The sequence below is a fragment of the Bos grunniens genome, chromosome 9 (genome assembly GCF_055505025.1).
Source record: "Bos grunniens cultivar Pamir isolate PY7600 chromosome 9, Bosgru_T2T1.0, whole genome shotgun sequence".
Lineage (NCBI taxonomy): Eukaryota > Metazoa > Chordata > Mammalia > Artiodactyla > Bovidae > Bos > Bos grunniens.
Window position 1 is genome coordinate 20,141,213 of NC_141173.1, and position 144,179 is coordinate 20,285,391.

Sequence of the window (144,179 nt, forward strand, 5' to 3'; positions counted from 1 at the left end):
TCCTTCCTCATGTTTCTGTCCATACCCAGCCCCATAGCGTGGTTAAGTCAACAGAGCCATCAGAGTTGGGGTAATGCATTTTCTATGGTGATTATTAACCATTCATTCATTCGCAGTTGATCCAATATATTGATCTAAGCAGTCATATAGCTGTATTTCTATTAGCAGTTAGGATTCTCAAACACTGAATCAATTTTGCCTCAGCCTGGTAGCCTTTATTATAAAGACAATCTTATTTTCCACTAACGCAGCAAATATGCTTGTGAACACACAGTTAGAAAAGTCTAGGGAGAATCTTATTATCCATTTATCCAACCAAAAAAGGCAGGCCAATCATGTCTCATTTCTCCTGTGGCCCAGCAAGTGGAATTGCATTTCTGCACAGGAAGGCACATTTCCAATGTCAAATTGGAGAAATTTAGAAATGTCATTATGCAACCTGTTATAATTTGAGATATGCTGCCTGAGCTAATGCCTGCCTTTCTAAACCCTAATTTTACATCTGCTTCCTCAAGGATTGCAAGATGTTCTGCTGACGTTCTTACTCTGGAGCAAAGGAGGGCACAATATCACTACTCTTTTTTTATAGTGTTGAAAGAGTCCAAAGAAGCTAACTGGTAGAATGAAAGAGAAATTGGATGGAAGCCTCCGGTCCAAGTGTTACCAAGTCCAAGCTCATACTGCTTACAGTATGACAGGCCAATAAATCAGTGTGTCAGGTCAAGGGATAGCAACTTTATTTGCAAAGTGGATACGCTGAGAAGACGATGGACTAGTGTCCCAAAGAACCATTCTGCCTGAGTTAGAATTCAGACTTGTTTTATACTAAAAGGGAGGGAGTAAAGTCAAACATTTCCTGGTTCTGGTAAGTTTCTAGAAGGGATATGTTAATTTCTTCCTTCCTGCAGGTATTCACAGGTGAGCCTGGTCATGATGTTTCCTATGAGCTAAACAAGGGTATATTAGCCTCATACTCATTACCTGGGAGGCAGGGTTACCTGGGAGGCAGGGTTTACACTGATGGGCCATTAAGTATAATCTAAGCTTACAGGCAACATTCCTTTAGTGATTAACTTGTAGTAGAATACAAAGGTTCTTCCCTATTATACAAGTTTGCTGCTAACTAGTTATTTAACTTTGGATAGTTACTTGATTCATTGACTCCTGACTTTCTCAGTCATGCATTGTTTTCATTCAATACAGATTTCTTAAATTATGTGCAAATATTTAGAGCCAAAGGATCTCATAAATAAAGTGGTTCAAAGGTTCACACTTTCAGCTTGAAAAGACACAGAGGATCTCATGCACTTGAGGTCAATGAGGAGACTGCACCCTTGGCCTGCCTTGTGCCTGGTGAAAGTGAAACTGTTAGTCGTTCAGTCATGTCTGACTCTGCAACTCCATAGACTGTAGCCCACCAGGCTCCTCTGTCCATGGAATTCTCCAGGCAAGGATACTGGAGTGGGTTTCCATTCCCTTCTCCAGGGGATCTTTCTGACTCAGAGACTGAACCCAGGTCTCCTGCATTGCTGTCAGATTCTTTACTGTCTGAGCCACCAGGAAAGCCCTTGATGGGGCCACTCCTACCTTCAAAAATGTTCCCAGCAGTTCACAAGTCATGAACTTGATGACTATGGCCTGCTGTTATTTAAAAAAAAAAAAAGATGCTTTTCTTTATTAACTGCATTGAAATACATCATCCAATGAACTTCCAGTCAAAATGCTTGGACTTCAGTTTGTGGAGGACAAGTCACTCTAAAAATGTCACTGGGAATGGTATTTTTGACATTCAGTCTTAGGATCAAGTGATACTTGATGCTGTAGCTTCTCTCTGGCTTCACAGCAGGTTGAAAAATTTCCTCACCAATTATGTCTCAGTCCCATGACTTAGAGTTCATGTCTTGGCCACACACAACCTTCTTATACCATTCTGACACATCCTATCTTCTACACAAGGTCTGACAGCGTCCAGGAGTTATGTGCACGTCTGTCATACTTCATAGTTCAAGAAAGGACTGGTCCCCAGTATACAAGTAGGTCCCCAACAGAGGTGGATAGGATGAAGGAGTGGATGAATGAATGAATGGACACAGTTCCAATGAATGGACACAGTTCCTGCTTCAACCCCTGTCATCACTTGTTTCTTTCCTCTGCAGGTCACAGGATCCTCCCCTGCAGAAGGAGGGGTGAGCTTCACGATGTTGGGCCCCATGTCCTGCTTCCACACAAGGTCTGACAGAAAGGTCCTGGATCTGAGAGATGGGAGACCTGGCCATGCATAGCACATAGTAGGCATGCACAACAAAATGAATTCACTGAATGGAGCCTGCATTCTTGTCTTGAATTTGTAACTAACTAGATCAAGTGGTGGGAGTAAGGATCTAAACCTAAGTTTTCCCATATGTGAAATAGAGGAGTTAGACAAGGTCACCATGACTATACCTTTTGGTTCTCAGATTCCATCATTTTATTATTTTATATCCTATCTACCCAGAGCTTGATCTTCCTGTATGAGGCCTGATTGTTAGTAAACTGATCCATGAAAGGGTGCTGGGGAACCTCTTTGAGTATCATTGCTGTTATCTACAAAGGCAGACAATAATCCTAGGGCTGTTTTGTGATTTGAATGAAAGAAAGGAATGAAGTTCCTAGAAATATTAATGACACATGCCCCCAAAACGATAGTTGTTGCTATTTTCATCATTAAATAACAACTTTTCCTCTTTTAGTTAATAGAGCTTTGCTAAATTGTGTGTGTGTGTGTGTGCGTGTGTGTATGTGTTCAGTCATTCAAGTCATGTCCAGATCTTTTCGACCCTGTGGCTCCTCTGTCTGTGGGATTCTCCAGGCAAGAATACTGGAGTGGGTTGCCATGCCCTCCTCCGGGGGATCTTCCCAACCCAGGGATCAAACCCCATGTTTCTTATGTCTCCTGCATTGCCAGGTGGATTCTTTACCACTAGAATCACTTGGGAAGCCCTTGCTAAATTAACTGGCCTTAAATTAACTAGGGTATGTAGCTCTGCTGCTGCTAAGTCACTTCAGTCGTGTCCGACTTTATGTGACCCCATGGACTGCAGGCTCCTCCATCCATGGGATTTTCCAGGCAAGAGTACTGGAGTGGGGTGCTATTGCCTTCTCCCATATGTAGCTCTAGTCTCTACCTTAAAATAGTCTGTCATGGGGACTTCCTTAGTGGTTCAGTGGCTAAGACTCCACACTCTCAATGCAGGAGGCCTGGGTTCGATTCTTGGTCATGAAACTAGATTCTACATGTTGCAACTAAGATCTAAAGCAGCCAAATAATGTTTTTTTTTTTTTTTTTTTAATAGTCAGTCATGGACTCCAGTGTTGAGCAAATCCAGATTCTTACTAGAATTAGCCACTTATTAGCTCTGTAACCTTAAACAGGTCACTTAACCACTCAGAACCTCAGTCTCCTCATCTGTCAAATATGGATCATTAGGCTTCTTTTGAAGGTTTTCTGTGAGGATTAACTGTATGTAAAAAATCTGGCATAAGAGTGGCTCAAAAATACCAGCTATAATTACAAGTCTATGGTATTAGGCGAGACAGGGCTGGGTTTTTTTTTTTTTTTAACTTTATCATCCATGGGAGAAAATAAGTGTAGTCTGTTAAATTCCATTCTTCCTGCTGCAGCCTGCAATGATTTCTGCCGGCATTCCCCATGGTGGTTTTAGTCCTCTCACCCCACCTTATCTGGAAACTTCCAGATTATTGTCAAGGATCTGATAATAAGTAGGTGACAAAATTTAACCAGTTCCAACAATAAGGATAGTTAGTGCCACCTACTCCCTGTTACAGGGCTACTGAAATACCAGCCCAGAAAACATAAGTAACCCAAACAGTGAGTAATACAAAATATAATCTTGATTTGACCTTGACATGAAGCTTGGATGTTATGGCAACAAACTTCCTCTCTCATTAAGTTCTGCTGGGGATAAAATCAACAGCCATTTCCTGAGTTCACAGCAACTGAAACAAGCAGTTCAAAAACTTACTTGGTTTCAGAGAAGCCCAGCTTGTTCCATGTTAAATATTTGCTACAGAAATCCTCCAGCAATCCACAAAAATGCATAGAACCAAAAACTGTCTATTCATCAAAGTGGGAAATGCATGGAGAATTGACTCTATGAGTTCCTCCAGCACTGGCCAGTCCCACTAACGTGCATGTGTTCTTCCTGGCCATCGAGGGGCCTGGGCCAGCCCTCCGGGACATCTGACTGCAGCCCTTGCTGTTAGTGGCGTTACCCAGGATATCTAAGGCACTCTGCTGTCATAGGCCAGACTTACTGGGACTTTCTTTAGTGGCTCAGTTGGTAAAGAATCTGTAGGAGACTGAGGTTCGATTCCCACGTCAGGAAGATCCCCTGGAGAAGGAAATGGTTACCCACTCTAGTATTCTGGCCTGGAAAATCCCATGGACAGTGGAGTCTGGCAGGCCACAGTCCATGGGGTCCCAAAGAGTTGGACACGACTGAGCGACTAACACTTTCACTTTCTTTATCTGAGAGGCAGGTGTGGGGACACCTCTGCAGGGCTGTTAACGCAAAGCCAAGCAGAGCGCTGTTTAGCCCACAGCTAATAAAAGATCAACCAGACTGTCTTCTTTTAGAATCAGAAATAGAAAGAATTGAGGACATCTCTCTCCATTCTTATTCCAGCATCAAAACCCATATTAAAACCCAGTGGTTCAAGTGCCAGAGGAAGGCCTTCAGTCCCAAAAGTGCCTGAACTAGGTAGAAAAAGAAAGAAAGAGCCTAGAGAAAGAAAGAGCCTAGAGAAAGAAAGAGCCACATTGCCTGCAGTGAGTGAAACTGATTCTTTTAAAAAGAGTACGGGGAGGGAGGAGGGAGGAGGGTTCAGGATGGGGAACACGTGTATACCTGTGGCGGATTCATGTTGATATATGGCAAAACCAATACAGTATTGTAAAGCTAAAAAATAAAATGTATAGAACAGTCTTTTGGACTCTATGGGAGAGGGAGAGGGTGGGAAGATTTGGGAGAATGGCGTTGAAACATGTATAATATCATATATGAAACGAGTCGCCAGTCCAGGTTCGATGCACGATACTGGATGCTTGGGGCTGGTGCAATGGGACGACCCAGAGGGATGGTATGGGGAGGGAGAAGGGAGGAGGGTTCAGGATGGGGAACACATGTATACCTGTGGCGGATTCATTTTGATATATGGCAAAACCAATACAATGTTGTAAAGTTTAAAAAAAAAAAAAAGAGTATGTTTTTAAAAAATAAAGTTTTAGTTTATAGTATATTAAATTATAATCCATGATTTCTGGGGATATTGGAGGGAAATAACGTAGAGAAGGAGTTATACTATTTTTTTCTTTTTTTTACCACCTGACAGTATTTGTATTCTAGAGATAAAGTGAAAGTGAAAGGCGCTCAGTCGTGTCCGACACTTTGCGACCCCATGGACTATACAGGCCAGAATACTGGAGCAGGTAGTTTTTCCCTTCTCCAGGGGATCTTCCCAACCCAGGGATCAAACCCAGGTCTCCCGAATTGCGGGCGGATTCTTTGCCAACTGAGCTATCAGGGAAGCCCTATTTTAGAGATGAAGCTTTCGTGTAAACTTCAGAAACAATATTTGCATGAACCTTGGCGTCACCAGCTGTAGATCATTCTACTTCAGTGACTCCTGGAAAGCAAGTTATTTTGACCTGATTCGTTTCATGATGTTATTGCACCTTCCCTCAGGAAGATGGGTTTGAAGCATTACCTGATGTGAGACACGGCAGCTGGAACCTGGGCATCTGACCGCAGTCCTAAGCCAGGGCAGTGAGAAAGGAGAAGCCACGTGTGCCACCTCAGGGTCCAGAAGACACTCCATGCATGATTCTCAAGCCACTGTGGTGGGTGACAGTCTGTGCTGTTCACTCAGGTTTTTGTTTTTTTTTTTCTTCACTAACATTCTCCGTTCTCTCCTTCTGCCCACGTTTCTCTGACACTGGGCGAGATGGGAAACACAAAGTCCAGGGTTTGTTTTTCAAAAGCCAAACACACAGGAGACAAGGTTTGAGGGAGAGGCAGAGCCCTGGAGGACATCAGAGGGAGGTAATTAGGCTTCCCAGGTGGCACTCGTGGTAAAGAACCCACCTGCCAATGCAGGAGGCATAAGAGACGCGGGTTTGATCCCTGAGTTGGAAAGATCCCCTGGAGGAGGACATGGCCACCCCCTCCAGTATTCTTGCCTGGAGAATCCCATGGACAGAGGAGCCTGGTGGGTTACAGTCTATAGAGTTGCAAAGAGTCAGACATGATTGAAGTGACTTACCAAACATGCGGGTGGTGAGTTGGGACTCTCCTAATCGGACTAATGCCCTTTTAAGAACAGGAAGAGAGACCATAGACAGGACCAGTGCTCCCATAAAAGAGTCGCCCCCATCCCCATCCCAGAGCTCCCTAGCCCCTTCCACCACGTGTGGACACAGTGGGACGTCTGTGACCCAGAAGAGGGTCCTCACCTGACCTTGCTGGCACCTGATCTCAGACTAACAGCCTCTAGCACTGTGATAAAGAAACTTCTGTTGTTTATAAGCTACCCAGACTATGGGAATTTGTTACAGCAGTACAAACAGACTAAGTGACTTTCTATTTTCAAACCATCCTGAATTTTAATTTTGAGAGTCCTATGATTTTCACTTACCAGAAGTAATAATAAATGGGATTCTACCCTATCTTTTGTATTTTACTGAAAAAAAAGTCACATTCACCTGGAGCCAGTGCTCCAGCACTTTACTGCTTTTTGTTTTTGCCTTTTAAAAGACATACAAGGTCTAGCAGTTTATTTAACCTGGACGGAGGAGCCTGGTAGACTGCAATCCATGGGGTTGCTAAGAGTCAGACACGACTGAGCGACTTCACTTTCACTTTTCCCTTTCATGCATTGGAGAAGGAAATGGCAACCCACTCCAGTGTTCTTGCCTGGATAATTCCAGGGACAGCGGAGCCTGGTGGGCTGCCGTCTGTGGGGTCGCACAGAGTCAGAAAGGACTGAAGCGACTTAGCAGCAGCAGCAGCAACCCTCCAGGGGTCTTCATATATGTCTATATGAACCCTATATGTGTCTTGATCTGCAATACTGAGAAGACACTGATTGAACTGACAAAGAACCATGTACAAAGTGAGGTGCTGATCTCCCATCTCTGGCCATTTCACACCTGGTCTCCATGGCTTTGCCACCATAAATTAGTTTCTTTACCCATGTTTAGTCAACGCTGAGTGAACGCTGGGTACTTGGCAAATAAAGTGTGATAAAGAAACTCCTTCCTGATAATCATGTCCTTGAACACGTGTCAAGTGTTTCATGGTTCACCAGGCAGGTCCAGATATTCAAGGGGTTCGATACTTTTAGCAATTCTATAAAGTAGGTATTGCTATGTGCTTCTGGCATAGGGAAGAACAAACCTGACTCCATAACAGAGTTTTTTTACTTTAACCTTTGTGCTCTGTTACCTGTGCTTAGTCTTGCTGACTCTGTACCTTTCCTAAAAGAATGTTACCTATAGCCTGAAACATACAGGATAGCCTATTCTCAAGGCGCTGACCTTTAAGAAGATAACATTTTTCCAGTCACATAGAGATACAAAGTTACAGAATGGAGAAAAACATTTCTTTTGTTGGAAATATACAGAAACACTCTGAACTGACCTACATGGACAGCTGCAACAACAAAGGAGTTGGACATCAACAAACCATGCCCTTCCCTCACCTTGCCTTCAAAAGTGCTGTGCTGAAACCCTTTGGAAAGTTCGGGATTCAGGAGGCATGAGTCACCCATCTCCTTTCATGGACCTGTAACAAACCTTCCTCTGCTCCAGACTCTGACATTTCAGTTTGTTTGGCCTCACTGTATATACAGACTGGGTTTGGTGACACTTCTTACAGAAAAAGAACTGCAGGACTTTCCTGGTAGTCCAGTGGTTAAGAATCCATCTTCCAATGCATGGGATGTGAGTACAATCCTTGGTCTGGGAACTAAGATCCTACATGCCACGGAGCAACTAAGCCCATGTCTCTCACCTGGAGGAAGTCCACACGCTGCAACGAAGACCCAGTGCAGACAAAAGAAAAACCAAAGCAGAGAGCTAGAGCAAGAGGGCATGGTGAAGGGCCCAGATCATTGCCTGTCATCTTGCAGAAGTTCCCTAAAAGTCTGGGTTGTTTCCACAGTGATGCAGAGCTTGTTTCAGGGCCCATCTTCATACTCTATGAGTTCTGAATTCTTCCTTGATGACAGAGGCACTTCTTTTAACCAGAAATTGGAAATGGAAATGTTGTGTTCCTCATTTTGCTTCACAATAAATATTACATAAATGTGTCTGGTTCTTCGAACTCTCTCAAGAAGGCTCTTGATAGAAAACACTAAGATAAAAGGATATTTGTAGTCAGTAGCCCCGGGCTTCCTTCTCAGACTCATTTCTTGCTCTTTGTCCTATCTTCCTCCTTCCTTGTTCTCTTGTGCTACTGCTACTGCTAAGTCACTTCAGTCGTGTCCAACTCCGTGCCACCCCATAGACGGCAGCCCACCAGGCTCCCTCATCCCTGGGATTCTCCAGGCAAGAACACTGGAGTGGGTTGCCATTTCCTTCTCCAATGCATGAAAGTGAAAAGTGAAAGTGAAGTCGCTCAGTCATGTCTGACTCTTCACGACCCCATGGACTGCAGCCCACCAGGCTCCTCCGTCCATGGGATTTTCCAGGCGAGAGTACTTGAGTGGGGTGCCATCGCCTTCTCTGTCTCTTGTGCTACTTGGCTTCTTTTCTTGCCCGAGGAACAGGTTGTTGCTGATGGGGACAGTGGAATCACACTGCCTGGTTCAAGGCTTTGCTGCTTACCGGCTGCATGACCTCAGAAAGTTCCTTAACCTCAGACTTGTCACTTTTATAACATGGAGACGTGGAGTCATTCACTTTGTAACCTGACTGCAATGAAACAGGCCCACGTAAAGAACCTAGCATAGCACCTGGCCGTTAGAAAGTGTGCTTATGTGTCAGGTGCTGTGGTCTCTCAGGAAAGCCCTTTCATCAGCTCATCTGGACTAAAGTGTATCAGACTTTCTGTTGTTGTTGTAGGCTTCTGTCCATTTTTGTTTAATGATATGATCCTGAAGAAAAGCTATGACCAACCTAGACAGCATACTAAAAAGCAGAGACATTATTTTGCCAACAAAGGTCCATCTAGTCAAAGCTATGGTTTTTCCAGTGGTCATGTATGGATGTGAGAGTTGGACTATAAAGAAAGCTGAGCGCTGAAAAATTCATGCTTATGAACTGAGGTGTTGGAGAAGACTCCTGGGATTCCTTTGGACTGCAAGGAGATCCAACCAGTCCATCCTAAAGGAACTCAGTCCTGAATATTCATTGGAAGGACTGATGCTGAAGCTGAAGCTCCAATACTTTGGCCACCTGATGAGAAGAACTGACTCAGTTGTAAAGACCCTGATGCTGGGAAAGATGGAAGACGGGAGGAGAATGGATGACAGAGGATGAGATGGTTGGGTGGCATCACTGACATGATGGATATGAGTTTGAGTAAGCTCCAGAAGCTGGTGATGGACAAGGAGGCCTGGCATGCTGAAGTCCACGGAATTGCAAGACTCGGACATGACTGAGCAACTGAACTGAACTGATGGTCCTCAAACATGGAGACTAAACCAGAACAGCCCCGGAAGCTAACCACCTTGCTGGGTTCTGAGTCAACAAGCCTGGATGGGGCCAGGATGCTGACCTCCAAGCAGGCCTGAGGGGACTGGTGTTCAGACACCACAAGTGTAACGGGAAGAGCAAAGGTTTTGGAGGCAGAGACCAGAGTGGGTTTCAAGTCATGTGACCTGGGACCTATCACTCAACACTTCACACCACATCCAAAAACTCGGCATAAAAACACCTCTGCCGGGCTTTCCTGATAGCTTAGTGGTAAAGAATCCACCTGCCAATTCAGGGGACGTGGGTTTGATCCCTGGTTCAGGCAGATCCCACATGCCGCAGAGCAACTCAGCACCAGGGCCACAGCTGCTGAGCCTGTGCTCTAGCGCCCTCAAACCACAACTACTGAGCCCACATGGCCTAGAGCCCGTCCTTCCCAACAAGAGGGGCTACCACGACGAGGAGCCCGTGCGCCCGCCGAGATCTGAGAGTAGCCTCTACTTGCCACAACTAGAGGAAAGCCTGGGCAACAACAAGATACGGCACAGACAAAAAAATAAAAAATAAACACGTAAAAGTTTTCAAAAATTAAGAAAATATGTCTGTCATGGGGTTACCATGCGGAAAAAACCAGTAGAAAGTGTATAAAGCCCCTAGCACAGTGGGATCTCAGTGCTGGAAGGTGGTGTATACAGAAGGAACCTCAGAGAAGTTCTAATTAAGCCTCTTTATATTAGGAAAGAAAAAACAGATTTATGCAGTTAATAGATGCTCAGAAGATACAGAAGGGAGACCAGACCTTGAACGTCAGTGCTGGGATCTGAATTTGTCTTTCCTGTGAGAGTCAAACTCAAGACCTTAACAAGACTCCAGGCTCTGCGGAGCTCACACTCACATGTCATGTTATGAGTTCTGTAACCCTCTCGGGAGGGATCTCTAGGAGGAGGAGTGGTGACCACACAGCACTAGATTGGTAATGGTGGAATTTTTGCACCACGGAGCGAACCAGTGAACCAGTGAAGTTGCTCAGTCGTGTCCGACTCTTTGCAACCCCATGGACTAGAGCCTACCAGGCTCCTCCATCCATGGAATTTTCCAGGCAAGAATACCGGAGTGGGTTGCCATTTCCTTTGAAGTCTTACTTAAATGTAGCATGATATGGGAGAAGGAAGTATGAACCCCTCCTCCGGTTTCTCCTCCTCTTCCTGCCCTTCTCCTGCCTTTCATCCTTTGGCAGATACTCTGTGTTCAACGCAGAACTGTGGCCTAAGGGGAAGCAGAGGGCTTCCTCCTTACCCCTCAGGGTGACATTCTGAGCTAGATACGATGTTACCCTAGCAATCTGGTGCCTGCCGTCCCATTGTCACCAGCAGTTTCTTGAACTGAAGAATCAGAGGATAACTGCCTTGTCATCCAGCACAACCGGAAGCTGCTGACCTTTGTCATGAGCACCTCTTCCTTAAAAAATGAAATTCTTCTTCTCATTTCCACCCTCAAAGTTGCATAGGAAGGTTGGAAATACATGTTTCGAATTTCAAAGTGGAAAGGGATGTAAAGAATCATGCTTGCAATCTTTTTTGACCGTAACACATAGTAAGAAACACATTTACACGTGACTCAGGACACACACACACACATACGCATTCTATTTCATATTTTAACATCTCGTTGACCTATTAAATTGGTGTCTTGACCCGTTAATGGGTGACGATGTGAAGTTTTAAAAATACTGCGGTAGAGATCACAGTTCAACTTCTCCATGTTGTGCGGAGAAAAAAAAATCAAAGGCCCAGAAAAATGAAGTGACTCGTCCTAGGTCAAAGAGCCAATAGATACAGAGAATAACAAGTTCTGAGGCAAAGATGGCTGAAATAGGATGTAGGGGAGATTGGCGAGATAAAGGAGTAGGTAGAGGTCAGTAAGCCAGTGAGTCAGCATGAAGCTTTGTGTGTGCTCACAAATACGTCCTCACACGTACAAACTCCACAAGCTATGGGGGCTTGGGCAGGATTCTGAACAGGCAGCCTGCCAACCAGGGCCATGCTTTTAAACTTCTGGTGGCCAGGGCACTCAGGATGTATTGGGGGTGAGGCAATCCTTCTCCTTATGCCATACCTTCTCTTGTCCTTTGCAAAAGCATCTTTCCAACCCTTGGGCACATTCCCATCTGCTGCAAGGATCTCAACCCTGGGATTCCTGTCTTCACTTCCTGATACCAGCCCTGGTGATTTCAAAACACACCCAGATGCCTCTAACATCAGGATTCATAGTTCTATGCTTCCTTGACTCTGATGACGCCATTCTACCTTCATCATTTGAAACAAGACTTCACCTTAAACCATACTGTCCCTGGACACTGTTCTCAGATCTTATTCTATGGAACTGCCCAGATTCATCTCCATCCACCCACCTTCAATTCCAGCAAGTATGTATTTAATGCTACTAATGTTCCACGAAATTCGTGAAGGGTGGAAAATACCAAGGCACATAATACACAATCCTGTGCTCAGGAAGACCCTAATCTGGGGATAGAAAGACAGACTTACAATCCAGGGTGGGTATACTCCATGCTGCTGGTGGTGGCAATAATGGTAGTAGTTAACAATCACAACTAACACTTGTTTGGTGCTGTTTATGACCAGGCATTATTCTAAGTGCTATGGGGATACAAACTCAGTTGTCTTAAATAAGTAAAGGTAATTTGGCTGGCAGGTGTCAGAGCCAGGATTCACAGTCAGATAGTCTAGTTCTAGAAGCCTTGCTAAAAACCATCAATGATGAAGAGAGACACATGCTGCTGTGGGAGTCTACTGGGAGGACCTCATGGAGCATATCCCAGAGAAGGCGACCCCTGACATGAGTCTTGAAAGGCGATTAGATTTAGCCAGTTGGAGGTTGTGGATTGGAAGGAGGCGATCCATGTAGAAAAAGTAATGAATTGGAGGTGAAAAATGATGGACAACATTATGGGTAAAGCAATCAGTTTAGCTTGGCTGGAATGTAGGATGCATGTGTGGGGACGGCAAGAGATAAGGTAGGTGAGATACAAGTTTCATTTCTTTCTGTTCCCTGGCACACAATGTTTGGGGCTCCAAAATGTTGGAAGATGGTATGGCCTCTTTGAAATCTTTCTTTCTGCCTGAGGCCCAGAGGTTTTCCTTCTCAAACTGTTTGTCTATGCTTGTTCCTACAGCATCTGCACTGGGCCTCACACCGTCTCGGCATCTGCCTTGTCTTGCCCTCTGCGGGCTCTTAAGCAACAGAGCTCTGCATGTAGTAGATACTTACTTCCTCATCCAGCTAGTTCCAGGAAGGATTCAGGGGAGCTTTCAAGCACCTATTTGACACACACAAAAACGCCTCTGATTCAAACTGAGACAAAGCCTGACTCAGGTCTGGTGATGTAGACAAAGTATGGGTTTCTTGGAGGTCAGTGGTCACAGGAGAGGGAAAGGGGGTTTTAGGAAGGGCTAGGCTATAATCCGTGACAGATAGCAGGCCAGTCCATGGAGCAGAGCAGGCTAAAGTCACTTCCTGATGTGGTGGAACTCTAGGAGCAGAAACAGAAAGAGCCACAGAAGTGACCCAAGATGACCTGGAAGTTTATTCCTCCCTTGGTTTCAGTCCAAGAAAGCCACTCCTGGTCCCCTCTCAGGGCTCAGCCTAAAGACTGCCTGGACAGGGACTGGCAGGGGCAGTAACATCACCAGGGGACAGTGGGCTCAGCACCAGTGCTCAGACATTCTTGGGTTGGCTGGGCGCAGCCTCTGCTTGGGAGGCCATGAGGCCCACGGATGCCATAGGTTTAGGAGCCTCACAGTGGGGATCACATGCTCCTGGCGTGAGAGAGAGGGGATCAAGCATAGCTGCAGTTTCAGACAACAAGCCAACAGGAGTGGACCAATTAAGTGATGAGTTGACTCCCGGATTATACTGCCTGACTGATGTAGTTAGAAAAAAACAGCAGTTAAGAGTCCAGTCAAATGGACCTTATCACCACAGTGACCTCCATGAGGCTACTTCGGGGCAGGATAACTGTGCAGCTGGTGTAGTTTATTGGTGAATAAAAGTACCGGCTTTGGAGTGGGGCCCGGATGCAAATGAGGCTCTGCAGCTTATGAGACAAAGCACTTAACCTGTCTGAGACTCCATGTCCTCGTCTGTAAAAGGAGAAGAACATCTCTCTTAAAGAGTTGCCACGAGGATTAAGTGTGAGCATACTTATAAAATGTCAAGTGCAGTAACTGATACTTATTAAAAATTCCATGCTGCTAAGTCACTTTAGTCGTGTCTGACTCTGTGAGACCCCATAGACAGCAGCCCAACAGGCTCCTCTGTCCCTGGGATTCTCCAAGCAAGAATACTGGAGTGGGTTGCCATTTCCTTCTCCAGTGCATAAGTTGTGGTTATTATTTTTTTTTTTTGGAGTATAATTGCCTTAAACGTTGTGTTAATTTCTGCTGTACAACAAAGTGAATCAGTCATATGCACACATCTGTCCCCTCCCTCTTGAGCCTCATCCACCCTTCTAGGTCATCACAGAGCACCGAGCTGAGCTCCTTGTGCTGTACAGCAGCTTCCCATTAGCTATCTGTTTTATACATGATAGTGTATATATGTCAATCCTAATCTCCTGATTTGTCCCACCTTCCCCCTCACCCACTGTGTCCACATGCCCATTCTCTACATCTGTGTCTCTATTCCTGCCCTGCAAAGAGCTTCATCTGCACCATTTTTCCAGATTCCACATATATGCATTAACATACGATATTTGTTTTTCTCTTTCTGATTTACTTCCCTCTGTACAACAGCCTCTAGGTCCATCCACATCTCGACAAATGACCGTATTTCACTCACTGCAGCACTATTTACAATAGCCAGAGCATTGAAACAAGCTAAATGTTCAATGACAACTGGCTGGATAAAGAAAATGTGGTACGTATTAATATAAACAATGGAATATTACTTGGCCACTAAAAGGAATGGAATGGTTATTTTTACTTCAAGACTCATTGTCTTTAAAAAAAAAAACATCTGGGTTGGGTGATTGTAATCAGGTGGCAGGTAACTTAACTTTGTCAGCAAAAAGTTTGTTGTTTTGTTCTTGTCTTGGGTGGCAGGACAATTTTGCTTCAATGATAATAGCCTTTCTGTTGTGTGGATTTAATTGGGGATGCTTCCAAACATGGTAGTTATCTTGCTAAATAAGAGACAGGAGGGTTCCATTCACATTTCTTCAAAGTGCATACTTACCGGGATGTGCATTTGCAAAGCATTTCTTGAGAATGACATGAAAGTAAATATCATAAGATATCATAAGTCAATACCATGAGCATTTTGAAAAGTCTGGCATGCTTTGGCATTATAAATTTTTTATAAATTTAAAAATAGATATGTCAATGCTATTTCTGACTGTACACATATGTACATTTTTTTACAATAAATAGAAAACTGAATGCTCTCTGCTCTGTGTTCTACTTTTTAGAAGAATTATGAATGACTGAAGGGAAAGAGTAGCGTTTTAAAAAACATACCCAAAAATCAATCATGAAGAGTCAAGATAATTTTTTTCAAAAGCCACTGTCTCCTCCTGTCTATGAGTTGAGGCACACAACAAATTGTCCTCATCAAAGGGTTTCTGATTTATACTTTTATTCATATTTTATATTTCTTTGTATAAAATCTGTTTAAAGCCACCCTTGATTTCATCACAGTTTTATTTTATAAGAAAGTGGGCTGGAGCCACCTTGTTTGGCCAGGTTTGTGGGCAGGAGGCCCTAAGGGCTGTTCAAGACAGTTCCTCAACACAGATGGGGACACGCATAGCCAAAACAACACACAGAAGCCCACCCGTACCGTGACCCTGCACCTGGCTTTGTTTGTAAGAGCCCAAAGAGATGGGTGCTGAAGGGGCTGACTGTAGGAAAGGCCAAGGGAAGGAGAAACAGAGAGGGTGCTGAGGAGTTGGGGGCAGGAGTAATAAGAACCAGCGCTTCCTGGGATTCTTGGCTCCGTGGCAGTTCTGCCTGAGGCTCTGTGCATATTTTTCTCACTTCATCCTCTAATGACTTTGTGAGATGAGATGATTATCCTGTTAGGAGGATGTGGGAGGCAGATAAATCTCAAGGACATCAAGTGATCCCTGCCTGAGATCACACAGGGGCTTTGCATCATATCTTCCTGATTCCAGGGCTCATTCTCTCACTGGAAGAACAACAAAGCCTCAGGGAGGCTGGTCCTAAAGGAGCACCGATCTCTGAGCTCAGGGACTCCTGGTAGTCACATTAAGGGGTTGGACAGGTGATCTCCATAGTCCTTTCCACCTCTCACATGCTGCCCCTGTCACTTTGGAAAGCTCTGCTCAGTGATTCAGGGAAGCAAAGAGAAAATGCACAGAGTATCTATTTATTAAGTGCCAGATATTGTCTCTCTGTTTAATTTGTATATAAATTATGAAAACTATCAAAATCTTGGGACTTCCTTGGTGGTCCTATAGTTAAAAATCTGCCTTGCAATGCAGGGGACAGGCGTTCGAGCCTTGGTTAGGGAACTAAGATCACACATGCTGCAGGGCAATAAAGCTCACAAGCCACAACCACTGAGCCTGAGCACTCCGGAGCCCATGCTCCATAGTGAGTCCGTGGACTGCAGAGAAGATCTCATATACTGCGACTAAGGCCCTATGCAGTCAAATAGAAAAATAAATATTTAAAAAATATCAAAACCTTGATTCAGCAGTTATTAAAATTTTGCCACTTTTGGTTCTTCCATACCTATCTATCTACTGTCTATTGAAGGAAAGTTACTTGGCTCAAAAAGCCTGGAGTTAAAACTCCCCTCCAGGTCCTCCCTACCATTCTATGCAAAACAAAGAACTCTCTCACCCAAAGGTGGGAAAAAAAAAGGACATTAGGGTGATTACTTTCAGCTCCCAGCCGGTCCAGCCTCTGGCTGATCTCCAGAATTCCTTGCCCCAGCCTTTTGCTGCTGGGCTGCTGTCTATGGGATCACACAGATGGGACAGGACTGAAGTGACTTAGCAGCAGCGCCCCAGCCTTTTAAGAGATAACTAATCCGAAACAATCTTGGAGAAGAACAGGCCCCCTTAAGACATTAGCTTTCCACATATATGCCTATATACACTTACTCTTTTCTTGGGTTAGTGCAGCAGCTCACTAATCTGACTGCTGCCCCTTCTCGCCTCATGAGAGGTGATCTGTTCCCGTAAATTGCCAATCTTGTTCTTTTTCCGAACCTCGCCTCCTCTAACTCCCTTACACTACATCTATAATCTATCATCTATAAGAATTTTTGAAACAAAGTAACAGGTGAACATCTCAAGATTTTACCCCTAAATATTTCATTCTGTATCTCCTTAAGAATAGGGATATTTTCTTACGTAAGCATAAAGCACCGTTATCACACCTCAGAAAATTAACAATAGTTTCCTATTTATACCCAAGTTTAACAGACAGTCCAGATTAAAATTTCCTTGTGCCCAACTGCATTTGTAGATTTTACTTGCGTTTTTGAACCAATATTCAATCAAGCTCGACTCACAGTATTTGGCTAAACAAGGTAAACAAGAACAGCTCCTCAAACTCTGCGGTTTGTTTTGTTTTATGATGTTGACTTTTAGAAGAGCACAGGTCAAAGTTTGGTAGAATAACCCCTATTCTGGATTTCTCTGATTGTTTCCTTGTGGTGTTACTTAACTTTTCCTTCTGATTTTTCCTATAAACTGGAGGTTAGGTCTAAAGACTGGATTGGGATTATGTTAAACACGTTAGATGGGGATACTTCAAAGGTGATTGTACTTCACATCACCTCAGTCAGGAGATAAAATGCTGGGATGTTAAATGAAGTTAAATATGACCACTTGGTCTTTCCATTGTAAAGGTGGGATTCTCTTGAAAATCTCTATGGCAGAGTGTGGATTATCCATTCTGTACTTGATGTAAACGCACCCTTTGTTATTGTATATATTGTTTAACTGATGGTTACAAAATGGTGATTTTCTAAATTTTCATTTCTTCTTCCTTTATTTGCAGGCATATCTTTGTAAAAGGGAAAAAAAAAAGAGCTTTTCCTTACCTACTGGGAATGAATTACAGTTTCTTTTTAAAAGGCAGGGTAAATGCCCCCTTTTCTTTGCTAACTTTCAGAATAAGAAATAGCCATAGTTACTTTCAATGCTGGTAAATTGGGTTTTTTTCTGTCTCTCTTTAACAGTGATATGGACTTGTGGCTTTTTATTGATTCAGTTTTTATAGTCAATTGCAATCATTTTTGGTTCAAACTGCCCCAAATTTGGCCAGAGGGAGCTCCTTCAATTAAGCTGGATCCTGTGTCCTTTGAGACGTCCCCATGATTCTTTGAGCACTTCCTTGCTTTTTAGCACAAGAAAATGTGCTTGCATTTTCCACATCCCAGGTCCAGAATAAGGAGCCTTGAGATCTTTTATTAGAGAATAGTATCTAAAATCCCAAATCTCTGAACTCAGAGAGTTCATTGTCATTGGAGTGTTATTGCCTGTAAGCTCTCTTCGTGGTTAAAGCTAAGACATGTATTTAAATCATGAGTTCAACTTTCAAAATTTTATATCATACCTCCTCCCTCATATCAGTTTCTGTGTGTGTGTATGCAGTTTCTAATGACATTAAAATATTTACCAATTTCCTTTAGTTTATAAAAGATATATAGAATGGCAGAAGTTTAGATTTTTTTAAGAGCGTATTTCTTTTTGTCCTTAGAATATACTCAATTAAAGATGAATAGTAAGGGTTTCCCTAGCGGTCCAGTGGTTAAGAATCCACCTGGCAAAGCAGGGGACACGGGTTCAATCCCTGGTCCAGTAAGATTCCACATTCCAAGAGCCACAACTACTGAGCCCACGAGCAGCAACTACCGAAGCCCACTCACCCTATAGCCTGGGCTCCAAACCAAGAGAAGCCACCACAATGAGAAGGCTGTGTCCTCAAGAAGAGCAGTCCCTGCTCGCTGAAACTAGAGAAAGCTTGCCCGCAACAATGAAGACCAGCATAGCAAAAAAAGAAAAAAGATGAACAGTAAGAGTATTGTATTCCAAAATCACTTGAAAGAACTATTTTCTATATTTACTATGTTATCCATATGTAACTGGGAAGGGTTAATTATGACTCCATGACAGATCTGTTCTTCTTGCTTTACTTTTGCTGCTTTTGTTATTATAAGCAAATATAATGGCTTGCCTTAGGGAACCTTGCCCTCCTCTGCCTGTTAAACTAAAGTGCCTTTGTTCATAACCTTGTCCACTTGCAGATGGCAGGAAGAAAAAATTAACGCATCCCCTTGCCTGACTGAGCGACTTCACTTTCACTTTTCACTTTCATGCACTGGAGAAGGAAATGGCACCCCACTCCAGTACTCTTGCCTGGAGAACCCCAGGGACGGGGAGCCTGGTGGGCTGCCATCTATGGGGTCACAGAGAGTCGGACACGACTGAAGCGCCTTAGCAGCAACAGCAGCAGCTGCCTGAACTTGCCATTCTAGGAGTTATTTGCAACAATTAAATGGTCTTTTTACCTTATTTCCTTACCTTCCTCCATCTCTGATTCATAAAAAAACCTGGCATCCATGCCCCAACATGATGGTTATTTTGAGACATTAGTCCGCCATCTTCTCAGTCAGCCAGCTTTCTAAACAAAGTTGTATTCCTTGCCTCAACACCTGTCCCCTAGATTTGTTGGCCTATTGTGCAGGGAGCAGAAGGAGCTTGGACTTAGTAAATAGTTAGAGTAACTTGTTTTGGTTTGATTTCAAATTTGGTTTGCTTTTGTTTTCTTTGTAAGTTTTAGTTTTGAACAGGTAAAACGCATTTGAGCCTTTCTGTGGCTCAAATTCAAAATTACATAAAAATATAGTTAAAGAAATCAACTTTTTTCATCCATATCCCCCTCCACCTGCCCCTCCTCTTCCTCCCTACCTCCAGGTAACTAACACTTTCATTTCTGTTGGTTTGATACTTTGTATGTGTATGTGTGATTTCCTCTCCCCTTTACACAAAGGAAAGCAATCTACATTTACTGCTCTGTGCCTTGTTTTCTTCCTAACAATATTAACAATGCATGCTGAGAATCCATCTAGTTCCTACATACCTTCCTCATTGCTTTTTTGTTACTGCGTCCTTTATTGTGGTCCTACACTTTTGTTGCTATTTGGTCTCAAGCAGTTTTGCTTTATTGTTACTTAGTGGCTCTTTTTGCCTTTGTTCATGTTCTTCTGGTCCTCAGAGGCATCTGAGGTCTTGACTCTGCTAAAGCTTTCCAGCGGGACAGAAGCAGGGAACACAAGTCCAGTCAATTCCCAGATTTATCCCATTAATTGCCTTTGGTGGAGATAAGGGTAATGCGGAACCTAACCTGGCTGTTTTCCCTCAGAAACTGGCCCAAGCACCCTGGGCTTTTTTCTGTTTCCATGGAGAGCTGGGGGTTAATGACCAAGGGGAGGGTGCTGATTTAATACAGCTTGGAATTAACTTCCATGGTTTCTTTTTTTTGTTTTTTTCCCCCCTTCCCTTTCCCTTCTCTGCTATGTACAAATTGGAATCATTTTCCTCTTGTGCTAACTTACAGGCAATTAAAAAAAGAAAGAAAACAGAACACAAGATTTTACTAACATTCAAAAGACACATCATTAGATTGAAGAAAGATTTTACTGCACACTGGAGTTGGAGTTTTCATCTTCAAAATTCATGTCTTGGATTTCTCAGAATAACTTTAAATATTCAGTATGTGAGTTCTCTTAATGCAGACTTTTTTCTGTGCTCATCTTCAAAGCTTGTAACACACACATTCTCTTATTTTCTTTTTGCTGGGTAATTCTTTTGCAGGTATATTCTTTCAACATTCATTTCTTAAGTCATTTGTTTCATTTCTGCCCCACTCATTTAAAAAAAAAAAAAGATGGAAAGACCATTTTGGTGAAATTAAAAGCTTTTTGCCTTTCCCTGCAATGATTTTCTTCTGACCTTTGAGTAATATGGCAAAAAGAAACTAATGCAATACAGCGTGCTTATCATCTAATCCACCCATGCTAGATGCATGACTGTCGCCTGGTTTGTGAATTACTCTAGCACACACAGAATAAATTAATCAAGCTCTGAAGAGATCACCTATTAGTCCTTGAAGGATAACTGTCTCATAGGAATCTGAAGCCCTGGCTGAGGGTCAACATCATTTTCAGCCTTGCAGTCAGGAGCAGGGGCAAAGCAATGATTACTTCCTGGCCTGAAAGGAAGAGAAGGGAGAAAAGGGTGTGAGTGGGAAAAGATGGAAGAGTAGATGTGAGAGCAAGGAAGGAAGAAAGAAGGAGGGAAGGGAGAAAAGAAGAGAAATGGGGGTTACTGCAGGCAAGAGCACAAAGCTCTAAATTATTGGGCTGGCTAAAAAGTTTGAGATTTTCTGAAACAATGTACCGAAAAACATAAACGAATTTCTGGGCCAACCTAACACGGCCAACTTTTTGGCCAACAGACATATTTCTGGTGGAAAGAATTCTCTGAGGGTTGGAAACCATGTTTTCCAGTTCGGTATCTTCTGCACATGGTGCTATCCAAAGAATCTGAGGAACTGGCTTGTACACAGAGCATTTGGGGAAATACAGCACCTCTTTTTTTTAGTAGCTAATATTTACGAGTGAGTTGGTGATGGACAGGGAGGCCTGGCGTGCTGCAATTCATGGGGTCGCAAAGAGTCGGACACGACTGAGCAACTGAACTGAACTGAACCACGTACTTATTCAAGCACTTAGCATGGGTTAGGACATTTAATCCTTACCTCAAGCCTAGGAATTAGGCTTTATAATTACTTCAATTTTACTACTGAGGAAACGGAGGCAAGGATGCTAATGAACTTACCCAAGGTCACGCTGAGCAAATGATGGTCACTGCTGTCACGACCCCTCCCACCTCCACTGTCTTCTTTGCTAGCAGAACCCCAGTAGTTTAGGTTGACTATAGGCCCACACTCCACCCCAGTCCCTGGAGAAAAAGACCTACACCCACCTTGCCTCTGGCATGCTCCTTCCTGATACACACTTTCCCAGTCTCCCTTGTAGTTCGCCATATGACCCAGTTCTGATCAAATAGGTTTAGACAGAAGTCCACTGGAGGGCTTCTGAGAAAGCTTTTCCTCTGTGATGTGCGTGCATGCTAAGTCACTTCAGTTGTGTCCGACTCCTTGTGACCCTATGGACTGTAGGCCACTAGGCTCCTCTGGACATGGGATTCTCCAGGCAAAAATACTGGAGTGGGTTGCATATCCTCCTCCAGGGGATCTTCCCAACCCAGGGGTTGAGCCCGCGACACTTAGGTCTCCTACTTTGGCAGGCAGGTTCTATACCCCTAGAGCCATCTGGGAAGCCCTCCTCTGTGATAAAAGAAAGCACTTTTTCTGCCTGCCTTCTTCCTCCTTAGGATAATAATCAACGACAATGTCATCCTTTTGGCTCAGGCAGCCACCCTGCAACGATGAGGCAACAAGCCCAAGGACAGGCCTCGCTACACTGAGGATGGTAGATTGAAAAGTGTAATGTGTCGTGCATTTTGAGGATACTGCTAGATGTTATGATAAACCTGGATTCACCTCCCTATCCTCTTCTTCTTATGTGATATTTCACATCAAATGTAAACTACTGCTGCTGGAAATTTGTTACATTTAGCCAAACCTACAGCTGCATGTATGTCAACTATAGTTATGGGAACAGAAGTGGATTTTGGACATAGGAAGCCTGTTTCTATTTTAGGCTGATAGTTTACTATTCAGTATCCCAGAATTCCGTCTCCAACAGAACTTCCTACCCTCAACCTTGACCTCACATACACAGTTGTTATTCCTAAGTGAGGAACAAAGGCAAAATGTAGCAAATTGTAGGAAACTACATACTGATGAGATTTTTACTACTGAAAATTTATTCTAATAAAGCCAGAACAATAATGATACATATTGCAAGTAAACATCAGTTCATACTACAGACATTCTTCCCAAGGACCCATAGTCTTTGTCCCTGCATTGTTCACACAGAGCCACATGCTTACCCATGCTCACAGTTGTGCTTCTATCTAGGACTTTGTTGTTTAGTCGCTAACTTGTATCCAACTCTTTCACAACCCTGTGAACTGTAGGCCTCTCCGCTCCTCTGTCCATGAGATTTGCCAGGCAAGAATACTGGAGTGGGTTGCCATTTCCTTCTTCAGTGGATTTTCATGACCCAGGGATCAAACCTGAGTACCTGCACTAGCAAGTGGATTCTTTACCACTGAGCCATCACTGAGGACTTTAGTTTGTGCTAAAACTGTTTCTTTCTGTCCCCAACACACATGCTTTGTTTTAGGACTCTTCATATTCCCAGCATCTAGTAGAGTGCCTGATGTCGACCAGGACTTTGATAAATACTAGTGGTATGGAAGTAAAATTGCATTATATCCTCTCTATTAAACAGTTATCAAAGTCACATGCATCTCAGGAATTACAAATATATTAATATTTTCCAGATCCTGAGAGATGATTTCTTTAATTATGAAACATTTAAAGAAATGCAAATTGCTGAGGAGAGGAAGTTTGATAAGTTGCTAACAGACAGCCAATGCTTAAGTGCTCAACAAACTAAACAGATTGGCTTTTAAAAAGCTACATGTTAACCATATGATCCAGCAATCTTATTCCTGGGCATATATCTGGAGAAAACTATAATTCAAAAAGATACAGGCACCCCAATGTTCATTGCAACACTATTTACAATAACCAAGACATGAAATGTCCACCAGCAGAGAAATGAATAAAGAAGAATAGTACATACATACGATGGATTGCTTGGCCATATAAAAGAACAAAATAATGCCATTTGCAGCAACACAGATAGACCTAGAGATTATCAAACTGTAAGTAAAGCAAGTCAGACAGAGAAAGATAAATATATCACTCACATGTGGAATCTAATTTTTTTTAAATGATGCAAATGAAATTATTTACAAAACAGAAACAGACTCACAGATATCAAAAACAAACTTACCAAAGGGGAATAAAGTGGGGGGGGGGGATAAATCAGGAGCTTGAGATTGACATATACACACTATTATATATAAAATAGATAATAAGGACCTACTGTATATGACAAGGGCCTCTACTCAATATTCTTTAATAACCTATATGGAAAAGAAATCTTGAAAAAAATGAATATATGTATATGTATAACTGAATCACTTTGCTGTATACCTGAAACTAACACAACATTGTAAATCAATTACACCCCAATAAAATTTTTTTTAATAAAAAAATGAAAAGCTACATGCTCTGGGAAGTGTAAATTTGGTTCAAGTAAAATCAGGCATTTCTACCACATTGTTCTCAGGGCAAGAAGAATTTAATGGATTTTTCAAATAAGTTTGGCTTATAACCAGAAAGCAATTAACACTACAAAGACTACAGCTTCATTACATTATTAAGTGCTTCATTTTGTCATAAAGTTAGTGATACCTGGACCAGATCACAGCTCCCCAGTACAGTGAGTGCATTCACAGGGAAGTCTAGTTCCCTGACCTCGTTGTTAAATGGAATTCCACTTAATGCAAAAAAATGCCTTCCCTCTCAAAGATGCTATTTAAATCCAACGGCTCTCATTGCAGTGGAGACCAAGGTAGAGTGATGCCTGCAACTTAAATTGCTTCTAAATAAACTAACTTGAGAAGGATGCAAAGAACTGAGGAAAAGAAATGGTAACCTAATAAAGTACTCTATATTTTTTGTTGCTCTTTAATTTTACTTTCAGGAAAGAGTTGCAAAATTTAAAGGTAAAGACCTCATCATTCTTTTTAAAATCATTATGGCTCAAGGTATTTAAAAGTACTATAAACAAATGTTAATCATTTCCATTCAGTAGACCCTTCAGAATCCTAGGGAAAGTAATAATAAAAAATAACAATTGCTACAATACCACTTTATATTTGTTTAAGCTGACTTTTTCATTTTCTCTAATTATAGCTATATATAAACATTTTCTTATACTTGCTCCGTTGCAATTACTCTAAATGGCCTTTATGCCTAGCATAATGAGAAACTATAATGAACTGAAAACTCATTAGCAATGTATTCATAAGGAATCAAAATAATTTCAGAATTCAACAACAACCTACATGTAAATTTTTGTTTATTACCATATGGTATTCATTTATAAAGTATCGAGCTAATAACCAAAACATTAGTGTATTGGGAGTTCCTCTAATAGTGCTGCCTAGAATTACTCAAGCAATATCAACTTTAACCTTTATTTTGTTATGGTGATATTGTCTCCTGATCTGGAATGTAATCTTGAGGGGTGGGGTGGGGTTGGGGTGTGTGTATATCTATCTATCTATCTATATGAAAGTGAAAGTGTTAATCACACAGTGGTGTCCGACTCTTTGTGACTCCACGGACTATAGCCTGCCAGACTCCTCTATCCATGGAATTCTCCAGGCAAGAATACTGGAGTGAGTAGCCATTCCCTTCTCCAGGGGATCTTCCCAGCCCAGGAATCTAACCCAAGTCTCCTGCATTGCTGGCAGATTTTTTCCCATCTGAGCCACCAAGGAAGCCATATCATTTAAAAAAGTTGATTAGGAGAGTCTTATAAGATTATAAAACAAAACAACACAATGAAAAGATTCTTTTCATCAAGTACCTAGCATACTCTCGTTCACTTTTCATCTTCCTGTGGTTACCAGCAGACCTAAAACTTCCTTGGTATAGTTCCAACAGTGCTCCAAGATGCTGGCTTGTGCCATTCACCTCTCTTCTCCTAACTTTTTTCAGATTCTAGTGGGAATAAGGTATTGGGGAAATGAAAGTGCTTTCTCCTGTTAGAGAGGCTGGGGAACCCTATTGATTTGGTTGAATATTAACTGATTCAAGAATAATTCCTGGTGTGGAGGAAAGGGAATACTCTAATACTGTTGGTGGGAAAGTGAATTAGAATAGCCACCATGAAGAACAGTATGGAGGTTCCTTAAAAAACTAAAACTAGAATTACTATATGACCTAGCACTACAGCTCCTGGGCATATACCTGGAGAAAACTATGATTCAAAAAGATATATGCACCGTAATTTTTATAGCAGCACTACTTATAACAGCCAGGACATGGAAGCAAACTAAATGTCCATTGACAGATGAGTGGATAAAGAAGATACGTTGCACACATGCACACACACACATATATAAATATATATATGGGATGGAATATTAGTCATAAAAAAGAATGAAATAATGCCATTTGCAGCAACATGGATGGATCCAGAGATTATCACACTAAGTGAAGTAAGCCAGAAGAGACAGACAAATATCATATGATATCATTTATATGTGGAATCTAAAAAAAAAAAACCAAAACATACAAACTTATTCACAAAACAGAAAGAAACTCATAGACATAGTAAACAAACTTATGGTTACCAAAGGGGAAAGAGGTGGGGGAGGGATAAATTAGGAGGTTGGGATCAACATATACCCACTATTACATATATATATAAAACAGATAAACCTACAAGGACCTACTGTATAGCACAGGGAACTATACTCAATATCTTGTAATAGCCTCTATCAGAAGAGAATCTGAAAAAGAATATATGTACATATGTGTATATATATACAGGTATAAAAGTTATATATATATATATAAAAATAACAGAATCACTGTGCTGTACACCTGAAACTAGCACATTGTAAATCAACTGTACTTTAATTAAAAAAAAAAAAAAGAATATGTCCTAAATGTTGGTTTCAAGCCTAATTCCTTGCTTTGTGATTTACCTCCAGTTCCTAAACATGAGGGCTGAAACTTTCATCCAATTCAGGGATTGCTCAGTATGACTCTGTTAATTAAGATTTTATTTTATTAAGAATAGGCAGAATGGGCCTGATGAAGCCACATAAAAGCACCGGATGAATTCTCTCACGAAATCCAAGCTGCCTGATTTGACTTTATGCCTGCTTCATTTCTCTAATATTCCTTTTATCTTAAGCATGGCCTCTAAACTTCATTAACATCAAAAAGATTTTGTTAAGCACTTTAATGGAACATGGCACTGTACAAAGAGTCTTATAAGAACCAGATTCTTGTTATTTAGCAAGTTCAAATCACAGACTTAAGACAGAAATATTTATAGGACTCACACGCTTTATGCAAATACAGGCCATTCCTTGATTTACTTTGCATGATTCATAACAGCTAATACTTCCTGAGTCCTAACTATGTCCCAGGCATTGTGTGAAAAGCACTTTCCTTAATCTTCTCCATGAAGTCCCCTAAAAACAATGAAGAAGGGGAGACACTGGCAAGTTACATAAACCTTCCTCAGTTAGTTATTAGTCACTCGGTCATGTCTGACTCTTTGCAACCCTATGGACTGTAGCCCCCAGGCTTCCCTGTCCATGGAATTCTCCAGGCAAGGATCCAACCCAGGTCTCCTGCATTAGGAAGGTCCTTAGGAAGGTCATTTAGCTGTGACACCAATCCAGGTAGGACTCAGAGGCCAGGCCGGTTCTTTAACCACTCTGACCTGCTCCTGCCCTTTGGCTTATAACCTCCTCTTCACAAATCTATTGCCTACTAACAGCCAAATACGCTCACTCAGCATTCACGGCAGCTGCTGCCTGCAGCGGGGGCACAGATTGTGGTAGGCGTGGTGTGGTGACCGACATTCCTTGAAAAGTGAAATTCTTGGGTAGCCAGATAGTATTGGATTAAGTGCTGTTAAAAATAGGGCAATCCTCGACTTCCCTGGCGATCCAGTGGTTAAAATTCTGTGCTTCTAATGCAGAGGACGTGGATTTGATCCTTGGTCAGGGAACTAAGATCCCACATGCCTGCCACATGGTGTGCCAAAAAAAAAAAAAAAGAAAAGAACAGGGCAGCCCTGACAACACAGAATTATCAATCAGACGCAATTCTACTCTAAAAATAAAATCTGGACAGTTGGGACTCCAGACTGTTTCAAAGAGCTCTTCATTTAATCTGTAAGGAAACCTTAATGAAGAGTGTTTCTGCTCCCTGGCTCCCCTGCAAGCTTCTGTCCTCACTCATCCCCTATTACTCTTCATCCTCCAATTAGGATAGACTAGATCGCTGCCTCTACTGCCTCATTAACCATCAGGGCTCCGGGCTCTGCCATTTGATTTCTGCTTCCACCCTTCTGCTGGAAGTGCTCTCCCAAAGGTCAGCAATGATAACAGACCACCATTATAATAATACCCAGTGGTTCCCGTGGATTTACTGGGCTCCAAACCCCACGGTTGGACCTTTCTTTACACTGGAAAAACCAGGAGAACCTTAGGGTTATACTGGATTTGCAGATGGTTTTGGCTTGGTTGGCTCGATTTTTAAAAATCAAGTCAGTATTAAAATATCAGAATATCTTAGACAAAAGTCTGTATTTTGAGTGGTGCTGCCCAGTTTGCTATGGTCCTCACGGTGAATATACATACATGTGGATCTATCCAACCCCTCTCATTTATGTCACCTGCCTGACTCCCTATACGAGTAGTATTTACTCTCAGTGCTTTGCATGGATATTCTGGTCGGGACTGTGTAGCTGCCAGGAAAAGAGATATTATACACCTTAAACTTACAGAATGTTATATGTCAATCATGTCAATAAAACTAAGGAAAAACCCACATTCACCAGATGGTCTATCATGACATGATAGACCTAGTCTATCATGTCCTAGACAATGCATGAGCACCTTCTGTGATGTCCAGTGGCCTACTCCATTTTCTGAGCTGTCTTTAAGTTTCAGCCACCTGCTCTATTTGCAGACCTGCCTTGTCAGATCAGCAGTGTATCCTCTCTGTGCTATGATACCCTGGGGCTGATCTTGGACACTTAAATTATATCCCAGATTGCTTTTTACTCTCTCTGTCACTCTCTGGGCCTCAGCTCCATCCTGGCTACTGTGGGTTGCTGGACTGCTGACACTTTGTCCTGCATACAAGCTCTGGAGACAATCTTCTTCACCGAGGGTATTTAAAAACAGAGCGAGCCGGGACCAGAATAATCTTCTCAAAGTATAGTTCTGATCGTATCCTTCTCTGCCTCAGAATGATTGCAAATTAAGTATAAACTTCTCAGTTAAGGCAGCTAGGATTGTAAAAAAAACAGAACCCTACTTGGGGTGACTGAGGTCAGATTTATGACATGGATACAGGAATATTACACAGGCCTCCAGAGCAAAGATCAGGAACAGGCTGAACCATAGAGAGACTGGCAAACTTTCTCTGTAAAGGACTACAGAGTAAACGTACTAGACTTTGCAAGTTATCTGGTTCCTGGCACTCTGCCAGAGACAATAGGAAAGTAATGTGCTCTAATAAAACTTAATTTACAAAATAGACACCCAGCTGGATTTGACACACAGGCCAGAATTTTAGGGTCCCTGGGCTTAAGCATTATCAGAGCTCACTGAAACATCTCTGTCATCCTCCACACACCTGCTTTGTTGTTCTCTTCCTGCCAACTACCATCCTTAGCATCTCTGGTGCTCATGTTGGAAAATGGCTTCTGAAACCACTGACCTTTCAGGTCACAAGCTAAAGTTCAAGTGTTCTCATTCTCTTTCTTAGTCCTCATTTTAAATTCTTCAGGCAGAGATGTGGCTAGGCCTTTCTTGAGTCAGATACTTACCCTGAGACTAATCAGCTGTGGCCAGGAGTTTGGGTCTTGCTTTATGAACCAGGAGGGTGTTGGCACCCCCACCCCCAAAATCTCTAAGATCAAAGCAGAAGAACAGATTCCAGAAAAGGGCAAGGAGTTGGGCAGACAAGTCACTGAGAGTCCCTGTCTGCATTCATTCAAAGCTGTATTTTCAGCATTGTCCCTTATTAGAACCCTGATATTTTTTCTTGAAATAAAACGAACCCCTTGCTGTTCCTATGAACCCTGCATATTCCATCCTGGATATGTGAACTCAGTCGCCTCCTACTCTTTGTGACCCCATAGACTGCAGTTGGCCAGGCTCCCCAGTCCATTGGATTTTCCAAGCAAGAATACTAGAGGGAGTTGCCATTTCCTTCTCCAATATTCCATCCTGTATCCCTTCCATTTGCTAGCAGAAATTCTACTCATCTTTAAAGTCTCTTCTAGAAGGCCATCTTTGCCCTCTCTTTCCTCTTTATATCCACACAACTCTATTGGTACAGTGTGTCTTGTCTCATTGCTATTTCTGTATCAGACTTTTTTGTTTTGCAGTCAATAGATGCTCTGCTGACTGAGGAAAGGACTTACTCAGCATTTCATGCACTCTGGTACCTGTCAGAGCACAGGCTTGGAGTTCTCATTTGTTGAGTTTAACTATATCCTCAAAGCTGAATAATTCCAAATGGAAGAAATTTAGATTTTATAAAATTGCATCACTACAGGAAATATGGTATCGACGTTTAAGAAAATATTTTTCAAGATATAAACATTAATTTCTACATTTAGGGTAGCCAAATTAAAGTACATGTGGAGAGAGAGATTATTTACAGCCAGCAAAATATATATTTAAAAATGGCTAATAATAAGAAATAAAGTCCCATTAGGATTGTCTTTTCTGTTACCGTAATAAATTAAAAAATGGAATACTACAGACATGACGTCTGATAAATAATAGGGAGGGTTATACACGTGAAGTAATCAAAATCTCTCTAAAAAACAAATGCTCCAAAACCAAAATGCTCCAATGATTATGCAAGATTTTTACCAAAGAGCCAGAGACCTCATCATCTAAACTCTTTCTTCCTAGAACTATTAATTAACATTGCTCCCAGAACTCTGCTAAAACTCCCCTGCTGAAAGGAAGAAAGTAAATACAGTACTGCAGAGAAAACTGGTTCATTCTACAGGAACTGTAAGAGGCTTGCGCTTTTGCGAAACAGAAAACACTTGCTGAAGAACTATTCCTAAACTGTTAGAAACTACCTAAAAGCTTTTTTATTGTAACAGCATCCTCCTGGGAGACTGCGCCGGAATGTGCAGCAGATCTGAAAACAGCACAGATTTGGCTCAAATCTGCAAATATTAGATGCACAGAGCCGAAGCCATTGTGTAGGGAATCGGGGTGGAGCGGGCGGGGTCCTGATTCTCGATGTTGATTAGTAGAATTCTAATTTCGTTTAGGAATTTTTTTTTTTTCCTACAACAATTATTACAGTTTCTCTATAAAAATAAAATATCGGTTGTGCTCTCACCTGGGTTTCTAATTTTCAGCGTCTACCGAAAAAAACAAAAAAAAACACCTCGTATTTATTCCCCAAGAATCACCCTTCTGCAATCTGCTGAGCCGCTGGGAAAACAGGAGCGCACAGCCCCACCGCGCCCCCCGACCCCGTTCCCACCGCGGCCACCTCCCAGCCGCCCAGCCCACCCCTCGAGTCAACCGGAGACGGTGGGTCTCCGAGGCATCACTGTTGTCTGTTGACGTTTCTGGGTGTGGGGAATGCTTCAAAACAGTAAACCACTACACACAGAATCCCAGCTCGGACACCGAACCAAGCTATCCTCGCCTAGCTTTCTTTTCTCCCCGGCCTCGTCTCGCCAGGATCCTCGCCACCCCGGCATAGCGTCTCCCCGCGGCCTCGGGTGGCCCTCGCGGCACCTGCGCGCGCCCAGGACGCAGTCTCAGGGACGAGGCGGCGGGAAGGAGCCCGGCGGCGGCCACTCCGGGAGCGGCCCGGACTACAACTCCCATCACTCCCCGCAGCCGGCTCCCTCCCCGGCCCGGCCCCGCCTCCCTACCTCGGCCGGCGGTCGGGCAGCGCCGAGCTTTTATCTGCAGACCGGGCGGCCGGGCGGACTCCGGGTCCCTGCCGACTGCCCCCCAGACGCGAGCGCTGTGCCGGGCAGCAGCGGCGGCGGCGGCGACTCCCAGCCGAGTTGTGCCTCCGCGTCCCCGCCAGCCCGGAGCCCGCGGGGGGCGCAGAAGGTCCGTCCCGACCCGGCGAGAGGATGGTCATCCGCGTGTTCCTCGCCTCCTCCTCGGGCTTCGTGGCGGTAAGCAAGCAGGGGACCGGCCGCGGGCCGGGGTCGGGTCCCGCGGGGAAAGGGGGCGCGAGTCCCGCGGGGCGCGGGCGGCGCTCGCCCCTGTGCGTCTCGGCGCGGCGGGCGGCGGGAGCCAGCGCCCGGCAGGTGATCCATCTCCCTCGGACGACAATGAACGGGGCGGGGAGCCAGGGTGTGTGTGTGTTGAGGGGGGGACCCCGCACTCACCCTACATGTCCACCCTGCACGGTCCGAGAGGGAGACCGGAAAATTGATTCGGCGGGAAGCCCCCGGCTCTAGTTGCGAGGCTCGGGGATTTGGAGAGGGGTGGTCAGAGAGCTTCGGTCGGGGGGCGGGGGGTCCCACTTTCCTTGATGAGCTTGACCGATTTGGGACATTCAGCCTGGTTCCATTTGGTACGGGAACTTGTTAAGCTGCTTGGTTTGCTCACCTAGCTCCTGAATGGAACAAGTTTAAGTGGAACTTGTTCTCCACCCTCTGTGCCCCGCCGCCAAGCACGTTACTTCAGTTTTATACCTGCGCAGAGAGATTCGTAAACCAGGTTTGTCCTGTTGTGCCAGGGTTTTTTGTTTTTTTCTTTTTTGCCTAAGGTGCTATAAATATGTTTACATCTATATGTAAATATGGTGTGTTTGGTTCATCTTCCTCTATGTGCTCAATTTCATCTTGGGGGTATGTAAATTGTGGTCTCTTTAATTATTTTAAGCTATTTTGTTTGGTCCGATGTTCTCGAATTTATTTTTTTTTTAGGGAGAAGTTACATAGCTAGATGTCAGACTTTAAGGAAAAATTCAGTAATAATAGCTCACTGAGTAAGACATGTAGCAGTATGTTTTACATGATTATTAAGATTTGGTTACCTTTAGCTGATTTAAACTGTAGATTTCAGGGGCTCTCTAGTGAGATATAGAGTTAAATACATCAAAAACTATGGTATTGATAGTTTCAAATTTAGTCCGGCCAGTTGGTTGCCTGCCCGGAGACTCAACTAGGTTTTCCCCAAATTGGTTTCAGAAGGCAGGTTCGATGGAGAATCGAAGAAAATGTCGTTTGCAACATAACTCTGAAGTTTTTTATTTTAAAAAGAATTAACTTGTGGTAGAAAAAAGTCCCCCTTTTGTATTAGTAACAGGAGGTGGGAAACTCCAGTTTATCTTTATATGCAGGGATGTTCCTGGTCCCCAGACTCCTGATAGCTTTAGTGTTGCTTGCTCTCTGGGGCTGCTTAGTCATACCTGCCTTTTATAGATCCCTCCACCGCTCCACCGAAGCTACACTTCATGTGTTTGGGAACCCATAGAGCTTGTGGATAGATTTTTTTCACAGTCACTCCTTCATAAGTTCTACAAAGCTTTTGGTTTCACTGTCAACTTCCATAATTATTGCGATAGTATTTCATTGACTGGGAAGGGATGCTTTATAGTATTGATATTAAGGAACCTATGTTATCTATGTTGGACAAGTCAGAGTCAAAATTCTGAGGTCATCAGGTGGCTTATCCTTCAGTAGGTAGTATATCAAGAGAGTTCTGGAACCCTGCATCTCTGTTTACCTATTTCCATTAACAAATATTATTGCCTGTCTGCTATGTGCCTTTTTAATTTTTAAATTTAATGATGGGTGTTTTGCACATGAAGCTAGACCTGAAAGAACCCAGGCAGGCTCTGATGAGCGGAATGAGCTTGGTTGAAGTACCTCATCTCTGCCTAAGTTTCTCATTGATAGAATGAAGAGTTGTGATGAAAAAAGTCAGCATTCCACTCTAGCTTTAAAGTACTTTGGCTTAATTAGTTGGATACATGCAGATAAATCCTCGTAACAGCTTCTTTCACATTGACAATATACATGCTAGTATCAAAGTGAATTTTTTTTCCCTTTGGTGTTTTACTGGGATTCCCTCCCTGCCCCACCCAGTTTGTGTTCTAACAAGATAAGGTTTGAGCTGGAAGACATACTCTGTTATCATGTACCATATGTACAGCCCATGAACACTAATTATCTATTTTAATGTACCTGATCTTTTTGGGTCTCAGACAATCCTCAGTCACTGAATCTCTCCACTTGTAATATCTCCTGTATCCCTGCACAGTTTTTCTGTAATTAATATATCATTGATACTTTTGGTAATGATAAGTTTCTGCTTGTATGCAAGAATAGTGATTTCTAAGAGATAATGAAGTTGTTTAGGTCAGCTACTGAGCAGTAGAGGCTCCCTCTAGCTTATGGCATTATGTTGTATTGAACTGTGAGGGCATAGCCGGGTTTTCCCTCCAGCAGTGTTGTACTGACCATTGGCTGTTTTATCCAGTGGCCAACCATGACCAGCAAGTGCAAGGGAGAAAGAATATTCCTAAGTGAGTTTGGTTTTAGCTGAAGTTGGTTAAACCACACGGAAGTAATGTGACTGGAAGTAGACTTGGCTAAGTAAGTCCCAGAAATTTCAAAAAAGATGCTCTGCCCCAATCCACAATAGATTTAAATAAACTGTTTAGGGAAAACCCTCATATCTTGTTCTGATTTCCCTGAACTCTCCAGCTTCAACACCTAACAGTGGTAATTGTAATAATTAACACCAAAAGGTGATTGCCCTTTTCTCTTCCTCAGCTCTATGTAAAATCTGCTTTTATAAGAAATAAAAGCAATGCCACATTATTATGCTGTGGCTACCTGAAAATAAGATTTCTTATCCAGCTGTCATTCATCTCATAGCGAAGGGCATTTTATTTCAGTCCTAAGAAAATACTGTAGTCAGAGAAGTGCTGTTTTAAGACGTCTTGATTTATTTTGGTTGTATACCCAGCAGGGGTGATCTTGGTAACTTTATCCAGGAAATGTATTATTAACATGACTTTTTAAAAAACTATTTTGTTTTGGAGTATAGACAGTTAACAGTGCTGTGATAGTTTCAGGTGGATGGCAAAGGGACTCAGCCATACATATACATGTGTCTTCATTTGAAAAACATTGAAATCAGCCCGTTATTTCATAGTCATTATTTTATTCATTCAGCAAGCATTTTATTCATTCATCTAAGTGTCTGCTGCTTGCCCAGCTCTGTAAGGACAAGAACTGCCTGGGAAAGGCAATTCTTGTGGGAATTGGAGGAGAGCAGAGGGTGTGGTTTCTGTGTCCTCAAAGAATTCAGGTGGGGATCACGCCGGGAGATAAGATAGGAAAGGTGAAACCACCAGTAATAAAGTACAACCCAAGGACACTTGCCTCTTTCGGGAACATTCTTAACAGAGATAGAAATAATATAGGCGGCAGAGGGATGCGTTGCAGGATGTCAGATAAAGAGGAGATGTGCCAGAAGTCATAAAATATGCATGTGGGAGCCTCAGGCAGATGGCGGAGAGAGGGACTGACTTGGATTTGGAAACGAGGGGAGAGTGCCCAAGCCCACCTTGTTCAGGCTGGAAGGGGGGCGCCTTAGATGGGAGGGGGCAGGCTGCAGGGTTCCCTGTGGACCTCTCTTGAGGACACGGCAGACTCTGAGTCCGTGAAGTGTTGGCTGCTCAATCGTGTCTGACTCTGTGACAGCAAGGACTGTGGCCCACCAGCCTCCTCTGTCCATGGGATTCTCCAGGCAAGAATACTGGAGTGGGTAGCCATTCCTTTCTCCAGGGGGTCTTCCTACCCTAGGATTGAACCTGGGTGCATTGCAGGCAGATTCTTTATGCCTAAGCCACCAGGGAAGCCCATGATGACAACGTCCAGAGTGCTTAGCGTCTCAGAAATGTCTTCAAAATCTGCAGCTGATGTGCTGTCTGGACCTTTGTCCCCAGGGAGGAAGGTGTGGTCTGATGGGGAGGGACGACTGGGATGTGATTTCAGAAGATTCTTTACCTTCCTGCCTGTTTTGACTGAAATTTCTCCAAAAGGAAGGAAAGCTTTTCACTCTTTGTTAAAGTCCTTGGGCTCCAGTGTTGGGGCTGGCAGAATACCGAGAGAGATTTTTCTCGTGAAGTCCAACCGCCTCATGTCACAGAGAAGGAAATATGGCTGAGAGAATAAGTGACCTGTTCTGAGGTCATTTATGTCAGTCAGTGCTGAGCTGAGGATTAAATGGAGTCCCGGTCACCTGACTCCTGAATGTGTTCATTCCTGTGTTCATTTGGCCCCACATGTTTTCGTGCCTTGATGGACTCATTCATACATTAATTAATCACCGCAAACCAACTGAGTACCAGGCTCTGTCTGACAAAGGTCTGTATAGTTTTTCCAGTAGTCATGTATGGATGTGAGAGTTGTACCATGAAGAAGGCTGAGTGCTAAAGAATTGATGCTTTCCAACTGTGGTGTTGGAAAAGACTCTTGAGAGTCCCTTGGACTGCAAGGAGATCAAATCAGTCAGTTTTAAAGGAAATCAACCCTGAATAGTCATTGGAAGGACTGATGCTGAAGCTCCAATACTTTGGCCACCTGATGCAAAGAGCCAACTCATTGGAAAAGACCCTGATGCTGGGAAAGATTGAAGGCAGGAGGAGGAGGGGACGACAGAGGATGAGATGGTTGGATGGCATGACCAACTCGATGGACATGAGTTTGAGCAAACTCTGGGAGATGGTGAAGGACAGGAAAGCCTGGCGTGCTGCAGTCCATGGGGTCGCAGAGTCAGACATGACTGAGCGACTGAACAACAACCAGACTCTGTGAGGTGCTATTATGTACTGGGTATATACCATGGTCAGGAGAACAGACACAGACTGCCTTCATGGCATAAATCAGTGCTGAAGCCCCACAGCTCAGACTTGGACTGTAAACCATTTCACCAAAGAGAATACAGAGCTGATGCTGGCCTGGGTGACGTTTCCATGGGACAAGGTGAAATGAGCCAGACAGCAGTAGTATATCGCTGGATGTTGGAGGGGACAGTCACTGGGAGGAAAAGATACAGAGAAATGGGAAGCAGAGTTGGAAGACGTGGTCCTTTGCCCACAGCTGCAACGCTGTTTTCAAGTGAGGTTGGGAGTGGAGAGGAAACGGAACTGTGCTCAGAGTTGTCTTGCTCTTTTGAGCTTAGAAAGGCGTTTTATTTTGCCTGATTTATAACTATTTGAAACATGCAGAGATCTGTTCCGTCTCCACAGAATTTATCGTGAAGCTTTATTTGTGTAAGGCAACCTTCTAAAGGAATTCCAATGTAAGTCAGGGTGTGACCATGTAAAACAGACTGAGCATTAATTCTTAAGTGACTCTAATCCCAGAAAAAGCTGGTGAGGGTAAGCCTGGACTTGCTAGGATCTTTAATTCAATCCTGAGCCACATGGCAGGGTTGATTGCCATCTTACAAGTGGAGAGGCTGAAGGTAACTGACCTGATTGAGATCATTTGCAGTTGATGGTGAGACCTTGAGTCAGAGTCTGGCTGGCAGGTGGCTCTAAAGCTTCTGGAGCCGAGTTTCTGCACTGTGGGCACTGTCATGTCCTTGATGGAATGGAAGTGCCAGGGATGCTCGACATCCTGCAGTGTCCTGGACAGTCGCCCAAAAGAGCTGCTCCATGCAAAATGCCAGTGGTACCCGACAAGAAATACTGCTAAGGCTTTTGGTGGCAGGAAGTGTGGAATGACTTTAGGGAATTGGTGGGAGCATATAAGAATATCAGAAGATAAAAGAATAAGGCTTCCCTCATAGCTCAGATGGTAAAGAATCTACCTGCAGTGCAGGAAACCTGGGTTTGATCCCTGAGTGAGGAAGATCCCCTGGAGAAGGAAATGGTAACCCACTCCAGTATCCTTGCCTGGAAAATCCCATGGACAGAGGAGCCTGGTGGGCTGCAGTCCGTGGGGTTGCAAAGAGTTGGGCGTGACTGAGCGACTAACAGACTAACACGGGGACAAAGTTGAAAGAGAATGTCAGGCTGGGAAGACTTGTGTGTTGTTTTTCTATGGCTGCCATTACCAAAGTACCAAAACTGTGGGGCTTAGGCAACAGACATTTGTCTCAAAGTGCTGGAACCTGAAAGTCAAGATCAGGGTGTTGGTCTGATTGCTTCCTTCCAAGGGCTGTGAAGGAGACTGCACCATGGTTCTCGCCTACCTTCTGACGGTTTGCTGGAAGTCTTTGGTGTTCTTTGGTGTGTAGATTATCCCTTATATCTGTCTTCATGTCCGCATGGCATTCCCCTTGTGTGTATGTCTTTGTCTACCTTTCCTCTTTTTATATTGAACTTCAGCCTACCCTTTTACCTAATTTTGACTTGATCATTTGCAGAGGTCCTATTTCCAAATAAGGTCACATCACAGGTACTATGGGCTAGGACTTCAGCATCTTTTGGTGGGGGGGGACACAATCCAGTTCCCATAACAGCATGCAAGTTGAGGGTTGAACTAGAAGTACTAATTGATGGCACTTCCAGCCTTTAATTGGAAAGACTACGGACAAATTTCCTGAATCCTAAAGTCAGCATCAGGGTATGAAATTTTAGTCATTGTTTACACTAAGGTCCATCACTAGCGAGGGAGATTCTTCATCATCCCAAGTGAAGACCTGACCTCAGTTTTTCTAGTTCATTCTAATTTTTCCCAAATTTGACATCTTTTTTCCGTTCTGTGATATTTTAAATTTATAAATATAATGCAGGGCATGGACCCCTTTACGAAATTAGGGACTTTTAAAAATCTGTTTGCATTAGGACACTTTAAATAAATATTCCATTTCTATTTGAGGAAACTAAATTTTGACAGCTGTTTATAAAAGTATGAGGTGGTTTCCACATCAAAGGAATGTAAGTCTAGTTGTCTTGCTTTTTTCTGTGTTTTTCAATTTTTTGATCAAAACCAGAGAATAATGAAGAAGGCAGTGACAACCCACTGCAGTACTCTTGCCTGGAAAATCCCATGGATGGAGGAGCCTGGTAGGCTGCAGTCCATGGGGTCACGAAGAGTTGGACACGACTGAGCGACTTCACTTTCACTTTTCACTTTCATTCTTCAGAGAAGGAAATGGCAACCCACTCCAATGTTCTTGCCTGGAGAATCCCAGGGACGGAGGAGCCTGGTGGGCTGCCGTCTATGGGGTCGCAGAGTCAGACATGTCTGAAGAGACTTAGCAGCAGCAGCAGAGAATAACTGTTGTGAAACTAACCCCAACAGTTCTGCAGGAAGCAGTGAGATACTACCACTAAAGAACATTTCTTCCTCAGATTTTTTTTCATGTTTAAAAAGTTGCGAAATGAATTGCATGCTTTTTTTTGTCAGTAAAGTTATAAATGGGTAACAGAGTAGAAAAAATCTAGATTAGCTGTGACAAACCTAGAGAGCATATTAAAAAGCAGAGATGTCACTTTGCCAACAAAGGTCTGTATAGTCAAAGCTATGGTTTTTCCAGCAGTCATATACAGATGTGAGTTGGACCATAAAGAAGGCTGAGTACCGAAGAATTAATGCATTTGAACTGTGGTGCTAGAGAAGGGTCTTGAGAGTCCTTTGAACAGCAAGGAGCTGAAACCACTCAATCCTAAAGGAAATCAACCCTGAATATGTTCATTGGAAGGAGTGATGCTGAAGTATAAGTTCCAGTGTTTTGGCCACTTGATGTAAAAAGCCGTCTCATTGGAAAAGACCCTGATGCTGGGAAAGACTGATGGCAGAAAGAGAAGGGTTTGACAGAGGATGAGATGGTTGGATGGCATCATCAAGTCAATGGACATGAGTGTGAACAAGCTTTGGGAGATAGTGAAGGACAGGGAAGCCTGGCATGCTGCAATCCATGGGGTCGCAAAGAGTCAGACATAACTGAGTGACTGAACAACAAGATTCTTAGTGAATGTGTCATTTTAAGAAAAAAATTATTTTTTGCTGCACTGGGTCTTTGTTGCTTTTGCACAGCTCTCTTTAGTTGCAGTAAGCGGGAGCTACTCTTCATTGAGGTGGGTGGGTTTCTAATTCCTATCCACTGTGCCCCTTTTAACATAAAACTTTATTATGATTTAATGATTATATGTGAAAGTTTGAAACACTTTTTTGAAATGTGGATTTGGAAAAAAATGGGATCAAGAAATTATTAGTTTAGCTGCCAAATGTTAATTTTTTAAAAATTTGTCCCCCAAACTCTAAACTCAGAAGGAGACCCTTTTAGGTTTCATCTGTTTTTCAGTACAGACTGCTTTAATAGGTGTTAGTTTAGCTGCAGGGTTAGCCAGAAACTTAAGTTATCATTTAAATCACATTCCTGTGTTCGTTATTTTTCTGTGGTCAACTTTATATTATTTTGTTTATCCATTTTGCAGGGAAGGAGCTTAGCTTTCCAAATTAGAAATTTATTGAAAATTTATTCTTTCTGTAAAATGGTGAATGCTTGTTAACCTGTGAGGGAAATCCTCTGCTTCTGATGATGTACATTTGGCTTTTGGGGTCCTCTTGTAACAAAGTCATTGAAATCTTCTGTTTGGTGTTTTTAAACCAATAGGGATCAGTTCTTACCATTGCCAAGTTTCTGATTGGTGGTTGGGATGGCTGGGGTGGGGGCAAGGGTGGGGGGAGTCGGAGATTGGAAATTGACACCTGCTGCAGCTAAGAGGCTAGGTTAAAGCACTGGTTTCCCTTCTGTCCTCTTCAGAGGCTTATCTGGGTTTTCCTGCCAGTACAGGCTAGTCCCTCAGGACTGGGATTGTGGCAAATATTTTCTTTTTTTTGGCTATGCAGCACGTGGGATATTAGTTCCCCAACTGGGGGAGGGGTGTCAAACCCACTACCCCTACAGTGGAAACACAGTCTTAACCACTGGACCCTCAGAGAAGTCCCAAGACTATAGCAATTTAAAGTTAGTGCTGTTATTTCTTTTACGTTTGATTTTTTTTTTTTTTTCCCGCAAATGCTAAAAGAGAAATCAACCCAGGAAAAGTACTTCATTGAATGTTTCCGTTCCAGACTCACGACAGCTTTGCTGTAAACTGACAGTGAACTAGATGCTGGCAGAGGGGGCCCCCCACCTATAACCCCAGGGCCCTTTAGGCTGGTATGGCCCCTGGGAGGTGCTGGAGCAGTTTGATTGGTCTCCTACATCTGATCCCTTGTGTTAGCTTTGACAACTTATTTATTCCTGAGAGGACCTGACTCCTTTGTAACTGGCAAAACCCCAAAGGGAGTTTCCTGGAACTGACCCCTGACAGTGGAAGGATAGGAGTGGTGTACGTCGGGGTGTGTCTGCCTTGTTGTGGGACCTTTGTGGGCTCCATGCCAGCATTACAGCCTGGCTCTTGAAACCGGAAATGGAGCTTGGCTCTGACTATGGGCAGAGAGTTCTACTGCTTCAGGATGCATTTTCCACTTCCTAGTAGTAGTCCAGGGGGTTGCTAGGAGTCGGACACAACTGAGCGACTTCACTTTCACTTTTCACTTTCATGCATTGGAGAAGGACATGGCAACCCACTCCAGTGTTCTTGCCTGGGGAATCCCAGGGACGGGGAGCCTGGAGGGCTGCCGTCTCTGGGGTTGCACAGAGTTGGACATGACTAAAGCGACTTAGCAGCAGCAGCAGCAGCAGCAGTGGTCATGAGTAGCCCATATCTGGAGATGGCTTGTTATCACCTTGGCTCTGGTGCCTTTGGGAGTGGAAGGCTAAGCGTGAGAGGTGACTTGCCTGACAGGTCAGTTCAGTGGTGTTTAGTAAATGGAAATGCATGGAGTTAAAGTCAGTAGCTGTTGCTGCACACCGATCTAGTATTAAAAACACAGCAACCAACAAGGTTGCTTGCATAGCACTGTGTATAGCTTGTATAGCTCCCTTATAGCACAGGGAGCTGTATCAGTGTCTTGTGATAACCTATAAGGGAAGAGAGTCTGAAAAAGAATAGAGATATATGTATGTATGTGTAACTGAATCACTTTGCTTTACATCTGAAACTAACGCAACATTGTAAATCAACTATACTTCAATTAAAAGAGAAAAAAGTAAAGTAAAAAAATACACCACCTGTTGTGCATGTTAAGTTGGGGAACAATTTGTAGCTATATCTGATTTAAATCGGTTTATGAATACCGTCTGATTTCAAATAGAACACGTTCAAATGGAAAACAAGACAACAAAGCAAAACAAAAACCCTCAAAGCAACGCAACCAACATAACTTTTGAGTCAGTTTGTTTTCCTTCTGTGGGTTGCCCGAGGAATGGGAGTATGTCTCCATTCATGACATTCCCAAGTGGATTGATGCTTCCAGCTTCTCTGCTTTAGTAATCATGTTCCTTAGGACAGATCCTTTGCCTAAGAATTGGCCATTTCCATAAGCCTGGATTCCCCCCTTGACAGGAGGTTTGGGTTGCACTATCCCTTTATGACAAAAGAATATGTTTGCCAAAGTAGATCTTTGCATTGAATATCTGCTGATTTATTTAATTTTGGAGTCAGTTTACATTCAACTCAAGAGCCTACTTCTGCCTCGTCTTTGGATTATTTACCCTTGGGTAGATATCACCAGTGCAAGCACATTGGCTACCTTGGTATAGCCTCATGGTTAAGGCGGGGCTTGGTCCAAATCCTAGTCTGCCATTGGTGAGGGATGTGGCATTGGGCAAGGAGTCTCAGCCTCTTCATTTGTAAAAATGGGACTGGAGTGGTACCTTCTGTATAGGATTGCTATGAGCATCAAAGATTTCTTCAATGAAGTATTCCATATAGAGTGCCAGGTACACAGAAAGTATTCAATGCCTGTTATCTATTATTTTCATTGTATCATCATTAATAGCAGCAGTAGTAATAACAGCAGTAATAAAAACATGAAAAATTATAACCCTGAATCGTACAAGATCTTTAATCATAAAAATATTGTGTTCAGTACATAATACTTTACTAAACCAAGGGTATACACTGGTATAATTTTTAGAGAGCTTTTAGTAAATTTAAGTTCAGTTTTTGACTGAAATTTAAATTAAGAGCATTATTATTTGAGGTCATTCCCCAAGCAAATCACTTAATTAGAGTTATTCTGTAATGTGTGAGCACCATATAGGGACACAGCAGGCTGTGTGCGAGTCATTAAGCCATGTTTATTCACAGCCTACGAAGTGCTTACTGTGATGCAAATGGGCACTGTCCTTTGCTGTACATGGTATGTGATTTTAGAGTCCTCATCTGATTTAAGGCTTCCTAAACTTGGCAAGTAGGTTTCATCCCAAATGGAAGCCCTGTCCGATGGATGGTGGCTGCCTGGAGAGCTGGGAGAGGGGTTTGGGAGCCTTGTCTGGGATGAGCTGGGAACCACACAGTGTGATTGATTGTTGATGTCTGCTCTGGCACCAGTGATTGATTGTTGATGTCTGCTCTGGCACCAGAGAAGGTGGCCCGGGCCGGGGCTCGTCCCCGTACTTGGCAGCCCCGTCTCTGACTCTGTGCACATTTCAGATTCATGTAATTGAATGTAGAATGTTTCCAGTCTGTGAGTAAGAGGGAATAGAAATATTCGACAGTGGATTGAATTGATGGATTGTATCCTTTGCAAACATCTACCCTTAAATAAGGGGGTGGCAGCAGAGAAAGGTCAGGATCTCCGTGTTTAATGAAGATGAGTGATACTTTCCAGAAAAGACCATCATGATTCTTCTGACTGTGAAACTGAACACCGAACCTTGATGTGGTGAAAGGTAGGCAGGGTTCTTTCACATCTGGCAGATGGGCACAGGGACGGTGGTCAGAGGGGCTTTGTGGAGCAAGATGGTGGAGACAGGAGAGGGAGAAAAGCACTGGAATAGATGAGGATCAGCCTGTGCACCCTGCTGAGTCTTGAACATTGAAAGATCGGGTGAATGGTGAGTGTTTACCCATGCCCGGCAGTCTTGGACAATTTTTTTCTGCAGGTAATTCAGTCCTTACAGTCACCCTACAGACTGCAGGCTATTATACCCATTTTGCAGATAAGAATATTGGGGACACAAGAGTGGTTAAGTCACATGCCCAGCATCATTTAGCTCAGTGAAACCCATGTCTTCTGGTTTTGTGTCTAGTCCATTTTTTGTTACCCCATGTTGCCCACCAGAAAAGCCCCTGATTGGAGGCCAGTAAGAACCTGGCCATGCTGCCCCAGAAAACTTGCTAGGATAACAGTGTGTGAGCCCAAGCTAACAAAGCCGGGGGGTGGGGAGGGGGGGCAAGACTCCACAGAGCCATTCCAGGGGCCTCCACTCAGCTGTGGAGCAGGTTATTTTAGGCACAGTGTCCTCAGGGCTTGTTTAAACAATGGCTTTGCTTCTTTAGAGACTGATGAAAGCTATCAGGAATGCTGTAGATTGAGGGACCTCCCTGATGGTCCAGTGGTAAAAAATCTGCCTTCTAATTTAGGAGACGCGGGTTCGATCCCTGGTCAGGGGACTAAGATCCCACATGCCACAGGGCAACGCAGCCCTTGCACCACAATGAAGGCCCAGCACAGCCAAAATAAAAATAAGTAAATTTTTAAAATAAAAAAAATGTTTAAAGTATTGTTGACATGGGAAGCTAATCTTTCATAATAATAACTGTCATTCACAGCATGTGCAGGAAGTACTCAGGGCTTTGTGTTTGTTATTTGTATTGCTTAAAGGAACTTGGCCTGGTAGCCATTGGAAGTGGAGAGGATGGATTTTCAGCGGAGAAAGACCTGGGTTCAGATTATGCTTCTGGTTCCCCAACGGGCAGTAGAGTTTAGCAGGATAGTTTATCAAGTCTTTTTATTCCTCTGGACCTCAGCGTTCCCATTTGTAAAGTTGTTGGGAGTCTCAAGAAATGGCAGCTGTCAATAATATTATGAGTTCATTTAAATTTAAATTAACAGTAATTCTCTGGTCTTTGGTAAATTTTCGACTTCAAGTGAAACTAGTAAGATTTAACTAAAGAAAAGGAATTGTTCTTATAACCAAACAGTAAGTCCTGTATTCCATGGAACACATTCCTAGGAGGACCTGAATTTGACATTGCTTATTGGGGTTAACATGTGCTACCTCATGGCCTGTTTGCAGAGGCTGGAACCCCCTTTTTAAAAAAAAATTTTAATTGGAGGATAATTGCTTTACAATATTGTGTTGGTTTCTGTCACACATCAACATGAATCAGCCATAAGTATACACATGTCCCCTCCCTCTTAAACCTTCCTCCCACCTACCACACCTCTAGGTTGTCACAGAGTACCCGATTTGAGCTCCCTGCATCAAAAAGCAAATTGCCACTGGCTATGTATTTTGAATACGGTAATTTGTAGATGGCTGTGCTACGGTCTGGATTTATCCCACTCTCTGCTTCCCCAGTGTGTCCCCAAGTCTGTCCTCTGTCCACATGTCTGTGTCTTCATCGCTGCCCTGCAAACAGGTCCATCAGTACCGTCTTTATAGATTCCATGTATATACGCGTTAATATACAATATATGCTTTTCATTTTCTGACTTACTTCACTCTATATAACAGGCTCTGAAAACTAGGAATAGAACCACCACGTTGTTGCTGTTGCTCAGTCGCTCGGTTGTGTCTAACTCTTTGTTGACTTCATGGACTGCAGCACGCCAGTCTTCCCTGTCCTTCACCGTCTCCCAGAGCTCGCTCAAACTCATGTCCATTGAGTCGGTGATGCCATCCAACCATCTCCTCCTCTGTCGTCCCCTTCTCCTCCCGCCTTCAATCTTTCCCAGCATCAGGGTCTTTTCCAGTGAGTCAGCTCTTCGCATCAGGTGGCCAAAGATTGGAGCCTCAGCTTCACCATTAGTCCTTCTAATGAATATTCAGGATTGATTTCCTTTAGGATTGACTGGTTTAATCTCCTTACAGTCCACGGGGCTCTCAAGAGTCTTCTCCAATATCACAGTTCAAAAGCATCAGTTCTTCGGCCTTTAGCCTTCTTTATGGTCCAACTCTCACATCTATACGTGACTACTGAAAAAACCATAGCTTTGACTGTGCGGACCTTTGTTGGGAAAGTAATGTCTCTGCTTTTTAATATGCTGTTTAGGTTTGTTCTAACTTTTCTTCCAAGGAGCAAGTGTCTTTTAATTTCATGACTGCAGTCACCATCTGCAGTGGATTTTGGAGCCCAAGAAAATAAAGTCTGTCACTGTTTCCATTGTTTCCCCATCTGGGAAGTGATGGGACTGGATGCCATGATCTTAGTTTTCTGAATGTTGAGTTTTAAGCCAACTTTTTCACTCTCCTCTTTCACCTTCAGTTCTTCAATCTTTCACCTTCATCAAGAGGCTCTTTAGTTCCTCTTTGCTTTCTGCCATAAGGGTAGTGTCATCTGCATATCTGAGGCTCTTGATATTTCTCCCAGCAATCTTGATTCCAGCTTGTGCTCATCCAACTGGGCATTTCGTTTATGTACTTAACGTATAACTTAAATAAGCAGGGTGACAATATACAGCTTTGACGTACTCCTTTCCAAATTTTGAAGCTGTCCTTTGTTCCATGTCCAGTTCTAATTATTGCTTCTCGACCTGCATACCGGTTTCTCAGGAGGCAGGTCAGGTGGTCTGGTATTCCCATATCTTTCCGAATTTTCCACAGTTTGTTGTGATGCACACAGTCAAAAGGCCTTGGCATAGTCAATAAAGCAGAAGTAGATGTTTTTCTGGAACTCTCTTGCTTTTTCCATGATCCAGTGGATGTTGGCAATTTGATCTTTGGTTCCTCTGCCTTTTCGACATCCAGCTTGAACATCTGGAAGTTCTTTGTTTACATACTGTTGAAGCCTGGCTTTGAGAATTTTGAGCATTACTTTGCTAGTGTTTGAAATGAGTGTGATTGTGTGGTAGTCTGAACATTCTTTGGCATTGCCTTTCTTTGGGATTGGAATGAAAACTGACCTTTTCCAGTCCTGTGGCCACTGCTGAGTTTTCCAAATTTGCTGACATACTGAGTGCAGCACTTTCATAGCATCATCTTTTAGGATTTGAGATAGCTCAGATGGCATTCCATTACCTCTACTAGAAGTGAAATACCACATGACTCAACAATCCCACTACTGGACATGTACCCTGAGAAAACCATAATTGAAAGAGATACATGTACCCCAGTATTCATTGCAACACTATTTACAATAGCTGGGACATGGAAGCAACCTAGATATCCATCAATAGATGAATGGATAAAAAGTTGTGGTGTGTATATACAGTAGTATTACTCAGCCATAAAAAGAACCCCTTTGTTTTTATCTTAACAGTTTAAATTTTTTTGAGCAAAGATTTTAAATCCTGGGGGATGTCTTTCTCACCCCGACACATGATCTGGTTTTCCCATTCTTGAGACATCAGAAGATTTTTTGGCCTCCACCAAGGCAAAGATCCACTGAAGATGGCTAGTGGTGGCCCCTTCTTCATCAGGGCATATACCCCTGGGGTCTCCAAAGCTCCCCATCATTCCTGCCATCTTTCCAACTCTGAGCCATTTGTTCTTGAGCTCATGCTGTTCTTTTTTATATTTATTGTTGTTCAGTCCCCAAGTCATGTCCAACTGTCTGCAAACCCCAAGGACTGCAGCACGCCAGGACTCCCTGTCCCTCAGCATCTCCTGGATTTTGCCCAAGTTCATGTTCATTGAATTGGTGATGCCGTCCAACCATCTCTTTTTCTTACACTAGAACCTATTTCTTGGCATCCATGACTATCAAAGTAGGTAAAGCTGAGAGTCTGTGAGAAGGTTAGATATGTTTCATGAAGAATAGAGCTAGTGAAAGTCTTTTTGTGGAAGGAAGGACATAATAGTCCTAAATGGTTATTAGGTGTTTGCAGGCAGTGGATGTGAGTCTCACTATGTGATGGAGTCTCACTATGGTTTTGATTTGCATGTCCCTTGCGACCAATACTGTTGCTATTATTTCTTAAGAACTGGTTCAGATCTTTTTTTTTTCCCAGAGCTAACTCTAACTTTTTAATTCAGATGTTAAAGAATCTGCCTGCAATGCTGGAGGCCCGGGATCAATCCCTGGATTGAAAAGATCCCCTGGGGATGGGAATGGCTACCTACTCCAGTATTGTTGCCTAGAGAATTCTGTGGACAGAGGAGCCTGGCTAGTCTGCCCTCTGTCCATGGGGTTGCAGAGAATCGAACGTGACTAAGCAAGTAACATTTTCACTTTTTTTTTTCTTTTATTCCACGCTTAGACCAATATGACAGAATTGAGTCATTAAGGGATCTCTCTCTCTCTCTACTTATATATATATTAGGCTTCCTGGTGACGCTAGTGATAAAGAACCCACCTGCCAATGTAGGAGACACCAGAGATGTGCTTCTGATCCATGGGTAAGGAAGGTATAGATCTAAAATTAATTGAGTTAATCCTTTCCCATATGTTCATGAGTACTTTTTGCTGCCAAGTGTTCACCCATGTTCAGGACACATGAATACATGGCATGATCCTTTCCTCCAGATAGCTAGTCATCTGATTGAGCAGAAAAGATGAGCACAGAAAACAGAGTCCTAGGGAATATAATGCTAGAATGATCTGTCCTGTTAGTAAGCCTCCAGGGCAGGTAGATTTATCTGGATGAGGGCAAAGAAAGCCATATTCTGAACTAGCCAGAAAGATAGCGTCTCTTCAACTGGGAAGATGACTATTTTTAAGATTCTAGAAAGTGTTACTTAAATAAAAAGCTTTAGAGAAAAATTGAGAGACTTTTTTTTTTCCAAAATATTTTGTACAAGCTTGTGAACTGGAACAGATATCACCTTTCCTATTCTCTTTTTGTCAAAGAGATGGATTGGATTGTGTGCCATGCTGCCTGGTGTCTTAGCCTAGATGATTCCTTTTCCACTGGCATGCATTTCTCACTTGTAGAGTGAGAGCATGACACACACATATGCTGTTGTGAGTTCCACAGTAATATTTAAGTGGTGAGCTTGGTTCTAAACGATGATTATGAGAGATGAGATTAGTACTTCACCTTTTTAAATTCCTTTTCCATTAAAAACGGGAAACTAGGGAGGGAGGAGGGTTCAGGATGGGGAGCATGTGATTTTTTTTTAAATAAAATTTTTGAAAAAAAAATAAAAATAAAAAAAATAAAAAAAATAAAAACGGGAAACTAAACATCTTCCTTCTAACAAGATGAAGTCAGTGTTCAGTTCAGAGAATGTAGGAAAATCTCATTGTCTGCTGACACCTGCTCCCTTCAGGGCCTCACTTCTTGGGCTGGCACCTTGGGCCCTCTGATCCAATCCTGACCTACCTCTGCGGCGTTTTCTCTACTGTATGTATCAGTTCAGTTCAGTTCAGTCGCTAGTCATGTCCGACTCTTTGCAACCCCATGGACTGCAGCACGCCAGGCTTCCCTGTCCATCACCTACTCCCGGAGTTTGCTCAAGCTCATGTCCAGCCAGTCAGCGATGCCATCCAGCCATCTCATCCTTTGTCATCTCCTTCTCCTCCTGCCTTCAATCTTTCCCAGCATCAGGGTCTTTTCAAATGAGTCAGTTCTTCGCATCAGGTGGCCAAAATTTTGGAGTTTCAGCTTCAGAATCAGTCCTTCCAATGAATATTCAGGACTAATTTCCTTTAGGATGGACTAGTTGGATCTTGCTGTCCAAGGGACTCTTAAGAGTCTTCTCCAACACCACAGTTCAAAAGCATCAATTCTTCGGCACTCAGCTTTCTTTCGGAGAAGGCAATTGCAACCCACTCCAGTACTCTTGCCTGGAGGATTCCATGGATGGAGGAGCCTGGTGGGCTGCAGTCCATGGGGTTGCTAAGAGTCGGACTCTACTGAGCAACTTCACTTTCACTTTTCACTTTCATACATTGGAGAAGGAAATGGCAACCCACTCCAGCGTTCTTGCCTGGAGAATCCCAGGGACAGGGGAGCCTGGTGGGCTGCCGTCTATGGGGTCGCACAGAGTTGGACACGACTGAAGTGACTTAGCAGCAGCAGCAGCTTTCTTTATAGTCCAACTCTCACATTCAGACATGACTACTGGAAAAACCATAACTTTTGACTAGATGGACCTTTGTTGGCCTGCGTATGTGCTAAGTAGCTTCAGTCATGTCTGACTCTTTGCAACCCTGTAAACTGTAGCCCTAAAGGCTCCTCTGTCCAAGGGATCCTCCAGGCAAGAATACTGGAGTGGATTGCCATATCCTTCTCCAACTATATACACATACCAGGCTTTTCTCTTTATTAGAGGCTACATGGGCTCTTAGTTGTGGCATGTGAGATCTAGTTCCCTGGCCAGGGATCAAACCTAGGCCCCCTGCGTTAGGAATAGGAATCTTAGCCACTGGACCACCAGGAAAGTCCCCACACCAGGCTTTTTTAATCCTTTCCCTCTGGGCCTTTTCTCATGCCGCTTTCTTTCCCTTGATTGTGCTGACCTTGCACTGGGACTAGGCCTCTTCCTTCTTTGAAGCCTGTGCCAGTAACATTTCCCAGTACATCCGCCTCACGACCCAACCTGTCTCCCTCTTTCACCTTCGAAATCAGGAGGACTCTGTTTCCCCAGCCCTGCAAAGTCCAACCTGGGGAACTGCTCTCCTGCGGCCTCAACATGTGTAAGCCTTGTGCGTGTGTGCTCAGTCTTGGCCGACTCTTTGTGACTCCAAGGACTGTGGCCCGCCAGGCTCCTCTGTCTATGGGATTTTCTGGGCACGAATACTAGAGCCAATGCTAGTAGCCATTTCCTACTCCAGGGGATCTTCCCAACCCAGGGATAGAACCCGAGACTCTTGCATCTCCTGTGTTGGCAGGCATATCCTTTACTGCTGCGCCACCCGGGAAGCCCATTTCACACTTGGTTACAGTGATCTTGTACCCAGGTGATTTGAACTCTCAAGTTCTAAATTCGCTGAGGTCAGGTTCTGTTCTTTTTTTTTTTTTTTAAGGAAAATATTTATGTTTTACAAGTGCTTTTATAGCGTTATTTTCTTAAGAGCAATTTTAGATTTGCAGCAAAAGTGAATAGGAAGTAGAGATTTCCCATATGTCTCCTTCCTTCTCATATGCAGTTTTCTAGTCATCCTTTTATTCCCCCCACGCTTCCTGTCATAGCTTCCCAGGTAGCGCTAGTGGTAAAGAACTCACCTGCCAATGCAGGAGACTTAAGAGACTCAGGTTCAATCCCGGGATCAGGAAGATTCCCTGGAGGAGGGCATGGCTACCCGCTCCAGCATTCTTGTCTTACAGACCATGGGGTCGCAGTGTTGGACGTGACTGAGTGTGCACGCACACGTTTCCTGTCAGAGAACTTGGCATGTTGTATTTATTGAACAACATGGAAAAGAAATATTGTTTCTGTAGCTTCCACATCAGAAAGGAAAGCTAATAAGAGTTTGTGACCTTGCCAGGGGGGGCCTGGCATGGAGTAGGTAGATTGAAGTTTGGTTGGAAAACAGAAAGGCTGCGAGGGGCGTGATTCATTTCACTGCTTCTTAAACAGATGGCGTGAAGAATCCACGTCATAAGGATAATTTTATTACAGTATTACTTCTCTTATCCTGATACCAGAATTCTAGAATCTTCATTTGGAAGGAAGCAGGGAGACCTCTGAGAGGCAGTTGGCTGGTCTCCAATCAGCCAGTCGGGGGGCTGCCCTCTTCCAGACAACTGGGAATGCAGTGGGGTCCTGCAGTCCTGGCCCCATGGGGTGGGGATCGGGGTCACCAGGGGAAGCTCTGAGAAGGGGAGTCGCCTTCTGAAGGCAGACATGGAGCATTCCAGAAGCACAGCTTTGGTCTGTTTGGTATAAAATAAGCCAGCAGGCTCTGACATGTAAGTGGGCTCTGAGAATGTCAGCATACCACATCAAAGGACAAAAATGGGTCAGCAGGATAACGCTCAGTCCAGGAGAGATCAAATCGGAGTTGAGGTATTTTGGCTTGATGTACCCTGCTGAACAAGGCAGGAACACGTGTGGTGCATTTCAGAAAGGTGTCTAAAATAAAAGTGGCTTAAAATAAGATGGTAATAAATTTGTGCTTAAAGAGCCGAGTTTCAGTTATGCAGAAACCCTCAGGCTCCAATCCCAGGAGAAAGTAACTTTGGTTGTTGTTAGTTGCTAAGTCCTGTCTGACTCTTTGCGACCCAATGGACTGTATAGCCTGGCAGGCTCCTCTGTCCATGGTTATTACCAGGTAAGAATCCTGGAGTGGATTGCTATTTCCTTTTCCAGGGGATCTTCCTGCCCAGGAATTGAACTTGCATTTCCTGCATCGTAGATGGATTCTTTACTAGCTTCCCTTGTAGCTCAGATGGTAAAGAATCCGCCTGCAATGCAGGAGACCCAGGATTGATCCCTGGGTCAGGAAGATCCCGTGAAGAAGGAAATGGCTACCCACTCCAGTATTCTTGCCTGGAGAATCCCATGGACAGTGGAGCCTGGAGGGCTATAGTCCATGGGGTCTCAAAGAGTCGGACACTACTGAAGCAAGTTAACACTTGCACACTTGGAAAAAGATAGTAATAAATTTGTGCTTAAGGGGCTGAGTTTCACTTATACAGAAAACCTCACTCTCCAATCCCAAAAGAAAGTAACTTGCTTACTTTTAACTCTGTACCCACATGGCACCTGCTCTTCACTTCCCACTTTTCTTTCTGTCTTTCAATATTATAGATGTTGACTCTTTTTCCTTATCATCCTCAGAGCCATGTGTTTTATATTCCTTCTTTCTGTAGCTCTCATGCTGTGCTTCTGTTCCCATGCACACATTAGCTGTAGTGTGATAGTTCATCCCCAGTACCTTCCCCCCAGAGCACCTGCCTTTGGGCTGTCCTGAGCCTGTGGGCACTCCCGTGTTACTGCCAGTTTCGTAAGGAAGTTGCTTGTTGACAAGCCCTGACTGTCCTCTCGCCCTAGTGACTGTGCACCACCTCAAATTGGAGGCCTTGTTTTGTCGCCTGTGCTCTCCTAGTTCCCATGGCAACGTTTCCAACCTTTCACGGTCCGCACGAGGTCTTGTAAAGCCTATCCAGTGAACCATGGCTCCTTGACCTTTTAAAGAATTTGGTTTTCCTTTGTGCTGCCACCCCCTTCTCACTAAATTTTTTTTTTTTCCAGTTATAATATTTTTTTTTACTTGAGCTTCCCTGATGGCTCAGATGGAAAGAATCTGCCCGTAATGCAGGAGATCTGGATTCGATCCCTGAGTCAGGAAGATCCCCTGGAGAAAGGAATGGCAACCCACCCCAGTGTTCTTGCCTGGGAAATTCCATGGACAGAGGAGACTGGAGGGGTAAAGTCCGTGGGGTTGCAAAGAGTTGGACATCACTAAGCGGCTAACACTTTGACTTTTCACTTTCCTAGTTGATTTACAGGGTTGTATTAACTTCTAGTTCTTTGTTAATTTCTTCCACTGACTCTTTGGAGTCAAATGGAATTCAGAAATGATGTGGTTGAAGATAGAAATTTGAGGACATTCTTCAAGAATTTTGAGACATTCTTCCAAACAGACTTTATCTCATCTGGGCTGCAGGAATCAGGGTCATCAGTGGGAAGGGTGAGTGCCTCTGGAGATACGACTACACTTTGAAAGCTCCTCATGGTGGTTTTTTGGGATCTAAACAGAGCAGAGTGTCCAACTGAATGAAGTTGGTGGTGGTTTAATCGCTAAGTCATGTCCAACTCTTTTGACCCCATGGACTGTAGCCTGCCAGGCTCCACTGTCCTTGGGATTCTCCAGGCAAGAATAGTGGAGTGGGTTGTCATTTCCTTCTCCAGAGGATCTTCCCGATCCAGGGATCGAACCCGGGTCTCCTGCATTGCAAGCCAGTTGTTTACTGATTGATCCACCCACCCAGGAAGCCGTGAATGAAGTTTGATAGTTGGAATTTTCAGCAGAGAGGGCGCCTTGGCTTGGCTTTGTAGCCCACCGAGGGAGGAGAGAGCTGATGGGACCTGGCCCATGGGATGTGGGTAAGAATGCCCAGAATGTCTCTGGGGCATCAGTGTGTGCCCACTATGGAAATGTGAACTCATTGTGTGATCTCCCATGAAATGTAATTGTGAGAACAGTCTACTGTCCCCATACTCTTTTGTCAGATGTGAATAGTTATCATTTCTAGAGTACCTCTTAGGATCTCTTTGTGCACATCTGAGGATGGACTGGCATAGAAATGGGAAGACTGTGTTGCAAAAACACTGTTGCAGTGTAGCACCCTGGCCATTGATAAAGGCTTGGCTTTTGGCTGCAGTCCTGTCATATTTGGTGGAAAATACCCATCGTCAGCAGGATTTCCTCCTTACTGCAGAGGATTTGGACTATTGTAGCGAGTTCTGCTGGAGCAGCTTTTTCTACAAAGTATCCTCTAATTAACAGGAAACGTGTGTGAGAACAGTAGTATATAATTTTTGTAGATAGTCTTGCAAAATAGTGGCATTCTAAGTTGGTATTTTATACTTGGCTGACTTTTTCCTTTGAGGAAATAAACATGTAATCTTGACAGAGAATGTAAAAACAATAGCATCAAACCACCCACATCTTTCATTCCAGGTTTTTGCTAATGTTTTTTATGGCTTCACATTGCTAAGTAACACAAGTTTGGTTTTTTTGTTTTTTTTTTTTGCTAAAGTGCAGAATAAAAGTAGTTTAATGCATGAGTTGATAGAGAAACTAGTTAGAGCCGTATATATTATGTAAAGCAGGTGGGAAAGGAGACAGATCAGCTAACAGGTATGTGACAAACAGTCCTCAGAGTAACCCTCCCACGTCCTATGGGGACTCAGAGTGATACACACATGGTCGTCATCCTCCAGAGGAATTTACAGTTAAATTGGGGAAAGAGACACACACACACGACTGGTAATAAACAGTGCCAGGCTGTATATCATTAAATTCTAGGTTGCTGGTGACCGTGGGTATAATGGGAGTTTGGTTAGGAGACAGTCTGGGAGGGCAGTGGTTGGCATAAGTCAGGATTCCTCAGAGTCATCACTGTTGATATTCTGGGGGTCTGTCCTGTACATCAGAGGATGTTTAATAGCACCCCTGGCTTTGCCTCCCAAATGCCAGTTGTATCCCTTAATTGTGACAGTCAAAAACGTCTGCAGATACTGACCACTGCTTCCTAGGGGGAACAAAGTTGCCCCGGCTTTGAACCACTGGGTAGGCATAGTTGAGCGCAGTGTGGGTTTAGGGCTGAATCTTGAAGAATAAGTAGAACTTGGATAGGAAGTGTAGACTATTTGGAGATGATTTAGTTACCAGGCGCCATTATGTAAAGACCCAGTCAAGTTTTTGTTTTGATTTTTTATTTATTTATTTGAGTATCGTGAATTTACAATATTGTGTTAGTTTCAAGTGTACAGCAAAATGATTTGGTTATATATATATATATATATATTCTTTTTTTTAGATTCTTTTCCATTATAGATTATTACAAGATATTGAGGATAGTTTCTCATGCTGTACAGTAGGTCCTTGTTTAATCTGTTTTGTATGTAACACTGTGTATATGTTAATCCCAAACTCCTCCTAATTTATTCTTCCCCTCAACCCCATCTCCCCACCCCCAGACCCAGTCAGTCTTGGAGCAACCTGCCCACAGTAGCATCTGTGGGCTGGACCTTGTTGCTGATATAAGTACTGCAGTCGAGGGTAAACATTTAGCGACTTCTGTGGCAGGTTCCCAACCGGTCCATTCTGAAGGAGATCAGCCCTGGGATTTCTTTGGAGGGAATGATGCTAAAGCTGAAACTCCAGTCCTTTGGCCACCTCATGCGAAGAGTTGACTTGGAAAAGACTCTGATGCTGGGAGGGATTGGGGGCAGGAGGAGAAGGGGACGACAGAGGATGAGATGGCTGGATGGCATCACCGACTCGATGGACGTGAGTCTGAGTGAAGTCCAGGAGTTGGTGATGGACAGGGAGGCCTGGCAGGCTGCGATTCATGGGGTTGCAAAGAGTCGGACACGACCGAGTGACTGATCTGATCTGATCTGTGGCAGGTTTACAGAATTAACTTTATGGTTTTCTGACTACAATCACGAAAACTTTAGGCTTTGTTTTGTATGTTTTTAATCATTTCATTTTTCTAGAAATTCATTTTCTGACAGTCTCTCAGAACATTAAAGACCACTGGAAGGTTGAAGTATGAGAACAGTAAAACAGTAAGAACAATAGCAGAGTGGTCCTTTACCACTGACGCTCTAGAAGCATCGCGACTCTGGCCAGACTGGACTTAGGACGCACAGTGTGAATTAAGATGGGCTAGGTTTGGCCCGTGTGGACCATGGAGTTGGACTGGATTCTGAGCCCTCACTGGGTGCTTGCCACGTCTTAGACCTGATGACTCAGTATTTTCAGGATGACTGAACGAATGCATGCCTGGAAAGCCTCCACTCCAAGCGCAGTGGGTCTTGGTGGGGGGACCCAGTGGATATTTTTGAGACAGGAGTGATGTTTAGGAGGGTGTTTGTCATTTGGTCCATCTCTGGGTTTAGTCTTCAGTCATCTGATTATTCCCACTTAGAAACCTTTTCTAGTTGCTTGCCCTGGGACCATGATTTTGAAACTTTCATTGATGTATTTTAAACTTGGTGTTCACCTTTTGTGTGTCTTTCCCTCTTGGGATTTGTAAACAATTTAGTATCTTTGGCAGAAAGTAATTTTTGTGATTATTTGCCAGTGCTTAAGGCCATTTCGTAAGGAAAGAAAGGAGGATGTGTTTTGTGAATTTGCACTTTCTGTGAGTGGAGAAAGGTCTGTGCCCTTGGCGCTGTTTTTGTAGTGGCCTTGGTGGGTATGTGCCTCTCTACTTGTAATTTGGATTCCTGTTTGGACGTGTGGATGGTGTGGGTGTGGGGTTGTGAAGGCCGATTGTTTAGCCTAAGGCTGTGGTCCTTTGCTTATGTCTTCCCAAGAAGCTTTGAAGAACTTTGAAAGTGTGCTTTGAAATTCCACCTGCTGCTTGAACTTTTTTTCTTCTTAAGTTTTATTGAAGTATAGTTGATTTACAATGTGTTAATTACTGCTGTACAGCAAAGTGTTATATATATATATATAAATTCTTTTTCATATTCTTTTCCATTATGGTTAATCATAGGATATTCAATATGGTTTGCTGTGCTATACAGTAGTACCTTGTTGTTTATCCAGAGTCTATATATAATATAGTTTGCATTTGCTAATCCAACTCCCAATTCTTCCTTCCCCCAACCCACCCCCTTCTGCCACTTACTTTTAAATTATCCCTCATTTCTTTCTTTGAACATATTGCACTTACTTATATTCCATATCTGATAATTTTAAGATCTAAAGTGTTCATGGGTTTTTTTTCTTCTCTTTATTTTGCGTCCCTGACTCATGGCGCATTGTGTTTCTAGAACGGTTCAATTTTGAATATTAACTGCTTCCTTGCTTGAAACTAGTTGCTTGAAATAATGCATAGAGCTCAAGGCTTTGTATTTTCATTTGGGATAATAGTCTGGGACAAGAATTCTCAGTTTCCCAATTCCTGAACGTAAATTACTTGGCAGGACTTCCCTGGTGGCTCAGTGGTGACGAATCCACCTGCAGTGTGGGAGACGGGGGTTTGATCTATGGGTTGGGTAGATCCCCTGGAGAAAAAAATGGCAACCCACTCCAGTATTCTTGCCTGGAGAATTCCAGGGACAGAGGAGTCCAGCAGGCTACAGTCCATGGGGCCGCAAAAGAGTCAGACACGACTTGGCAACTACACAGCAAAAATCACTTGGCAGAGTGGAGAAGCGGATGTGGGGCTGCTTATTAGGAGAAGTGGATTCCAGCTCTGTCTACTGGGTAAATTACTTAACTAACTTGTGTTTCTGTTTTATTATTTTGTCAAAAGTGTAGGTTGACGGGTCATTGAATAGATGTAGAATAAATGACTCATTTCAGGATCATAGTCATTTAGGTGTTGGCAATTTCACGTCCATTGTTGCTGCAACTTCATCATTTGCCAAGGCAGCGTGCAAGGTACTTTAAAGTCAAAGAGACATAGCATAAGTTCCCTGCCCTCCAGGATCGCAAGTTCCTTGACTCGACAGGACCCAGTAACTCTTAGACATTCAATGAATGTAGGTCATGTTCTCTGGAAGTTCAGGGGAAGTAAGTGGAGAATATTCTGGACTGGGGTGGTCCTGTGTGACAGAGGTAGGCTTAAAGTAGAGCTTTGTGGAGGGTAGGAATTCACTGTTGAGAAGGCAAGAGGGCATTCCAGGTATGGAAAACAAAGGTTATCAGTGTGGTGAGGACTTAAGTGTAGGAAAAAAGAGGTGGTCGACTGCATGGAGAAGTTGGGACCGCGAATGCCAATCCCACACCCCTTACCCACACCTGCCATCCTCCCCACTTTAGCCCTGCACAACCACTCATCTGCTTTCTGTCCATAGATTCATCTATTCTCTGGACATTTTATTTAAATGGAATTATACAATAGATGATCCTTTAGGACTAGCTTTTTTTCACTTTAGCGTAATGTTTTCAAGGTTCTTCCATATTGTGGTGAGTATCCATACTGTGTTCATTGATGGATATGAAGTGCAAATTCTTTTCTAAAAAATGTTTATTTCTTTGGCTCTACTGGGTCTTAATTGCAGTATGCGGGATCTTAGTTGCAGCATGTGGAATCGAATTCCCTAACCAGGATTTGGAACTCCTGGCTTCCTGCATTGGGAGTACAGAATCTTAGCCACTGGATCATCAGGGAGGTCTCTGAAATGCAAATTATTGAGCCCCACCCAAGTCTTACCAAATCAGAAGCTTTGGAGTCCTTCAGGACAAGCCCTCCAGGGGACTCAAGTGTACTTAGGGGTGGAGAGCCAGGGCTCCCGAGGGGTGGGGGAGCTGGAGAGGTGGGCTTTGTGGGCCTGGGCAGGGATTTCTACCTTCATCTCAAGGATAATGGGAGGTTTCTGGAAGGTTCTTAAAGGTATAAAACCGTTAGGTTTATGCTTTTAAAAAAATTTCATTTTAGAAAGGATGTTTGGCAACATTCTTGTGGAGAGTTGCATGGACAGAGAAGCCTGGCAGGTTGTAGTCCATGGAGTTGCAGAGTCGGACACAACTGAGCAACTAACTCTATACACTGTTTGTACAAAATGGGCAATGTAGACAATATTTTGTAATAACTGTAAGTGGAAAGTAACCTGTTAAATTATATAAAAATAAAAATTTTTTTAAATAGATAAAAAATTTAAAGTCTCATTTTAGCTCCTGTGTAAAAAGTAGCTTTGGGGGAAATCTGGCTAAAAGAAGATATAGGACGACCAGAGATGATAGCTTGGCGTGGACAAGTTGGGGTGAAAATGGAGAAACATGGATGGATTCAAGAAAAAATTCGAAAGCAGAAACTTGATGATTAATTGTATCATTGGGGTAGAGTCAATGATAGAATCCAGGTTTCTGGGTTGGGCAGATGTGTGGGTGTTGGTACCCTCACTAGATGTTCTGAATTTTCTAGTTTTCTAATATGTGGGTAAATCGTAGTCTCCTTTCCTCTCCCTGGAATCTACTCTTTCAAGCAACCCCTGGGGACAGTGTATCAGATGACATCTGAGTACATACTATGCAGAAAATACTCTCGGAGACACACCTACACATATAGAACCATAATATTAATACTGTTGTGTACATATAAAAATAAAATCTGAGAAGTTAGAAAATACAGGTGTAACCACGGTGTTTGGGCTCAGGTGTGTGTCTTTGCAAGCACATGAGGTGGATTTCCATAGTTTAGAGAGAAGAGATGGGAGTGTTTGATGAGTGGAGAGAAGAGATCTGAGGTTCTGGTCAATTCTGGAAGGGCCTCCGGGGTGAGGTGAGGTGCTTGGCTGTTAGGGATGTGATCCAGGATTCTGAAGGTGAGATGGAGTCAGGGCCTGGCTGCTGAGAGGCCTGGGAATCTAGGGGCAGGAGACAGTAGAACTGTCTGAAAATTTTTTTCAAAGTCAAGAGCCAGTGAGGAATTGTGAAGGTCTGGAAAGGTAGTAATATGTGCTTGAGAAGAACATTCTCATGGGCTTTTGGAGGGGCGTGGGTAAGATAGTAAAACCCCTGGGGGTAAGGCTGAGAGCAGCATAATCACTGTGGAAATGGGGGGAGATCAACAAGATGAAGGGAGTGGTAGAATTTTCAGCAGCTGTAGGAAAAAGCAAAGGAACAAAGAGAAGAAGGATGTGACATGGTTTCTAGGAAGCTGAATGATCTTATGCTCATCATAACTTGTGATGGAGGACTTAGGAAGGCTGAGACAGACAGTGATCGTCTTTTAACATGAGTGAATGCTCACATGGAATTAAATAAATTTAAGTGTGGTTTTGAAAAATAAAATCTTTAGAAGTTGAGGTAGCAAATTTTATTGACTCCTTTATCTTTTCCATTATAATTTGGTTTTCATATGGTCCTACTAGCCTATCTTTTAAAATTATACCAAGAATTAGAAGCAAATGTTGTTTGAGTAACCTATGATGTAGAATGTGAAAGGACTTGCCCAAGCTATTATGAAATGCCAACCCACTCCGGTATTCTTGCCTGGGAAATCCCATGGACAGAGGAGCCTGGTGGGCTACAGTCCACGGGGTCACAAAGAGTTGGACACAGCTTAGCAACTAAACAACAACAAAGCTATTCTGAGAATACCAGTTCCCAATCAGAAAATACATAAGTTTCCATTAGTGACGGATTAGATTCAAGTTCATGGGAACAGTCATTTTGCCAGCCTCAAGGCAGCAGGAACCTCTCTTTGAAATATTTCTTTAAACTCAAGAACTGTAGACCATAAACTCCAACACCTGCCAAAGTTTCAGTCAGGGAACTAAATGAAGTGATTGGATTTAATTACATCTTAACTTTTTGATCTTAATCTTCGTTTCTAAAACTGAGTCTGACTCCAGATAAGCATGTGTTTAAATTGATCTTGGTTATCTGTTTAAAAATATGCCAGGATGGACTTTTAGTCTTAGAGGGCAGCTCTGGAGACATTTGTTAATTACTCTTTGGTGCCTTAGTTGCTAAGTCGTGTCTGACTCTTGCAACCCCATGGACTGTAGTTTTCCAGGCTCCTCTGTCCATGGGATTCTCCAAGCAAGAATACTGGAGTGGGTTGCCATTTCCTTCTACAAGGGATCTTCTCGACCCAGGGATTGAACCCTGGTCTCCTGCTGCAGGCAGATTCTTTACTAACTGAGCTACAAGGGAAGTCCTTAATTACTCTTTACTTGTCTGATATTTGTGGTTCTCTCAGTTCCACTTTCCAGTTTTTTTTTTTTTTTTTTTGAAGTCTAGTTAATTTACAGTGTTGTGGTAATTTCTGCTATACAGCCAATTGATTCAGTTATACTACTTAAACATTCTTCTTTATATGCTTTTCCATTCATTCCACAGGATATTGAATATGGTTCCCAGTGCTACGTAGTAGGACCTTGTTGTTAATCGACTCTCTATATAATAGTTTGCATCTCCTGACCCCAAATTCCCAATCCTTCCCTCTCCTCTCGCCCCCACTTTCTAGTTTTAACTCTAGCATTCTTTTTTCTCAGTCCCTGTATGCAGCAGAAGTAGGGAAGTCTAAAAGGTCATTCCTGTGAACAGACAACGAGGGACAGCGCCTGCCTGTTCCTGGGTTTGGTGAGTCTGGCCAGGGCAGTTGAGCTGCATTCTGCTGTGACGAGCTCTGTGCAGGGACGCCCAAAGGAGACCCCTTCCTGCCCTCATCACCTTCACGCTGCCCTAGCCTGCTTCCCGGGATAGGAACATGGCAGTGTTAGCATGAGAATGCAGCCTCACAGAATCTATGCTAGTGTGACAGCAGTCACGCTTGCATCTAAAGAGAAACCTATTTTTACCAATGGGTATATTCAGTGCAGGAGACTCAGGTTCGATCCCTGGGTTGGGAAGATCCCCTGGAGAAGGAAATGGCAACCCACGCCAGTACTCTTGCCTGGAAAATCCCACGGACGGAGGAGCCTTGTAGGCTACAGTCTGTGGGGTCGCAAAGAGTCGAACACAACTCAGCGACTTCACTTCACTTCATATTCCCAGGGAGTGGATCCTGTTGACAGAAATAATGAATATAACTGTCAGCTATAAGAATAGAAAGCAGCTTTATTTGAGCCAAACTGAGGACTAGCCTATAAGCCTGCTTCCCAGGCAATTCTGATAAACTGCTCTGGAGAAGCAGGGTTTTTAGCGCAGTTTTATTTCCTGTTAGAACAAAGAATATTAAACAAGTCAGGGATACATTTCTTCAAGACTTCAAAAAAAAAGAACAGTCCAACAAGTTCACAGCAAGTCAGCATGGCCTTGGTCCCTGGGAAGGGAGTCTTATCCTCAAAGGAGGACCAGCATTGGCGTCCCAGGAAGAGAGGCATTTAATCTTTATTTTTAACTTGGGCAGTCTTTACTTTTGGTCAGTGTGTCCTTTTCTCTAATAATTAGAGCAGATGTACAATGTATATTTGATAGACCATAAACAGGCTGTTTCAGTTAGCATGAAATTCAAGTTAACTCGTGGATACGCCACAGTGACTTTCCTGTCTCTCAGACACGAACATTCCTGTCATCAGTCCTTTCTGCATTGTCTAGTTTTATAGTTCAGGCACTGTCGGTGCTCTGACTGGTGACCCCCTGTAACTCCCAGCTTTCTTGGGGGGCGAGCTGAAGGAAGGCAGGTGCATCCCCCCTAAGCCTAGTACAGTGCCCTCACCTGCTCAACCTTCAGAATGCCCTTCTGGTAAGAACAGATGAGGAGCTCACTGAATGAATGGTATTGCGTCCTCGGTGACTAGTGAGAGCGGACACTTACCGAAGAACAGGACAGCTAATGAGGTTTGTGGCCTTGGCCCTAGCAGTTCAGTGACTGAGCCTGCGCTGCCCATGCAGGGAGCACGGACGGGTTCAATCCCTGTCAGGGAGCTAAGACTGCACCTGCCACAGGGCATGGCCAAAATAAATAGATACAGCAAAATAGCCTTAAAAAAAGAGTAGCAGTAATAGTAACGAAGTGTGCTGAGCTTTTTCAGTGGGTCCCTGCTATGGCTTAACTGTGAGTATGGATTGTGTCAGTTAAAATTTCATTGCCACTGTCTGCCCTACATTTTGATCTGCATTTTACCAATAAGGAAACTGAGGCTTTGATAGAAGAAGTGATTTGCTCGAGGTGACACAGATCCATCCCTTGCTGGTTATCCAGAACTAGAACATAAATCAAAGTTAAGTGGCCCAAGTGAGGATCAGGCCACTGCCCTTGACATCATCATCAAATGTTCAAACCATCAAGGAAAAAGTCACAGATGAACCGGGACCCCTCAGAGGCACTCTTCCAGTACCTTTCCTACACCATTCCTATTCTATTACTGCCACATTGAGCTTGGAGACACTCTTCCCAGAAAGAGAAAAACACATATTGTGTAATGTCGTTTGTATGTGGAATCTAGAAAAATAGTACATATGAACCTATTTGCAAAACAGAAATGGAGGCATAGGTGTTGAGAACAAACTTATGGATACCAAGGGGAGAAGGGGGATGATGGGGTGAATTGGGAGATTGGGTTTGACATACATACACTGCTGTGTATTAATGTAAAATAGAAAACTGTTGAGAACCAACTGTGCAGCACAGAGCGCTCTGCTCAGTGCGCTATGGTGACCTAAATGGGAAGGAAATCTAAAAACGGGGCTATATGTATATATATAATGGATTCACTTTGCTGCATAGCAGAAAATAACATAATGCTGTAAAGCAACTATATTTCAATAAAAATTTAAAAAGGGGAGAGAGTGTGAGAAAGCAAAGGCTGTCATTTAGGTAGATTGTTAACGTTAAGTGTTGGACTGATAGGCAGGTCTGTGGTCGTGCTGAGTCGTATCCTAAACAGAAAGAGACAAGTTAGGAGGAGGTAGATTGGTAGGTAAATCTTGTGACAACAAGGTTTTATCATTTCTGTTGTTTCGTTTTAGCAGTCAAGTTTGAGATGATGATGGTACATGTGAGCATACACTTTGAGAAAGGCTTTGGAACTGTGGGTTGGCCATTTGTGAAAGAGGCCGATTTTGAAATGTGGATTTTAGATGTGGTTTCCACAGAGGGGCTAGTTGAAGTTGTGGAAGTGTTTGGTGTCTTCAAAATAGTAGTGTGAAGAGCAAGCAGATTATAAAGGACATTGTAAGATGTGATGATTCAAGCATGTATTGCCTGATTCAGCTATATTAGTATGTGCTTATATTCCTGTCTTTCATGCCTCTAGATTTATTACCATGCCTCAGTTATGTTAACAGAAAATATATTAGCAGGATAGTGTATTTATATACTTATAGTGAAACTCAGGTTAGTTTTCTGAACTTTCAGAGAATATGTTGGGATTCACCTCCCTCCATTTTTGCTGGTTTTGCAAGATAGGAATTTATAAGCTGACCTTCAAATATAGTCTAAGAAATAAGACACTAAAAAATAAGAATAATAGAATTTAATCTTTATCAAATGTCTGAAAAAGAGATTTGCCTTCTCACTTGGAAGCTGTTTAGACATGTTATTTTATATTATAAAAGAAAATAATGTAAAATCCTCTGATTTGCACGCTTACGTTTCTCGTGGTCCCCATGGTTCTCTAGTACAGTGGTCTGCGAAGTTTTCTGATCACATATCCTAATGATAAAAAATTCTTTGAGTGTATTTCCCCAATATGTATATATTTTAAATGAATTTTATGTATACATTACTATACTAATAAAGTGCATGCATTTTTAAATGTCAGTTAAAGCAATGATAGAATAATGGGATACAGTTTAAACTGCATTCTTAATTTTATTTTTAATGATAAAAATCTTTCATCAAAAATTTTTTTCTTAATGAGAACAATGAGAGCTAAAGATCAGTACTACAATTTGAAAGTCTGCTTTTAACATTTGTCATTTTTTTTTAATTAACTAATTTATTTTTGGCTGAGTCTTCATTCCCGTGCAAGGGCTTTGCTGGTTGTGGTGCACGGGCCTCTCCTTGCAGCGGTTTCTCTTGCTGCGGAACGCAAGCTCTAGAGCGCCAGCTCGGTAGTTGTGGTTCGTGGGCTTAGTCGCCCCGAGACACGTGGAATCTCCCCTAACCAGGGATCAAACTCATGTCCCCTGCATCGGCAAGTGAATTCTTAACCACTGGACCACCAGGGAAGTCCAGCCATTGTAACTCCTAAAAATATGTCAATGCAAATGGAGGATAAGCATCATTAGAATTAAAGGGCAGTGATAATCCTTTTTCTGATCCCATTCATCAATAGTGCAGAAGTGGTAAACATGTTGTCATTAAAATCATACTGTCTTCCCTGATATCTTTTAGTTGTTCCTGAAAACTAATTGAAAGATGTTGTTAGATTTCTACACTTAAAAAAAGGCACTGAAACTTTTCATTTGAAAGACTTAGTAGATTAGAAAATTATGTTTCTAGGTTTTCATAGTGACAGTTTTTATAGATGACGAGCTCTGTTTACAGTAACCGAATAAAAATATCAAACATTTCCTAAAATCCATTTTGTGAGACACTTGACAAAAGTATCATCTTTAGTTTGAAGGAACAAATAAAGAAAGAATAGGGTCTGTGTGTACATGTGAGTGACTCTTGTGTTTTAATATCTGTTAGGTGGCTTACTGTTGATATCATTTGTCACCATGAAAAATGTCAGCCCATTTAGAATATTTTTTTTATATAAAAGAAAAATATCTCTAGTATATACTTAAATTTCCAGTGGTAGGATAATGTTCTAAATATTAGAGTAAATAAGAGAATGCATCATATGGTAAGATAACTGTGAAGATTATAAAAGCACAAAATTTTTGTAATACATCTGAAACATTCTATCCCAAGTATATATGTTATTGTGGCAGCATATAAAATCTATTTATGAATGTTGAATCCTTGGAAAGTAACATGAAAAATAATTACTTCAGGATGATACTATGGGTTTTTTTTTTTTTTTTTTATTAAAAAGATGACTTAACATTATAAACATGGGGGAAAGAAGCCAATGCAAGGAAACAGGATCCAAAATATTTACTGGTTAAAAAGAAAGTATGTTAATAGTATTTATTCAAGCTCAGTAATGTTTATTTGTTTAATGCAAACATATGGAGTGCCTCCTAAGTACCAGGGAGTTTGCTAATGATACACAGATGAAAAAGCATGATCTTTTCCATCATTGAAAATGTGTTGCTTTAATTTACAACATATAATAGTGATTCTTTCAAACATTGCCCTGTGGTTCACAATTCCCCTTTCTGACACTCTGATTCCCTGAAACTCAAGTTTCAATCTCTTGCAGGACAGCCTCTCTTGTTATCTCTGGCGTGGTGACCTGGTGTTTGCTTTCTAGTAAGACAGACTGAAATAGACACCGGAGACACAGCCATTTGTGTGTAATCGCATGTGGAGTTAAACAGCGTTTGAATGTTGCCAATGAGTTGATGGCTTGTTGGGGTGTAGTCTGCACCCCTGCCCTGCTCTCCATAAAGGAGACATACCAATGGCTGTTTCAGGAAGGAGTATGTCTCTCTGAAGGTAAAACCTGAGTAACCCAAGCTTAAATGAGCAGGTGTTTTGGTCTCTGTTGGTAAATCTGGAAACTGATTTGTTCAGACCTGTGTTTCTGGGATTCTCTTGACATTTTCCTGACGCCTGTTGCCCAGCAGTGGAAAGGTGGCCCCTGCACTTCCAGCCCTCATGCCGTGGTTTTGAGCAAAAAGAGGAAGGAAGGGCAGCTACAGCAGGGAAGCAGAGCCTTGTTCAGAAGCCCTGCCCCGTGGACTTCAGCCCCTGCTCAGCTGTGGCCTCTGGGTCCTATGGCTGCCCAGCTGTAAGGATGGCTGGGAACTTGGGGCTTTGACTTTCCAGGCTTCACGGGAGAAGTAGAGAATAGCTTTGGGCTAACTAGCATCTGCCATTTGCATCCTCTTTACGAGAATATAAAGCCTAGTGAGTCCCACAGTGTGGTATTAGTTAAAGAATTTGCCACGGAATGATTGGTCTTTGAGGCACCCTACTTAATCCCGGGAAAGTTCCTGGGTCTCTGACCAGGGAAGGGTCATGAGCCCATTCCTACCTTTTTGATTGGAAGGAGGAGTTGGCCTCACGCCCCCTCCGCTTCCTAGTTTAGTCCAGCTCCTTCTCTGTAGGTCTCATCAAGTTATAAGAAAATATGTCTTCTCTGCCCTTGCTCTGCCTTTGACTGTTTCCTTGTGAGAGACATAAAAGGCCCTAACCAGCCTTACATCTGCCTCAAGTCAAAAGAAAGAAATCTGTGTATTTGAAGTGCAGAAGGAGGTGAAATGAAGAACTATGGCATCCAATTCCCAAAGCCTTTGAAAGTTCTCAGAAGTTACTTTGTATTTTTTGCCAAAGGCTGTATCTAGGGTAAAGGAGGAAAAGTTAATATGCTTGAATGAATGAAATAATTGAACAATGCCCCTTACTGTTTGCACGCATGATAAGTTGCTACAGGCCTGTCCCACTCTTTGCGACCCTGTGGACCATCACCCACCAGGCTCCCCTGTCCATGGGATGTCTCAGGCAAAAATACTGTTTAGCTCTTTTCTTACTTAATCCTCCCAATAAACCTATGAAAAAAGATACTGAGTCTATTTCACAGATATGAAAACTAGGGCTGAAAGAGAAGCTTAATAATATCAGGAAGGCTCCTCAACTGACAGGGGCAGGGTTAAAACCAGGACAGTCTAACTCTAAAATACTTATTTTTCCTCTAGTTTTTCCTTGTCTTCCATCTGTGCTTTGTCTTTTTTCTTTTTTAATTTCTTCATTGAAGTAGATTTGATTTACAGTGTTGTGTTAGTTTCAAGCATACTGCAAAGTGTTTCAGATGTGTACAAATACATATGTTCTTTTCGGATTCCTTTTCCATATGTGTATATGTATGTTAGTTGCTCAGTTGTGTCCAACTCTTTGTGAGCCCATGAATTGTAGCCCATAGGCTCCTCCGTCCATGGAATTCTCCAGGCAAGGGTACTGGAATGGGTTGACATTCCCTTTTCCGGGGGATCTTCCCGACCCAGGGATCGAACCCAGGTCCTCCTGCATTGCAGGCAGATTCTTTACTGTCTGAGCCACCAGAGAAGCCCCTTTTCCCATATAGATTATTAGAAAATATTGAGTATTCCCTGGGCTATAAACTAGGTATTTGTTGTTTATGTATTTTATGTATAGTAGTGTGTCTGTGTTCCTTCCAAATTCCTAGTTTATCTCCCTCCCTCTTCCCCTTTGGTAATCATGTTTGTTTTCTATGCCTGTGACTCTTTCTGTTTTATAAGCGAGCTCATTTGTATTTTTTTTTTTTTTAGATTCTGCATGTAAGTGTTATCATAAGATATTTGTTTCTGTCTGACTTACCTCACTTAGTAGGACACTCTAGATCCATCCATGTTGCTGCAGATGGCATTATTTCATTCTTCTTGTGTTTCTGTGCTTTTTCTGTAAACTTGCTTTCCCACAATTGCACATTAAATCTTAGTTAAAAAGCAAAAAAAAAAAAAAAAGCCCCCTCTTGTTCTAAATGATAATATTTTTATTTACTAGTAGACTCCCAAGATCCCAGGATATAGCCTTGGCTGTGTTCAGCCTGGAATTCAAACATGACTAGACACGTCTGGAAGGAATCTGGCAGGGATTGCTTAATTATGTAAGTTAACTGGCAGCCTTCTGGGAGAGAACTAATCCTACACAAAGAGAGAGTGGAGGAGTGCAAGTTTACTTATGAGCCAGTGCCTCAGAATAGGGGTAAGTGTAAGTCAAGTGCAGTGTCATTTATTTAGCCTGGGTTCTTGGAGTCAGGAGGTTGCCAGTGGAAGCTACCAGCATCTTCACTAGGGTATCCACGAGTCATTGAGGGTTCACGCCACATCAGCAGATTGAGCAGCCCCAGCCCAGACACCTTATCACCAAGGGTGGGTTGTGAGGACTTGAGAGCTTGAGATCTGGGTCCTGTGGGGGGGCTCCCCGGAGTTGAAAGGGGAAAAGGTTTCTTGTCTTAGTCCATCCAGGCTGCTGAAAGAAAATGCCACAGACTGTGTGGCTCCTCAGCAACAGAAGTTTCTCACTGTTCTGGAGGCTGAAAGTCTAAGAACAGGGTGTCAGCATGGCTGGGTGCTGGGGAAATCCCAATTCCAGGGAGCAGACTGTCGTCTTGGCTGGGTTCTCACATTTGGCCGGGGGCAGGAGAGCTCCGGGCCTCCTTGATAAGAGCACTCCATCCTCATCACTTGATTACCTCCCGTTAACCTCATCTTCCAATGCTGTCATCTTAGGGGTGAGGTTTCAACATAGGAGTTCGGGGGTGACACCTTCAGGGCGCGGCACTTTCCAATGTAGTGGCCAAGAAGGCTGCTTTGAAACATGTGTGAGGAGCTCGCTTCAGAGTTCTGGGAGACATGTGGGGGAAAGGGGTTGCGGGGGTTAGAGGTGGTGTTGATAGAATTCTGTGGTAGCAGTTGGAAGCAGGGTCAGGGAAATAACCAGCATATTTGCTTAGTTTTCAGTTGCCATCAGTTAGCAGATATATCAACAAACCTTTTAAAAAATGTTCTCCTGAGCTCCAGATATGTTTCTAATGAGCATCATGTTTAAAAACAATTGGACTATATGATGATGTTTTACTTTCATCTAGTTTGTTTCACTTTTTCTATTTCATGTTCAGGGCTCCCATTTCATTTAGTTTGTTTTCCAATTTCTCCATCTCTTCAGTTTTTTTTTTTTTAATGTTCTTTCTCAAGCCTTTATCAACCATAGTAGAAAAGCTTTTGTATACATATATATAAATAATATGTATAGTATATATATTTTTAAAAACTTAACGAATTTTTGCCTAAGAAATTTATGACATTTTGATTCACTTGTTTGACTTAATATGAATACTGAATTTTTAATTAAAAAAATAGATATGCAACAAGCAGCAAAGGTTTATTGTATAGCACAGGGAACTATAGTCAATGTCTTGTAATAACTGATGATGGAAAATAATTTCAAGAAAAAATATGTGTATTTGTATAACTGAATCACCTAGCTGTGCACCTGAAACATTGTAAGTCAACTATACTTCAATAAAATACATATATATATATGTATATATTAAGAAGAAATGTGTTTATTTTTGGCTGCACTGGGTCTTCGTTGCTGTGCATGGACTTTCTCTAGTTGCGTCAAGCGGGAGCTGCTGTCTCGGTTCAGCGTGCAGGCTTCTCACTGTAGTGTAGGCTCTAGGCGTGCAGGCTTCAGCAGTTGCGGCACGTGGGCTCAGTAGTTGTGGTGCCTGGACTCAGCTGCTCAGCAGCATATGCAGTCTTCCCGGCCCAGGGATCCGACCTGTATCCCCTGTATTGGCAGGTGTATTCTTAACCACTGGACCGGCAGGGAAGAATCTATCAGCAATCTTATTGGAAAAAAAAAAAACAAAAAAACCATTTGGGCGAAACAAAATACTATGATACATAATGCACCTGCAGTTTTTAAAATTAACTGACTGTAGCATTTATTTAAACATAGAATCACATCCAACTTCCTTCTTCAAGGTCAGTGGCAACGTTAGAAGGGATGCCTTTTTCACATTCAGGGTCCAGAGATTCTTCTGAATTATTTAGGCTGTTTCCAGTTCCAAGTAGCATGGTAGACCTTTTTAAAGTCATTCAGCTGTAGCATTCATTGAAAAATATTGGTGTTTGATCTACATTCCTGTTTGGCTAAACTTCAATTCCATTTGTTCCTAAATTAAATTATCAATTCAGTGTGATCTCTTGAATGTCACCTGGAAAGCTTTGATGTTCAGCACTGGGGCGGTAACTCTTTAATCATCAGTTAATATTTTCTGAGCGCCTCCTGTGCTTAAAGAGAGCTGACACTGTGGAGGGAGACGTGAGCATAAAAACAAGTAAACAGATAAATAAAACTGTAATAAATGTAACTAATAAAACTTCAGCTGAGGAAGCTAGAGAGGGCTGTCCAAGAAGGGTGGTACCTGAGGTATCTCATCCTCATGATGAATGAATCCGTGAAAGTCCTGGCTGTCCATTAACCACTTACTGAGTGTCTCCTCTGTGCCAGATAACATTCTAGACCCAGGGATACAGCAGTGAACACAACAGCAGACAAAACACCCTGCCCTAGTGGAATTTGCATTTGATGGGAAGAGGTGGACAAACATGTGTAAAACGGACCTATACCTCAGATGCTAAGTGCTATGGTGAAAAATAAAACATTGAAGGAAGAGTAGGGGGTTGTGGGGTTGGTGGGGGCAAGGTGGTGGCTGGGGAAAATACAAAATCACGTGGTCAGGGAAGGCCTCCCCGAGAAAGTGAGCTTTGAACCGGAAATGAGGATCTGTGACCTAGTGCAGAGCTGGCAAACTTTTTCTGAAAAGGGCAGCTGGGAAATACCTTATGCTTTGGGAACCACGCAGCGCGCCTGGGTGCTCAGCCGTGTCTGACTCTTTGTGACCCTAGTGGACCGTAGCTCACTAGGCGCTTCTGTCCATGGAATTTTCCAGGCAAGAATACTGGAGAGCATTGTTATTTCCTTCTCCACGGGGGATCTTTCTGACCCAGGGATCGAACTCCCATTTCCTGCATTGGCAGTGGTTTCTTTACCACCTAGCCACCTGGGAACCACACAACCTCTGTTTTAATGGTTCAACGATGCTAATTTTTCTCGGGTGGAAGCAGCTGTGGAGAGTATGTAAATGAATGGATGTAGTTATCTTCCGATACTTTTTTTTTTTTTGGTCACGCTGCAGGGCGTGTAGGATCTTAGCTCCCAGCCAGGGATCAAACCTGTGGCCCCTGATGTGGAAACGTGGAGTTTTAGCCACCGAACCCCCAGGAAGTTGCCTACAACTGTATTTATAGACACTGAAACTGGTATCTCGTAGAATTTTCACGTGTCATGAAACGCTATTATTCTTTTGGCTTTTTTTCAACCACTTAAAAGATAAAGACTGTTTTTGTGGGCTAGAATTGGTCTGAGGGCCTCCCTGTGTTAGAGCCTGAGAGATTTAACAGTGTACTTTGCCCACCTGATGTGAAGAGCCAACTCATTAGAAAAGACCCTGATTCTGGGAACGATTGAAGCAGGAGGAGAAGGGGACAAGAGAGGATAAGATGGTTGGATGGCATTACCAACTAAATGAACATGCGTTTGAGCAGGCTCCAGGAGTTGGTGATGGACAGGGAAGCCTGGTGTACTGCAGTCCATGGGGTCGCAAAGCGTCGGACACGACTGAGTGGCTGAACAAGAACAACAACTTCCCTTTAATTGCTTTGGATGACATGTAATGGTGTTTGGTTAATGATAAGGTGAAATGCAACTTTCATGCTTCTGTAGATACCTTGCTATTTGAGGTCCAACATCTTTGTTGTTGCTTCACGAAGAAAAGGAAGATTCATCCGTTCATCTAGTGACAAATACTCATTTCACTTATGTGAAATTTATGCCTTACAGCTGTTATTTCTAGACTCTGCTGTGCAACAGTAACTTTTATTTTCAACCTATCATACCACAGTATTGCTGAAGACGTTTTATGTAGCAATTAAGAGTTTTACTAAATAGCATTGCATTGGGATGCAAGCTGTAGAAAAGTTGTTACAGGGTGGCTTAACTAATTATGGATTTATTTGTCTAATAGGGAAAGGTTAGCTTGGGCTGCGTAAGCCAAGTGTGGCAGCTGTAAAATACCAGGGACTCAGGTTTCTGTTCTTCTGCTTGACCACCACCATTTTTGCATAAGGCATTGGTTTTCACATTTTCCAAATAGTTTGTGTACCTCCAGGCACCACAGGTGCATTTCTGCAAGAGAGAAAGAATTTGTTGTTGTTCAGTCACTAAATCGTCCAACTCTTTGCCACCCTATGACGGTAGCTCTACAGGCTCCTCTGTCCTCCAGTATCTCCCGGGGCTTGCTCATATTCATGTCCACTGGGTCAGTGATGCTGTGTAACCATCTCATCCTCTGCCATCCCCTCTCCTTTTGCCTTCAGTCTTTCCCAGCATCAGGGTCTTTTCCAGTGAGTTGGTTTGCATCAGGTGGCCAAAGTATTGGAGCTTCTGCTTCAGCAACAGTCCTTCCAATGAATAGGTGGAAAATGGGCTTCGTCTTTGCATTCATTAAGTGGAGGCGGCCGCCTCACATCTCACTGGGCAGCACTGTGTTCTGTGATCGCCCCTAGCTACTGAGGAGTTTGAGTCAGCAAGTTTTTGTCGCTGAGCACATTGCTTTCTTAAATAAAATCAGCCTTTGGTTATTAAGAAAGAATGGGAGATTAGCTACTGGGTAAATAACCAGCATCATCTGCCATGGCTTGTAAGTGTTTTTGTTAAGAAAAACAAAAACAGCTACAAGGCTAAATTGACATGAGGGTGAAGGAAGCGACAGACGCCCCACCTTGTTCTCTTTCACAAGTTTCTCTCCCCGATTTCCTTTAATATTCATTGTAAGGTGTGTTTTGTTCCAGGACAGTTGAAATAAAGAATAAAGCTCTTTGTCAAGGAAGTGATGGTGTGTGTTGTTATCTGAACCCTGGGTTTATGCCAGTATGTGCAGTGCCCTTGATGGCTTCCTCTTGCCTTGTATTACCTGGTACCCCAGCCTCTCTTGGGTCCTGCCTGTCCCTGCCACTCATCCCTGGCCTCCCACTGTTCCAACCACATTCACCTGATAAATCTCAAAATCAGCCCTAGTGCCATGACTCATCTTCCTTCCTGAGGCTAATGTTGTAAGCAAACATCCCCTTGAAACTTCCTTCTCTGGGGTAAATCTCACCCTTTTGTTTATTTGGTTGATTTGCTATCATATCAATTTTCTGTGACCTTAGATCTTTTTTTTTTTTTTTTTAATTTTGCTCTCTCTAAATTTCAACAAGAGTAAAGCAAAATAGATTTCGATTCACCTTGTCTCAAAAAAGTGAACTTTTTTAAAACTGATACTGCATTCTAAAAGATTTTTTTTAATGTGCTGTCAAATTGCAAACTCAACAATAATAATTGGAAACATTAGACATTATGTGCCAGGCAGTATTGTAAGCTAGACATAATTTAAATGTAACCCTTACAGTGATCCAATGAGGTAGGTAATACTATTGTTCCCATTTTAAAGATGGAAAAACCGAGGCATAGAGAGGTAACTTGGCTCAAACTCACCCAGTAAATAAATGAAGAAACCAGGATTTAGAGCTCTCTTCCCCCCCCCCCCTTTCTCTTATACGTATAGAGAGTTAAGGAGGCCAGCGAGCAGCAAAATGCCCAGAGTCCAGCTTCACACTCTGTTAGGAAGCATGATTTATATAAAATGCCCCAGTTCTCTCTGGACGTGGACTACCATCCCCCTCCAGGTTGTCTTCTATGGGACGTTCTTTCTCTCTCAAATTAATTTCTTGTGTTTAATCTTGTGGATATAGATGCATTCACATTTTTCAAAAAAGTGTACAGCCATAGAGTGCTGACTCTTGCTCCCACTGTGTCTCCCTCCTCCATGCCCCGCCCCTGGGCCACCACTTTTGTTAGTTTCTTATATAACCTTCAGCCATTTTTCTAAGAAATTAAAATACAAGTAAATATAGATATGTTCCTATTTTTTTCTATTTTTTTAAAAAAGTGCTTAGTATACAAATTTTTTTTTCACTTATAAACCTTAGGAACCTTTTCATAGCAGTGTCAACAGTACATACAGAATTTCTCCTTTTTTATTTTTTTATTGATTAAAAAAATTGTTTAGAAAGTATCCAGGTGTTTTATTTTTTTTTTTGGTGGCACCATATGGCATGCAGGATCTTAGTTCCCTAACCAGGGATAGAACACATGCCCCCTGCACTGAGAGTCTTAACCGCTAGACTGCCAGGGAAGTCCCTCCTTATTTCTTTCTAAGGTGCATAGTATTAAAGTGGTCTCTTTGCACATAAACCTGGTCATGCCTCTTCTGATTTTCTCTTAAAATACAGATAGAACTGCATTTAGCTCCTGGTGCTCCCATCAGCCATTGCCAGTGTGAGTGATGACCTGTCCTTTGCTTCCTGAAAGTTGATAGGGTATAATGATGCATCTGAATTTTCTTCTTAATGACCATTTTTCCATCAGTTTTATTAAGGTATAATTGACATACAATGCTGTATAAGCTTAAGGTGTATAGCATAATGGTTTGATGTATGTATACACTGTGATTTGTTCACCACAATAAGTTTAGTTAACATCCATCACCCCGTGCCATCTGAATTTTAATATTCTACAATACAGCTTGCAGATCCTGGTTTTAAGGAAGAGGGATGTTGAGACATGGACACTCCTAGACATTGCTAATGTAAATTGAGGAATGTAATTTGAGGAATGTAAATTGAGGTGGCCGTGTTGAAAGACATTTTTAGCTTGAGTCCTTCAGGAGTCTGAAAAATGTCTTTGCCCTTTTATCTGGCTTTCATTCATAGGGCTTTGTCCTAAAATAGTATTGAGGTGGCGGTGGCTAAGTTGCTAAGTCGTGTCTGACTCTTGTGATCCCACGGACTATAGCCCACCAGGCTCCTCTCTTTGTCCATGGGATTCTCCAGGTGAGAATACTGGAGTGGGTTGCCATTTCCTTCTCCAGAGGATTTTCCCAACCCAGGAATTGAACCTGGGTCTCCTGCATTGCTGCAGATTCTTTACCGACTGAACTATGAGGGAAGCAAAATAGTATTGAGAGATACCATCAAAGATTTACATGGACTTCCCTGGTGGTCCAGTGGTTAAGAATCCTTCCAATCCAAGGGATGCAGGTTCAAGCCCTGGTCGGGGAACTAAAATCCCAAATGCTGCAGAGCAACCAGGCTTATGAGTCACAACTAGAGAGCTGCAACTAAGTCCTAACACAGCCAAAAATAAATAAATAAAATACTTTTAAAAGATTTATAAAGATGTTCACATGATATGGTTTCTAGTGGTGAAACTTAGAAGGGTGCTGAGTATTAAACAATAGAGAAATAGTTTTAACTATACATCTACATGATGCAATTGCCAGGAAGATATTAAAATTTGTGCTTTTGAAAAAAGTTTGAAATGACAGGGGGCAGTGCTCATGATATATTTTTGAATGAAATGGGTGGGTGCAGCTATTTTTACTGAGTGTGATCCTGTGAAAGAAATGACCAGGTGGGCTGTAGGGAGTATAGTCTAGCAGTAAATACTGTGTCTGTATGTGTGTGTGTGTGTGTGTGTGTGTGTGTGTCTATGTTTAGGGTCAGGAGGCTGGGGAGTAAAGAAGTTGTGTGTATGTCTTGATATATCCTCATACTGAAAATGTTTGACCCTTTACCCACATTTTGGGGTAGTGGTGGATGTTATTATATGTCTATACCTTACACGTGACAAGTGAAAGTGTTAGTCACTCAGTTGTGTCCGTAGAATTCTCCAGGCAAGAATACTGGAGTGAGTAGCCATTCCCTTCTCCAGGGGGACCCTCCCAACCCAGGGATCAAACCCTGGTCTCCTGCATTGCAGGCAGTTTCTTTACCATCTGAGCCACCAGGGAAGCCTGTACCTTATATACAGAAAACCAAGATAAGTTTCATTTTTGATCACACTCATGAGTGATTGAAATGTGCTGGGTAGGTAGAGCTCCAAACAGGGACATTAAATCTAGACCCTTCTCTCTGTTTAGATTTTGGCAGTGGCTGTTGGATAGTAGAATTGTAGGTAACTTTTTGTTTGTTCTGCAAGGATCAGTGGGGGCCCACTGAACAAGGATTTTAGGACAATGACATGATTGTCTTGAGAAGAACACCCACTAGGACTTTGATCAAAATAGGTGAACGCTTTCAACCTCAGGGATGATGAACTCTACCTGGTAGGGTTGTAAGGGAAAATTAAGTAGGATGGCTGATAACGTTTTGCACATTGGAGTTACAAAATAACATATATTCTGAAATAGTATGAGTGAGGAGAAAAAGTTAACTTTTTCAGACATGAGAAATGGCTTAATTCAAGAAATTAAGATAATGGCATTTCAACTTGGATTTACAACCACACGGCAATTCTCTCTTTCTATAATATTGAGCTTAAAGATGTCATATTTGCCAGAGTTTTATTTCTGTCAGTATTATTATGCCATCTCCTTATTCATTCATAGACTTGAACCCAGTGATCTGGGTTTCTGTATATAAGGTATGGGCTTCCCAATGCCTCTGTCCTCCTGGTATTTAACAGACTTCCACCTCAGAGAAACATGTCACCGAAGCTTTGGGGGAGGAGTTGGATTGGGGGGTGGGGCTGGGACGGATTGTTTGGGGCTACGGGTCGGACATGACTGAAGCGACTTAGCAGCAGTAGCAGCAATGGTATGTGAAGGTTGGTTCTTCAGAATTTTATTTTCTGTGTCGGGAGGTCTTTCTAGCTGCTTCATTTCTCAAAATGATTCTTTCCTTTGGCCACTATAACGTTAATGTCACCTCTTAAGTTTTTTTGTTTGATTTTTTTTAATGGCTGCATGTCGTCTTTGCAGGATCTTCCCTGGTGGCTCAGACGGTAAAACGTCTGCCTACAATGCAGGAGACCCGGGTTTGATCCCTGGTTCGGGAAGATCTCCTGGAGAAGGAAATAGCAACCCACTCCAGTACTCTTGCTTGGGAAATTTCATGGACGGAGGAGCCTGGTAGGCTACAGTCCACAGGGTCACAGAGAGTCAGACACAACTGAGCGACTTCAATGTCATGTTCAATGTCTGTGTCATTAGTTACTCAACCAGAGATCAAACCTGCATTGTCAGCAGTGAGAACATGAAATCCTAACCACTGGACCACTTGAGAATTCCCTTGTTTGGCTTTTATGCATATTTCCCAGAATCATTTAGAAAAAGTACACCTGTTTACTCATATGTTTTATATGCTGTGTTGAAGATACTGAATATTGTCACCCCATCTTGGTTTGTTAATACATACCTTAAAAGACAAAGATTTGTAACGGTTGGAAAACCTGCTCAGGTGTTTGCAGCTCTTCAAGAGCACACCTGACCCCTAGTGACTGGAAGGAAATATAAAGATCAGAGAAACAAGAAGGGTTAAGAAAGGGAGTTCAAAGTAAGGTGGTGCTTGTTGTTCACTCTCACCTTAGAAGTGGAGAACATTTTCCTCTTGTGAGTTGATGAAAGGACGCTTTCATGACAGTGGCTGCAGCTGTGGAATATCTGAAAGAGGCTGCTGAGGGGAATAAAAATATGGCCACTCCTAAGAATCAATGAAGTGTCAACATTTCAGATGGGCTATATGTGGTTTTTAAATGGTTGGGGGCACAGGAGGTCTTTGTGACTGTACCTGTCAACTTCGAAGGGTGGGAGGGGGAGTGGTTATGGCTCCCAGAAAGCTAAGTGAATCTCCCACCTCAGACCTAGTCTGTCCCTCCCAGACCGTCTGAGATGTGCCCCAGAATTCTGTGCAGAAATCACTGTGTCAGGGCTTGCTTAGCCATCCGCTTGATAACCAAGGAGTGGGTGGTGTGTGGGGTCTGCAAAAATCACCTGTTTTGGGGGGGAGGGGTGGCTCAGTGGCCCTTGACAATGAGCAATCAGATCTAGTTCACATGGGAAACTTGTACATACGGTTTCAGAGGAGCATTTCTCCTTTTGTATTTGTCTTCTCTCTGCAGATAAAGAAGAAACAGCAGGATGTGGTTAGATTTCTGGAAGCCAACAAGATAGAGTTTGAGGAGGTGGACATCACAATGTCAGAAGAGCAGAGGCAATGGATGTATAAGAACATCCCCCCGGAGAAGAAGCCTGCTCAGGGAAACCCTCTGCCACCTCAGATATTTAATGATGACCAGTACTGTGGAGTAAGTAGCTAGATTGTTACCACATCATTTCTTTGCCTGGGGTGCAGTTGGGGTTTTTCAGTGCCGACTGTAACCTCCTCACCTAGTACCTATTCAGGTCCACAGATCTAACAGAGAGTGAAGTTATGTGGGCGTGTGTGTCCAAGGTCACAGACTATGTCTTCCTGTTTGCTTTGAGACAAGAGGATGGGAAGAGAAGCTGTGCATATGCATGTTTATTGTGTTCTACATTTTAAAGCATACTTTTTGATTCATACATTTTGGGGGACAGAATGGAAAGGGTATGTTCTTAAATATTTATTTCTCTAAAACTGCTAATACCTGATTATAAGTCAGTGTTTTGCTTTTTGATGGTCATGAACCAGATGGATCATTGGTGGTGGTGGTTTAATCACTAAGTCATGTCCGACTCTTGCACCCCAAGAGCCTGCCAGGCTCTTCTGGGTCATTATGAACAGCTAAAATATATCAGATGCCTTCTCGCTATTTGTGGCATTGAGAAAATGAAGGCATTTTTGACTAATTATCTATTTTCCTTCTTATTGCTTAGGTTAAAAAAAAAATTGAGAAATTTCTCTAATGAGTAGTTAGGATTTGCTTTCTGCCAGTGCTCTAAGTATATGAGTGTTTATTTTGAGACCTGCATTGCAGTTCTCTAAGGATGGCCTGGAAAGAGGGAGGGGCTACAGTGTGGAGGTACTTAAGGTGAAATAAAGAACTGGGTTGCCGCTAGAATGGAGAAACAGGGTGACAGTGCTTTAGGTGGCTCAAAAGGAAACAGGTCTCCGTGAACATGAGAGAGAATGAGATGTTGAGACATAAAGCCGTAAAGATTGTGCCCAGCACCTTTGCACGTCATGAAGAGAAAATTGAACCCGGTCTAGACCCTGATTTGAGTTCCAGTACTGCTTTGCGTTGGCTTGACCCCTTTGGAAAGTCACTTATCTCTTTGTACCTCAATTTTCTCATCTTTACACAAAGGATGATAGTGTCTATCTTACTTCCCAGGATATTTGTGACTGTCTCTAAAGTGCTCCTGAAATTCTATACCCAGCCAAATTACCACTCAATTACAAGACCAGAATAAAGGCATTTTCACAGCTGCAGAATCTGAGGAAGAGAATCCAACAAAACCGCTGGATTTTTACGTTTTCTTGCACTGTTTAACTAATAGCTTTCTTTTCTTTTTTAATATTTACTTACTCATTTGGCTGCACCGGGTCTTAGTTGCCGCATGCGGGGTCTTCCATCTTCGTTGGTGTGTGTGGCATGTGGAAACTCTCTTAGCTGTGGCATGTGTGTGGGTTCTAGTTCCCTGACCGAGGATCAAACCTGGGCCCCCTGCATCAGAGTATGAGTCTTAGCCACTGCACTACCAGGGAAGTCCCTAGCAGCTTTATTTTGAATTGTACAGTTTACACAAATTTTCAACTATTATCTCATTTTGGCCTGCAGGCATGAAAGTATTGATACATTTTCTAGACTCTGTGATCATGAGTGGGATACACCCTTGGTTACCATATATTTTCCCTGATAAAATATGTGATCATGACTCAAAAAAATCCACAAAAATAGTAACCTTTATTCTTATATAATAATGCAGCTTATTTCTTGTTGATGCTGCCTCTTCAGACACAGAAGTGTGACCATCCTCTGCTCTTGTCTATTTCTCTACCCATTTGCTGCTTATGTGGTTCAGGACCATCGGCATCTCCTAGTTTTATTTTAAAAGTGGAGTTGTTTTTAATCCTTATTGTTTTATAGCCCTATTAAGAGGCAGGTAGAGACATCTTTGCTTTGTCACCATAACAGCCAAAGTCTTCAGGGCCCTTTTGAGTAGAGGAATGTATTTAAAGAATAAAAAGGAATGTGATGTGGAATAAAGTTAATTCCTTTTTTTAAATTTTCACTTCTTTATGACTTTCTAAATCTCTGTATATCTTTGCCCTATGGAGTCTATGGAATTTTTTTCAGGTAGACTGGCAGCTGGCTAGAGGCTTCCATATTTATCAACTGTGCCAGATAAATGGCATCTTCTCTGCTAGAGCAGAGTCAGTCCCACAGTGGTGGTGACGGCAGTGTTGTATATGCATTCTGTCGTTATAGTCTGTTCTGGCAGCAGTTTTGAAGACAGTGTCTGCTTTTATCAAGGTCCAATAAATTCGACTTTGAGAAAAACAGAAGAATTAGAGGGCAGTGAACCATGGCTTCATTCAAACCACCTGCTCCTGTGCACCTTTCTTTGCCCAGTGACAGTTTATGAGTGGGCTTATCTGGTTGGATAACCTGTGGAAACCTGCCGTATTGCAAATGACAGGATCCAGTAAGCACAAAGATTCTCCTGTTTCCTAAATTGGCTGGAAATTTTACTACTTTGTTTTAAAGTGGATGAGCTAGGCATGTGAGACACAGTCCATTCTGAAGGAGATCAGCCCTGGGATTTCTTTGGAAGGAATGATGCAAAAGCTGAAACTCCAGTACTTTGGCCACCTCATGCGAAGAGTTGACTCATTGGAAAAGACTGATGCTGGGAGGGATTGGGGGCAGGAGGAGAAAGGGACGACAGAGGATGAGATGGCTGGATGGCATCACTGACTCGATGGACGTGAGTTTGGGTGAACTCCGGGAGTTGGTGATGGATAGGGAGGCCTGGCGTGCTGCGATTCATGGGGTCGCAAAGAGTCAGACACAACTGAGCGACTGAACTGAACTGAACTGAAGCTATTTGCTAACCAGTGTGGACGATTGCCCTTTCTCTCCTTTAACACTTGAAAATCCTGCCTTTAGCATTTGAAATTTCCCACCAAATGAAAGCATCCTGGCATGGCTTCTTCCCACCCTAGATTTGGACATCAAGGAAATGATGCAGAAATAGCATCAGTTGGAGGTGGCTCAGTGAGTATCAGGGAGTGATGGGGCCAGGTGTAACCTGGTGGCTGGACACCGTATGTTTGGCGCCTTGAGGAAGCTGATCCTGGGGTTTGGCCTGGATGTGTTCTTGGCTTCCCAGACATGGAAATTCCTCTTGTTTTCTAAACTGGATCTCCAGCCCTAATATGGATTCTGTGAGTTCCCCCCATACCTTTATATATTTCTTTCAAGTTTCCAGTGTCTGTTTCAGTTTGTGGGCAAGAACACTTATTAACGCGGACTGGTGGTTCTTTCTGTCTGCCTTAAATGTCCTACCATGAGCAAGATTCTTCTCTGGAAATGAAGACCTAAAGGTCAGCATCCCAACATGTAGGCTTTCCTCATTTTAGAAAGCTCGGATCCTCACGTTCAAGGAAGGTTTAAACTCTGTTCTCTGTCTGTGGAACTGGCATGTGTGGAATGCACCAGAAATGAAAATGCACACATCTGCACAAAATGAAAACATTTCCTCCCATTTCTTTTCTCCCTCCCTATTTAGAAGGAAGAAAAAAAAAATTTGGATTTCTTTATATATTTTTTTTCTTAAAAATATTTATCATTAAATTTACTTTTTTTGTTGTTGCTGTTGCACCACTCAGCATGTGGGATTTTAGTTCCCCTACCAGGGACTGAACCTTTGCCTCCTGCAGTGGATGCACAGTCTTCCCCTCTGGACCATCAGGAAGGCCCCCAAATTTACTGTCTTAACCGCTTTTAAGTGCACAGTTGAGTAATGTTACGTATATTCACAATGCTGTAAAACAGGTTCCCCAGGATTTTTCATCTGGCAGAACTGAGATTCTTATACTCGTTAAATACACCTGTTTGTCCTCTCCCCCAGCCCCTGATAACCATCATTCTACTTTCTATATCTATTGAATTCAACTAGTTTAGAGACCTCCTAGGAGTGAAATCATACAGTCTTTGTCCTTTGTGCTATGTCAGAGGACATAGCACAATGTCCTTAAGGTTAAAGAACATACATAATGTCATCCATCATGTATGTCTTCATCCATTAAGACTGCTGTAACAAAATACAACAGACTGGGTAGCTTACAAACAATAGAAATTTATTTCTCAGAGTTTTGGAGGTTGGAAGATCAGGGTTACACTAGGGCTGGGTTCAGCCCACTCCAGTGTTCTTGCCTGGAGAATGCCAGGGACGGGGGAGCCTGGTGGGCTGCCGTCTCTGGGGTCGCACAGTCAGACACGACTGAAGTGACTTAGCAGCAGCAGGGCTGGGTTCTGGTGAAGGCCCTCTTCTGGGTTGCAGATTGCCAACTTACTGTAGTATCCTTTTGTAGTGAAGGGGTTAATGGAGCTGTAATCTCATCCAAGAGGGCTCAGCAGACCTAGTTGCCTCCTTTGGGCATTGGCATTGCAATGTATGAATTTTGAGGGGCTTCTGTTGTCTGTGTGTGTCACATTTTGTTTTTCTACTCATCCATGATGAACACTGGGTTGCTTCTACCTCTTGGCTGTTGTGAATAGTGCTGCTATGAACATGGGTTTGCAGTATCTCTTCAAGGTACTGTTTCCAGTTCTTTGGGATACATACATAAAAGTGGAATTACTGCATATCATATACCAATTCTGTTTTTAATTTTTTGAGGAACTGCCAAACTGTTTTTCACAGGGGTTGAACCGTTTTATAATCCCATCAATAGTGCACAAAAGTTCTAACTTCTCCGTATCCCCACCAACACTTGCTATTTTCTGTTCTTTGGGGGGGTTTTTGTTGTTGTTGTTGTTTTTGAGAGTACCTATCCTAATGAGATCCAACCAGTCCATTCTGAAGGAGATCAGCCCTGGGATTTCTTTGGAAGGAATGACGCTAAAGCTGAAACTCCAGTACTTTGGCCACCTCATGTGAAGAGTTGACTCATTGGAAAAGACTCTGATGCTGGGAGGGATTGGGGGCAGGAGGAGAAGGGGATGACAGAGGATGAGATGGCTGGATGGCATCGCCGACTCGATGGACGTGAGTCTCAGTGAACTCCGGGAGATGGTGATGGATAAGGAGGCCTGGCGTGCTGCGATTCATGGGGTCGCAAAGAGTTGGACATGACTGAGCAACTGATCTGATCTGATCCTAATGGGTATAAGGGTATTGTGGTTTTGATTTGCATTTCTTTGGTGATTAGTGATATTGAACATCTCCTATACTTTGTTTTCTGTTAGTATATTATCTTTGGAGAAATGTCTGTCCAAGTCCTTTGCCCAGTTTTTAATTGGGTTATTTGATTTTTTGTCACTGTGTAAAAATTCTTTGTATATTCTGAATATTAACCTCCTATCAGATATGTAATCTGCAAATATTTTCTCCCATTCTTAGGTTGCCTTTCACTTTTCTTGATTGTGTCTTTTGATGAACAAACTTTGTAAGTTTGATATTGACTCCTTTGGCTGTTTTTGTTTTTGTTGCCTGGGCTTTTGGAGTCACACTCAGGAAATCATTACTTGCCAAATGCAGTGTTATGAAGCTTTTTCCCTATGTTGTCTTCTAGAAATTTTGTAGTTTGGGGGTCTTATGTTTAGGTCTGTAATTCATTTTTTTTATGCTGATTTTTTTATATGGTATAAGTGTCCAGCTTCATTCTTTTGCATGTCATTATCTAGTTTTCCTATTACCATTTGTTGATGACACTGTGCTTTTCCCATGGAGTGATCTTGACGCTTTTGTTCAAGATCATTCGACTGTATGTGTGAGGGCTTCTTTATTTATTTATATTTTGGATTCTATTCTGTTTCACTGGTCTATATGCCTGTCTTTATGCAAATACCACACTATTTTGATTACTGTAACTTTGTAATATGTCTTGAAATTGGGAAGTGTGGTTTCTTTAACTTTGTCTTTCTTCAAACTTGTTTTGGCTTGAGATTCTATATGAATTTTAGAATTTTTCCTTATTTCTGCAAAAAAAATGCCATTAGAATTTTAAATGTTGGATCTTTAGATTGCTTTGGGCGGCATTGACATCTTGACAATATTAAGTCTTTCAATCTATGCACATGGGATTCTTTACATTTTACATGTCTCTGTTCATTTCTTTAAGCATTGTTTTGTGGTTTTTAGTGTTCAAGTCTCTTACCTCTTGGTTAGGTTATTTCCTAAGTAGATTTTTTTTCTAGTGCTATTATAAATAGAATTATTTTCTTAACATCCTTTTCCAATTGTTGATTATTAGTGTGTAGAGACACAAGTGAATTTTATATGTTGTTTTCTTTTTGTCCTGCAACTTTGCTAAATAAGTTTATTAATTCTTTCATTTTATTAAAAAGTTTGGAATTTGAAATGGGAATGCAGCCAAATTTTATTTAACCAGTTTGTGGATTTGCCATCTAGAGGAGAAAGACACAATTACCATTCATGTAATTGAGATGAGCAGGTATGTGTTTGGCTAAGGATGCCAATACTTAGAATTGGGTTATGGGTGAAGTGGGGAAGAGAGATGAAGTGACGGAATCTGTGGCTAGAACTACTCGTGTAACATCCTGTCTAATGAAGAGAGGGCAGTTCAGCTAAGAGACAAATGGCAGACTTATAGAAAAACAACCTTTTAATTAGTTTCCATGAGGCAACCTATAAAATTATCTATTATTTTAAAACTATTGAATTACTTTTTTTGCACTTTTAGATCTTACTTGCAAAATATTAAATTTGTACCTAAGCATTGGGTGTATTGCTCACCAAATAAGATTACATTAATGTTATTGACTAGTTTTGTTTAAGTAATGATTTGAGGGACAGCTATGACTGCCTTTCCCCATATTACCTTGCTTACTTGGAGTCTGAACGTAGATGACAGATAGGGTAGACTTCAGGAGGCACAGAAATGCTAAATGACCAGCAGTGGTTCTTTGTGGAGTCTCCTCCCCTTTTCTTTGTTAGGTATGAAAGGAAACGAGATATGTCAGCATTTTCTAACTATGGGTAGAGGCTCAGAGGCACACTAGAATACCTAAATGTATGCAGTTGTAGTATTCCCAAGTGCAGTGTTTTATGTAACTTTTGAAAAGATTGTCTCTGGGTGATATATTTTAAGTGTGTTTTAGAATCTTTTCTGAAACTGAAGAACCAACTCCTTTAATTATTAGTTTTACAAATCCCTACCTCATACATGTAATTTTATTTTAAAAAAGATTACACACACATATGTACATATATATAGTCATCCCTGACCAACCTAGACAGCATATTAAAAAGCAGAGGCATTACTTTGCCAACAAAGCTAGACAGCATATTAAATAACAGAGAATTGACTTTATCAACAAAGGTCCATCTAGTCAAACCTGTGGTTTTTCGAGTAGTCATATATGGATGTGAGAGTTGGACTATAAAGAAAACTGAGTGCAGAAGAATTGATGCTTTTGAACTGTGGTGTTGGAGAAGACTCTTGAGAGTCCCTTGGACTGCAAGGAGATCCAACCAGTCCATCCTAAAGGAAATCAGTCCTGAGTGTTCATTGGAAGGACTGATGTTGAAGCTGAAACTGCAATACTTTGGCCACCTGATGCGAAGAACTGACTCATTTGAAAAGACCCTGATGCTGGGAAAGATTGAGGGCAGGAGGAGAAGGGGATGACAGAGGATGAGATGGTTGGGTGGCATCACTGACTCAATGGACATGAGTTTGGGTAAACTCTAGGAATTGGTGATGGACAGGGAGGCCTGGTGTGCTGCAGTCCAAGGGGTCGCAGAGTTAGACACGACTGAGCGACTGAACTGAACTGAACTGGCATCTGCAGGGGAGTGGTTCCAGGACCGTGAATGAGCATTCTGTATCTACCATTTTGTGCCCTGCTTTGTTTCTCCAACAAAAATAGCTTCCATGTCATTGCAAACTTAATTTTTTAGGTGTTGCATATTATTTCCTTGGATGGATTATTAGAGGGCTTCGCTGGTGGCTCAGACGATAAAGAATCTGCCTATAATGCAAGAGACCCAGGTTCGATCCCTGGGTTGGGAAGATTATTAAAAGGGTTATTAGAACTTAGTTAATCATCACCTGTCCTCCCACCTGCCATGGGCCATTGGGTTTGTTTTTGGCCATTTGAAACAATAGTTTGTAACTGGCAAACCATTCTAATCTCCTAGCTCATGGGCCCCTTCATGACCCACTCACATTTCCCTGTGCTTCCTAGAGTTCAGTCGTGGTCTCATTGGAGAAACGTAGAATTAGCTCTTCAAGTCTCCTTCAGGAAAACTAAGCATATTGTCTGGCAGAATGGTGTACAACATAGTGATGGAGAGCAGCTTGGCCCCTGTTGAAGTCCAGTTGTCTGCAGTAATTATGAGTTAATAGGATTTTTGTTAGAGTCGGTAAGAAAAATAAAAAGGAAAGTTAAAGTCCAGTTTTCATCATCCACAAGAGATGTGGTCTGTCTCTATAATAAAGTATGAATGCTGTTTATATAGGTTCAGGGCTACAACATCCATGGATGTTATTTATCTAGGTCCTAGGCAAAGCCCTGAAAGTCACCCCACACCCACTTTCCTCATCTGCCTACTCCCTTGATGAACAAGTCCTGTGATTTTTACCTCCTACAAAATTCTGTCCTGTTTCTCTTTCAAAGCTCAGTTCAAATGGGCCTTGTTGTTGACCCTCTCTAATTCACTAGGACGCTGGTTATTCCCCATCCCCCACATCGTGCCCAAAACCTGTCTCATTACTCTCAACGTGACCTTTAGCTCTTAGGATTGTTTTTCATGACTTTGCCTTCAACCAGTCTCTGAGTTGCTTGTGCTCACCCTCAGCAGACTCCGTGGCATATTTATCTTAGTACCTGGTACCTACGAGAACACTAGGAACATAGAACATATTAACAAAAATTGCTTCTAGGAATGGGTGAATAGCTCCACAGATGTTTCCACTCAAGCAGCTAGCTAACCCATTCTGTTGGATCTTGCCCTGTCAAGGTCTTGAGCATTTTGCATTCCTGTTTATTAATAAAGCTCAAAGCCAAATATCTCAAAAGCAAGCATATTGAACTATCTTCTAAATTTTACAATGAAATCTATTGGGGAAATCACCTCTGTTAGAAGCTCACCTGCACTGCAGGTAGAATTTTCTTAGAAACCCTTTGATCTGAATTTGAAAATCTGTATTCCAAGGTTTTCTGTCTAAAAGATCAGAGATCTAATCAAGGGGAATCTTCTTCTTCAAATGTTCTACTGTAAATGATCTAATGCAACATCCTCACAGATACTAGAGGGTGGTGGGGAAGGGTGATATCTGTCCCTCTTTATTACTGGATGCCCAGAAGCATAGCATTTTAATTAGATATTCTTTGCACTTTTCTCTCTTCTGTATAACCCTGTTTTTTATTCTCCTCTCTATAAATGTTTAATCTCCCATTTTCACCTCGCTGAGATGTTTGTCTCAATATTCTGCAGTGACACATCCCTGGGACGTGTCTTTCATGAAAACGATGGCTTGTGCTCTGAATGTTGAACATCTCCATCCACTCAGGGCACCCCAGTTGTATGCTTAGCAGTATATCTTAATAGATATCCAAACTGGCGATTTTCCTTTTGTTAAATTTTTTTCCTCTTTTCTGAGCCTACGCAGTTAAGGAAAAGAAAACAAAACTGAAAAGCGCTAAGACCGTGTTAATATCAGTGTTAAGATAATAAAGTCCATCGACAGGAGGGTCCATAGTGAAAGGTCAGTCTCCCCCAGATTCCCAAGATACAGCCTCTTTTATGAGATATGCTGCTTTGTGATTTGAAGTTATCACCTCTCTGAAAACATAGAGGTATAGAGAAACACGAAGATATGTTTCTCTCATCTGTTTCTCTCTATGTTCTAGATACCAGAGATACTAGTATCTCTATTCCTTGATTTTAAATTGGACAGTATTTGCTTTTTTCTTTAGAGGATGAGAAATTGGAATTCATGTAGCTTCTCTCATTTCTCCCCCATTTTGATTTACAAACGCATGCACACACATCCTGTGGGTTCACACATATGGCATTGCTAAAGTTTAGAACAGTGACTTGTCTTCTGTACCTGTAATAACTATTCTATACTATGTAAATATGTCACATTTATATTGTTTTAGACATATTATTTTCTACAGAACTGTTTAGTTGTGTGAGCAGTTGTAACGGAGGATATAATCCTATTTTATTAAATTCCTGTGGCTTAAAGGAGAATGACTTTATTAATGAGAGATTCTCGTAACTGACTTTAGCCTTTGCACTTACTCCTCTGGGTATTTATTAAACTTTTATTGCTGGTTGCCTTTGCTATGTTTAGCACAAAGTTTTTTCCCACCCAGTTTCAATGGGCGCTTGGGTAAATGTGTTTGCTTGCTCTGCCGTCTTGTATCAGAGCGGTCAGAAATGTTAAACATAAGTTAGGAATCTTAAATCTTCAGCTTTGGGCTTAATTCGTATATTTGGTATTTGGCCTAAAAGTTGTTGAATAAAGCTATCTTAGACAATCGCATCTTGCCTGTCCTACCGGGATTGGAGCCATCAACTATTTTTTCCTTCTATATCAAGATTTCGCAAAATAGACTATAGCATTAATGGTTCTTAACCACTGAATGAAGACATTCTGCTCAGAGGCTACTCTCAGACTTGAAAGAAATTTCAGGAAGGAGTCTGTGTGCATTTGCAGCAGCAGTAACTCTTATAGTCTTAGCAAGCATGTTTTAGAAGAGCTTCTCCTTTGGGGTAAACCACATTCTCTTTGGCTCATTTGGAGGTGGTTGCTGCCCTGTTTCCTTACGGGCCACGTGTTGTTTGTGCTCCCTGTGGTCTTCTGTTTGGAAAGGCCCTCGGCGTGTGGAAATAATATGGGTTTGTCACATAATTGTCATCAACTTAGCGTGGGAAGCGATACTGCTTTTCACAGTGGCTGCTGTGGGTTTTCCTGGCCATTCTCTTAGGGAACGCTTAAAGGGCAAAGAACTTTAAAGCCTTTGTCTCAAATGCTTGTCCAGTCCATAATAGTCTAACCATGGTGAACGGGTAATGTTCTTAAGTAAGCTCTGTGGATGAATGAAACTATTGTGAGCTCTACCTGTTGTAGATTTTATCATGAGCTTATAAATGTCTCTAACATTGGTTTTCACTTGAAAAGCAAACCCAAGTATAGGTAATGGAAGCTTTTCCCCCCCTTTTTCTTAACAGCTGTTTAAGCTCTATTCTTCTTAAAATTGCAGCATTTAGATAAATATCCCATTTGTAACAGTGCTCAGTTATGCTGATATCCTTATAGCCCAGAATTTTTTTCTTTTCCTGAGTAAGTTGGCACTAGAAGCAGAGGGAATTTTTCAGCCTTTGTTTTAAATGTACCAGCTTCTGAAACTGAATGGTTTTTTTTTTTTCTTGTATATGCTTTATGTACGTGTACTTTTCTCCAAAGGTGATATTAACTGATTATTATATTCTGTAGTCACAGGAATTGTCTTACAATGTGCAGTTTGCAGATGTGTATTTACAAACACTTTATAGAGAGTGTTTTTGAGTATAAGAAATTCAGCAAGCCCATTTAGAAACTTTATAGTGAGTTTTAAAAATGCAGTGCTTTTAACTTCTGCAGTATATGCCCTAGTGTGTTTTCTTTTAAATAGAAATGAATTTTGTTAAGAAAGCCAATCTTTCTCTTTTACTGGGGAATGCCTAAGGCCATAATATAAGAACTTCTATCTTAATAGGAGGTGATTTTAAAATTTCTAATACTGTTTGACTCAAATTAGATCATACTGTTTAGTTTATTATCTCTAAAAGAAGATACTAAGAAGGTCTAGATTTTAAATTATCAATCACTTACTCTTTGTCTCAACATGACAAAGAAAATAACTTCTTACAATTTGAGATTCATCAGAGCACTCAAAAGCTTTTATATGTCAGAAGGTACATTTTTTACATGATGATTTAAAATCTATAAGTAACTTAGAGTAGAAATAGAACTTACTCAAATTACATTACTAGCATGAGATTACCTAAAACATGATCTGTTGGTCATTTATTAACAGACACAGCTCATCACCTTCTTTGCCTGGTGTGTGTCAGGTACTGTTCTCACAATGACTTTTAAAAATAGTTTCCTTTGAATTATTTTGCTTTTAAAGTTAATTGCCAAATTTTGTATTCATCACTCCAGAAGGAATTAATTACCTTAGGTGACAATTTCTAAACTGTTGGCAGCATTCGATTTAATATTCAGGTCAGAAGCCCTCTGGCCAGAGTGTAATATGTTAAAGGTTCATAAACTAAAAGTAATGGTTATAACTTTTATAACAGAAATACAGTTTAAGAGAATTTTTTATATAGATAAGTAATGTTGCCGCTCTGAGATTTCTAAATGTCTGACATTTCTAAATAACTTTGGTTGATGACTATTCTTTGTTGATGACTGATCTAATTTTTAAGAGTAAAATAGTATTAGAAATTTTAAAATCACCTCCTATTAAGAATAATTTTGGTTCAGTGTGGTTAAATGGATCGTTTATAATGTTACATATTTTTCTCTATGTGTACATAGTCTGTCTTGTTTTATATGTATGAAACTCGCTTGTGAGAGTTGACTTTATTTCTAGTTTTGTGATGTGGAGAACTGTTATCATTTTAAGATTAAGGTTTTGAATATAGACACTGAAACCTGCATTAAACATATTAAGTCTTGTTGTAACTTGCCTTTTAATCTTTTGCATGCACTATATTTTCATGTTAGCACTTTGGTCTTTAAAGAAAATTCACACTACATCTGTAGAGATAGAGTGAGGTACTGTTTCTCATTTTTCATTTTTTATATTATTAGTTTTTTTTCCATTCCTCTGTTTTCACACTGACATCAGAGATTATTCATTAGGTAGAAACAGGTAAAAAGGTCTTTCTGAATTCAAGAGCAGGGATAACATTTTGATAACAAAGTCACTAGTCCTCAATTTTTTTTTTTCTCTCACTTTTGGCCCTTCCCTTACCTGTTCTATTAAATCTGTTTCCTGTTCAGAGAGGGGTAAACTCTTCAAACAAGTATCTCTAGGAACTGGAATACGTGGACTAGACTTTACATCTGGACAACAGCCAACAGCCCTTTTAAGAGCAGCTTCACTGAATGCACCGTCGTTTTATCGAGTTCTGGAGCTTCAAGGGGCTTTGGTCGTGTCTGATACAGAAGTAAGAAGCCATCTGAGGAGGCTAAATGAGTTGGTCGTGGTCGTGACTTAGATAGTAGGTTGTTTGATTGTATGTACCACTCAATTTCCCAGAAACGAAGGTGTGACAGACATTGGTTTGGTTCAGTTAGAACCAGAGCCGTTGTAATGAAGACAGGAATGGACAGACTGGAGGTATATTTTGGAGGAAGAGTTGATCATGCTTAATTGTGGAACTGATGTAGAAGGTTAGGGAGAGTTAAGAATTAAAACAGCTGTCACACAACTCTCATACAATCCCCTCTTCTCCCCAAGGAGCAATAAGTCTTGAAGGAGAGGACTTAAGTGGAGGGTGATATGATCAAATTTGCATTTGCTTGTTTGTTTGGGGTTTTGCCCTTTTAATCAGGGGTATAGTTGCTTTACAATAGTGTGTTGGTTTCTGTTGTACGATGAAGTGAATCAGCTCTATGTCTACATATATGCCCTCCCTCATGAACCTCCCTCCCACCCCCCACCCCATCACAACCTGCTAGGTTACCATAGAGCCCTGAGCTGAGCTCTGATTTACAGCTTTAAAGGGTAAGTACATCCTCAGTTGAGAATGACTTGGGGGGATAGGTTAGACTGGAAGGTGGTTGGTGTGTTGAGGTGCTGTTGCAGATGTCTAGCTTGACTTAGGGCAATAAGACTGATGTAGAAAAATAGAGAGGTTGAAAGGATATGTTAGATAGTTACTGGTTGAGGGAAGAGTGGAGCTCTCTGACGCCTTGGTTTCTGACTAGTAGAGCCTGTTAGATGGCGATGCCACTCTTCTGAGATGTCTGGCTTGTGGGATAGAAGGAAGAGCATGAATTGCCATTTAGAACTATTATGTTTAAGAGTCTATGAACAGGGCTTCCCTGCTGATCCAGTGGTTAAGAATCTGCCTTGCAATGCAGGGGACACCAGTTTGATCTGTGGTTTGGGAAGACAACACTTGCCACAGTGCGGCTAAGCCCATGAGCCACAACTATTCAAACCTGCGCTTTGGAGTCCAGGCTCTGTAACAAGAGAAGCCACCGCAATGAGAAGCTTACACACTACAACTAGAGCCCACACAACAACAAAGACCCCCAAATAATGCTTATTTATTAAAAATAAATAAACAAATTTTATTTAGTTATTAAAAATAAAATGATTTTTATTTATAAAAATAAATGATATTATTTATGTATTAAAATAAATAGTATTTATTAAAATAAACATTATTAAAACAAACAATATTATTTATTAAAAATAAACACCTAAATTATTTTATAAAGTAAATTATTTATAATAAATAAATAAATTTTAAATTAAAAATATATATATTTTAAACGAGTCTATGAACAGTTGCTAACTTGGAATCAGAGTTGATAGGAGAACCACGGCTTTAAGTGAGATTCCATAAGGGAAAGAATTTAGATCAAGTAGTGGCAGAATATGGTGTGGAGAGAAACAAGTCCACCAATTTTCACCTGGTAGATATCTAAAAGGATGAGATAAGCTGGATGTAGTTTAGCACTTGTCCTCCTGTTACCACACTGAATATAAGCGGCAAATGATCAGGTAGAGAAAATATGTGTCGAGGATTATTTCCTGAACCAAGGCCAGTAAAATGCTACTCAGCTATTTAGATCTACCTTTGTTACAAAGAATATCAGTAACAACATTTTCAGTTCATGGAATTTTACCTAAATTCTACATCAAATTGAGATATAATTTTTATTAAAAGTTTTCTGTGAAAAAAAATTCTATGAAATCTATAATACCTAGAGTCATTTGAAACTTCCAAGTGCTCCATTGACATCTTCTTCACTAAGTGTCTCATACAGTTGCTCAAATTTAACATTTTGAAAGTCAACTTCAACCTTATCCTCAAACCTGCTTTTTTCCTCTGGTCTTTCCCCTTAAGTCACAAAGCTCAGACCTTCTTTAATTTTTTTTTTCCAAAAAAATTTTTTTTATTGACCTATAGTTTTTACAATATTGTGTGTTTCAGGCATACAGCAGTGATTCACAATTTTTAAAGGTTCTACTCTGTTTATCAGTTCAGTCAGTTCAGTCGCTCAATCGTATCCAACTCTTCAACCCCATGGACTGTAGCATGCTAGGCCTCCATGTCCATCACCAACTCCTGGAGTTCACCCAAAGTCATGTCCATTGAGTCGGTGATGCCATCCAACCGTCTCATCCTCTGTCGTCCCCTTCTCCTCCCGCCCTCAATCTTTCCCAGCATCAGGGTCTTTTCAAGTGAGTCAGCTCTTTGCATCAGGTGGCCAAAATATTGGAGTTTCAGCTTCAGCATCAGTCCTTCCAGTGAACATTCAGGACCGATTTCCTTTAGGATGGACTGGTTGCAGTCCAAGGGACTCCTTGCTGTCCAAGGGACTCTCAAGAGTCTTCTCCAACACCACAGTTCAAAAGCATCAGTTCTTCGGCACTCAGCTTTCTTTATAGTCCAACTCGCACGTCTGTACATGACTATGGGAAAAACCATAGCCTTGACCAGATGGACCTTTGTTGGCAAAGTATGCTGCTGCTAAGTCGCTTCAATCGTGTCCCCTGCTGGTGCTGCTGCTAAGTCACTTCAGTCATGTCCGACTCTGTGCGACCCCATGGATGGCAGCCTACCAGGCTCCCCCGTCCCTGGGATTCTCCAGGCAAGAACACTGGAGCGGGTTGCCATTTCCTTCTCCAATGCATGAAAGTGAAAAGTGAAAGTGAAGTCACTCAGTAGAGTCTGACTCCTAGTGACCCCATGGACTTCAGCCTGCCAGGCTCCTCCGTCCATGGGATTTTCCAGGCAGGAGTACTGGAGTGGGGTGCCATCGCCTTCTCCGGTCGTGTCACCTACATACAAAGAAGTTCTGTTCTGAGAGCACGATCATAAGTTCAATGTGTTCATGAGTCCAGCGAAGTTAGCCTAGGTACCCTGCTAACACAGTCAGCTTTGTACCGCTGCTTTTATGCTTGCTTCCAGACATCCTGTGCTTGGAATAAAGACACTGTACTTACTGTACTGTATACACAAAAGCACATATAAGTACACAAAAGCACAGCCAACTGTAGAGGATGCATACTCAGGACAGTGTATACCAGACATGTGAACTTGTGTGATTGGACATGGAAGCATACATTCGCATCTTTGAAAGTTCACAACTTGAAGGTTCGTATGTAGGGAGCTCACTATATAGATCATTCTGCTTGCTCCCTTACTCAGAACCCGCACATGATTTCCTTTTGTGCTTAAGGTAAAATTCAAAATCTTTCTCTTGCTTTCTCAAGTCTGGCACATGCTGATCCCAGTCATATCTGCCAGCTTTGCTCTTCCTTGTTGTTATTTCCTGTCCCAAAGGCTCCTATCCCAACCCCTCACTTATCTAATTCTGTTCATTCTAAAAAAATTCAGCTTAAAACTCCCATTTTCCAAGGAAGTATTTGCTGAAGTCTCCTTCTTTAGAGGTGTTTCTCCTTCTTGGCATGGTCAGGGAAGGCCGCTCTTTGGGGTGACTAGCCTCAGGGCTGATCTGAAATGACAGCAGGAGTGATTGCTCCAAGATCTACAGAAGGAGCTGTGCATGCATCCCTGGGGCTGGGATGACTGGGCACAAAAAATCAAGCTGCCTTCAAGCCAGACGAGACTCAACTTACTAAAACACTTGGACGACAGACAGAGTCTCTACGCAAAGGCAAATCATTAAAAGATTTTTCATCCACCGAGGCCTGCTTTGCAAGAAGCAGATCTCCACTCTGAGTCATCGACTCTCATTTAGATTCCTAGACAGGTTTCAAAAGTATTTGTAATGCCACTGACCCAGCTCAGCAGCGGCTTCATTAGGGCTCAGTGACTCATGTACAGGGTGCCCATACCTGGTTTCCTCTTGGGCAAGAAGCATCGTAGAATACAAAAAGCATTGATTTCAACACCAATGAAACTTGGGCCCAAATTTCAGTCCTCTTATGCGTCAGCTGTCAACCTTGGATACTATAATTATTTGCTCTGAGCCAGTTTCTAACCTGGTGGTGGGTATTAAATAATATGCTGGACTTCCCTGGTGGTCCAGTGGTTAAGAACCCTCCTCGCCAATGTGGGAATGGGGTGGGGGGTGGGGTGGGCTGGGGATGGGACAGGGGACGTGGGGGGACGAGTTCCCTCTCCATTCCCGGAAGATTCCACATGGCGTGGAGCAGCTAAGCGCATGCACCACAGCTACTGAAATCCAAGCGACCTAGAGCCTGTGCACTGCAACGAGAGAAGCTGCTGCAATGAGAAAGCTGTGCGCCGGGAGGAAGAGGAGCCCTCGCACACTGCTACTAGAGGAAGAAGCCCGTGTACAGCAGTGAAGACCCAGCATAACCAAAAATTAAATTAATAATTTTGCCAAAACTTCTCCCATTAAAAATTATGAAATAACCTTTGAATGATGTTCGGTGTCTGATGATAAGACACCGAACCCAAAGCAAATGCCTATCACTCATGCTGATCATTGTCTGCTTGCAATGTTTATCCTCTGCATAAAGTGACCCAGGGGACTTATGTCAGATTTTAAGACCCACCCCCCCACCCCCAACCTTCACATCAGCTCAGCAACTGTGTAGTATTATACAGGCAGACTTTGGAAAAGAAAACAAGTGATGAAAACATTGGCCAGAACCCCTTCATGGCTTCTCTCTCGAAAGTAGGAAGAGAAAAGTGATTCTGTGTCTGAGGCAAAGATAAATGTTAGAATATTTCCTCCTTGAGGTTTTACTTCTTTTTTTTTTCTCTCCCTGAAGACATAGTCTCAAAGAATGTGGAGAAACTTCAAAAGCAGAATAGAAGCACGCACATTGACACATGGAAACCTTTACAACTTTTCTGTTTACACAGTGATTTTTTTTTTTAAGCCCTACATAACAAAATATCAAGAGTGGAATTGGGAGGCTGCCTTCCAGATTGAAATGCTTAAGTAAAAATCTTGGGTCAGAGTGACTCCACACAAATAAATGTTAGTTTGACACGCGAGTGAGCATGTTCTGACTTCCTTTCTGTTGTTGATGGTTTACATTTTAATTCCTGTCACAGGCTTTGGATTAAAAATGTGTTGCCTTCATCATCATGCTCACATGTTGAGACTCAAACAGAGCAAATCCAGTAGATTTATGTAGCTTTTCCCTAGCCTGGATGGAACAGCGGTACATTTTTTATTAACATAAAGACTTTGTCAAAAGCACCAAGTACAAAGATGGTTGTTTGCTTTTGTTTATTTTCTCCTTCTCCTTTTTCTAGGATTATGACAGTTTCTTTGAATCCAAGGAGAGCAACACAGTCTTTTCATTCTTAGGCCTGAAATCACAGTTGGCGTCAAAGGTAGGTTAATCTTTTCTTGTTTTAAAACGTGTCTTGAGTTGTTCTCAGGGATTGAGGTAAAAGGAGTGTAGAGCTAGTCTTCCAGGTTTTCAGCTTTCGCTTTCTCAGGTGCACAGTTAGGACTGCCCAGGGTAAAGCCACATAAAGATGCCATTTTTTTTTTCTTTCTTTCTCACTTTTAACTGTTGCTGTATATTAGAATTTATCTTTATTTAAAATTCAATTTATTCATAATTTGGACTTCCTTCTTTCAAGAAAAATTTAAGGTAGCAAAAAATCATAGGTGCTTCTTACTTTAAAGTGCAAGCTCACATTACTTTACCTTTTTTGAAAAAGAATCAAAGCCATGCTTTTAAGGTCTTCTCCTATTTAAGTCATTTACATTGGAAGGGGCATGATTTGCAATAACAAATGGTCAGCCTTGAACAAAGAATAATTCCTAAACTAGTCCAAGTGTTTTTGAAGCCACTTTATTGTGTCAGATGTCTTTTAGAAAATGTAAAAGCCTCAACCTTTTCTAATATTTAGAACTATAGATGATATATATTATTGTAACTTTGTAAAGCACATAAATTCATTTTCAAGATAAAAAATACCATTTCTTTGTTAAATAAGGTAATATTTTTAGTGTTATTTCCCCTTCAGAAAATACTTTTTTTTTCCTGATTATGAAAATAGCCTAGACTCATTTTTAAAAACTGGGAAAATGCAAAATGTATAAAATAGAAAGTAAAAAGTCACCAGAGAAGCCCACATAAACATTTTTGATGTATTTCCTTGCAGTCTTTATGTACATGGCAATGGAGGTTTTGACTGTATTTCAAATTGAGACTGAATTCTAAAGCATCTATTTTTAACACTGAGTTGAAATGAAACAGCATTACTGGGAAACTTTGATGTCTATAAGTAATAGGTCTTTTGAGGCCACCCGGGATCTGTACCATTTCTGGAGCACCTGTGGGAGGAAGGCAGAGACTATCAATAATACAAATTACACCCCAGCACCTGTAGCTCCTCGCCAGTGTGAAATTGTGCTTTGTTATACATCAGTGAGTCCACAGATGGTGGTGGGTGGTTTCTGTGCACATGTTTTAAACAGAGGCAAAACCCACACATAAAATATTTAAAGGCTCTTAAAGCTATTTTTATAAAGATGGAACATTGGAATATTTGGGAAAATGAAAGTATTTTTATAACGTGTTTCATATAAAGATATTAAACAATCCAGATTTATCTTCAAAGAACTGGAAAAAACTGGGATAAGAGCAGTCTAATGGATGCATAAATCCAGTGGACAGTGTCTGTGCAAACATCTTTGAAAAATACTGTGTGCTTGCCATCTTTGTTCTCATTTTCCCCTAAGATGTAGATTCCTTTGAGATTCTGTGGGCTGACTTTTTTTTTACTCTTTGAAAATCTTTATATTCTCTTAGAAAGTTTTTAGGAAACCTATGATCTGTAAAATATGCATTCTCCCATAACTTGTGGTCCTGGGATTAAAGTTGGTCTTATGTTTTAAATGTTTTAATGGATTTATAATTTACATACCGTACATTTCCCTTGTTTTTACAATTCAGCGATTTTTGGTATATTTACAGGGCTGTGTAACTATCACCACAGGCATAGAGTTCATTTATTTATTTTTGGCTGCTCCGCATGTGGGATCTCTGTTCCTAACCAGCGATCAAACCCGTGCCCCCTGCACTGGGAGCATGGCGTCTTACCCACTGGACCAGTAGGGAAGTCCCAGGGTTGGTTTTGATGCCACTGAGGTTTGCTTGATTTCAGGAGACCATCCCATCAGCAGTGAGGGCTCCGGGCATCCCCACCCATTCCGACCCCCGTTTTCAGACTCCCGAGTGAATCATAATGTGAGCAGGGGCCCATGGAGCCCAGGCGGAGGGCTGTGGTGCAGTGTACCTGCTGCTCTCACGAACCATTCAAGGCCTCAAGCGTTAATAGCAGCTCATACGTCAGTCCCATAGAGGAGAAGTGCAAGTATCTTTTAGAGCAAATCAGCATCTCCCCCCTTTCTAGTTATTTATTTTGTGCTCAGTCATGTCCCTCTCTGCCATCCCAAGGACTATAGCCCTCCAGGCTGCTGCCCTTGGGATTTTTCTGGCAAGAATATTGGAGTGGGTTGCCATTTTCTCCTCCAGGGGATCTTCCCGACCCAGGATCAAACCCATGTCTCCTGCATTGGCAGGCGGATTGTTTACTACCGACCACCTGGGAATCTCTATTTATTTTGTACCTTGGGAGTAATTCATTATACAGTCTACACTCTTAAGGCCTAGATGGAGCCTTCATGGATGTAATATACTATACGATGGAGCCTCCTTTCCCGTCTTCTTTCCTACGCGCTCTGCAGCACAAGCACATAAAAGACAGAGCTAGCCCACCAGGGGACATAAAGACTGCATTAGCATCTGATTGCTCTGTGCAACAGTGAGGGGAGAGAAGCTCAATAGGAAAAGAACATTCAGCACCCAGGTGTAGACACTGGCCAGAGTTCAGAGTGGATGGGACACAGGATGGTAGAAGGTCACAGAACGGTGGCCTGCAGGGCCACCATCCCATATAATATGTGTGTGTGTGTGTGTGTGTGTGTATAATGGGATGATATATAGTCATGCTTCAGAATAAAATTTAATTATATTAAAGAAAAAACGTCCATGCAGGACAGACACATCCAGAGCCAATGTGCCCTGCATAATAATGAATACATTGAACACCAAGTTTGCTTCCAACTTTTTGCATTCTTGGTAGTACCCAGAAACATCCTTGTAGCTACTAACACTCTGCTGCATGTACATTTTTAAAGAATTCAAGTGAGTTGCTGATACTTAAAATACTGATTTCCCACATTTCTCTATTCCTTGAATTGTACAAACCCTGGTTGGGAGTCGGGGAGCAGAGGCACACCCTCCTTTCTGGATGTCTGGAGCTCACTGTGGTACCTACCTACGAGAAAAAGACCTTTTCATGAATAACTGTCAAAGGAAATCATCAGCCTCATTCTCATAATAGACTCAAAACAGAGCCTGAAATGGAAGTTTCTGCTTTCGGATCACCCCATTCAGGGCTGATATTGAAAACGTGTAGCCACCAGTAAACCCTGAGCACTGAACCAATAGGGGGCTCCTCTCAGAGCTCCCAGCCCCCGCCCACACCAGGGGTCAGCCATCCAGCTGTTGGATCATGGTGGCTCTTGAGGGCCCGGAGCCCTCACAGCTGTTTACCAATAGGTGTGGTGGTGTTCCCCTCGGGTTACCCTCTGCGGGGCCCCTGAGTGAGGTAACTGCCCCCACCCCACTCACCCAGGTGCAAGAGGCATTTCATCAGTGTTGGAAACAGGTGGCTTCCTTTCTCCTTTTCTATTTGGCAGGTCAGGTGGGTGTGACTTACATCTGGGCTCTGATCCTGAAACCTAGGATTCGCTCTTACCTATTACATGAAGGGAGAAGGCAATGGCAACCCACTCCAGTGTTCTTGCCTGGAAAATCCCATGGATGGAGGGGCCTGGTGGGCTGCAGTCCATGGGGTCGCTAGGAGTCGGACACGACTGAGCGACTTCACTTTCACCTTTCACTTTCATGCATTGGAGAAGGAAATGGCAACCCACTCCAGTGTTCTCGCCTGGAGAATCCCAGGGACGGGGGAGCCTGGTGGGCTGCCGTCTATGGGGTCACACAGAGTCGGACACGACTGAAGTGACTTAGCAGCAGCAGCAGCATCACATGAGGGTGATTATTGTGATTCCCAACCTCTCTGTTCCCTGATGTTTCAAATATCACTGCCAGGGTCCAGTGGTTAAGACTCCATGCTCCCAGTGCAGGGGGTGGGGGTTCAACCCCTGGTCGGGGAACTAAGATCCCACATGCTGCATGGTGCGGCCAATAAATAAATGAATAAGTAATATAGATCACTTGCCAGGGTGAATTTTCTTGTCCATGTAATGCAATAACTAGCTTTTTTTTTTTTAATAGGCAGAATCTTAGCGAAGACAAGTGGAAGAGATGGAGGTGCATTTCAGAGTCCCCTCTGGTACTCGGCGCACACCTGCTTACCTAATGCATCACTGTGACAGAAGCCACATGCGTTTTCAGTAACTTTGCTTGCCATGGAAAAGGTGTTTGGGGAAGACTTGGGTCTAATGGGATTGCATGATCGCTTTAAACCAAATCAGGACTGTGGTGGGTTTTTTTCTTATTTTCAAAATTACCTGCAGTTGCCTCACTTTACCCGGAGGAGCTGTCACCTGCTCCAGGTGTGCTTCCTGAATGACTGAGTGATAAGCGGGTGGCACCATCAGAGAGAAAATACTGGGTCTGCCCTGGTTTGTCGTTGATGCCAGGATTGCTCAAACCTGCTTCTCTTCTAACTACCTAGGTGATATCCTTGAAATTAGCCTGCCAGGCTTTTAGAATATTTTGATCAGAAAGAAAAATAGCAATGTTGGTTGACAAAGGGCTGAAGGTCTTTGCTGCAGAATCACAAATATTCCAGTGCTTTGTCATAACTGTAGAAAAAGTTAGGTGCTCTAGCCTCCTTTTGGTGATGGAAATTCTTACCCCTATAAATCCTCCAAGATCCTCCTGATGTGTCCAGAAATCATAGTTGATTATAGTATATGATCAGAACCGAGTTATTGGGATGAGAAGAATTGCTATTTTGAAAAATACATGCTTCTTTATCTCTTGCAAGGGGCAAGTCTCACTTAATACATAAGATTGCATAAAAGGTATATTTCAAGAGGTGCACTGATTAGATAGTAAATTTATAGGGGATATTATCTGACTCATATCTGAAAGCATTTCAGCTCTAGCAACTTAGTATGCATTAGTGCACATATATTTTTGAATGCAGCTCCCCTAACTAGTAGCTGCTTATATATTTTGTGAAAGGATTATATTTTTTGAGAAAGGAAGATCTTGGTTAGATGTATTTTGGGAACCCTTGATGAGGCATATTAAAAAAATAACTAATATTGCTATACATTTTAATTTTTTTTTCCTGTGTTACTTTTCATTGGTCCTCTCACTCTGCCAACTCATATTTCTGGCCAGTGCACAGTCCCAGATTTTCAGAGTAATGTAGATACATGTTCTTATTCCATGTATGAGCACTAGTGATTTTTCAGAACAGAGTACATACAAGAAAGAGGCTGTCAGAGATTCACTCTGGATAGTACATGGCATGTGAAGTCTCTGTTCCCTTTGAAGTGGATGCAGATAAATACTGAACCTGTCTACTTTATTAAGGCAGAGGCTCCTTTTACTGCATCCTTGTCCCTGCTCACATTTCTTAAGAGTTTTTAGTTGCCAAACCTGGGAATAGTCTTGCCATAGGATAAACTCTTAGAGGACTGTGTAAGATATTCTGCTATTCTCAGCATCCTGATGGTGGACTTGCCCTTTGGATTCTGAGCAGGAAGTTTGTATGAAAGGAAAAGAACAAAAGAATTGAGTTCCTGTCACCTGTGTTTTCTCTCCCTCCAACTTGCTAAATGTGGACTCTTCTAAAGAGCTTGTTGAATGCTAAAGCTGACATCCCCAGCCTGAGGTTTGCAGTCCAGGGCTATAAACAGAAGGAAAGCATTCCACTGATTCCTACTTGACTGGAACAGACACATAATCCACAGTTTTCTCTCCAAGGAAAGTTGCTGTGAAATCATGAGTATGACTGCTTAGTTGGCATTAGGTACAATCCAGGTCACATTCCACTTGATAAATCCCAGGGACTATCCAGGAAATTGTTTTTGAACTGGGTATTGTGTTAAAGTCTGATAAGACTTAGTATTTCTTTTTAAGATACGATAGTTTAAAACATTAATGTTACTGTGATCTAACTTACGTTTTGTCTGCTCTTGCCAGTGAATACCAAGAAGCAACTTAGTAAGATTGAATCTTTGGGAGTTAAATTCTGGGGTCATAGGATCAATACAATACTTGCCAATACCAAGAAAGCTACTCAGACTTGTTTGTCTCAAAACTTTTGAATTACTCTGATTGTAGTAGATTCTCCTAAGCAGACTAGATGAATAGGAGAGCTAAATTATTATTATTACAGTTACACACCATCTACCTTCACTTGTACTTTTTTTTTTGATCAGCAAAGAAATAGGAGAGACCAGCTTGAGCTGGTATTGTGCTTGTAATGAGTGAGCTTAGAAATGCATTGGGTGGTATTTCCCATGGTATCCAGGCTCCGCGAAGTCCAGAGGGTATTGCTGTCTGGGCTTACCTGAGCCACACTGTGTTCAGATAATATCATGCCCTTACTTGTGTTGTTTTACCAGCTAAATTCCAAACACGTAATGATTTTCTTCATCCCTTCTTTAACTAGCTGCCTTTAGATCTGGATAATCACCTAGGAAAGAAGTGGATGGGAATTGTAGACATAGATATTATATCAGGAGCATTTCAAGACAGACTTTTTCTTTCCTATAGCAGGCTTGTTGGAACAAAGGATATGTGCTGCTAAAAAATCAGATTATGCCTTTTTAAAATTAGACACAATACAGAGTGCCATCCTGCTAGGTATATGCAGACCAGAAGAAAATTTATTTGGGGAAGTACTTGTTTTTCCAGATTCTGGCATTCTGTTAAAATCAAAGAGGAGAAAAGGAAGATTTTTTTTTTCCTCTCAGGCTCTAATATATTTTAGATTTGTTTCTGTTTTATAGATTTATCCAGTACTCCCACGTAGATGTTTTTATATTACATGAATTTAATAATGAACTAAACTTATTTGTCCTCTGTTGTTGAAGGGTACCAAAGCCTCTTGCTGTTTTGTTTTGTTTTTTAATTTGATTCTGCTATATAGGGTTTTGCTTTTTCTACAGATGCTTTTCATTTAATATCTTTTCTAAAGTGTCAAGACCCACTTTGATCTGCAAAATTATTGTTTTTAGATTTCAATTTGTATGCATTTGTTTCTAAAGGCATTGGTGAAATGTCAGATTTTATATTCAGCATTAAAGAGGAATAAATTCCCGAAAACCCACAGTCTGGAAGTGGAGTGTTTGTTCCCTACCATGTCTTAGACCTTTCCTGATTTTACTTTTGTGTTTGTTTGAATCTTCCTACTTAATTGGGCTGCTCAACTCCATACCTGAAAGCTATAGATTAGTTGTAAAAATGCATATGGCTCATTGAGCACTCAAAGAGACAGTTACATATGTGTGTGTGTGTGTATTGGAGGTGACTGCAGAATCATCTGTGTGTGTATTGGAGGTGACTACAGAATCATCTCAGTGTGTGTGTGTGTGTGTATTGGAGGTAACTGCAGAATCATCTCAGTTGTGTGTGTGTGTAATTGGAGGTGACTACAGAGTCATCTGTGTGTGTGTGTGTATTGGAGGTGACTGCAGAATCATCTCAGTGTGTGTGTGTGTGTGTGTGTGTAATTGGAGGTGACTGCAGAATCATCTGTGTGTGTGTGTGTGTGTGTTGGAGGTGACTGCAGAATCATCTCAGTGACCAGGACCAAGAATGGCATTAAATCACTCATCCCTTGCTTGGTTCAAATGCCTGACAGTGGTTTCCTGAGTACACTGAAGCGCTGGGCTGTGGATTCTCTTCCCTTGGTTGGTTTAGTCACTAAGTCATGTCTGACTCTTGCAACCCTATGGACTGTAGCCCGACAGGCTCCTCTGTCCAGGGATTTTCTAGGCAAGAACACTGGAGTGGGTTGCCATTCCTTCTCCATCGCTTCCCTAATTCTGTGCAAAAAAAAAAAGAAAAAGTAGTGTAGCCGCAACCTGTAGTAGCAGGGCTCCGTTTGCTGCAGCCACTTCTGAAGGCAGAAGATATTTCTGAAGGCAGTGTCTGAAGTTACGCACATCCTTAAACTGTTTCTAACCTTAGACACCAAGACGAGGGAGGCGAAGGAGGAGATAAAGAGTACAGGCTGTCAGTTTCCAGAAAAGTGCTAAATTGTGAAACCAGGGAAGCCAAGTAAATCCCCGCCTACTTGTAACCCAGATTTTCCAACTTGGTAGTTTTCTGGCAGTGCGGGCCAGGTCACTGGTTTGGTCACCCAGTTAATCAGTATGTGTTGCGCCCCTAGAACATGAGGGGGACTGTCTGAGCAGGACGATAGTCTCAGGCCTCCAGGAAGAGAGAAACAGAGAAGCAGTCACAGCAAGGACAGCGGGTGGTGATTTGAGAGACAGGTAAGTTCAGTGTTCTGGGTGATGGTTCATCTGAAACGTGGTATATAATCTTTTTCTTTGTATGTTTGAACCATTCTGGTTTTTTAAATTGTCTCATACCTGCAGTGGAATCAGCATGCACGTGCACACACACACACGTATGTGATACATACGCTGCCACATAAAGAAAAATACACACACCCAGTAGTGTCTGCCAGCAGCTTCCTGCCGTCCCTTTGTGGCACCACGTGGCCTTCCCTGACCCTACCCTGTCCCCATTTAATAGTGGGAGACCATTCTGAATGCTGTGTTGATCGTAACCTTTCTGTCCTTTATTATTTTACCATTGTGTAGATACCTAAACGGAGAAGGCAAGGGCATCCCACTCCAGTACTCTTGCCTGGAGAATCCCATGGACGGAGGAGCCTGGTGGGCTGCAGTCCATGAGGTCACTAGGAGTCGGACATGACTGAGGGACTTCACTTTCACTTTTCACTTTCATGCATTGGAGGAGGAGGTGGCAGCCCACTCCAGTGTTCTTGCCTGGAGAATCCCGGGGACGGGGGAGCCTGGTGGGCTGCCATCTATGGGGTCGCACAGAGTCAGACACGACTGAAGTGACTTAGCAGATACCTAAATGTACATATCTTGAATGAATGGAATTAAACTGTATTCTTCTGTCGCCTTCGTTTTTATGTTCACTGCTTTTGGGCATAATCATCTTGAAGCAAGTACCCTAGCTTGTTTATTTTCACTGCTAAGTATTAGTTCACTGTATAAATATATCACAGTTTTTCCCTTCTCCGTATGGAAACACACCTTTCTTTGAAATAGAAAAAGGAAATGTTGCTATGAACATTCTTCTGGTGATTTCTGGGGCACATACACAAGTAGATGTAAACCTTGAATGGAATTGCTATATCACACGTGCTATAAGGCACATCGTTAACCTAAATAGACAAGGCTAAGTTGTTTTCCAAAGTAATGGTACCTACTGACAATCCTACTGGGATTCTAGAATTTCTGGTACTCTCGATCTCACCAGGGTTTACGATCATCAGACTCAACATTTTGCCAAGCTAAGGAGTGTAAAATGGTATCTTGTGGTTTCATTTATTTGATCACTAACACGACAAATATGTTTTACTATGAGAATTCCTATTTCTTCTTCCTGGAAATCCCTCTTAGGTCTTCTACCATTTTTTCTATTGTGTGTTTTTTTTTAATTAAATTTTGAAAGTTATTTCTAGTTTTATTGGTAAATGTTTAATAAAGTAGAAACCATATTTAGAGTTAAAATTCTTCTGAAATTATTTCCAAAATTATGAAAAAAGCATGTGAAACTTTATTCTATTTGAAGGAAATAAATGTGTAAATTATGTGTTATGTGCTAATTTTCACCTCCTCAGCATCTCAGCCTAGAGAAGATGTACTTTGGAAACCTCTGTACGTCCTGGAGGAGGAAATGGTTACCCACTCCTGCATTCTTGCCTAGAAAATCCCATGGACAGAGGACCCCGACGGGCTACAGTCTAATGGGTCGCAAAGAGTTGGACACTACTTAACAAGTGAGCACACAGACACACACACACAAACTATGCTCTCAAAGTGTTCTTTCTTTGAGGTAATTTTAAGGCTCATCAATTCCAGTTATTTGGTAGGAAATTAATGTGATTTATTTTCCTGCTGCAGAATAAAACCAAAAGGAAATCTTTATGTAGACTCTATGTTTGTTTATGCACAATTCCTTTGTATGTCACTATAGAATAGGCTTACAGCAATAGGCCAAATGATGTTATACTTAAAAGGATATTTAAAAAATAATTTTTTTGTAGGGCACACAGTTTTGAGGGCATTAGCCTGTTAAGACCCCCTTTGCCCGGCAAAGGAATAAAGCTATTCTTTTCTCCTTCACCCGTTCTCCACCAGAATAATTTTTTTGAGTTGAAGGAGATTATATTGAACCTATTCTCATAAATAATTCTTAAACTGAATGGAATATCACCATCATGTGAAGAAACCCAGTATGTTGTGACTGTTGTTGTTCAGTCACTAAGTCATGTCCAAGTCTGTGACTCCATGGACTGCAGCAAGCCTGGTTTCCCTGTCCTTCACTGTCTCCCGGAGTTCGCTCATTTGTCCATTGTGTCAATGATGCCATCCAACCATCTCATTCTCTGTCGTCCCCTGCTCCTCTGCTCAATCTTAACCCAGCATAGGGGTCTTCTCCAGTGAATCAGCTCTTCACATCAGGTGGCCAAAGTTATGGAACTTCAGCATCAATCCTTCCAATGAATATTCAGGGTCAATTTCCTTTAGGATTGACTGGTTGGATTTCTTTGCAGTCCAAAGGACTCTCAAGAATCTTCCCCAGTACAATTCAAAAGTATCAATTCTTTTGTACTCAGCCTTCTTTATGGTCCAACTCTCACATCTATACATGACTACTGGAAAAACCATAGCTTTGACTGTATAGACCTTTGTCAGCAAAGTGATGTGAATGTTTTCATATCTGGTTGGCAGGTATAAGAACAAGAAACTACAGTGTAGTCTTCTGCTGTTGCTGCTAAGTCGCTTCAGTCGTGTCCAACTCTGTATGACTCCACAGACAGCAGCCCACCAGGCTCCCCCGTCCCTGGGATTCTCAAGGCAAGAACACCGGAGTGGGTTGCCATTTCCTTCTCCAGTGCATGAAAGGGAAGTCGCTCAGTCGTGTCCGATTCTTAGCGACCCCATGGACTGCAGCCTACCAGGCTTCTCCGTCCATGGGATTTTCCAGGCAAAAGTACTGGAGTGGGATACCATTGCCTTCTGAGGCTCCTGCTAATCAGGGGGCAGTTTTTCATGGGCCAAGGACTCTGGCATTTGAAAGCATACTAATTGAAAACTTGGTACTGCTTACAATGAATGGCACAAAGATTTAGACCTTTTTTTTTTTTTTTTATTAAAACAGCAGTCCACACTCTTGTAATATACATCCTTTTAGGTTCTATAATCATAAACTTCACTGTCACCAGACTTTCCACTGAAAAAGCTCTAGTGCAAATATCTGTCATCATTAATGTAATGGAAACGAAAGCTCAATAGTAAGAACAGCTGCTCAGTGTGGTTCCAGCAAGCCACATAGAATTATTGGGCACTTGAAATGTACTTGGCTGACTTTGTTATGTGCTGTGAATTTAAAATATGGTTCATACTTTGAAGACTTATGAAAAAATAAAATATCTTAATTTTTATATCAATTACATTTTAAATGATAATATTTTGGACATATTGGTTGAAATGTTAAAAACTGATTTCACCTTTTTTTAATGTGGCCACTAGAAAATTTTCAATTACATATATGGCTTATTTTATAGTTCTCTTGGACACTACTGTTCTTTACCTGAATTTATAAGAAAGACCTTAAATGGGTTTTTGAGTTTTGGCAAAATATCTCCTTTCTTTATTTATAATATGAAAGGAAGTGTGAACATCTTCTGGAATATAATTTTCTAGTATGCTGCCAAGATAAATGCTTTTCTCATTTGGTTTTTCTGTCCCTCTAGCTTGAACCACTCAAGACAGAGGTTCTTTTTTTTTCTGGAACAAAAGAGTAATGTGTGTGTCTTGTAACATGGGACATCTCTCTGTGTCCAGCCTCTCCCTTTACTATCATATCATGTTGGTGTCCCCTGTTGAATCAGTTCACGCCTGTGAACTAAGTCATGGTGGCATTTGTGTGTGTGTGTGTGTTTTTTTTTAAAAAGAGGGAATTTAATGAATCACAGATCCCATCTATAATCTGCAGAATAATGATGAATATTAATAGGATTTTTGTCCTAGATTTCCTAAAATGTTCTCTGTATCTGTAAAACTTGAGCTCAGAAGAATATATGGATCATCTGCTTACACTGATGTATAGAACAGTCTTATGGACTCTGTGGGAGAGGGAGAGGGTGGGAAGATTTGGGAGAATGGCATTGAAACATGTAAAATATCATGTATGAAACGAGATGCCAGTCCAGGTTCGATTCACGATACTGGATGCTTGGGGCTAGTGCACTGGGACGACCCAGAGGGATAGTATGGGGAGGGAGGAGGGAGGAGGGTTCAGGATGGGGAACACATGTATACCTGTGGCAGATTCATTTTGATATTTGGCAAAACTAATACAATTATGTAAAGTTTAAAAATAAAATAAAAAAAAAAAGTTTCATTCTGATCTCACTGCCAAAGATGAAAACAAATGTGAGTATTAAGGGAGAATAGCTTCCTTTTCATGCCCAGAATTTTTAGCCTTTTCCATTGTTGTTATTACTCTCTTAGCAAAATAGTTTGGGAGAAAACATGTATTATTTTTGTCGTGAAAATAATCGATGGTAACAGTACTTACTAAGTGCAAGAATGTTTCTTCAGATTATTTCATTTAGGACCCTTCTCTGAAATAAGAGAGAGATTGTAATATAGCCCTTGCCAGCCCAGAGATGCCAGCCATCTGTGTTGCTGCTCTGGGGCTCTTGGTTTGTCAGTCTAATGAGCTACCACACTTAGACAGGATTTAGTCTCTGGGCTCCCCTGGTGGTGAAGTGTTAAAGAACCCACCTGGCAATGCAGGAGATGCAAGAGACGCAGGATCGATCCCTGGGTCGGGAAGATCCCCTGGAGGAGGAAATGGCAACCCACTCCAGTGTTCTTACCTGGGAAGAACAGTGGAGCCTGGTGGGCTGCAGTCCGTGGGGTCACAAAGAGTCACACACGACTGAGGCACTGAGCACTAATGGGTGGAACAACTTGTCTGAGATAAATGATAGACACATTTTTCATGCTGATTTTATTTAGCTTATTGGTACTATTGTCCCATCTGTTCAGTTGAGATCATATTTTTCTCTTAATTTTCTCCCTGTCAATCCATTTCATGTTGTGTGTTAATAGTACCACGAGGTTGAAATAAAGATCCTGGGCTCCAGGACAGCCCACAGTTAGGCTCAGAGAGCACTCTGAGCTCAACAGCTGGGGCAGGAAGACCAGCATTTCGGCACTGACTCTCTTCCCCTTGCCCAGACTTGTCTTTTTCTCTCTCCGTGCCTGTCTTCATGGTAAACCACTCAAACCATCTAAACCACTCAAACCATCCGCTCCTAGCCACATCCTAAACAACAAGTACAGGGAACAGAAGTGATGACAACAACAATATTTTTACTCCCCAGATTGGCAACCAGAAGGAGGGACTCAGACAGCTGCTTCCCTTCCTGTACTGTTTTACATGCCTAAGAAATATTTATTCTACTATGTCCCAGTTGTAAATGAGAAATCAGATATGACAGGATCTCCATCCTAGTCGAAAAATGACTGGGCACAGACAGTGTTATCGGTTACGTATTCACCAGGTAAAATGACTGTAGCATTCAGACTGGTGGGTAGTTTCTGAATAATGACTGCAAGCAACCTCTTTCTTGTGCATGCGTGCTCAGTCGTGTCTGACTCTTTGCAACCCCATAGGCTGTACCCCGCCAGGCTCCTCTGTCCATGGGATTTCTCTAGCCAAGAATACTGGAGTGGGTTGCCGTGCCCTCCAGCAGGTGTTCCTGACCCAGAGATCAAACCCACATCTCCTGCATTTCCTGCATTGCAGACAGATTCTTTACCATTGAGCTACCAGGGAAGCCCAACCTTTTCCCTATCATGGACTCACTCAGTGAGCAGGTTGCCTCTTAGTAAGACCATTTCAGAGTGACCCAGTTCTCTAGAGACAGCTTTACTCAAGTCACAAAGTGTAAACAGTTACATCTGCAGTGAGGATAAGCAGCTATTGCTGCAGTCAGGGTAGAGCAGGCAGAATAATAAATGAATGAGGGGAATTTCAGTGGTACCAGTGTCTATCTTCCTAAATATGGGTCATTTTAACAGAGAATGGATTTTGTTTTCTCCAGTGTTCCTGAAAATCGTGTATTAGTCATTCTCATTGCAAATAGCCCTTTGCATGGGTGCTAAGTTGCTTCAGTCATGTCTGACTCTTTGTGACCCTATGGACTGTAGCCTGCCGGGCTCCTCTGTTTCTTTTTCCTGGTAAACATCTGAGAAAGGACAGAATATGTCCTATCCTATTTCAGAAGTGGCATAATCACCAGTCAAACTCAAACATGATGTTATTAAACCAGATCCATATCATTTATATTATCACGTGGAGTTTGTTGATACCTACATTGGTACCTGTACAGATGTTTACATTGATATGATATGTACCGGCTTCCCTGGTGGCTCAGCAGTAAAGAATGTGCCTGCAGTGCAGGAGATGTGGGTTTGATCCATGGGTTGGGAAGATACCCTGGAAGAGAAAGTGGCAACCCACTCCTATATTCTTGCCTGGAAAACCCTTGGACTGAGGAGCCTGGTGGGCTATGGTCCATAGGGTCACAGAGAATCGGACACGATTGAGCACAGCACAGCACAGTGCTCTTTGTACCTTATCTGGGAGCATAAATGTATACTTTTTAGTATCTCAAAAGCTTTTTTTCATTTTTTTTATCTTATATTATTTGGCATGGGTCAGCTTTGTATTAAGAGAGTGGAATTACATATATATCCTCTTTTTTACTTGTATACAGTAAATTTGTTATGTAATAGTTTACAGTGAAATACATGGCTTATTAGCATGTGTTAATGGTGTATTGGATAATTAAATGTATGAGCAGGTACTGAAAAGTTGAATTGTTTTCTTACTGTGTCACTAGTAGCTTTGATGCCTTGTGTCTTTTCTGCTGACAATTACTGGTTGTGAAGTGGGAAATGTGTTGTATCAGACTGTGACCAATCAGAAGATACACACCACTCGGTGATTAAACAAGGGAAGTTAAATGTCGAGAATTATTACACTTTGATGAAAGGGTGACTCTCAGATATGAGAAAACTGCATTTTACCCTGTGGCTGAGGGAGAGCGTCTAAGGAAGGACAAACTTGGGAGGAAGGGAGGTTGGGCTTCAGAGTTTGTTGGAAAAGTTGTATTTACAGTCGGCAGGTTGGCGGAGAAGTTAACAGGTTTCCCTGGGCAGGACTGGCCTACGGTTGCTTGGCAACAGGAAGCAAACACCTCCTCCTGCATGGGGCTGGGCTGGGGTGGGTGGTGGGGGCACAAAGTGAGCATGGCCAGGCCAGAGCTGCAAGTTCCCCGAGACACCGCATGTTCTAGGACCCGGAGTTAAAGCAGCGCCATCAGAACCCACCCACTGACCCACCGTGTTGCAGCCTCACAGGAGCACCTCCTTCCTCCTACATCGTCCTTCCGGCACCTTCTGTCTGAACAAGTGGAACAGCATGCTCACTGTGATGGGAAGATGCTCACAGGAGTTCTGTCCATCCTTACAGAACGTGTGTTGGCAGGTGAATTTGGAGCTAAGACACAATACGGTGATAGCTGGCACATATCATAAAAGGATTCTCTTTGTCATAACTTCTCATCTGGAATTACACATGTTCATTAAGAACAAAGGATGATCCGTGTTTTGTGAAGTAACCTGATAATTTAAGTGAAAATCTGCATCCCAAGCAGTACTTGAGGCCTGGCTGTCAAATTTGGAAAGCTGGCCACTCAGTTGCTAACTAAGCTGGTGAGCGTCTTGTCAAAAGCACAAATGTTACAGGAGGATGTGAAGCTCAGGATGTAAACCTGATTTCCAGTCATCCTTACTTTGTGGTTCTCAGTTTTATAAAGCTGTTTAAATTTAATTTAAAGGAAAAAAAAAAAAAAAACATGATGCTGAGAAATATATTTAAAGTTTCTAGAAGTGACTCCTCAAGTAATCAGTTCTTTAGAGGATATACATCAACCTATTTTTAGAGCATTGATCTTGGCCTAGCACTAGAATTTCTCTTGAATTCCCTAACAATAAATACCAAGAACCTAATACTTGCATAAAGGACATAGCTTATGGCTGTTTCTCTTTTTGTTTTTAATTTACTCCTGTGGTGAGCAGAAAATGGAAAAGACTCTTTGTAAAGTCTGACCTATTTACCCCTGAAAGATCTACTTCTAATGGAAGACAAGGCAGAAAGAGTTATTAGGAAACGGTAGGTGCCAGGTCCAATTAAATCCAATGATTAGGTGCTTTCCCAGACTTGCAGTCCATGGTGGCTAGTGATTAAGCGGATGGGTAAAGGAGAGAGAGATTATCCTGCCAGATAGCCTTCCTTTATTAACTTTTAAGTGGGCCTGAAGTGAAAGAAAAATTAATTTTACTGAGAAAGTAATTGGCTTCACGAGATGACCTGTCCAGGATTCTCTGCTCCTTCCCAATGCCTTTCTCAGCTGGCTGCTGGAATGCTTGTCTTTGGATTCAGTTGCTCAACAGTACTGGAGGGGTTTGTGTGCCATCAAGCCATATTTACTAAATCAAGAGTAACAGATATTCATAGTACCAGCACCGTTCTGGACTTTGTTGGGAACAGAAAAGTAACTTCCGATGTGGCTCTGTCGTTCAGGAGCTTACCGCTTTGAAGTCACTGTTGGTGGTAGAAAGCCCACCTGTAGAAAAGATTTCTGGGGTGCTGAGGAGCTGCCCTGGGCATCCTCTGCACTCTTAATTCTTAGATTGTATGGTGTAGATTTCATAGGTGTCAGTAAATCAGTGGTAACATTGGTGTTAGTTCCGGGAATTAATTTCCTTTACCCATAAGCCCAGACTTGTCAGCTGTTATTAGGTATGCCAGGGAGGTTTGAGACCTTATTACTTTACAAAAGTATTAGTTAAGTAAACATTCTGATTTCCCCAGTAGTCAAGTAGAAGAGTCACTGTTGACTTACAATGGAAGCAGACCCAAATTTGATACTTTCATTGTGTAATTACTCACTTTCTCAATTTTAAAAAATGTTTATTTTATTGAAGTTTAGCTGATTTACAGTGTTGTGTTAATTTCTGCTGTATAGCAAAGTGATTTGGTTGTAGACATGTATACATTCTTTTTTCATTTTCTTTTCTGCTATGGTTTATCACAGGATACTGAACTCCCTGTGTTATACAATGGGACTTTGTTGTTCATCCATTCTATATGTAGTAGTTTGCCCCACCTTTTCAATTTGGTTGCTATTCTTTTATATACACACTTTAAAACAACAAGACTTCATGAGCACAGCCAATTCATTCACTAACATAGCCTTTGGGTTGTTTCTCTGTTCAAGGAAAAACCCTGGCCTTCCTGGGCTCCTTATTAATTTTAGCTCCAAAGTCAGAAATCAATGTGAATTGCTTTTAGAAGCCTGACAGAAATCTGCCAGTTGAGCAGTAACTAGACATAGGCCTTAATATGAGCTCACTGCTGTTCAGTATTTTTCTTGGGTAGAACAAGGGGGTGGATGATAAAAACAGCATGTTCTCTTGTCTTACAATAACCTTGATTACAGTCAAAGTTCTTTGCCTAACAATAGCTTTGGTTATATTCAAAGTTCTCAGAAAATGGCTGTCTGAATCTGAAATGTAAGATGTGGATTTATTTATGTCTGTGTGCATGCACACGCATGTATGTGTGTGTGTGTGCGTGTGCACATGTATACACATACACACATACAGGTCTTGATGGAGATTTGTCTCAGTTTCTAGTTCTACCAAACCTTCATTTTTAAAAAAAGGAGAGGCAAGAAATATCTTTAAACACAATGTTCTTTCTAATTATTTGTCTTGGCCTAGCCTATGAAATGTGACCTACATCAGCTATTAGAAATAAAATGCAATAATTACAGAGTCAGGAGCAAGAGAAGTCCTAGGGTGAGAGTGACCAGCAAAACCACAGAAGCCGTAGCCCTGCCATGGTATAAATAAAGACTGGGGAACAAAGGAGGCAAGTTTCAGCGTAAAGAGGAAAAGTAGAACAACTGAACTGCTCATTTTTGTAGAAGTTTGTCATATGTTTTCAAATTGAAGTGGCTACTTAGAGAAAACCTTCTTAAGATCACAGAGGAGCGGAATTGGAAGGCAGACTTGCAACTCTTCTGAACCCTTCTGAATTCACCCACCCAGCATTCTTATTTCAGATTCCACATACCATATACGTACAAATACGTAAGCTTAAAACTTCAGAATGGGAAAGAACTGAACATTAATGGAGAAGGCAATGGCACCCCACTGCAGTACTCTTGCCTGGAAAATCCCATGGATGGAGGAGCCTGGTAGGCTGCAGTCCATGCTAAGGGTCAGTCATGACTGAGCGACTTCACTTTCATTTTTCACTTTCAAGCATTGGAGAAGGAAATGGCAACCCACTCCAGTGTTCTTGCCTGGAGAATCCCAGGGACAGGGGAGCCTGGTGGGCTGCCGTCTATGGGGTCGCACAGAGTCGGACACGACTGAAGTGACGTAGCAGCAGCAGCAGCAGCAAAAGTGACATTTTGGAGTATTTTTAGAACTCTAAGTGCCTCCATTCTTTCCTGTTTGCTGCTTTGCACTTGCTTTGAAAACCAACTCACAGTAGTCTCCAAAAACAGATGAGACTCCAGAGAAAGGGAAAACACTGACCGTGCTATATGAAATGAACAATTTTTTGTATGTATCTATAGAACTGGGTGCATCTTTAATGAATATTTTGATAGTCAAACAAAATCCAGGATGTTCCAGTGCTAATGTGGAAAACAGAACAAAAGAATAAAATTTCAAAGTAGCCAGGTACATCATTTACTTTCTTGTATGTGTATGTGCTCAGACATGTCCAACTCTTTGTGACCCCATGGACTGCAGCCCGCCATGCTCCTCTGTCCACGATATTCTCCAAGCAAGAATACTGGAGCGGGTCGCCATTTTCTCCTCCAGGGGATCTTCCTGACCCAGGAATCGAACCTGTGTCTCTTGAGTCTCCTGCATTGGCAGGTGGATTCTTTACCACTGTACCACTTTTACTCTCTTGTTTGAATTTTGCTCAGAAAACTAGAGCTGGAATGGGGTGGAAGAAAATGCCAATGTTCTTTATATGTATATAAGATCTAGGCCAAAAAATTTGTTATATGTGTAATATAGACGCAAATATATACATTGTATATTGGAAGTGTTAGTTGCTCAGTTATATCCGACTCTTTGTGGCTCCATGGACTGTAGCCTGTCAGGCTTCTCTGGAATCCAGGCAAGAATACTGGAGTGGGTGCCATTTCCATCTCCAGGGGATCTTCCCAACCCAGGGGTCTTACCCAGGTCTCCCATGTTGCAGGCAGATTCTTTACCATCTGAGCCACTAGGGAAACCCATACATTGTATGTATAATATATATAATGTATACTTTACGCATTTTTTTTTCCTGAATAATCTTGAAACAATACTGAACACTGAGTTCCTCTGTGCAGGGCCAGCGCCCTCTGATAACAGGACTTGGGTGGTGGCGACACCTAGAGGCCTGATGACTGAATGCAAGTTACAGAGTGGACTTCGTCTCTTGCATTTTAACCATCACTGTTGCAATTAAAAGATTTATGCAGACAGCTGTGAAAAGGAAAGCTACCTTTCAAAAAAGGTCTTTTTCATGCCTTACATTGGAAATAAAGGCCTAAGGAGGGGTAATTTTTGCAGTATTTCAGAAGATTAACCTAAGAGAGTCAAGAAACCTAGGTTCTCCAGGGAGGTAAGCCGTCCTGCGTTCCTGGGGGAGAAGAGGAGCATGGAGAGACCCGGTGGAGGGTGGGGGATCAACAGCAGTAGTATGCTTGAATTTACCTTGTTGCAGTTTCAAAGAGTGCTAGAGAATCTTAAACTAGAAACCAAATAAAGATTTCCTACAGCACCAACCACGGGGCCTGTAGCACTAGGTGACAGAAAATATTTGATGAAGCAGGACTTTGCATTTTAGTGGAGTGACAGTGTATTACATAAGCCCTTCATTATTCCCCTCCCAGCCCTGCCCCAGCTGGATCAACAGAACACAGTGGGGGCGGGGTGGGGCTGGGAATAGTGGTAGGGGTGTGCAGTAAACCTCTGCGTGTGAAAGGTATCTTGCTGAGGTCCTGGAGCCATCATCTGCACCTTCGCCTGCAGCTCAGGGAGAAAGAGGAGACAGACAGAGCACAAAATCGAGGAGCTGAGCCCAGAGGCACTTTTCTATTCCTGCGTTCTGTGAAAGAACATCGATTGAGCACTGTATTAGTTTCCTTTTGCTGCTGTAGCAAATCACCCAAATGTAGTGGCTTAAAATAACACAAATACTTTTTTTGGCAGCACGGTGCTGGCATACGGGAGCAGCATGTAGGATCTTAGTTCCCTAATTAGGAATTGAACCTGTGCCCCTTGCATTGCATTGGAAGCTCAGCGTCTTAACCATTGGGCTGCCCGGACAGTCTGATGACTGAATCAGACCCTTAGCTGAGCTAGCTTCTTAGTGAGTTACCTATGAGGACTTTCCACCATCTGTAATGTTGAAAATCTGATTTTCAAAGAGGTTGTGCATGTGTGCTAAGAACCTTCAGTCACGTCTGACTCTTTGCGATCTGGACTGTAGCCCACCAGGCTCCTCTGTTCATGGATTCTCTAGGCAAGAATACTGGAGTGGGTTGCCATACCCTCCTCTAGAGGACCTTCCCAACCCAGGGATCGAACCCATGTCTCATGAGTCTCCTGCATTGGCAGGCAGGTCTTTAGCACAAACTGGGAAACCCATCTTAGAGTTCAGGAGGTCAGAAATCCAAAATGGGTCTCACCCACCAAAATCTAGGTGTTGGCATTCCTTTCTGTTGACTTTTGGAGATTTTTTTTTTTTTTTTGCCTTTTTCAGCTTGCACAGGCCTTAGCTCCAGGCTGTATCACTCAACCTCATGTCTCTTTCTCTGACTCTGACACATCTTTCCTCTTAGAAGGATCCTTGTGGCTACATTGGATCCACCCAGACAATAATGTCGGAAAAACTCCATTTTAAGATCATGAGTTCCATTTGCAAAGTCCCTTTAACCAATGGAAAGCTGGTGCAAGAGACAAAGATATGAATATCTTTGAGAGGAGAGGGCATTCTTCTGTCTACCACAAGCACCATGTGATTCAACACTGTGCCAGCAGGCGCGGGACATACGAGGTCTCTGCCTCTTAACGGAGTGGGGACTGGGATCATGCAGACAAATCAGATTTTCCACATTTCAAATGGTGGTCCTCATAGGTAACTCGGTAAGAAGCTAGCTCAGCTAAGGCCAGCCCCTCAGGCTTCCTGATCCAGGTGATGTTTGACCTAGTTCTGAAAGATCAGGATGAGTTAGCTACAGAAGTGGGAAAGGGAATTTTAACCAATCAAGTAGCATATGCAAAAGTACAGATGAGTGTAAAGACAGCTCAGCAGTTTTCACGACTAATATCAAGTGTTGGGTTGTGCTGCTAGACTTGGGAAGAGATGAGGCTGAACCTAACGGCTCAACTAGGTGATGCGAGATTTTTTTCTATAGTAGGTTCTGTTCTGGGCTCAAGGAACAAGGAAGTTAATTTTTTGTCACATAAATTAAGAGGTTGGGATTAACACATATACACTACTTTATATATAATAGGTAACTAATAAGGACATACTGTAATACACAGGGAACTACGCTCAGTATCTTATAATAACTTATAATGAAAAAGAATCTGAAAAAGAAGGTATGTGTGTATAAGCTTCCCAGGTGGCGCTAGTGGTAAAGAACCTATCTGCCAATTCAGGAGCCGCAAGGTTCAATCCCTGGGTCAGGAAGAGCCCCTGGGGGAGGGCATGGCAACCCACTCCAGTATTCTTGTCTGGAGAATCCCATGGACAGAGGAACCTGGCAAGCTACAGTTCGTAGGGTTGCACAGAGTGCAGCACAACTGAAGTGACTTAGCACTCACATGCACAAGTGCATATATATATGTGTGTGTATATATATGTATATATAACTGAAAAAGGTTTGCTGTACACTTGAAACTAACACAACATTGTAAGTCAACTATACTCCAACAAAAAATTTAAAAAACTCATTGCTTCCCAACATTCATGGTGTTAGGAAAGTATGTTCAACTCTGGTCAAGCAGCCGAATGTATTTTAATCTACCTTTTTATTAGATACTTTTAATAATAAAAGCAAAAGAAACTATAAAGCTAGAATGAAGATAAGCAATTGATCATCTCATGAAAATATTAAAACAATATCTAGAAGAAGATGTATAATGTATTTTTTATAAGATTCAATATAGTTCTGTTCTCTTACCACTAGCCTCATGAAAATTTTAGTGAGATTTTCATTAAGAAAAAAAAAGATTACTGTGGTAAAGACCCAAAGGTGAATTGCTAAGAAGTTTGAAACAAATGTGATATTATTGAACCATTTCACACTAAAGAGCTTGTAAAACATGTATTGCCCTGCTATTATGGAAATTTTATCTGATTTTTATCTTTTGAATATGGACTAATCCCCAGCTGGTGCTTATTTCACTGGCAGACAAAAGAAATGGGAAATGTATCTAGAAACTCTGAGGGTCCCTGGATCGAGGTAGAATGAAGGTTTGAAGTGACTAAGGTTTGACACGTAATTCCTGGGCAAGGTCAGGGGTCACAGATGTCATGTCAAGCAGGAACCAGACTGTAGGGGCTGTGGGATTTGGACATGAACTTGGAACTGTTTCTACTCAAAGTGTAATCCAAGGAACTATAGCAGCGCAGGGAGCCGGCTATGTCCCCACCCCATCAAAGTCACATTTTAACAAACTCCTGGGTGATTGAGTCATACTGATGTTTGAGAAGCTCTGCTGTAGAGATCTGAAGACATTGAAGGGTTGAAAGCAAGAATGTCAGAGAATCATATTTACATTTTCAGAAAATCATAGAGTTGGCAGTGAGGGGAGAAGATGGAGTGAAGGGAAAGGTGATGTTGGAAAGACTAGAGACTGGGAGAAAGGTAACTTGGGATGATGAGGGCTTGGGCAAGGGTCATGGCCATGCAGAAGTCTTATTAGCTGTTGGGGAGAGAGATGGTGATACCCACATTTTCTGACTTGATGGGTGGAGGCAGTTAAAACAGGGAGATAATGATGCTGGCTTTGGCCACTGTGAATTTGAGAAGGAGGTGAAACACCCAGGTGCTTAAATTCAACATCAGACAACACAGTGGCTGTGATGTTCAGCAAGTCCTGGAGAACGGAAAACGAAGAATCACCCAGGGAAGTAGGAAAGCCAGGAGAAAGGATTCAATATTATGTGGAAAGCTGTCTTAAAGAAAGTCAGATCAGACAAACACTCAAGTATATCCTTTGGATTTGACATTTTGGAAATTTCAGTGAGCTTCTTAATTATTTATATGCCCCCAAAAATGTGGGAATGAATTGCTGAAATTAGGAGAAAGTGAAGAGAAATGAAATAGGATGCATACAGGGAAGTCACTAAAAAAATCTAATTTAGGGCAAGTGGACTTGTAGCAGGTGTGATTTTAAGGACTCTTGTGGAAACAGACAAGCCACTTGAAAAGGAGGGTGCCTCAGCAAAATTCTTGTAAGAGCCAACTGAAGCATGGGGAGCCCAGAAATAAGAAAAATGGAGAAAATGGAGATCAGAGGTATTAGATGCTCTATGACGATTTTTACAGAAAGAAAGCAGAGAAGAATGCTGGAAATAAGCGATCAAGATGGGTGACTCTTAAACTGTGATCATTATGACTTTCTTCAATTTTGTGCTATTTTATTAACAGCACAATGTTGCGGAAATAGACCTGCCACTGTCTTAATGAATAGCTTCCCCGTGGGCTGTTTATGCTACACAATGTGTTCCTTTCTTTCTATCTTTGTGTGTCTATTGTAGGTTTTTGATATGTGTTTCCCATGGAATTCATATATGTTGATTTATAACTATACCCACTTGTTTTAAACTGGTAGTCATTTAAGTTCAGACACATTCTAAAAGAGCTACATTTTTACTCCCCTTCCCCACATTTTGTGTTTTTGATGTTGTATGTTACATCTTCATATCTATCCCTTAATTGTTTATTGTAATTGCTTTTACAGTTTTTTGTCTTTTAAGCTTCATATTGGCTTATTAAGTGGCTGATTCTCAGTCCTTATTATATTTTTGTCTTTTCTATTGGGATTTTCCCTTTATATAAATTCTTACTTCTTTTCCGCTTAGAGAAGATCTTTAACATTTCTTTTAGGGTTGGTTTAGTATTGATGAACTCTCTTAGCTTTTGCTTATCTGCAAAATTCTTTATTTCTTCTGTTCTAAATGATAATCATGCTGGATACAGTATCCTAGATTGTAGGTTTTTCTGTAGAGAAATCAGCTGATAGACCTATGGGGGTTCCATTGTACAAGCCTCTTTGTGTCTGTCTTGCTTCCTTTAGAATTTTCTCTTTTTCTTTAACTTGTGCTATTTTAATTATGATATGTCTTGGTGTGACTCTATTTGGGTTCATCTTGTTTGGGACTCTGTGCTTCTTGTACCCGAGTGTCCATTTCCTTCTTCAGGTTTGGGAAACCACAGTTTGCTCAAATACATTTTCAATCCTCTCCTCTGTCTCCTCCTTCTGGGCCCCTATACTGTGGGTGTTGATGTGTCTGTGTGCTCAGTCGTGACTGTCTCTTTGTGACCCCATGGGTGAATGTTGATACACTTAGTATTATTCCAGAGATCTCTTAATAAACTACTTTCATTTTTTAACATTTGCTTTTCTTTTTGGTGTTCTGATTTGATGAATTCCATTACTGTGTCTTCTAGGTCAGTTAAGCATTTTTCTGTATCACTCATTCTGCTAGCCATTCCTTCTAGTGATTTTTGATAGCATCTATTGAATTCTTCACTAACGATTTGGTCTCTTTTATATGTTCTAGTTCCTTATTACAATTTTCATCGTGTACATCTATTCTTTTCCCCAATTCAGTTAGTATTTTTACTACCAATGCTTTGAATTCTTGATCTGGCGAATTGTTTATTTCTAGATTTTTTTTTTCAGGGATTTTTCTCTTGCTCTTTTAATTCAGAGTAGTTCCCCTGCCTTTTGATTTTGCTTAACTTTCTCTGCCTCTAGGCATTTAGGTGAAACAGTTACTTATTACAGTCAGGAGGGAGTGTTCTTATGTGGGAACATCCTTATACAGACCGCACATGCCCAGTGCTATGGGGGGAGGGGAGCTGAATCTGACACGAATGCCAAGGCGTGTCTTTTTGTCTGGGGGCTTCTGGCAGCCATCACCTTGGTGGGGGGATGAGCTTGGAGATGGAGGTGCTTGAGCTGGAGCTGGATATGAGGTGGGACATTCCATCTGCTCAGTTGCTGTCACTGCCTCATGAAAGGCAGGAGCTGATCCCACGCTACTGGAGCAGAAGCCCTGAAGGTCAGGCCCAAGCTGGCTTTATTCCCTTTTAAGTTTGTGCTTTCTCCTCTGCCCACACTGGGACCCCCACCCCAGAGCGCTGAAGCAGGGCTGAGCTAGCTCTTGGCTCATGTCAGCCACAGACAAAGGTCCAGGCTGTCTCTGGTGAGCTGCCTGTGCAGACACCTGCAGTTGTGTCCCTCGCTTTGCTCAGACACAGCTTGGGTTCAAGTCCCCTTTATCCCTCACAGCACCCACGTTCCCCTGCCTCTCCAGCCCTATTGTGAAGCCTCAAGTCACGACAGGTGGGGCCCGCATAGACTTCCAGCTTGTTTTAGGAGATGAGCTGTGGTAGAGCAGCCACTGTCAGAGATCTGGGTTCCTGAGGAGCTGCTTGACTAAGGGTCAACAGCGGCCACCACCGCCCCACCCAGCTCTGCCCTGGGCCCAAGTTGCTTCTGCATCTGAGTTTGAGTTTTCTCCTGGTCATGGCCATCCCAGCATGGAGGCAACACTGTGCCATGGGGTGAGCGGGGCTGGAGCATTTGCTTGGCTTGGGCTGGGGGTACTCGCTGAGGTGGTCACAGGAGACACAGCACCCCTAGAGCAGACCTCTCTTCGCCCTGCCTGGAGGCAGGCCAGCACACCGGTGCTCCTCGCTAGCAGTCTCCAGGCTCCCCACATTCCTCCTGTTAGTCCCTGTGGTCCTCCAACCACCCAGGAGGGCTCTTCTGCCTTGCACAGAACCCAGGACTGGGGTGTCCAATCTATCCTCTCACCACTCACTCCTCAGAGCCATATTACACAGTATTTACTCTTTCAGTCAGCTTCTCAGGTGACTCAGTGGTAAAGAATCTACCTGCAGTTCAGGAAAAACAGGTTCAATCCCTGATCAGGAAGATTCCCCTGGAGGAGGAAATGGAAACCCACTCCAGTATTCTTGCTTGGGAAATCCTGTGAATAGAGGAGCCCGGTGGGCTACAGTCCATGGGGTCAGCAAGAGTTGGACACGACTTAGTGACTAAACAACAACACATTCAATATACAGAGGTTCCCTGAGATTTTCCATGCGATCTATTGCATATTTCTAAAGTTCTCTGTATTTGTTTTCTGGGGCTGCCATAACACAGTATCATACACTTCGTGACTTGAACAGTGGAAATGTGTTTTCTCATAGTGCTAAACTCTAAAGTCCGAGATCAGGGTGTCAGCAGGGTTGGCTTCTTCTGAGGCCTCTCCCCTTGGCTAATAGGCAGCTGTCTTTTCCTGTATCCTCACATGTTCTTTTCTCTGTATGTGTCTGTATTCAAATGCCCTCTTCTTATAAAGACATCAGTCATATTGGACTGGGACCCACCAGAATGGCCTCATGTTAGCTTAATTCCCTCTTTAAAGACCTATCTCCAAATACAGTCACATTCTGCAGTCCTAGGGCTTAGGACCCCAGCATATAAATTTGGAGGACACAATTCATCCCATCTATAACAGTTCAGCCTTGATTTTTTTTTTTTTTAACTTGAGATCATTTTGTTCCATCCTGACAAGTAACCAGTTCAGGGATGGTCTCTCTGAGTGACTGGGTCATAAAACTCTTAAGTGTGACATTTTACATTTTCATCCTTTAGCATAAGCACAAGCTGGAATCAAGATTGCAGGGAGAAATATCAATAACCTCAGATATGCAGATGACATCACCCTTATGGCAGAAAGTGAAGAGGAACTAAAAAGCCTCCTGATGAAAGTGAAAGAGGAGAGTGAAAAAGTTGGCTTAAAGCTCAACATTCAGAAAATGAAGATCATGGCATCTGGTCCCATCACTTCATGGGAAATAGATGGGGAAACAGTGGAAACAGTGTCAGACTTTGTTTTTTTGGGCTCCAAAATCACTGCAGATGGTGATTGCAGCCATGAAATTAAAAGACACTTACTCCTTGGAAAGAAAGTTATGACCAACCTAGATAGCATATTCAAAAGCAGAGACATGACTTTGTCAACAAAGGTCCTTCTAGTCAAGGCTATGGTTTTTCCAGTAGTCATGTACGGATGTGAGAGTTGGACTGTGAAGAAAGCTGAGCGCTGAAGAATTGATGCTTTTGAACTGTGGTGTTGGAGAAGACTCTTGAGAGTCCCTTGGACTGCAAGGAGATCCATCCAGTCCATTCTAAAGGAGATCAGCCCTGGGATTTCTTTGGAAGGAATGATGCTAAAGCTGAAAGTTCAGTACTTTGGCCACCTCATGTGAAGAGTTGATTCATTGGAAAAGACCCTGATGCTGGGAGGGATTGGGGGCAGGAGGAGAAGGGGATGACAGAGGATGAGATGGCTGGATGGCATCACTGACTCGATCGATGTGAGTCTGAGTGAACTCCGGGAGTTGGTGATGGACAGGGAGGCCTGGTGTGCTGCGATTCATGGGGTTGCAGAGTCGGACATGACTGAGTGACTTGACTGACTGATCATCACCATCATTGCTTCATCTAGATATGTTAGCATCAACAGAAGTTGGGAAATTAAAATGGAGCATGAATGGGATGCTACTTTGTAACAAAGAATTGTATTCATCTCAGTCTCAACACATTGCAATTAAAAAAAAAAAAACAGAAAACTACTTAGCTATTAGATTTAAACTAAAATATTCAAAGCATAGCACTAGTCTATTGCATTCAGCCCTGATATCTACTCAGTAACTTAATTTCAGCCCATTATTGGCTTGTGACATCCAGTTCCTAAACTGTTCAAGGAGAAACAGAGGGCTCCTTCTGTCAAATAATTGTCCAGCTCAGGGCTTGGTGTGCTTTTTCTGTAAAGGACCACAGAAAATGTATCTTAAGCTTTGCTGGTCACATGTGGTCTCTTTTGTATTTTTTTTCTCTGTTTTTGTTTATAACACTTTCATTCTTAGCTCAAAGTTCATACACAAATGGGCCACAGGTTAGATTTAACCTGTGGAGATCTAGGCAATTGCCCACTTGGCACGTACTTCCTTCAAGCCTTATAGAAGCAAATACCATAGTAAGATAATCTAATTCCTCCATTCTGATTTCAGTACTCTTTTTACAACCTCTGAAAAGAATTTATATTTTCAAGTAGATTGTCCAACTTCTAAAGAAAATTATCCTGATCACAAAACACAATATTCTAAATTACTTAGCAGCTATTTTCTAATGTCAAATTAATAAATTGGCAATCTGAGTTTTGTGACCTGTGTGTGTGTGTGTTTGTGTGTGATGTGTTTGAAAAACTTTAGTTTGGAACTAGACCTTGGAACATGGTTCCAATGGTTACTCCATGCTGGGTGGTCCATCCAGGAAAGCAAGCAGCATACCTTTTCTATGCACTATCCATTTTCGGTAGGGACAAGTGATTGATAGCTCAAATGACTGAATGGCTGAAATCTGACAGTGGCATTGCATTCTTGGTACCAAAAATATAGGTTCCATTCCATCCTACTTTTTGGTCCTTTTAGAAATCATTTTACTTCTCTACCCATCTCTTTGCACATAGGCTGTCTACAAAGATGGCTGCTAACACATTTTCTGCTCTTGTACCTGCAGACTACTTGCCCCACCAAGAGGCAGAGCCCGTTCTCCCAGCCTTGGAATCTAGCCAGGCTCAGTGACTTGCTTAGACCAGCACAACATGGTGGGAATGATGCTGCACTAATCCCAGGCTTTACAAAGTCTGCTTTTGCTCTCATGGGGTCTAGCTCCTGTGTAAAGAAGCTTACTCTGTTGTTGTTTGGTCACTAAGTGATGTCTGACTCTGCAACCCCATGAACTCTAGCCCTCCGGGCTTCTCTGTCCATGGGATTTCCCAGCCAAGAATACTAGAGTGGGTGGCCATTTCCTTCTCAGGGGGATCTTCCCAACCTAGGGTCAAACCAGCGTCTCCTGCATCGGCAGGCAGGTTCTTTACCACTGAGACACCTGGGAAGCTGCAAGCTTAGTCTACGCTACTGAATAATGGCATACCATGTGGTGAGAACCAGCCTGCCCCACCTGAGGTCTAGACATGAGTGAAGACATCCTGGGTGTTCCAGTCTGAGCTAAGGGCCTGGTTAAATGCATCTTACTCATATAATCACTATGTGGGCAGCCAAGCCAATCCATCTCACACCATCACAGGAAATAAGAGGTTACTATTTTAATCCACTAAGCTTTAGTGTGGCCTGTTTCAGTGCAGTAGACAGCTGAAATGCACCAAGTCTTCTATCTTTCTCTCCAGCAGAAGGCCTCACACTCTGCCCCTCCCAGCATCAGAGGACAGCAGAACGGAGGAGGAGGTCGCTTGGAAACCTCCCCAGGGGATCCTAATACTCCCCTCTCTCAGTTAAGGATAGTTTGGGCTGCAACCAATAGACAAAGCCCTGGTTACAGTGGCTTAAATGACCTGGAAGTTTCTCTCTCATTTGAAAGCTAGATGCACTTGCGAAATAACTGCTCAGAAACAGTGCAGAATGTCACGACATTTTCCTTCTTTTTTTTTTTAATTAAGTATACTAATATCTTTTTAAATTTGAATTAATTTATTTTATCTATGGTTGCACTAGGTCTTCGTTGCTATGCATGTGCTTTCTTTCTCTAGTTGCGGTGAGTGGGGGCTCCTCTCTAGTTGTGAGGCGTGGGCTTCTCATTGTGGTGGCTTCTTTTGTTGCCAAGCACAGGCTCTAGAGCTCAGGCTCAGTAGTTGTGGCTCCCAGGCTTAGCTGCTTCAAGGCATTGGGATCTTCCCGGACCAGGGATCGAGCCTGTGTCCCCTGCATTGGCAGGCGAATTCCTAACCACTGGATCACCAGGGAAGTCCTACAGTGTTGTCTGCTTTGGTCAAGAATATGCCTTTTCCAACTTAGTAATTCTATAGCTTTGTCTGTTCCCTAATTGACACTTTTTATTTCAAATAGTATTTAAGATCATTCACTGTATTAAAAAAAAAATGGAAATGCCCTGAAATCTTACAATACATACATGAAAGAAATTTCCTAAAAATATACAATCGATTAACAATAATGAGATGTGAAGTTCCAGTAAACTTTCCTACACTATCAACAATTTCTTAAAAGTTCAATGAAGTCTTTCAGAGGAAAGAATGAATGGTTTTTAGCTCCAGAAAACTGGATATAAAAATAATTTTAATTGAAGTGATCGAGGAATATACAGTAAAATAATGCTTGATGTATTAGGGACTTAATTATAAGAGACATACTTCTTTTTGCATTTGGGAATGTTGGTACTTGTCAGTCTTTTTTATTTCATAATTTTAGGTGTTATCTTTCCTCACTCTGCATGCCTGCATGCCAAGTCATTTCAGTCTGATTCTGAGTGATGCTATGGACTGTAGCCCACCAGGCTCCTCTTGTCCATGGGATTCTCCAGGCAAAACTAATACAATATTGTAAAGTTTAAAAATAAAATAAAAAAAAAAAGAATACTGGAGTCGGTGGCCATGCCCTCCTCCAGGGGATCTTCCCAACCCAGGAATTGAACCTGTGTCTTTTACATCTCCTGCATTGGCAGACAAGTTCTTTACCTCTAGTGTTACCTGGGAAGCCCCTTTCCTCACCCTAACCAATATTTATTTTCATACCTAATTTTATAAAAACTCCATAAAATTTAAATGCACCTCTGAACACTAAAAGAAACTCCCTATCAGTTCAGCCAGATAAGACTAGCCTGTTGTTCCAGGAGAACAACAGCTTCCTGTTATGCTATATTGCTGTGAGGCTGAGGGGCCAAGATGACACTCCGGACCTGCAGACACTTGTTTACAAGAGCGGTAGCTGTAGAAAGCAGGGCTCCCAGGCTGTGTGGACCATCTATTATATTATCTGGGGATGGCCTATTTACTGGAAAGCATTATTTTGTTACTATTCTGGGATTGTTCAAGTCTCTGATAGGGACAGTTCTAGTCTGCTGAATTCTGCATTCTGTCATAGCAACTGGGACCTCCCTGACATAGGTTCACAGTCAGCTGTCTCAGTAGCTACCCCTGCTCTGCGCTGAGGTAGGTTGTGTCAACCACTTGTGCCAAATGCCCTGGTTTCTATCTCCTTAATTTGGGTTCCAAACACTAGTTACTTGAACACAAAGATGGGACATCCTGATTCTTTTTTTTTTCCTAGCAAAAAAGTGAGTCTTAGATAAATTGTTTGTTTTACATTTAAATTTCATCTATAAGTACATCTTTGCCCCACAAACAGTGAACTTGGTTGTATTTATCTTCATTTTCCTTATTTACTCTTTAAAATAAACATTTCTTTACAATGAAAATGTATAACTGCATCGTTCGCTATACATCTGAAACTAACACAATATTGTACATCAACTACACTGTGACTGCAGCCATGAAACTAAAAGACACTTGCTCCTTGGAAGGAAAGATATGATAAACCTAGATGGTGTATTAAAAAGCAGAGACATCACTTTGCAGACAGAAGTCTGTGTAGTCAAGGCTACGGTTTTTCCAGTAGTCGTGTATGGATGTGAGATTTAGACCATAGGGAAGTCTGAGCTTCCAAGAATTAATGCTTTTGAATTAATGGCGCTGGAGAAGACTCTTGAGAGTCCCTTGGACTGTGAGGAGATCAAATCAGTCCATCTTAAAGGAAATCAACCCTGAATACTTACTGGAAGGACTGATGCTAAAGCTGAAGCTGAAGCTCCAAACCTTTGACCACCTGATGTGAAGAGCCGACTCATTGGAAAAGTTGCTGGGAAAGATTGAGGGCAAGGGGTGAAGGTGATGACAGAGGATGAGATGGTTGGATGGCTTCACTGACTCGATGGACATGAGTTTGAGCACACTCCATGAGATAGTGAAGGACTGAGAGCCTGGTCTGCTGCAGCCTATGGGGTCACAAAGAGTTGAACAAGACTTAGTGACTGAACAACAACAAAGTACTCCAATATAAAATAAAAACTGAAAAAACATATAAATTTCTCTCAAAACAATTCAATTTTAAGCAGAGAAGAAAAAGACATGTAATAATCAAGAGTAATCATTACACAAAATAAGCTCTCCCTTTATTTGAGCGTATGTTCCCTGGACAGTATCTCGACTCCAACTATGTTAGCAAAATGTTTTATGCATCACCCTCTAATTAGGGTTCAGGAGGTGGTTCTCCCAGCAGATGAAAAAAATATTCTTTTATTTTGACATTGCACCATTGTTAAATTTATGGCGTGGGAGAAAGCATCTGAAATAAGTTTTCACTATTCATTAGTATTCATGACAGGAACTGACCTGAACTTCAAGAATTTTTAAAATAACCTTTAAAGAAACCAGACGTTGAAATGTGCTTTATTTTCATTTGAAAGGTACACAAATGATTTTTTTCTGAGCTGCCAATTTGTCTTTTGAAGTTTTGTTTTTCCTTTCCTTTTGGAAGCATTTCCTCGAGCTTTAAAATCTAATTCTAATTGCCTAAAGATTCACATTACAATGTAAAAGGAGGAATTTAATCCAGAAGTTATTTTTTAAATGGAAAAATGTAAAAGCTTTCACAGTAAACCAGTTACATTTTATTTTCAGGTTTAACTCTTTATTTTCCTTCTCTGTTGGTAGACATAAATCATGCAAAATTAGATCATGATACCCTTTTATTCTTAATAGAATTTAGTTCATTTCACAATATAATCACCCTATTTTACAGAAATTAGTCTAGCTAGAAACATGTTTCAATATCAACACTGTCCACTCCAACAATTCCTGTCCATTCTAGTTACTCATATAGTTGTAAATTAATTAGCAGATGATTTAGATGTTTTGGACACCTTTTTAAATATAAAACTGGATAGTCTATGTTTTCTCACTATCACATTAAATCTACTTTTATGTAGAAATAATTAATTCTGTTCATCAAAAAATAGTGGTCTAAAGTTTTAATTTTTTTTCTAAGCCAGTTTCCTCAAGTATACAAGATCAATCTGATAACTGATTATCTTCCATTTCATATCTACAAGGAGCCATCTTAATCATGGAATAAATAATTTTTATTTATGATATTTTTTTCCTAGTCTCATGCAAACTCTTTGCCTTCGTTCTCATGCAAGCAATAAGTGCATTTATGGCCAGTGTTGGCAAAAACCTCCATGTCAGATGAACATGACTTTTGGGTCATTCATCCCAAGCCTGTCTGATCTGCTCAAATCAGGGCTCACTGATGGAGTCACCAAAGTCATCTTTTTTTAAAAAAAATATTGATTTATTTATTTGGCTGCGTCAGTTCTTAGTGCCATAGATGGGCTCTTTGTTGGGGTGCAAGCACTCTGTAGTTGTGGTGCTTGGCCTCCAGAGTGCAGGGGCTCAGTAGTTGTGGCGTGTGGGCTTGGTTGCTCTGTGGTGTGTGGGATCTTAGTTTCCCAACCAGGGATCAAACTAGCGTGCCCCGCATTGCAAGGCAGATTCTTAATCCCTGGACAACCAGGGAAGTCCCTATTCATGGACTCCTGTTATATTTTGTCTTCAGAAGCTCTAAATGTTGTGTCCATTAGGACTCTTTCCCAGCTTGTAAAGCCTGAGACACACAGTCTTGCTTACTGCTCATCTCTCTTCTACTAGATATTCTAGAATATCTACTAGAATATCTAGTCTACTAGACTTGTCTGTTTTCTTTACGTAACTCTTCTCTGTGCTATAGCTTTGAAGAATACTAGTTTCTTTTTCTTCCTTTTTACTTAGACAAACTAGGTTTCTCCGTGATCAATCTGGGAAACCCTTCATCCTGACTTTCGAAAACTTTTCCAAACTCCAGTCCCTGCCCTACTCCTCTGTCTCCGGCTTCTCCCCATCAGACTGATCTGTTTCAGCCTGGTTGATCTCCCCATTTTGGGAAGGGTGCCTTTCTCCCCACAGTACTGAGCCATCGCTTGTCAATTTCCCCATCCAGACTTTGTTCCCCTCCCCTCTGCCCAACCAGCCTTCAAGCTCCAACCTAGTTCCTTCCTTCCTTCTTTAGAAGGGCTTTTTCTTTTTTCATCTATTTATTTATTTGGCTGCCTCGGGTCTTAGTTTCTTAGTTGCATCATGAGGGATCTTTCTATGTGATGCACAGGCTGTCTAGATGTGGTGCTCGGGGCTGGTTGCTCCATGGCTTGTGAGATCTTAGTACCCTATCCAGGGGTCAAACCCTCGTCTCCTGCTTTGCAAAATAGATTCCTTATCACCAGACCCTCGGGGAATTCCCTAGGAGGACTTTCTTGACTACTTCTGCTGATTTGTAGCTCATTCCTTTCCAGCATTTGTTTCCAAAATTTCTCATTTTTCACTTGATTATCAGCAATAATCCAATATATTTTCTTATCTCCCCAAGGAGATTACATATTTTTTGGAGAACAGGGGCCAACATTCAGGCTTCCCATCCTTCCTTCCTGTTCTTTAGCACAGGGCCTTCCCATGGGAGGCACTAAAGAGGCACCTCTTGGCCAAATGAGTGGCAGCCTCTGGTGCTGGACTCTACTGTCTCATAGATGGTTATTTGCCTGGTGTTGAACTCAGAAAGGCTAGCTGACTCATTGGTCAGCTGTTTATGGGTCTAGTTTCCTGCTATCCTTATCAATAAAAATCTAGCAGTTTACGTTTGATGGAGAGGTTTTTTCTAGTTCAGTAACTCTCTACACCTCTCACCATCTCTAATCTTTTAAAAACTTCTCTTTCATTCCGGTTCCCCATGACACAGCCGTGTTTTAGTGGCACCCATTCCTGGCCTTCGTGTTTTGCGATGTCTGGTAGATCCCTTTTCTCACTATTGATCATACAGGACGAGGTTGACTAACTTTTGCTATAAAGAGCCAGGGCATAAGTATTTTAAGCTTTGCATGCCCTGTGGTCTCTGTTGAGACCACTCAACTCTGCCATTGGAGCATGAAATAAGCAATAGACAATATATATGGAAACAAATGACATGGCTGTGCTTCAACAAAACTTTTTATCAACTTGGGAATTTGAATTACATACTATTCTCATATGTGATAAAATATCCTTTTTTTGTTTATAATCATTAAAAGTGTTAAAAAAAGATTCTTAGCTGGTGGGCTTTACAGATACAGATGGTGGGTCAGACTGGGCTTGCCAGCCCTGATATAGTATATCAAAGTGCAGCTTAGACATCAGCCAGGGTAATTTAATTAGAGGCAAGATTGGCTTGAATCCAGTTTCGGCTTGTGGAACTTCAAAGCTGTCCCTAAGATTCCCGTCTATTCTTGGTGAATACAAGACTTCCGCAAACCTCTAGGCTCCTCCTTCCTCATTTCAGGCTTCTACTCTACACCCTGCTGACCCTCCTGTAAAATAGAGGCCCTTTACTGAGCAACTCAAAAAAGTCCCCACCCACAGAGGCCTTCTTGAACAAAACAGACTTTACTGAAGATTTCAGAGGAGAAATTTGCCACAAGCCTAAGCTATATTTAATGGGATCATGACACTATACTTTTCAAAAAAAATTTTTTTGGTTATGTGGCATCTTAGTTACCCAACCAGGGATCCAACCTGCATCCCCTGCATTGGAAGCACAGAGCCATACCCATTGGACCCCCAGGGAAGCCCCAGTTATGCTCTTTAGAGGTTGTTCTATCACTTCACCACTGAGTTCTATTCCCACCCCCACCCCCAAGAAATAAGTCTTCTTTAAGAAGACTGGGAGCTTCTCAGGTGGCACTAGTGGTAAAGAATCCACCTTTCAATGCAAGAGAGGCAATACACACAGTTCCGATCCCTGGGTTGCGAAGATCCCTTAGAGGAGGGCATGGCAACCACTCCTGTATTCTTGCTGGGAGAATTCCACGGGCAGAGGAGCCTGGCGGGCGACATCCATGGGGCTGCAAAGAGTCAGATATGACTGAACACACGGCTCTTAAGAGGACTGGCTCAACTTTTTACCAAAGTGGTACCTTTTTTCCCCTCTTGAACTTAGGGCATTCATTTGTTCATTCAATTTGTGTATCAAACTTAATTTATTTCTTGAATATCTAATACAGTTCGGTCTAAAGAAACTTTCCACCATGAGGAAAATGTTCACCGCTCAACATAGTAGCCACCTGTGACTACTGAGCACTTGAAAGTGTCTAGAAAGACCAAGGAACTGAATGTTAAACTCTATTTCATTTAAATTAATTTAAATGTAAACAGCCACCCGTGGCTACTGCTATCAACCTGAACAGCACACATCTACTATGAGCAGGCCACTAAGGTTCCCTTCGAGGCTCTATTAATACTCAGTTGCTAAAACTTAGCACAAATCTGGGACTGGGCTTTCACTGCTGGTGAGCAAGATTTAATTAAAACTCCATGGTTCATCATGGCTGCCTTGGAATCAATAATGTTTAAAGCTTTCACTCTTTGCTTCTGTCATGTAACTGAAGAAAGTCCCTGGCTTTCAAGGTTCTCTTCTATTTTCCACTTCAGTTGCACACAAAGGCAAAGGCTTTTTTCCCCCCAAGGGCATATTCCTCACACAGAACACATCTTCAGCCATGTGTCCAAATGCTATATTGATTCCAGCTGTTTCTTTACCAAGTTCATAGACACAACAGCTGGTCTTTGTTTTTAACACCTCTCCGTTTAAGCAAAATATTTTATTTTAAATATTGCTTTAATATGTTAATGTGGGGACGATCCATATGGAAACTATCCTATGGAAATATCGATAGTTTGTACACAGGAGGATTGATCTACCTGGATTAGGAAGGTTTTGAAATAGTGCTAGGACATTTCTCAAAAATGTCGAGGAATACTTTTTAATCACTGTAGATAAACACAGTCCCTTTGGAAGTGAAGCCAAACTTTTGGCACCATCCCAAGGATATAATGAACCTGTGTTCTGTAGCAAAGCTGGAATCTATGTTACCACATCACCTGGAACATTCTGCAGGAGAGGGGAGTATTCAGATCCATATGGATCTAGGAGAAGCTTGGGTCTATAACCCTGGAGACTAAATTAGTGTAGGAATGCATTCCAAAATTATGAATAAAAACAAGATGGTACCTAAGAGGGCCAGCGTTTTCAGGAGACCAATTATCTCTAGTCTTTCCTGGATGTTTGAGTCACTTAGCAAGTGGTAGGAGTGTAGGGTTCAAGATGTGAGATATTGATAGCTACTTTCCAGATTAAAAGACAGATTAAACATAGGCAACCAATTTGGGGTGTTCCAGTGGTTAAGACAGGGCTTCCTAGGTGGCTCAGTGGTAAAGAATCCACCTGCAATGCAAGAGCCACAGGAGACATGGGTTCAATCCCTGGGTCAGGAAGATCCCCTGGAGGAGGGCACGGCAACCCACTCCAGTATTCTTGCCTGGAGAATCCCATGAACAGAGGAGCCAGGTGGGCCACAGTCCATGAGGTTGCAAAGACTAAGCACAGCATGCATGCAGGCAGTGTTAAGACTTCGCCTTCCAACACAGAGGGTGTGGGTTTAATCCCTGGTCTGGAAGCTAAGATCTCATAACCGAAGCCCAAACACCAGAACATAAAAGACAACAATAGCAATATTGTAAGAAATGCAATAAAGACTTTTAAAATGGCCCACAGAAACAACAAAAAAAGCTTTAAATAAAAAACTACCCAATTTGAACCTTGTCATACAAGAACTGAACTGAACTGAACTGATACAATAATCACCTAACAAATGTTAATTCCCTTTTCCTCGGTTTTACTCCCTGGCCTTTGAGATTTCAGTCACTGCGGAGGTGCCCCATTGAAAGTTCTCTTTCCCAGGACTGCTGTGACCAGACAACCTTCATGGAGCCGAGGTGCCCTGGAGGGACTGTGAGCCAGTCCAGAGGTGAGCATTAGCTCTGACCAGCGGCTCCAAACAAGGTTACAATAGTGGGAGATGGTATTGTTCTCTACTGTAAGAGCTGCAAACCCAACACACAAAAATCTTTACAGAAGACGTTCCAGGAAACACAAGTTCATTAAAAACCTCTTAAATGCAAGAGGAAATAAGCGACCATAACCAAGATTTAGCCGAAACAGCAAACTGCAGAAGTAGAGGTTTGGTATTGGAGATATTTGATACCAGAATATAAAATAAAGTTTTACTGTGCTTAAAGTAAAATGAAAAGTATTGAGAATATGAGTGGGGCAAAGAGACTTACAAAATGACTGCGTAGGGTAAAAAAAAGGATAAAACTTTTGGAAAATAAATATATAATTATTGAAATGAGAAACTCCACAGATAAAGGAGACTTGTGAACTGGAAGCTAAATAGATCTGAAGAAATTACTCAATTAAATTAGAGATAAACAAGATTAAAAGATATAAAAGGAAGGTCTCTAGTAAGAAGTTTTAACTATATTCAATCCAGAGTTTTAGAAAAGGAGAATAGCATAAAGGAAAGGAAATATCCAAAAAGATACTCAAAATTTCCAAAATTGTAGAAAGACTCAAATTCTCAGATGTAGGAAACCCCAAAAAAATTCCAAACCAGATAGTCTGAATGGAACTTTGGGGAGAAACCCAGACAGGGTGGACTTCAAATGGATTAAGCCTAAACATGAGACAGAAAGCTTGAAAGGACAATGAATGAACAGATGCACTCAATTATGAAGAAAATGTTACTTTATTTCACGGTCAAATAGTAGATGAAAAGTCTCTTAGCAAAAAAACCAACGAAATTCCAACTGCATATCCGCATGATTCTCACGTAAGTAAACATCAATGGGCCTTTCATGAGAAAGTCCTGAAAAAATTTTTTAAGTTAATGACAGGTTGACAAATTTGTAGAAATACAACTGGAGAAATCTGCCTTCCTAAAATCTAAATTTTCAATGCTTATAGATCAAGAGAATAAAAGTTGTGAAATTATCTGTGAAGAATACTAAAAAATGAGCATTCCTACAGGACAATGAGAATCATGTAAGAGAAGGTCAGCAGGTGAGGAAATATCAGGACTGAGGTAAATCAGATAGAAGGCTAAACACCTCCTCTAACCATGCCCCTAAGGGTTCTAGGAATTCACCATGAGACCAGGCTGGAAGTTATTATAAATACCACTGTGCACAGTGCTTACAGTTTGTAGTGAAGAATCATGCCCAGGCTAATTCAGAGTAATGTGTTTATACTTCTTATACCATATGGTCTTTATTAAGTTGTCCTCAATCACTCCTTTTGTGATCTCTATGCAGGGTTGCGTTAATGAGGGTCTTTAGTTCCAAAGTCTACATCTGATTGATCTCATTTGGTGTATTAACCAGACCTTTGCTTTCCTGAGGCTTTGACATCTTGAGAGCTTGCTGACCCTGGTGGGACTGCCCAGAGACAGCAAACAACTCACCTGTGAATGCACCTTTCCTAAGGAAACCAGCCAATCCAGAGCCCATGCCCCTCAAGCACCTCCTTTATCAGGGTCTCACACTCTGGGCCACTATCCACCTGCCTTAATCACTCCAGGGTCAGATGCCAGACAACCAGAGACTGCCCCTATACCCCCAGGGCCTGCTGATATTATCTCAGCTAGTGAATCCTAAGCCAGTTCAGCTTGCCTCACCAGTTTCTTCTCACAGGAACTAAAATAAAGCCTCATGCCCACATTTTCCCCTGGCGCCCTCTGTCTCCTGATTTAACCTGGTGCATTCCCGTGTGACCCCCTTAACATGGCATGTCCTCTCCTCTTAGAGTCTATGAGTTTAACAAATTCTCTCTTCCATGGCACTTGTCTCAGTCTGTTGACCTTGCCATATCTGAATGATAATAAAACCGGTATTCTATAAATGAGTGATAATTACCCTTCAGATTCTGGTACCCTAGGTGGGAAGACTAGGTCAGAAGATCTCTTGACTAAGTGTCACGCTGGCCAGTTATGCCCTTCTCTGGATGTGTGATACACATTTCTAAAGACCTCGACAGTGTTCTTTCCACCCTGCCCATAGAAGAAAAACACGTGATCTGGCAAATGCGGTTATTCTGGCCACTCAGTAAAGAATTCCTGTGGGTGGGTGAAGTGGATGAAATATAATTGTATTCAAGCTTTTTCTGTAGCCAGGGGAGGAAGCAAAGAAGATGGGTGCTCTGGGGCACAACCCCATTCAGGGCTGGCCAGTGAGTGGACGCATAAGAATGCACCAGAGGGGAGGAAGGAACGAATGCAGTCAACAAACCGAAGTCAGAAGTTATACACAAACTGAGGGTAAAAATACTTAAATAAAAGAAATATAAGGGTTTTCTTTTCTCTGCATCTTCTACAGCATTTATTGTTTGTAGATTTTCTGATGAGGGCCATTCTGGCTGGTGTGAGGTAATACCTCATTGTAGTTTTGGTTTGCATTTCTCTATTAATGAGGGATGTTGAGCATCTTTTCATGTGTTTATTGGTCATCTGGATGTCTTCTTTGGAGAAATATCTGTTTAGGTCTTCTGTCCATTTTTTGATTGGGTTGTTTGTTTTTCTAATATTGCTGCTTGTACATCTTGGAGATTAATCCCTTGCTTTGGGAAACCTCTTGCACTGTTGGTGGGAATGTAAATTGGTATAGCAACTATGGAGAACACTATGGAGATTCTTTTAAAAAAAAAAAACTAGGAATAAAACTACCATATGACCCAGCAATCCCACTACTGGGCATAAACCCTGAGAAAAGCATAATTCAAAGACACATGTGCCCAGTGTTCATTGAAGCACTATTTAAAACAGCCAGGACAAGGGAGCAACTTATATGTCCATCAACAGATGAGTGAATAAACAAGTTGTATATATATATATGTGGTGTGTATATATATATATAACAGAATATTACTCAGCCATGAGTAACATTAGTAATAATCTGAGTGGAATGAATTCAAGTCAGTTGAACTGAGATTGTTGAATCTACATCCTGTTATACAGAGTGAAGTAAGTCAGAAAGAGAAAAACAGATGTCACGTATTAATGCATATACTTTGGAATTTAGAAAAATGGTACTGATAAACCTATTTCCAGGGTGGAAATAGTGACACAGACATAGAGAACAAACAGACTTGTGGACTCAGTCGGGGGAGGAGAGGGTTGGATGAACTGAGAGACCAACAATAAAACATATACATTACCATATGTAAAATAGCTAATGGGAAGTTGCCGTATAACATAAGGAGCTCAACCCAGTGCTCTGTGACGGCCTATAAGGGAGGGATAGGGGAGCAGACAGAGGTTCAAGAGGGAGTGGGTGTATGTATACTTAGGGCTGATTAACATTTTTGTACGGCAAAAACCGATACAACATTGTAAAGCAGAAAAAAAGTGTTAGTTGTCGCTCAGTCATGTCCAACTCTTTGCAACTCTGTGGACTGTAACCCACCAGGCTCCTCTGTCCTTGGAATTTCCCAGGGAAGAATCCTGGAGTGGGTAGCCATTCTCTCTCCAGGGGATCTTCCAGACCCAGGGATCGAACCTGGGTGTCCTGAATTGCAAGTAGATTCTTTACCGTCTGAGCCACCAGGGAAGCCCCTATAAAGCAATTATCCTCCAATTAAAAAAAGAGAGAGAAATATGAACCATTCTCATGGGCAACATGGAGACTTGAAGGGTGGGACAGAAAAAAAAAATTGTATGTCTTGGTGTGATGAATGTTTGATTTTCGATATTTTAGGAGACAAGGAGCCCAAGCTAGATTGGAAGATCCCACTGCCCCCCCGCCTCCCTTGGCATCACAAAACTAGTATTCCTGCTTCCCTTCTAGACCCCAGGGGCCCCCAGGAGTCAAGGGATCAGAGGGAACAGAGAGCAGTTTACCCCCTTCTCCTCTGGGAGCCAGGAGGAACCTGCAGAGGTAGCAAGCCCTTCTCCATGCAATGGGACAGTTCTAAAAGCTGTCACAGTGGGGCTGGCCTGTCACTGTTCTGCAGGGAGCAGCAGGTCCTTGGTTTCCTCATCAGTCACCTCTGAGGCTTGTTGTTGGTTGAGAGAAGTCTGCAGAGTGGTGGGCACACAGCCAGATCCAGAGTGCTCACTAAGAGTTATTAATATCGATCACTACTATCCATGGAACATTTCAGAGATGGAACTGCAGCTTTAAGAGAAGCTGCCTAGCTATCTATTTTATATGTGGTGATGTATATATGTCAATCCTAATCTCCCAGTTCATCCCACTCTTTCTTCTCCCTCTGTGGCCACATGTTCATTCTCTATGTCTATGTCATTATTCCTGCCCTGGAAATAGGTTCATTTGTACCGTTTTTCTAGATTCCACATATATGTGTTAATATACAGTATTTGTTTTTCTCTTTCTGACTTACTTCACTCTATATGAAGACAGACTCTAGGCCCATCCATGTCTCTACAAATGACCCAATTTTTTTTCCTTTTTATGGCTAAGTAATAGCATATTGAAAAGCAGAGACATTACTTTGCCAGCAAAGCTCTGTCTACTCAAGGCTATGGTTTTTCCAGTAGTCATGTATGGATGTGAGAGTTGGACTCTGAAGAAAGCTGAGCGCCGAAGAATTGATGCTTTTGAACTGTGGTGTTGGAGAAGACTCTTGAGAGTCCCTTGGACTGCAAGGAGATCCAACCAGTTCATTCTAAAGGAGATCAGTCCCGGGTGTTCTTTGGAAGGAATGATGCTGAAGCTGAAATTCCAGTACTTTGGCCACCTCATGCAAAGAGTTGATTCATTGGAAAAGACTCTGATGCTGGGAGGGTTTGGGGGCAGGAGGAGAAGGGGACAACAGAGGATGAGATGGCTGGATGGCATCAATAGATGTGCGTTTGAGTGAACACCAGGAGTTGGTGATGGACAGGGAGGCCTGGTGTGCTGCAATTCATGGGGTCACAAAGAGTCAGACACGACTGAGCGACTGAACTGAACTGAACTGGATATTCCATTGTATGACTATATCAGAACTGATGCTGAAGCTGAAGCTCTGATACTTTGGCCACCTGATGCGAAGAACTGACTCATTGGAAAAGACCCTGATGCTGGGAAAGGTAGAAGGCAGGAGGAGAAGGGGACAAAAGAGGATGAGATGGTTGGACGGCATCACTGACTCTATGGACATGAGTTTGAGCAAGCTCCAGGAGTTGCTGGATGGACAGGGAAGCCTGGCGTGCTGCAGTCCATGGGGGTCACAGAGTCGGACACAACTGAGAGGCTGAACTGAACTGAAGAATATATCACATCTTCTTTATTCATTCATCTGTTGATGGACATTTACATTGCTTCCTTGTCTTGGCTATTGTATTAATATATGCTATAAAGCGCAAAGCTCAGCTTATTGCTCTGTAGTGACTTAGAGGGGAGGGACAGAGGTCCAGAGGGCAGGAATATATGTATATGTACAGCTGATTCAGTTCATTGTACAGCAGAAACTAACACAACCTTAGAAAGCAATTATATTCCAATTAAGAATAAATATACTAGAATAATAAAGCAGCTGTCTAACTCTCTGGGGGCGATTGTTGGTAAATGGCTAGGTTGAGCCAAAACCCAGATCTGACTCCCCAATCCATCCACCCATCACTATGGCACTCCTCCCGAGCAGCATAGACCATTTCCTTTGTGAGGCTGTGCTGAGACCTGAGGGACTCAGCCTTCTGACTCCCACCTTCCTTTGTTCCAGTCCTATGCTCACCAAGTAGCCTTCTGATCCTCCCCAGATCCTGGTGGCAAACGGGGTACTCCTGTGGCAGAAATGTAGGACCAGGGATTGTCCTGATCATGGATCTCGACTAATAAATTGACATTGTCACATAAAACGACTTGCTTGGCTTTTTGTTTTTCATATCACTCGAGCCTGATGCTTCTGAGAGGGTTGGAAAAATTCAGTTCCTGACCCCAGGGAGCTGATACATAGATGCTGGCCATGGTGACCATAATAAGGACACGTCACACTACATCCATACTGTCCTCTGGCCTGGTCAGTCTTTCTATCTCGTCCCTCTCAATCTGTCTCAGGCAGCATGGAATTCTTCTGACAAGGTCCCAATTTATTTTGCTTTCTATGTCATTCTATGACCTTAATGTTGATCAGTGTTAATATTCTTCTCAACACTGAAATAATTTTCCATCTCAGCAGCTGTTCTTTTCACTCTGAAGAGAAGTTTTTAATGTGACCATTATTCCTGGCTTTTCACAATGTATAAACTTTCTCAATATTATTCATAGGAAACGAAGGTTACACTTCTGAGTGAGGGCAAAAGGAAGGGAAGGCCACTGGGGGACTCCTCCAACTCTTGAGAAGAAACATGGATATTGAGTTAAATAATGTGATTTATTTGTTTGCTTTTTTCCAAGTTTGTGAGAATATTGGAAATTATGGTCTGTCATTGGAGGCCGCATAGTAACTAGGTTTTCTTGTGCATATACACTCTGAGGAAACCAGAAGGGAAAGAGACACATGTACCCCAATGTTCATCACAGCACTGTTTATAATAGCCAGGACATGGAAGCAACCTAGATGCCCATCAGCAGATGAATGGATAAGAAAGCTGTGGTACATATACACAATGGAGTATTACTCAGCCATTAAAAAGAATACATTTGAATCCGTTCTAATGAGATGGATGAAACTGGAACCTATTATACAGAGTGAAGTAAGCCAGAAAGGAAAACACCAATACAGTATACTAACGCATATGTATGGAATTTAGAAAGATGGTAACAATAACCCTGTGTACGAGACAGCAAAAGAGACACTGATGTATAGATCAGTCTTATGGACTCTGTGGGAGAGGGAGAGAGTGGGGAGATTTGGGAGAATGGCATTGAAACATGTGTAATATCATGTATGAGACGAGTCGCCAGTCCAGGTTCGATGCACAATACTGGATGCTTGGGGCTGGTGCACTGGGACGACCCAGAGGGAGGGTGTGGGGAGGGAGGAGGGAGGAGGGTTCAGGATGGGGAACACAGGTATACCTGTGGCGGATTCATTTTGATATTTGGCAAAACTAATACAATATTGTAAAGTTTAAAAATAAAATAAAATAAGAAGTAGCAGACCTGCTCAGTCTTCTTTCAGAGAAGGTTTTCTTTCTTTTTTTTTTTTTAAAGGAGAGAGGCATCCTTTGCAGTTAGCTCTAGCACTCCACGTGGCAATGGTAGGCACTATATCATTGTATTCAGAAATCAAAAAGAAAAATCCTCCTGTGGGTAAATGGAAAAAAAAAAAAAAAAAAACATGTTCACTTACCCTATCATAAGAGTGATAATATACACCTGTGCCCCTATCTGAATGAATTTAAAAATCCAGAGGCTCCCCTGGTGGTCCAGTGTTTAGGGCTCCAAGCCTTCGAGGTAAGGGTTGAGGGTTTGATCCCTGGTTAGGGAACTAAGATCCCACATGCTGTGTGGCATGGGCAAAAAAATAAAATAAAATAATACAATAAAAATCCAATCTTTTTGCAGATACATTGTGTGTGTGGGGGGGTCATTATTTTTACTTTACAAAGTTAATTCTTCCCTGGATTCTTCCCAGATTCCTTTAAAGACTGGACGTTGGTTTATCTGAAATAACACAGAAAAAATACACTTAAGCATAACTTTTAATACACTTTCTTTCCTGTGTCCTGTACATTCCAGCTGAGTGACACATTTTCTTGTTCCTAAATCTGGTTCATGTCTCTGGGCCTTTGCACAGGCTGATCCCTTCACCTGGAATGCCCTCCCCGACATTCTACCAATACTTTGGCCACCTGATTCAAAGAGCTGACTCATTGAAAAAGACCCTGATGCTGGGAAAGATTGAGGGCAGGAGGAGAAGGGGGGCCATAGAGGATGAGATGGTTGGATGGCATCATTGACTCAATGGACATGAGCTTGAGGAAATTCCAGGAGACAGTGAAGGACAGGGAAGTCTGGCCTGCTGCAGCCCATGGGGTCCCAAAGAGTCAAATACAACTGAGCAACTGAGCAACAACAACGTTCTACCTGTTGGAATTCTGTTAGACTTTCCAGGCCTTTTCAAACTTTCATACCTACATGGCACTTATATTGATCTTTCCCTCATGTCTTTTCACAGTTTCTGTTTGTGTTCACTGTGAATATATTTTCTGCCTCCTAATGATAAGCTCCATGAGTGAAAGGAAAATGACTCTTTGCACTTCTCAGGGCTACAGGACTCATTCCTTGTCTTGCGTAGAACATTCTCACATTTCCCTCCAGATATTACTCAGAGCAAAGGAGTATGTGCCTCCATATTGCTTTAGGATAAAATTTCTTTGAAGCTGTGCTTTATCTTAAAAATTCAAGTAAATTTTACATTCAAATCTATCGTATAATATTAGTAATTTTCATGAAAAAATGTTTAAACTGACTCCTGTGTAAAATTTAGACTCTAGAAACTGCCTCCCAGTTTTTGCTTTTTAGCTAGTTAGACTTTCCAGCATGAGGCCCTTGGGATACACATTTCTCAGATAAAAAGGGTACAAGTAGAAGTTTAAAATGTTTACTGAATTGAATTAAACAAGTGTAACATAATGGAAAGTGAGGTATTTGTTCAAAATGCCAAATAATTGAAAAAATACAGTCAAGACTGATAAAGGCCACTTGTCATTAGAAAGCCTAGAATAACTTTTCAGAGAATTATTTAAAATAGCAAAAGAGGGACTTCCTCGGCAGTCCAGTGATTAAGACATATCCGTTGCAGGGGGACAGATTCAATCCCTGATCAGGGAACTAAGATCCCACACGCCACGTGACACAGCCAAAAATAAACCTAAAAAATAAATAAAATAGAAAAAGACCCCCAAAATGGTTTGTATTCACATTTGCTGATGTTTTCTCCTTCAGGTCAACTTGTGAAGTGATTAACATGCAGTTCTTCTTAAAACCTACAAACAGAGACCATCCTGAAATTTCTCTTTTTCAGTTATTTTAGCCTATGAGCTTCTGAATCCTTGTTCGTTTTAAGATTATATTAGAATAAAAGCTGACAAGACTGTAAAAGTAACTGACAGGCATGCACACTAAGTCACTTTAGGCATGTCCAATCCTTTGTGACCCCATGGGCTGTAGACCGTCAGACTCTTCTGTCCCTGGGGTTCTCCAGACAAGAATACTGGAGTGGGTAGCCATTCCCTTC

At 42.1% G+C, this 144,179-nt stretch overlaps 1 protein-coding gene and 1 long non-coding RNA gene across 2 annotated transcripts in view; one reads left to right on the forward strand and one right to left on the reverse strand.

The window, feature by feature from the left end:
• The window catches only part of LOC147365654 (uncharacterized), a 27,405-nt gene extending 21,410 nt beyond the window's left edge, over positions 1-5,995 (reverse strand). Inside the window, exon 1 of the long non-coding RNA XR_015132635.1 lies at positions 5,767-5,995. This is a non-coding gene — a long non-coding RNA (uncharacterized LOC147365654). The remainder of the gene's footprint in view (positions 1-5,766) is intronic.
• Positions 5,996-31,475: 25,480 nt separating this feature from the next.
• On the forward strand, positions 31,476-103,810 carry SH3BGRL2 (SH3 domain binding glutamate rich protein like 2). Its single transcript, XM_086316920.1, has 4 exons — positions 31,476-31,732; positions 78,218-78,403; positions 96,720-96,800; positions 100,790-103,810. Exons 1-4 carry the CDS (start codon positions 31,688-31,690, stop codon positions 100,799-100,801), a joined length of 324 nt encoding a protein of 107 aa, XP_086173046.1. The 5' UTR covers positions 31,476-31,687; the 3' UTR covers positions 100,802-103,810.
• Positions 103,811-144,179: the final 40,369 nt, after the last annotated feature.

Bases quoted from the DNA above. Each gene is read 5' to 3' on its own strand.
- SH3BGRL2 (XM_086316920.1), top strand. From the start codon at position 31,688: ATGGTCATCCGCGTGTTCCTCGCCTCCTCCTCGGGCTTCGTGGCG. The intron at 31,733-78,217 runs GTAAGCAAGCAG...TTCTCTCTGCAG, and splicing joins CCTCCTCGGGCTTCGTGGCG to ATAAAGAAGAAACAGCAGGA. The intron at 78,404-96,719 runs GTAAGTAGCTAG...TCCTTTTTCTAG, and splicing joins ATGATGACCAGTACTGTGGA to GATTATGACAGTTTCTTTGA.